Below are 101568 nucleotides of genomic sequence, written 5' to 3' on the forward strand. Positions count from 1 at the left end.
TGCACAAGACCTGTCTGAGAGCACATTCTGTGTCTTCCACTTCTTAGCCTGGACCTTAGAAACCTGATATCTTCACTGTGCTCCCTAGAACCAGGGCATTTGGTTTGGAACTGGTAAGAGAATCGAGGCTCTCTGGAACAAACACTTCCATGGAGAAAGGAGAAGAGTATGTTCCTGTCTTGGCCTCTTGGCAGATGACATTTATAAGGATGAGTAATTTTTTTCAGGACCATCACTTACAGACATTGGTGAGCCATCCCTAAGATTAGCTAATTCTAAATCAAGGGGACAAGCTGGAGTCACGCACAAGTTTTTCTGAAGGAAGAGGAATAGAAAAGGACAAAGACTAAAAATTAAAAAAATTTAAGGCTGGTACCTTAAGTTTTAAATGTGGAGGTGGAAGATCTTACAGAAAAAGAAATGTTTCCACAGGTAGAAATATCAAGAAGCCTGAGGGGTCTTTTCTCCTTGGTTACTCAATGATCATCACCATCATGAATGACACAGTTAACAACTATCTGGACCAATAAGTTCATGACCAGTCATCTACTTCAGAGGGAAAAAAATGCTCACTGATGTACAAAAGACAGAAATTTGGGAAAACTAGGCAAAATGTGCAGGACCACACCAGATTGTTGTGGGATATTTGTACACTGTGTGAAGATGCATTAGTGTGATTGGTTTAATAATAAAGAGCTGAATGGTCAATAGCTGGGCAGGAGAGATAGAAGCGATTTCCAAGGAGAGGACGAGGAGGAGGCATCTAGGCATGTGGATTACACCAGGGAGATGCCAGGGGACTCGGAAGAAGTCGGACATATGAAATTGAGCAGAGGTAACTAAGCCATGTGGCAGAATGTAGATTAATAGAGACAGGTTAATTTAAGTTATAAGATATAGTGGGACAAGCCTAAGCTAACAGCCAAGTTTTCACAATTAATAATGTATCTCTGTGTCATTATTTGTAAGCTGGCAGTCTTATTTGAGAAAATATTGCTACACCAAATGTCATCTTTGTAGTTGGGCATCAGAACCCATTTTGTTAGTGGCAAGACAACTGGCTTCAGGATCATTTATGATTCTTTGGGTTATTCACAGACAATTGAACCCAAACATGAACTTGTAAGAGACATGGACTTCAAGAAAGTAGAGAAAGGAGGCACAAGAACAGAACAATGGAGGTCAGGGGACTAACAAAGTCCAACCATAGTGCTGGCAAAATGTGAGCTGGGGACTGGATAACAGTAAAAGAAGTAACAATTCTGCAATGACCTCATCTGATGCAATGGTGCCAATTTCTAAGGAAAGGGCTAATTAACTGTAAAAAAAAAATATTTCATTAAAAAGAACCCAGGATGAAGTATAATTACCTCCTTAGGAGGAAGCAACTGGCTCATTTAAGCCAACTAGATTATCTCCTCTTGTCAGCTGCCATGTTTGTGTGCTCCAGTTTCTCTGAACCCTGTATTCAGTATCATCACTGTTCTTCATTTTGGACCTTCCAGCAGGAATATTAGCTTATTGTGACTGTAGTTTGTATTTCCTTAATATCAAATGACATCAACCATCTGTTTCAAGTGCTTCTTTGCCATTTGCAGGTCCTGTTTGGCAAATGTTTTTCATATCTTCTATGCTTCCTTTTCTCCACTATTTTCTGCAATTGTCTCTTTACTGTTAATTTTGTTTGTTTTACTTTTATCAAATAGGGTGTTGCTATGTAGCCCAGGCTTGATTGGAACTTACAGTTCCCCTGTCTTAATTACAAATGTTCACAACACTCGGCTACTGCCATGTTCTGAGAACTCTTACTAATTCTAGATAGCTTTTGCTAATGTGTGGTTACAAATCCCATATCCATAGCCCTTCCTTTCATTCTGTCAGCAGAATCTTTTATAAAGTAAGGGTTTCTAATTATCAAATTTATAAGCAGTGTTTTAGGCATCTAGTCTAAATTTTCTATCTAGCTGTATTCACAAGTCTTCCATAATTGTGACAAAATAACTTTTGGCTCCTGTTTCTGGAATTTCCATCCACGATCACTGGTTCTTGTTGCTTTGGTCCTATGACATCATGGCAGGAGGGTTTGGTGGAGAAAGACTATTCACCAAATGGTTGCTGGGAAACAGAGAGAGGAAGGAGACAGTGAGGAAGGGATTGGAATCTCAATTATCTCCTTCAAGGACACACTCCTCAGTGGTTTAGTTTCTTCCCAGTAGACATCACCTTTTAAATGTTGCACCATTTCTCAATAGCAACACAGGCTGGCATAAAAGATTTTAACACACTGGCTTTCCTAATTTCTAAGGTAGCTTCGTAGGTTCTTCTCTTTTCTCAAAGTTTACTGTTTTATGCTTTACAATAAAGTCCATGGTACCTTTGAATCAATTTTTATATAAAGTGCTGATAGGGTCCAGGTTTTCTATTTTGTTTTGTTTTCTTTGCTAATGGAATGTCCTATGGTATCACCATAATCCTGTGAAAAGTCTACCCTTCCATTGAATGGCTTTTGCATTTTTGACAAAAGTCTATTAGTCATGTTTGTATAGGGCAATTTCTGAGTTCTCTAGTCTTTTCCATTCATTTGTGTCTCTCTTTTCTCTGGCACCACACTGTTTTGATTATTGTAGTATTAAGCCTTTGGTACAGAAATACTTTCTTTTTTTATTTATGTATTTATTTATTGTGCATTGTTGTTTTGCCTGTGTGAGAGTGTCGGGTCCCCTGGAACTGTAGTTAGAGACCGTCGTGAGCTGCCATGTGGGTGCAGGGAATTGAACCCAGGTCCTCTGGAAGAACAGTCAGTGCTCTTAACCGCTAGGCCATCTCTCCAGCCCCCAGAAATTCTTTCTGTCTTTAGAGATTGTTTTAGCTATCTAGAAATTGTAACTTTCTGTATAATTTATAATTTGGGGTATGGGAGGGTTTGCTTTTCTGGACTATATACTCACTATGTAGTCCAAGCTGACCTTGAGCTCACAGTAAGCCTCCTGCCTCAGCTTTACAGCTTCTGGGATTATAGATGTTCAACATTATGTCAAGCTCTGTATATATTTTAGAATTAAATTATATATACAAAATGTCACTGACATTTTGTTAAGAATTTCAGTAGGTAGGAGAAGAGGACTGGAAATATTGGCTCAGCAGTTAATAGCACTTGCTACACTTGCAGAGGACCTGGGTCCATTTCCCAGCACCCACATGATAGTTTACAACTGTCAGAACATGATCGAAAGAATGATCCTTGGGGAACTGTGAAAGAGGCTCCAGGAAAAAAGGCAGAGGGCCTTTTACTTCAGGTGCATTTTGCTTCCTGGACTGTTTTTGGATGTGATTTCTTGCTTTCCGTGACAAAAATTTGCATTCAATTTATAGGACATGTTCATTTTTGTTGGATGTGGGAGCATAGCTATAGAACTCAATATGGTGAAGAATATGCGGAGTGCTGTCCTCAGTGTACCTAAATCTGGATATGGCCTTCTGCCTTTCTTTCCTGCATTCCCAGATATAATCTATAGTAGGTGCCAGACAATTGTGGTTAAATTGGTCTGTCCTGAGAAAGTTCTGGGAAAGGACTCTGTTCATATTTAGTATGTGCTTAGTGGCTCTTTCTTTTGGGCCACCAACCAGCTCCCAAATCATGACACAGAGACTTAATATTAGTTTTGAATGCTCAGCCTAGCTTAGGCTCTTTTCTGACTAGGTCTTTTAACTTAAATTAACCTGTTTCTCTTTATCTACCTTTTGCCTCAGGGCTTATTACCTTTCTTCTATATATCTTACTTTCACTGCTTCTCTATGTCTAGTTGGCTGGTGTCTGCCTAGCTTCTTGCCCTGGGCATGTCCCTCATTCTCTCCTCCTTCTTCTCTCATTATTCCCCTTTTCTTTGCTTTTTGAGCCTAGATTTCCCCTCCTATTTATTCTCTCTCTCTACCAGCCCTGCCGATCCTTTCTCTGCCTAACTATTTGCTGTTCTGCTCTTTATTAAACCACTCAGGTGCCTTAGGCAGGTAAGATGAAACAGATGCAACATATCATTACACAATTAAACACACATCCTACATCATTAAACAAATGCAGCATAAACAAAAGTAACACACTTTCACACAATTAAAGTAATATTCTGCAACATAAACAAATGTAACACCTATGCCTAGTTAAAATAATATTCCACAATAATGATGTGATTTATGTTATAATCTCAAAAAATAATTAAAAATAATAACATTTTATTTTCCAAAAAGAAAGAATACCAAGACCAGGCATTGTGGTGCACACCTTTAATCTCAGTACTCAGGAGGCAGAGGCAGGTAGATCTCTGTGAATTCAAGGCCAGCCTAGTCTACAAACTGAGTTCCAGGCCAATCATAGCTAAACAGTGAGACACTGTCTCAAAAAAAAGGAAGGAATGAAGAAATGAAGGGAGGAAAAAAGAAAGAAAGGAAGGAGGGAATAAAGAAAGAAAGAAAGGAAGGAAGGAAGGAAGGAAGGAAGGAAAGAAGAAAGGAAGGAAGGAAGGAAGGAAGAAAGGAATCAGTACTAGTGAAGGAAAGGCAGGAAGATCAGGCCAGCCTGGGTTACATTATGTGACCCTGTCCCTCAACTCCATCATGTCATTGTATTCAACAGCTTAGTAATACTCTGTGGTGTAAATGTACCATATTTTGTTTATTCTTCTCTTGAGGGACATTTAGGTTGTTTCAAGTTTCTGGTTATTATGAATAGAGAAACAATGAACATGTTTGAGCTAGTGTCCGTATGGTAGGATGGAGCATCCTTTGGGTATATGCCCAATAATGTTATAGTAAGATCTTGAGGTAGATGGATTCCCAACGTTCTGAGGAAACACTATATTGATTTCCACAGGGGTTGTACAAGTTTGCACTGACCCCAGCAATGGATGTGTGTTTCCCTTGCTCCACATCCTTCTGAAAATGAGCAGTTTTATTGATATTAGCCATTATGACAGGTGTAAGATGCAGTGTCAAAGTAGTTTTGACTTGCATTTCCCTGATGGCTAAGGATGTTGAACATTTCTTTAAGTGTTTTATATAAAGATCCACCTGCTTCTGCCTCCTGACTGCTGCTGTATAAGGTGTGCACTACCTTTCTATTATTTTTTTATAATTTTTTCTTTATTATTATGTGTTTTAAATTTTATACATCAGCCATGGGTTCCCCTGTCCTCCCCCGTCCCGCCCCCACCCCCACCTTCCCCCCAGCCCCTCCCCTCCATTCCCATGTCCTCCAGGATCAAGGCACCCCTGGGGATTCTTTTAAACCTGGTGGATTCAGTACAGGCAGGTCCTGTCACCTCCTTCAAGACTGAGCAAAGTGTCCCTGTGTAAGCCCAAGGTTTCAAACAGCCAGCTCATGCACTAAGGACAGATCCTGGTCCCACTGCCTGGATGACTCCCAAACAGATCAAGCTATTCAATTGTCTCACTTATACAGAGGGCCTGATCCAGCTGGGGGCTCCACAGCCTTTGGTTCATAATTCATGTGCTTCCATTCGTTTGGCTATTTGTCCCTGTGCTTTTTGCAATCTTGGATTCAACAATTCACGCTCGTGCAGACCCTCCTCTTTCTTGACAGTTGGAGCTCCACCTGGGGCCTGGCTGAGGATCTCTGCATCCACTTCCATCAGTTATTGGATGAGAGTTCCAAGACGACTGTTTGGGTGTTTAGCCATCTGATCACCAGACTAGGTCAGATCAGGCTTTCTCTCAACCACTGCCAGCAGACTACAGAGGATATATCATTGTGGATTTCTGGGGACCTCTCCAGCACTCTGCCTATTCCTGTTCTCATGTGGTCTTCATTTGTCATGGTCTGTTATTCCCTTTCTGTTCTTGATCCAGCTGGGATCTCCTTTTTTTTTTTTTTTTTAAAGATTCCTTCCTTCCATCCTTTCTCTCTCTCTCTCTCTCTCTCTCTCTCTCTCTCTCTCTCTCTCTTTCTGTGTGAGTGTTTCTATGAACTGTGTTTGGGACTGATAGTTGCAGAGCTCAGTGGTGTCACATTCCCTGGAACTGTAATTAGAGGTAGTTGTGAGATGCCTGATGTGGGTGCTGAGAACTGAAGCCAGGACCTCTGGCTAAGTTCTCTTAGCCACTAATCCATCTCTGTATCCCTTCTATTATTTCTTTCATTCTTTCTTTTTTACTTTTCTGAAACAGAGTCTATAAGGCTGGTCTGTAATTTGCTGTGTAGACCAGGTTTGCTGGGATTAAAGGTATGTGCCACCACTACTGGCTTACTATTTTTTTAAGTCATGGTTTTGTTATGTTGCTCAGACTAGTTTCAAACTTCTGGTCCAAGCAACTGCAGCTACACTCTCATCCCTATGTACTCTAGTATATTGCTTCTTTTAATTAAAAAAGTATTTTATGTGTGTGGTTATTTTGTCTACATGTATGTCCATGCACTAGATGTGCAAAGTGCCTGCAAAGGCCAGCAGAGGGCATCAGATCCTCTGGAAGTAGATGAGTGGTGGTAATGAGCCACCATGTGGATGCTGGGAATCAAACCTGGGTCCTCTAGAAGAGCAGCCATTGCTCTTAACTGCTGAGCCTTCTCTCTAGGCCTCTGTATTGCTATTTTAAATGGCATGTTTGTTACCAACCCTTCTTTTGAGACAAAGTCTCATGGAGCACAGGTTGGCCTCAAACTTGTTATGTATAACTAAGAATAACCTTGAATTCCTCATTCTCTTGCTTCCACTTCCCAAGTGATGGAGTTACAGACATGAGTCATTATTCCCAGCTTGTATTACCAATATAAGATAAAGGCAATTTCATCTTTTTCTGTTTTACCAATTTGGAACTTTGGATGCCAAAATAGCATGCATTAAGATGTCATGCTGTTGTGCCTTTTCTCTATTCAAATAATGTCCTGAGATAGGCCTATTCTGGGTAATTACTTGTTCTACAGTCTTTTGGAGGTTACCTCCCTACTTACAGAACAGAATCATTCTAAGAGTTTTGAACATTTTCTTCCACTAAAAGTTGTTACTAAGGATTGAAGACACATAGCTTAGTGATAGAGGGATTTGTCTAGAATTTCTGAGAGCCAAGGTTTCATTCCTCAGTATTCATACATGAAAACACCTTTCTAGTATTTCATCCCTGTGCTCTTTCCCTGAGAAATGCATATAACTTCCAAATGTTCCTAGGTTGCTAGAGTAGTTGAAGCTAGAGCAGTTGTTTGAGAAAAAAACAAAACAAAACAAAAAAACAGGAAAATGTGGTATGTATCTTATTAGTCCTTACACCAAAATAAAATTCCACCAGGATAAAAGCTTTAAATGCAAAACAAAACCCAAAAGCTGAAGAAAAATGTGACTTAGATGTATGAAATTAAATTAAAAACAAGGGCAGAGTTGTGTATTGCTGTGAGATAACCCCTCTGTATGCTGTGAATATGTTTTATTACCATTGGTTAATAAAGAAGCTGCTTTGGCCTATAGCAAGGCATGATAGAGCCAGGTGGGAAATCCAAGCAGAAATACAGGGAGAAGGGTGGAATCAGGGGCAGATGTATTAGAACACAGGTAAATTAGACACGTGGCAAAACAAAGATTAATAGAAACGGGTTTAATTTAAGTTGTAAGAGCTAGATAGTAATAAACCTAAGCAACAACAGTTTGTAGATAATGTTAAGCCTCTGAGTGATTGTTTTAAAAGTGGCTGCAGGATCAGGTAGAACAAAAAAGCCTTTGGTTACAGTGTATGTTGGTGTAAATCTGTTCAATTTATGTATGAAGTGTTTTTCAATGTAGTTCACCAAGCATTTATACATCTGTATCTTTTCCATGTTTTTCTAAGCACTTCTATATCTCTGTACTTTTAAAGTATATTTTTAAAATGAGAATATTAATCTTAGAGGGATAAAAGCAGGGTGATCCTGAGTTTGGGGCTAGCCTAGGCCACATAGTGAGATATCCCTCATTTCAAAAAAAGGAAGGAAAGAAATTTTTCATAATTGACAAATTAGCAGTCATGAAAGAAACAATTGAGTCCCTTAAAATTTATTTGCTGTCTTAGGGTTTCTATTGCTGCAAAAAAGTGCCATAACCAAAAAGCAAGTTAGGGAGAAAGTGTTTACTTGGCTTACATTTCTACATTGCTGTTCATCACTGAAGGAAGTCAGGACAGAAACTCGAACAGGGCAGGATCCTGGAGGCAGGAGCTGATGCAGAGGCCATGAAGGAGTGCTGCTTACTGGCTTGCTTCCCATGGCTTGCTCAGCTTTCTTTCTTATAGAACCCAGGACCACTAGTTCAAAGATGGCACCACCCACCATGGGCTGAGCCCTCCCCCACTTATCACTAAATGAGAAAATGCTCATGGAGGCTTTTCCTCAACTGAGGCTCCTTCCTCTCAGATGACTCTAGCTTGTGTCAAGTTGACACACAAAACCAGCCAGTACATTTGCTGTGCTTCTGAAGTTTTTGTTGTTCTTCTATTAAGATGGTTCTTTTTGTTTTTCAGTGCTGCAGACCAACCTCAGAGTGATACATATGAAGCAATTGTTCTGACAACGGGCTGTAGGTTCAGGCTCTAAGGTAATTTTTTTAAATGAAAATGAGGTTAGTGAGTACTTATTGTTCTGCACGTTATTTTTGTTCACTTGGAAATAACACAATAGCATCTTTCCAAGTTAATGCATCCCTTTTAATAAATGTGTTTAATGAGTGTGTGGAAGTCAATGCAGTGATGTCCTTAATTACTACTCTTTTTAACTAATAACATATGTGGGGAGTGAAAAATCAGCCTTACACCGACACTAATAATTTCTAAATATCTGTATCAAAGGGTTTAGGACTCATAATCCAATTATTTTTATGGCATCATCTGCTCAAAATATTGCTGAAGACAAGTGGTACTGAGAAGATAACTGTCAGAACATGTTGTACACTACTAAGGTAGATTTGAAGTCTGATATTTGAAGCAAAATTACAAGTATTTGGAGTAGGAGACAGCTCAGTGGGTAAAGGTATCTGATGCCAAGCCTGATCATCTGGTGGAAGGGAACAGCTGATTCCTTAGGATTGCCCTCTGACCTCCACATATGTCCCATGGTATGTACATGTACATATACATAAGCACAATAAATAAATGAATACATTTATTAAAAATCAAAATATAAATGTTCATTAATATTCTGAAGATAATAAAGTTAAGTGTGTTAAAAATCACCATTTTACTTTTTGGAATGATGGGTTTTTTAAATCACCATTTTAGTCATTCATTTTAAAAGACAAACTTACATTCAATATACCCCATGTGTTACTAACACAAGAGACTGAGCGACCTTTCTAATTTGATTACTCAAATAAATCTAAGCTGTTTTCAATTGGCCTACAAATTAAGATAAATACTTAGTTCTTTTTCTTTGGCTCTTAGGACATTGTCCTTCACTATGGCTTATTCTTTCCAGAAAATTCCCTAGATGGGATTTTGTGCATAGCCCAGCAGAGGGCCCCATTTCCATTTTCTGAGTGACATCCAGCATACACAAAAGCCACTGCAGACAACAATCAGCAAATCAGTAGGGAGGACTGCTGTCCTCCCACATTCCACCCACAGGGCTGGGGCTAATGGGTTCCAGTTCCAGCTGCTGAGCTTGGGACAGATGGTGTCTGCACTTCCTTTTAGTCATGGAGGCGGAGATGATGTGGTTTCTAAGAATAACTAGCGGCTCAGGAAGAGGAGTCCTATTATGTTAAAAGCATGCAAGTAATTTTTGTTGTAACTTTTATTCCTCTAAGATTCCTATTCTCATTTTTAAATATACTTAAAAGAGAGATATATTAAAATGCTTAGAAAAAATTAAAAAGATACAGTGTATAAATGCTTGATGAACGTACATTGAGAAACACTTCATAAGTAAATTGAACAGATTACAACTGAGTTTACTACAGTTTATTTTTATTTTTGTTTTGTTTTGTCTTGTTTTGAGATAAGGTCTCATTATGTATATCACAGGCTGGCTTAGAACTGATGACCCTCCTGCCTCAGCTTCCCAAGTGCTGGGATAACAAGCATGTACTACCAACCCAGCTTAAGCCTTTTCTCTCCTTAAGTTGATAGGCTCAGAAATGTGGGTACATGTTTTACAGTAATAGAAAGCTGACTAACACATAGATGGAGCAGGAGGGACCCAGCCAGGTCTATCCAGATTCCTCTTGGTCTTTATTTATATATAGTATTCCTTCCTTCCTTCCAGGTGTAGGATATCACTGGAATGAGGGCCAACTCTCACAAAGAAAGACACGAGAAGGTTTTATGCCTTGCACTGAAGGAAAAGAATTACTAGTTTTTATGACTTTCCCTAGGAAAGTAGAGCAAGAGGAAGGCCAGAAAGGTCTTACTTCAACTGAAAGTATAGAATACATCAACTAGGGCTGGAGAGATGGCTCAGAGGTTAAGAGAGTTCAATTCCCAGCGCCGACATGGTGGCTCACAACCATCTGTAATGAGATCTGGGGCCCTCTTCTGTGTACATAATAAATAAATAAATAAATAAATAAATAAATAAATAAATAAATAAATAAATAAGATTAAAGAATATAAAAATTAAATAAAAATCCTCTTATTCACAATGTAAAATTGCAAACCAGTATAAAAACAAGAGACTCAATAGGAAAAGGGTAGCATAAGCAACCCATAACTGAAAACATTTTTTTGAGCTGAGACTCAAACTCAGGGCCTTGCGCTTGCTAGGCAAGCACTCTACCACTGAGCTAAATCCCCAACCCAAGATGTCATTTTTTTAAACAACAGCTGAGTAATACTCCATTGTGTAAATGTACTACGTTTTCTTTATCCATTCTTCTTTTGAGGGACATCTAGGTTGTTTACAGTTTCTGGCTATTATGAATAGAGTAGCAATGAAATATGGTTGAGCTAGTTTTCTGTGTTAGATGAAGCATTGTTTGGATATATGCCCAAAAGTGGTACAGCTAGATCTTGAGGTAGACTGATTTCACAACTTTTTGAAGAACCACCATATTGATTTCCATGGTGGTTGTACAAGTTTGCACTCCCACCCGCAATTGATGAATATTCCCCTTACTCCACATCCTCAAGAAAATGAGCTGTCATTTGTTATATTGATCTTAACAATTCTGACGTATGTAAAATGGAATGTCAAAGTAGTTTTGATTTGTATTTCCCTGATGGCTAAGGATGTTGAACATTTCTTTGAGTGTTTTTCAGCCATTTGAGTTTCCTTTATTGATAATTCTCTATTTAGATCTGTACCCCATTTCTTAGTTGGATTAGGTTTTTGATATCTAGTATCTTGAGTTCTTTATATATTTTGGATATTAATTCTCTATTGGATGATAAGTTGGTAAAATTCTTTTCCCATCCTGTAGTCTGCTTCTTTGTCTGAATGATGCTGTCCTTTAACTTGCAGAAGCTTTTCTGTTTCATGAGGTCCCATTTATTAATGGTTGATATTAGAACCTGTGCTATTGATGTGGAGACTTCAGGAAGTCTTCTGTGAGTTCAAAGCTATTTCCCACTTTCTCTTCTATCAGGTTCAGTGTATTATGTTTTATGTTGAAGTTTTCAATCCATTTGGACTTGAATTTTGTGCAGGGTGATAAGTATGGATTTATTTGCATTCTTCTACATGAAGACATCCAGTTTGACTAGCACCATTTTTGAAGATGCTGGGTTTTTTTTTTCCAGTGTGTATTTCTGGCTTTTTTATTAAGAAAAAAAATCAGGTGTCCATAGGTGTGTGGTTTTATGTCTGAGTCTTCAATTCCAATGATCAACATGTCTATTTTTATGCCAAAACCATGCACTTTTTATTACTATAGCTCTGTAATACAAATTGAAATTGGGAATGGTAATACCTCCAGCAGTTATTTTATTATTCAGAATTGTTTTAGATATCCTGGGTTTTTGTTTTTCCATATGAAGTTGATATTGTTCTTTCATGATCTGTGAAGAATTCTGTTGGAGTTTTGATGGAGATTGTATTGAATCTGTAGATTTCCTTTAGTATGATGGTCACTTTTACTATATTAATCTTACTGACCCATGGGCGTGGGGGATCTTTCCATCTTCTGATATCTTCAGTTTCTTTATTCAAAGACTTTATTCAAACTTTTTAATCATACAAATCTTTTACTTGCTTAATTAGTTACTGTAGTCAGAAGGTTTCTCTGGTCCTGCCTGGGTGCTGTGGTTGGGATGAATCTCTCCCACCCGTGTACTGCAGTCACTTGGTCCCAAATAAACACACAGAGGCTTATATTATTTTCAAACTATTTGGCCTAACGGCTCAGGTTCTTGCTAGCTAGCTCTTATATCTTAAATTAACCAATTTCTATTAATCTAAGTTGCCATGTGGTTGTGCCTTACTGGCATTTTCACATCTTGCTTCTCCTGCTGGCAGCTCACAGCATCTCCTTCCTCTCCTTTCTCCTCCTACTATCTCTCTTGGGTTGTCCCTCCTGGCTCGATCCTACCCTGCCATAGGCCAATGTAGCTTTATTTAAAACCAATCAGAGCAACACATATTCACAGCATACAGAAAGATATCTCACAGCAAGTTACCACAAGATATTTCATATTATTTGAGGCTATTGTGAAAGGTGTTTCCCTGATTTCTTTCTCAGTCTATTTGTAATCTGCATATATAGGATGACTACTGTTTTTTTGTGAGTTATTTTTGTACCCAAGTACTTTGCTGAAAAATTTTATCAGCTATAGGAGCTCCCCAATGGCATTTTTAGGGTCATTTATGTATACTATCATATCATCTGCAAGTAAAGATAATTTGACTACTTCCTTTCCAATCTGTACCTCACCTTGACTGCCTTCAGTTGTCTTATTGCTCTAGCTAAGACTTCAAGTGCTATCTTGAATAGTTATGGAGAGTGGACAACCTTGTCTTGTTCCTGATGTTAGTGGAATTGCTTTTTGAGTTTCTCTTCTTATTTAAGTTGATATTGGCTATAGGCTTGCTGTAAACTGCTTTTATTATGTTGAGGTATGTCCCCTGTATCCCTAATCTCTCCACAATTTTTATTACAAAGGGGAAGTTGGATTTTGTCAAAGGCTTTTTCTTAATCTAGTTAGATGAACATGTAGTTTTTGTTTTTCAGATTGTTTATATGGTGGATTGTTTATCGATATGTTGATATGTAAATCGATAAACAATCCACCATATAAATAATCCCTGCATCTCTGGAATGAAGCCTACTTGATTGTGGTAGATGATCTTTTTTATGTCTTCTTGAGTTCTGTTTGCAAGTATTTTATTGAGAATTTTTGCATTTATTTTTATAAGAGAAATTGGTCTGTAATTCTCTTTCTTTGTTGGGTCTTTATGTAGTTTGGGTGACTGTGGCTCATAAAATGAATTGGGCAATGTCCCTTATGTTTCTATTATGTGGAATAATTTGAGGAGTATTGTCATTAACTCTTCTTTGAAAGTCTGGTAGAATTTTGAGCTAAAACCATCTGGTCCTGGGTGGTTTCTGGTCAAGAGACTTTTAATGACTGCTTCTACTTCACTAGGGGTTACAGGTCTGTTTAAATTGCTTGTCTAGATTTAACTTTGGTAAGTGATACCTATTAAGAAAATTATCCATTTCTTTTAGATTTTCCAATTTGGCAGAGTACGAGTTTTTTTTAAAGATTCATTTATTTTTATGTGCATTGGTGTTTTGCCTGCATGTATATCTGTGTGAGGGTGTCAAGTCCCCTGGAACTGGAATTACAGACAGTTGTGAGCTAGGTGGGTGCTAGGAATTGAACCTGGGTCCTCTGGAAGAGCAGCCAGTGCTCTCAACCCCTGAGCTATCTCTCCAGCTGTGGTGGTATTGTGTTCCCCAAAATATTGTGTGTTCCCCGAAATAAACATATCTGGTGTCAGAGAACAGCCAGCCACTAGATACAGAGCCACAAATGGTGGCTAGAAAATGGGAAGAGTAAGCCATAGCAGAAGTTGGGCAGGTGTGTGTGTGTGTGTGTGTGTGTGTGTGTGTGTGTGTGTGTGGAGTTTAAGGCCACATTAGAAACAGCCAAGCATGGTGACCCACACCTTTAATCCCAGAAACCCAGCCTTTAATCCTAGGGAGTGATGGCAGAAAGGAGAAAGATATATAAGGCCTGAGGACCAGGAACTAAGTAGGTTAAGCATTTGGCTGGTTTAGCGTTCAGGCTTTGGAGCAGCAAAGTTCAGCTGAGAGCCATTGGGATGAGGACTCAGAAGCTTCCAGCCTGAGGAAACAGTATCACCTGAGGAAATAGCAAGGTGAGATAGCCGTGGCTTGTTCTGCTTCTCTGATCTTCCAGCATTCACCCCAATAGCTGGCCTCAGGTTTGATTTTATTAATAAGAACTTTTAAGATTCCTCCTACACCCAGCCCCAGGAGTATATGTTTTAAAAGTATATCCTTGTGGTCTTCTGAATTTCCTTGGTGTCTGTGGTTATGTCCCTCTTTTTGTTTCTGATTTTTATCAATTTGTATATTTCCTCCTTCTATTTTATTAGTTTGCATAAGGCTTTGCCAATATTACTGATTTTCTCAAAGAACCAACTCTTTACTTCATTGATTTTTTTTGTATTGTTCTCTTTGTTTCTATTTTATTGATTTCATCCCTGAGTATGATTATTTCTTGCTGGGTCTCCTTTACTTGGGTATGATTACTTTTTTGTTATTCTTGTTCTAGAGTTTCAGGTGTACTGTTAAGTTGCTAATATGAGATTTCTTCAGCTATTTCATCGAGGCACTTGGTGCTATGGACTTTCCTCTTAGCACTGCTTTCATAGTGTCCCAAAGTTTGTGTGTGTTGTACATTCATTTTCATTGAATTCTAGGAAGTCTTTAATTTCTTTATTTCTGCCTTGACCCACTTTTCATTCAGGAGAGTTGTTTAATTTACTTGAGTTTGTAAGCTTTCTGTTGTTGCTGATATCCAGCTTTAATGCAAGGTGTTATTTCAATTTTCTTGTATCTGTTGAGAAAGTTCCACGAGGTGCAGAGAAGAAGGTATATTCTTTTCTCTTTGTGTGAAATGTTCTGCAAATATCTGTTAGGACCATTTGGTTTATAATTTCTTTTTTTTATGTGCATTAGTGTTTTGCCATGGGAAATTTCAGGTCCCCTGAAATGAGTTATAGACAGTTGTGAGCTGCCATGTGGGTGCTGGGAATTGAACTCAGGACCTCTGAAAGAGCAGTCAGTGCTCTTAACCACTGAGGCATTTCTCCAGCCGGTTTATAATTTCTTTTAGCTCCTTGTTTAGGGTTTGTATGGACAATATGTCTATTGGTGAGAGTGGGACATTGAAGTCTCTAATTATCAGTTTGTGAGAGGGTCAATATATGATTTAAGATGTAGTAGTGTTTCTTTTACAAATGTAAGTGCCCTTGTATTTGAACACAGATGTTAAGGACTTAAATGACTTGGTGGATTTTTCCTTTGATGAGTATGTAGTATCCTACTCTATCTCTTTTGATTAGTTTTGGTTTGAAGTTTATTTTGTTAGATATCAAAATTGCTACACCAGCTTACTTCTTATGTCCATTTGCTTAGTATATCTTTTTCTAATCCTTTACCCTGAGGTAATGTTGAGGTAATGTTTATCCTTGATGTTGATGTGTTTTTCTTGGATGCAGCAGAAGAATGAATCCTGTTTTCACATCCATTCTGTTAGTCTGTGTCTTTTTATTGGGGAATTGGGGCCATTGATATTGAGAGATATCAAATGAGCAATGATTATTGATCTCTATTATTTTGTTGTTGTTGTTGTTGTTGTTGTTGATGGTGGTGGTGGTGGTGTGTGTGTGTGTGTGTGTGTGTGTGTGTGTGTGTGTGTGTGTGAGAGAGAGAGAGAGAGAGAGAGAGAGAGAGAGAGAGAGAGAAGAGAGAGAGAGAGAGAAAAGAGAAAGAAGACAGAGAAGAGAGGAGAGAGTGAGTCTCTTCTTTTGATTTTGGTCTGAGATTATTTATTCCCCATGTTTTTGTGTGTGTAGCTAACCTCCTTAGGTTGGAGTTTTCCTTTTAACATCTTCTGTACAGCTTGATTTGTAGATAGATATTGTTTAAATTTGGCTTTTTCATGCAATTTCTTATTTTCTTCATGTATTGTCATTGAAAGTTTTGCTGGGTATAGTAGACTGGGCTGGTATCTGTGGTCTCTTAGAGTCTGCAGCACATCTGTCCAGGCCCTTCCGGCCTTTAGAGTCTGCAGTGAGACATCAGGTGTAATTCTGATAAGTTTGCCTTTATATGTTACCTGGTCTTTTTTCTTTGAAGCTTTTAATTCTTTCTTCTTGTTCTGTATGTTTAGTGCCTGGTCCCCATGAAGATCAGAAAAGACTGCCTCAGATTCCCTGGAACTGGAATTATAGATGTTTGTGAGCTGCCTGCTTTGTTGATTATGTGCTGAGGGGATTTTTCTCTTCTGGTCTAATCTATTTGGTGTTCTGTTATGCTTCCTATACCTTTATAGGCATCTCCTTCTGTAGGTTAGGAAACTTTTCTTCTGTGATTTTGTTTAAAATATTTTCTGGGCATTTGAACTGAGATTCCTTCCATTTTTCTATTCCTATTCATCTTAGATTTGGTCTTTTCATATCGTCCCAGATTTCCTGGATGTTTTGTGTCAGGATGTTTTTAGATTTAACATTTTCTTTGACAGGTGTATCCATTTCTTCTTTGTATCTTCAACTGAGATACTCTCTTCCATCTTTCTTTCTGTTTTAGATTTTGAGATACAGTGGCCAAGGGTGGCCTTAGTCTAGCTATGTAATCCAAGGGGGCCTCAAACTTGTGATCTTCCTTTCTCTGCTTTCCAAGTGCTGGGATGGCCACATCTCTCTTTGTTTTTTTAAAATAAAGATACACAGTCTGTGATGTTCAGCATTTAGCAGTAGAAAGATTAATATATGTATAAATGAATATATAAAAAAAGCTTTCCAAATATGATAAGAAAATTTCAAACTAAAACCACAATAAAATATTACCACACACTGAACAGACTGTCCAACATTTAAGTCTGATATAACTGGAAACAGGTGCATCATCACTTGAAATAGCTTGGCATTGCACAATAACTTTAAAAGCAGGCAGACTCCATGAGACAAGATGCAAATATGTGTGCACCTAAGCTCAAGGGCAATCCATAAGGGCTAATGAAAGACTTCTCCAAATATTTCAGTTGGTACCCATATTTGAACTCTAGTAATGTGATCAGTGGGAGCCACTTTCTAACACTCATGAGCAAATAACAAATACCAACTTTGTAAATGAGTAAATACTGAAAATAATCATACAGATTAGCAAAGCCTCTAAATGTTTGCTGATCAGAGAAAATGATAGATGAATAATCCAATAGCCTTTCAGAGTGAGGCTGTCTAAATGTAATGGTTCAAAAGAAAATGGCCCCCATAGGCCCACAGGGAGTGGCACTATTAGGGGGTGTGGTCTTTTTGGAGTAGGTGTGGCTTGGAGGAAGTGTGCTACTGGGGGTTGGCTTTGAGGTTTCAGATGCTCAAGCAAGGCCTAGTGTCACTCTCTTCCTGCAGATCCAGATATGGAACTCTCAGCTACACTTCCAGCACCATGTCTGCCTGTGTGCCACACTGCTTCTAGCCATGATGATAATGGAGTAAACCTCTGAGCTGTAAGCCAGCCCAGTTAATTGTCTTCCTTTATAAGAGTGGTCATGGTGTCTATTCATAGCAATAACACCCTAAAACACTAATCAAATGCTATGTCCCTGCTCATAAAGTGGGATCCTAATTAGGATGAGTCATTGTCCTCATGTGTCAATTCAACTAAGATCAACAACCCTCTAACCTGCTGCCAAGGGTCCCAAATTTAAGCTAGGAGTTGTTGCCCCAGGTATTGTGATGTGAACAGACAGAACTCAGGAGGCAGAGGAAAGTGGTGTCGCGACCGCCTCGACCAGCAAGGAAGACGCAACACTGAGCTCTTCTTTCTGCAGTTTATTCAGGAACCTTGAACAATCTTCTGACCTTGGGGGGAGCCCCCCCTCAGCCCTAATAGCCTCTGGCTAGCCAACCCTAACCCGCCATGTGGGCATCACGGACAGGTCCAGGTATACGGAAGCAAGCCGGATCCTAAAGCCAAGCCGAATATGGAATTGTTTACCACTGAGAGCGCTCACCATCGGGAAGGTGGAAGGCAGAAGCCAGCGCCATCTCTAGGGTGCGGCACGCAGCTCTCTACAAAGTGGATCTCTGACTTCCAGGCCAGCCTGGTCTACAGAGAAAGTTCTATCACAGAGAAACCCTGTATCAAACAAATAAACAAAACAAAACAAAACAAAAAACTATGAACAAGGGCTGGAGAAATGGTTCAGTGGCTAAGCAAATGTACTACTCTTGCATGGTCAGGTGGCTCATAATTGCCTTTGGCCTCTAAGGGCACCTGCACTCATGTGCACATTCTCGCTCATGAACACATACATACACACACACACACACACACACACACACACACACACACACATACACACACACCAAAATAAAATAAAATAAAATAAATAGTAATTAAAAATAATAAAAATAAGTTGTAAAAGACTACAAACACCCAGTAGAAACTTGTAACCTTCCTGAGGGCAGCAATAAACAGTTGAATCCTGTTTGTGCACATTACCACTGTGTGTCAGACCCCCTCATTGGGAGGGCAAACAATGGAGACCTTCTAGTGATATACAGTACTGTAGAAATTACATAAGATATTCTACATTTATCAAAAATGTATGAAATTAATTTTTCAACTTATATTTTCAATTTACAATGGGTTTATCTAGACATAATCCCCTCTAAGTGAGGGCTGCAACTGTATGCAATGCTTCTAAGATGTTTTTTTTATTTTTGACAGGGTCTCTCTATGTAGCTCTGGCTGTCCTGGAGTTTACTATGTAGACCAGGCTGGCCTCGAACTCACAGAGATCCTTCTGCCTCTGTCTCCTGAGTGCTGGGATTAAAGGTGTGGGCCACCACCCTTCTTCTTAGAGTTTTAATGTGATGATGATGACAATGAAGATAATGTAGAAACTCAAATTATTTTAAGGGCTCCATGTCATACCTGATACTGTGGAGTTCTTGGTTGAAGTCTTGCTAGTTGGGATGAATTGGAGTGAGTCTAAGAGAGAAAGGATTGACCTTAAGGTAGGTTCCACTCTTCAATCCCACCTCTTCCTTCCCCAACTCCCAGGCCCTAAAGCTGGAATTGCTTGAAGGGATGGTATATTTTTACTCCTGAGGTTAAAGGCTGGAAAAATTTTTTGTTTTGTTTTGTTTTTGATATTTTGAGACAGGTTCTAATGTAGCTCAAGCTAGCCTCAAAGTTGATATGTAGCTAAGGTTGGCCTTGTACTTCTGATCTGCTTGCTTTAACCTCTCAAGTACTGGAATCACAAGTGTGTATCACCATGCTCCCTGACTGTTGTTTTAAAAGCAGGTCTCCCATCATGATCCCGGTTTGCTTTAAACACTCAACCCTCCTGCCTCATCCTCCCTTATCCTTTTGTAAAAGTTGGGGAACAGGGCCAGAAGTTTACCTTCAAATACTGCCCAGAAACAAAAGTTTTGAGTTAAGTATGGTGCCACACACCTATAATCCCCAAATTTAGAGGAATGATGCAGGAGGATTATGACTTCAAGGCCAGACTAAGCTAACATAGGGAGTTCCAGGCCAATCTAAACTACAAAGTAAAACCCCGTCTCCAAAAAAAGGAGGGAGGAAGGGAAGGAGGGAGGGAGGGAAGGAAGGGAGGAAGGAAGGGAAGGAAAGGAGGGAGGGAGGAAGGAAGGAAGGAAGGAAGGAAGGAAGGAAGGAAGGAAGGAAAAAGGTAGGTTCTGAGGCTGCAGAGATGCTCAGAGGTTAAAAGGAAGTACGGTTCTTATAGAGAACTGAAATTCCATTCCCAGCACTTCAGTGACTCCAAGCCCTTCAGCCCTCTGTGGACATTCACATGCACATACACATGATCAGAAATAAAAATAAAATCTTAAAAAAAGTTTTAAAACAAATGAAACCATATCTAAGTGAATCCAAATTTAAAAACATATCCCCTCCTCCCTCTCCCAAAGCATTTAGAGCCTATCACTGAGTTCCAGCAGCAGTTGCTCATGACATCACAGTGCAGTGAGCCTGCACTGGGAGATAAATTCAATTTCAGGAAAGAAAACTCTAAAGAAAGAATTTATTCCATAATAACTCTAAGAAATTAATATGTTTAGGATTATGCCTGGAGCCATTTTTTTGCCATGCATATTTTGGCAGCACTGGGGATTGAGCCTCAAGCCTTGCAATATGACAAATAATGCACTACTACCCTAGCCCTATATCCATTTTTTTACATACATCAAAATGTATATCTATTTTCAGTATAGGGTTTAATAAGTTTTGAAAAAATCCATACAGAACATTCCAATTGTCTCCAAAAAATCCTTTATGCCTGTCTTAGTCTAAAAAGAGGTTAATTTGAGTTTATGGTTCTGAAGGCTAGGAAGGCCAAGAGAATTGTACCCAAATCTGCTTGGCTTCTGATAAGGGCTTCATAGTGGAAGTTAGAAGAAAAGAGGGTGTATAGAAAAGAGAACAGTGGAGGCTGGAGAAACAGCTCACCAGTTCAGAGTTCTTGCTGCTCTTCCAGTTTGGCTCCCAGCACCTATATCAGGTGGCTCACCTGGAATTCCAGTTCCAGGGGAACCAATGCCATCTTATAACCTCTGCAGGCACCTGCATACATGTGGCACATACACAGACAGACAGACAGACACACACACACACTGAGAGAGAGAGAGAGAGAGAGAGAGAGAGAGAGAGAGAGAGAGAGAGAGAGAGAGAGAGAGAGAGGGAGGGGTAAAAGAAATAAAATCTTTTTAGGGGCTGAAAAGATGGCTCAGTGGTTAAGGGCACTGACTGCTCTCCCAAAGGATTTGGGTTTAAATCCTAGCACCCACATGGTAGCTAACAACTGTCTGTAACTCAAAGATCTGACCTGCAGGTAAAAACCCTCTTCTGGCCTCCCTAGGCACCTGTACTTGCATGCACATACATACAGCAACACACACATACAATTATAAGAAAATACTATTACTTAAAAAAAAAGAAATAAAATCAAAATCTTTTTAAAAAGAAGAGAGGACAAAGAGGGTCAGGCACTTTATAGAATTAATTCTGGGGCCTGGGGAAATGACTCAGTAAAATACTTGCTGTATAGTCACGAGGACCTGAGGGTAAAAGCTAGGTGTAGTAGTGCATGTCTGTGATTCCAGTGCTGAGAAGATAGAAATAGGCAGAACCCTGAAGCTCACTGGTCAGGCAGTCTAGCAAAAAAGGTGAGCTCCAGGTTCAGTGAGAGACCCTGTCTAAAAAATAAAGTAAAGATGGGTTGAGAAAGACACCCCAGGCCAATCTCGGGCTTCTACACATACATGCACATGAACATATACCCACACAAACATGTATATAAACATTCAACATTATCCTTTATATGTGTGAGTTCATGTACATATGTGTGCATGTATATGAAAACAAGATGTTAACATCTGGTATCCTTTTTCAGGTGCCATCTACTGTTTATTATTATTTTGTGTATGCCTGATGGGGAGTGGTGCACAAGTGCTATAGTATATATGTAGAAGTCAGAAGAGACCTTTGTGGAGTCAGTTTTTCCTTCCACCTTTTTGTAGATTCTAGATATCAAACTCAGGTTACCTGGTCTGCAACACAAGCACCATTTTTTGTTTGTTTGTTTGTTTGTTTGTTTTGGTTTTGGTTTTTTGAGACAGGGTTTCTGTGGTGGTATTGTGTTCCCCAAAATATTGTGCCCCCTAATAAACTTATCTGGGGTCAGAGACAGAACAGCCACAATATTTAACAAAGAGGTTAGGCGGTGGTAGCACATGCCTTTAATCCTAGTATTCCAGAGGCAGAAATTTGTCTGGATCTCTGTGAGTTCAAGGCCACAAGGATACAGCCAAGCATGGTGACACACACCTTTAATCCCAGGGAGTGATAACAGAAAGAGAAAGATATATAAGGCATGAAGACCAGAAACTAGAAGCATTTGGCTGGTTAAGCTTTCAGGCTTTGAGCAGCACACTTCAGCTGAGACACATTCAGACAAGGACTCAGAAGCATCCAGTCTGAGGAACCAGGATCAGCTGAAGAACTGGCAAGGTGAGTTAGCTGTGGCTTGTTCTGTTTCTCTGATCTTCCAGCATTCACCCCAATAACTGGCCTCAGGTTTGTTTTTATTAATAAGACATTTTAAGATTCATGCTACAGGTTTCTCTGAGTAACAGTCTTGGCTGCCCCAGAACTCTCTTTGTAGACCAAGTTGGCCTCAAATTCACAGAGATCTGCCTGCCTCTACCTCCTGAGTGCTGGAATTAAAGGCTTGCACCAACACAAGCACCTTTAACCACTGAACCATCTTTGCTAGACTTTACCTTGTTTGTTGAGACACAGCCTTTTCATTGGCCTGGAGCTCACTGGTTTTGCTAGACTTGCTGGCAATTAGTCCCAGGGATTTTTCTGTCTCTTCTTCTCACTGGGATTACAAACACAGATCACCATGGTCAATTTATTTTTATTTGGGAAGTACCTTAGTAGTTCATTCATGCTTGTGAAACACTCAACTTTGCCAACTTGAGCCATCTCCCTAGCATCCAATAACTCATTTTCAAGAGCAAGAACTAATCCACTGCTGCAAGAACTAATCCAGTTTTGCAAGAAAGACATCAATCCCCTGAAAGGTCTCACCTATCAGCATCCCTGCATTGGCAACCAAATTCCACCCTGAATTTTGACAAGGACAGACCACACCCACACCTTAGTAACAGCCTCTCTATTCTTCCCCAAGATGACAACTAGCTTGATTTCTTTCACTGTAGACTAGTTTTGCCTGGCTTAGAATTCCACGGAATACTATAATATTTCTCTTTTGTGTCTAGCTTCTTTCCCTTAACCTTAGGTCCAAGAGATTCATCTATGCTGTTCTATATAGTACTTCATGATTGCTGAGTGTCATTATATTATGTGATCATTGTCATAGTTCTTGGTCAATTTTTTTGTTTGATACCTAGGCTGTTTCTAGTTTTTTGTTTTATTTTTTATTTTTGCTAATATGAATAAAGCTAATCTGCACATTTACATACAAGTTTTAGTATGGATATGTAGCATGCTGTGGTTGGGTCACCACAGCCAATTTGGGGCTACTCTTAACTCTGGATCAGTGATGTCATATTGGTAGTTTGAAATAGTCACTGTAGGAATCTTTATACCACAACTGGTAAATGCTACAAATTACAGCTGTTTTCTTCCTGCAAAGCTGGTTGTTAACATTTACCAGCATATAATTTGGGTATATGTTTTCATTTCTCTAGAGAAAATACTTAGAAATGATTTTGCTGGGCTACATGACTGATTTTTAATTTTCAAATTATTTCTTGTCATGTTTTTGCAGGGAATTGAAAGAAAGAAGTATTATCCTTTTATAGAAGCAAGAGACTCAACCCATTACATACAAGTTCTCAAAATAAGCACTAACTTGTTTTGAAGTAAGAAAACGTGACAGCACCATTTGGGACACAGGGTTCCTTCTAAATTCATCTAGTAGTCATGGTGGCCATCTGTTACTTTATCCAAAGGAAAACCAAGACTCATATCTTATGACAAGCAAGAAACAACTTTGAGCTGGACACGCAGAGGAAGTTCCCACCAGTCAGGGAGATGGGATGTTGTTACATTTGAAAGAGGTAGTTTCAAAGCCCTTAAGGAAAATTTTCTGTGGTTGTAAAACTGGCAAGAGACCAACCTAGTCTGTTTTTTTTAAAGGGTGCTGGGGATTTAACTCAGGGCTTTGTGGTTCATTCTACTGTTGAGCTACATCACTAGAACCATACTAGGCTTTTAAAAAAGATTTGCATATATCTCAAACGGACAGAGAAAATATAAGCTTTCTAAAGGAAATGTTCCAAGAAAAAGAACGTGTGTGTGTGTGTGTGTGTGTGTGTGTGTGTGTGTGTGTGTGTATGTGTGTGTCCCTTTTCTGATTTTGATGCCAGGGAAAGGTCAATTTAAAAACTATATTTATCCTAATATCTGTCCACAAATGGCTGCCACAGGGTTGCATTCCAGACCCACACTCCCTTCTTCACCTAGCCACCTGTGGCCTCTTTCAAATTCCTCCTCAACCCTTTTCCTAGAGGAAGTCTCCCTCCCTACAGCCATGCCTCCAGCACGGTTCCGCTACTTATCAAAATTTATGACTACAGTCTCCTAGAGCTGGTAAATACTGAACATCATTTAGTTTGAGTCCACTCCTTTTTAAGGACAGTCAACGAAAGACATACGAAAATCCTTAAAAATGTGCTTACAGCACTGGCTCCAAAATGCATTTAAGGTTTTCTCTCGCTCGTATTACTAAACCCATAAGATCAGCCCAAATGACCAGAAAATACAAAACTAAAATCGAGTCGTTCTCCCGACACTCACACCAAAAAAGGACAAGCTTCTTTATTCTGCAGCACTGTTAGGGTTAAAGTCCTTAACACGCAGTTGTCGTCCTGACTGCGCCTGCGCTCCAATCAGGCCAGGAGAATTTGCCCTAGAGACTACCATTTGGGGCCACCCCTCCTAATCCGGAACACGACCCACATTCCGCTGGTCCTGACTTTGACGGGCGTGATCTTACTCCAATAAGAATGAAGGGCTGAGTCCTGGGGAGCCAATAGCAAAAAGCCGAGGGACGGTGGCGGCGGACTGTGAGAGGAAACAAGAAGGCAGGCCCAAGATGGAGCCGGTGGTGGTGGTGGTGGTAGCGGTGTGACAGGTGAGGGCAGGCCCGGTAGGGTTTGGGTTTCGGAGCTGCCGCCAGACCCGGGCAGAAAGTCTGGACCGAATGCTAAGCTCCAAGATGCTTCCATCTGAATTTCAACACCCCCCTTCCGGAACCAAAGGAGTGGTTTGACCCGGGGCGAGACCATCATCTATGGAGGGAGTGGATTGAGTCCATGGACAGGCTGCTGTGGTTTCGCCCGCTGCCAATGGCAGTGCGCCTGCGCAGAACCTGAATCCCTTCGGGAGGGCAGGACAAGGGCCAAATGGGGGCTGGGGGCTGGGGTGCCAGATTCCAAGATGAACTCAAACCCTTCCAAGTATCTGATGACATTTCCTCACCAAGTCCAGGAGATGCAGCTGTCTCCCATAGTTCCTTATTGTCCTTAATATTCTACCCCTCTTAGGGAAATGGCTGCAGGATAGCCCCATTATCCCTAGTTCACCTCAACCTCCTTCCATGATTTCCCAGCGCGTTAACAACAAGTAGTCTATTTGTGACCCTTTAGTAGTTATCAGGGAGAGTTTTTGGAGACCTTTTCCCCCAACCTTAGCTCCATTTTCCTCATCTGGATACCATTGTGTTTTTTTCCTTTCCTTTAACAGTGTTTTCTGGTGAGCCATCATCATTTGCATTTGGCTTACTGTGTAATTTGGTCTATTATCCATCTGTCTTTAATAGTCCCTAGTAACTCCTATTACATCTCTCTTCAGCATAGTGTTTGGTGACCCTCTGTGAATTTATCACAGAGTCTGGTGACCTCTATTAGCTATCTGACAGTGCCTTTAATTCTACCATCAGCCTTACAGCTCAGTACTCTGAGATACTTACAGTGCCTTTTAGGATCATGGTACAGTCTCCATTTCCTCCAAACTAAAGATCTGATGATCATCCATTTTTCCTTTCCGTCTGTAACTCTTTTCACTATACTATCTGATCACCCCATTCTTCATTGAAAGTCAGGGCAGCCTGTTCATTCCCATTATGTGGCTGAACCTTTGTTCTCCAGTGCAGTACATACTAACTTCTCCATTAGTCACCAGAAGAATTTTATGTACTATACCCTCCAGGACAGTTGTGTACTGCCTCCTCACTGCAGTGAGTCTGAGATCTTGGCACTCAGCTGTGAGATAAGCAATAGCAGATTCTGAGTAGAGAAGGGTAAGCATCAGGTGTTAGCATTATTGGGCTGTTTCGTGAAAATTGGGCTGCAGGGAGCAATGGGAGCTTGGAGATGGAATTTTATTTGTCCTTTGTCACTCTGCTTTCAAGCTATCATTACTAGACCTCTGAATTTTTACTCTGCCTTCTCCTAGGAGTCCTATGGCACCTGCCCAGTCCTACCTCAGCCCATCTTGACAAAAGCAGGTTCCATGGAACCACCACGAGGCCTTCCTGCTAGTGGGGCTGAGCCATCTCGGGCAGTTGGCACTGTCAAAGTGTACCTGCCTAACAAGCAACGCACAGTGGTGAGTCACCGAGACAAAACTGGCATGGGTTCCAGATGATCCCAATTGTAAGTCTGGGATCAGAAAGGTGACAAGGGGTAGGGAATGGCCACTGCAGAGGGATAGAATAATTGGCTAGGGCACTTACTGGGTACCGAAGACCCTAACCTGTGTACACATACACATGTAGGTGACTGTCCGGGATGGCATGAGTGTTTATGACTCTTTGGACAAGGCCCTCAAGGTGCGGGGTCTCAATCAGGATTGCTGCGTGGTCTACAGACTAATCAAAGGGTAAGTATGGAAACCCTATGCCATCCATTGGGTCCCCACACACCTCCCTTCTTCAGTGTCATCTTAATCCTTCTCTGTATTGGAGTCTTCCACTAGTTGAGGTAACATCTTTTGTTTCACTTCATTCATTCATTGACCTGGAAGGTCTGCAACTCATTATCTACTCAGCCCCCAAGTCCTCACTCTGTCTCCTTCTAGAGTTCATCTGTTTTGTTTTTTCACAATTTCCTGAACTCATCAGCCCCTTCTTTTCTCATTTTCCCCATGCACTGTGGAGTTGGTCTTCATAGGACTTCTTTTTATTCCTGTGTTCTTTGGTTCCTTAACTGATGTAGTTCACTCCTTGAGCCTGTTTCCTCATCTATAAAGTGGGAGTGAGAATAGTGCCTTTTCTTCTTTTGAAATTTTACCTTTTTTATGTGTGTGAGTGTTTTGACTGCATGTGTGTATGTGCACTGTGTGTGTTTTTGATGCCTATGAAGACTAGAAGGTTCTAGATCCTCCAGAACTCAAGATTGAGTGCTGGGAACTGAAGCCCCTCTGCAAGAGCAGCAAGTACTCTTAACTTCTGAGCCATCTCTCCAGCCCAACAGTGAATAGCTTAGTAAGAATTAAACATGCCAGAGAGTAGTTTGTGGATGGGGCTGAGAGGAACTTTTGGAACTTTCCTGTCTCCACCTAGTCTACCATCCTATTCATTCTCTCCCATACTTCTTGCAGAAGAAAGACAGTCACTGCCTGGGACACAGCCATTGCACCCCTGGATGGTGAAGAGCTCATTGTGGAGGTCCTAGAAGATGTGCCACTGACCATGCACAATTTTGTAAGTGCAACAGGGGTTATGGGGGAGGCCATGGTGTTGACAGGGAGGGCCCCCAGTCAGGCCTGAACTTTCCCCACTTTGTGGCTGCAGGTACGAAAGACATTCTTTAGCTTGGCCTTCTGTGACTTCTGCCTTAAGTTTCTGTTCCATGGCTTCCGCTGCCAAACCTGTGGCTACAAGTTCCACCAGCATTGTTCCTCCAAGGTCCCCACAGTCTGCGTTGACATGAGTACCAACCGCCAACAGTGAGCCTAGCCTGGGGTGGCTTGAGGGATGGGGAGGACAGAAGCCCAGGTACAAGGGCTTACAGACAGCTGACCTATACTCACAGCCTTCTTGTTTTATGTCCTTAAGGTTCTACCACAGCATCCAGGATTTGTCTGGAAGCTCCAGGCAGCAGGAAGTTCCCTCAAATCTCTCTGTGAATGAGCTGCTAACCCCCCAGGCTCCCAGGTAGGGATGTCTTAGGTGAAAGGCTGGAGGACAGTGAGAGAATGATCAGAGGACCCTGATAGATCATACTTTTATTCATTTGTTTACTTCATAAATGCTTATTGAGCACCTATAAGTCATGGAACTGTGGGACTGTTGGTAAGGCACCCAGTCACAGTGGGTTTCAGTTTTTTCATCTGGGAAGAAGGGATAATAAATAGTTCACCACAGTGGGTTCTGAAGAGGACTGAGAGTTGAGATATGTGCAATGCTTAGAGCAGGGTTTGGTACAGAGTAAATAACAATTCTTATTAATTACAAATACATATACCTAACTAGTTTATCTCTTCCAGTATAACCACACTTAAGTCTGTTCTCTTTGAAATACATATTATTGTATCAGAAAGTACTTTTTTATTTCTCTTATGTTTGATATAATGATACCATACAGTTTTATATAATATATAAAAAGTAAGGTTAATGTATTATTATTATTTGTAGTCATAAGTGTATGTGTGTTGATTACCCATGAATTTAATCTCAGAATTGTGAAAGGAACAGAAAAATGTTTTTGTGTAAGGTATGGTAATTCACGAGATGTAGAGACAGGCTAAGGCCATCCTCCTCTAATTAGCAAGTTCAAGACCAGCCTGAGTTACATGAGACTGTCTCTAAACAGCAAAAAAAAAAATTTTGTAACATGATATATGTAGAATCTTTATATTATATGTATAATATGCATTACATAATATGATAATATGTATATTTAAAACATTGCCATTTTAATATAGGTAATGTATATTATTATAAAATAAATAACATATTTGAAAGATACATGTCATTATGATGATATGTAATAAAAAATTGTATCTTACCCTTTCTCCAACTATCTTTGTCCTTCATTGTCCCTCCTTTAGACCTTTTCCCCAATGTCACCCTTTCTGAGAACCCACTCCTGATTCCCCCAGGGACACTTTCTACCTCTTTATTTTGTTTTTCCTTTTTGTGTCTATCACTAACAGGCATATTATATTATATATTTGGTTTTTCTCTTTTACCTCTGCTAGAATAACCCTACAAAGGCAAGGGCTTCTTATTTATGGTATCCACAGTTTGATCTTCTCAGTTTTAGAGTGGAATCTGGCACATAGGAGGCATTCAGTAAATGTTTCTTGAACAGATGATTACTGGTATGACCTATAGACATGTATGTACTATGTATGAGCTAAATGCACATTCAGGGTGGTGAGGTTGGGCTTTCTTTGATTTCTGCTTCCTTTTGCATCGATTTCACAGCTTTTTCTCTATCAGCCCCTGCACCCAGCCCCGTGACCTGGAGCACTTCTCCTTCCCTGCCCCTGCCAACCCCCCACTGCAGCGCATCCGCTCCACATCTACTCCTAACGTCCACATGGTCAGCACCACAGCTCCCATGGACTCCAGCCTCATGCAGGTGGGTGCCAAGGAGGCAATGGTGGGGAGCAGCAGAGCATTGCTCTGAGCCATTACTGTTGCCACATCCTCACTTTGACTACTGCTCCCACCTCCTTCCAGTTCACTGCTCAGAGCTTCAGCACCGATGGTGAGAGAACTCCCTACCCCCTTGCCTGCACCCTGAGCTCTTTCTGCCCCACCACCCCACTTGCCTTCACTCCTAATATTCTGTACAACCACAGCTGCTGGTAGAAGTGGTGATGGAGCCCCCAGGGGTAGCCCTAGCCCAGCTAGTGTGTCCTCAGGGAGGAAGTCCCCACATTCCAAGTCACCTTCAGAGCAGCGAGATCGGAAGTCCTTGGCAGATGAAAAGAAAAAAGTGGTATGCCATAGGAAATCCTTGGGGGCCACCACAGGCTAAGTGCCATGATTTAGGGTTATGGTTAGGCCCCTCTGATGCTACCCATCTGGCCCACAGAAGAACCTGGGGTACCGGGACTCAGGCTATTACTGGGAGGTGCCACCTAGTGAGGTACAGCTGTTGAAGAGGATCGGGACAGGCTCTTTTGGCACTGTGTTTCGGGGGCGTTGGCATGGCGACGTAGCTGTGAAAGTGCTCAAGGTGGCCCAACCTACTGCTGAACAGGCCCAGGCCTTCAAGAATGAGATGCAAGTGCTCAGGTGAGGCTGGTATGTGTGTATGTGGGATGGGATGGTGGCAGACAGTATTTAGTGTTTCTTTGGGGAAAAGCCATGCTGGGGTACTTTTTGGGTGTCTGCTATGTTTGTGTCATGTTGGAAGCATAATTAGACTTGGTTTCTCTCTAAGAGATGGCCCTTTCCTCTCTGGTGATGATGATGTTTCTTTGGATTAACATTGTTATTTGCTGGCTATGAACTGGGTCTGGCCATAGACCATTCCCATGGTCATTAATACATGAAGATTTAATGTAATCCTAGCTCCAGAAGTGCTCACATCCTTCCTTCTTTTTGCTGAATCATTCCTGTAGTTACTTTATTGTGTTGTGGGCTTGTTAATTATAATAATGCCTTGACAGAAAGGACAATATTGTTAATTATAATCATATTCATAATCCAACTGTTTAGTTATTATAAATGCTGTAATTAAGGTATAACCAACACTGTATTAATTTATTCACACTGAGAAACTAAACCCTTTTAGCCACTATAGTTATTATGTAGCATAGTACTATGTGTCTCAATTTTATATGAACAAGACTGTATAGTTTGTGTGTGTGTGTGTGTGTGTGTGTGTGTGTGACTGACCCAGAGCTTCACTCATACTAAACATATGTTCTACCGCTGAGCTGTACTTCTTGACATCATGAATATGTGATTTCTGGCAATCCTGAGGATGCCTACATGGGCTTTCCCCCTCTATCAAATGGACATAAATGGATGCTATAATAAGAAAACTTTTATTCTCATCTCATCTCTATAAATTTTGGTGATTTGAATATGTAATAATTTGCACTCTATGTTTTATCCATTGGCCTATCATTATTAAGAACCTTTGGGCTGGTGAGGTGACTCAGGACCAAGCTTGACAACCAGAGTTCAGTCCCTGGGACCTATAAGGTAGAAGGATAGAACTGACTCTTGGAAGTTGTCCTCTGGTCTCTATATGCACACTGTGACAAACATGCTCTATGTACACAGATACAGACACAAAAAAAGGAATCTTTGTATTGGGGTGGGGAGATGGCTCAGACAGTAAAGTGCTTGTCGTGTGAGCACTTGAGTTTGGATTCCAAGCACCCACTTAAAAAGTAAAAAGCTGGGTGCAGTGGTGTACACCTGTAATCCTAGTACTGGGAAGGCAGATACTAGAGGCGATCACTAGGGCTTGCCAGCCAGCTAGTCTAACCAATTGCTGAGGTCTAGGTTTAGTGAGAGATCCTGTTTCAGAAAATGAGGTGGAGAGCAATCAAGGGAGATACCCCAAATCAACATCTGTCCTCTACACCCATGCACATGCACAGGTATGCCACATACAAAACAATGTGGAGAGCGATTGAGGAATATACCTGACATTGACCTCTGACCTCTATATGTGTGAACAAATGTACATGTACACGAACACTTTATACACACACACACACACACACACAAATCCCCATGTTGAGCTGGGCATGATAGCACATGCCTGTAATCTCAGCACTTGGGAGGCTGAAGCAGGAGTATCAACAATTTGAGACCTGAGCTGGGGTGGTAACTCAGTACAGTACTTACCATGTAAGCATGAAGACCTGAGTTTGATCTCTAGCACGCACGTAAAAGGTTGGGTATGGCAGCACAGGCTTACAGTCTTAGCAATAGAGAAGCAGAGATAGAGGGATCCCAGGGGGTCATCAGCCAGCCAATCTAGACTAATTGGCAAGCCAGTCCAGTGAAAAATCTCTGCCTCATAAAACAAGGTGATAAAATAAGTAAACTGAGTGAACAGATCCTGAAAATTACACCCTAGGTTGACTCTGGCCTCAACATGTATGTGCATACATGTGCACTAACACATCCATATGTACCTGCATATACACAAATACACAGAATGTTCAAACAGTCTGGAGGTATGTGGTGAAGCCTTGTTTCAAAAAAAGTTTTTGTTTTTGTTTTTACATATGTTTAGTTGTATATTTTTGTGTGGTAGTATATGACCATACTCCTAGCACTTACTAGGTTGAGGAATGAGAATCAGGAATTTGAAGCCAGCCTGAGATACATGAAACCATGTTTCAAAAACTAAAAACAATCCTTGTGTGCAGAACTCAGTGGTAGAGCATGTGCTTAGCATATGAAGGGCTCTAAGTTCCATCTCAGGTATCAAAACAAGAAGGGATGTCCTGGTGCTTTGTTGTTTTCTGTGATCTAAGTATCATCCCTGTTGTCTGCATTTGTGTATTCTAACTATGGTTAATACTTATATAAAATAATATGGTTTTCTCATAAACTATGGCAAAAGGATTTGTGCATGACAGCTTATGTGAGGTAGACCCAGGTACCCAGAAACAGACTGGGAGGTTTTAGAGTGTATACTGTTTGTTTAGCTCAGTTTTAAGGGTTGTTTCCTCACCCTTTGTGACATCCTTATAAAGCAGCTGCTGAAATGATAACAGTTGTATAGTTTGGGAACACAAGGACTAAAGAGATTAGAGGTCCCCTCCAAGGTTGTATAATGAGTAACTGATGAAGGTTGGAACTGAACTTAGGTTATAACATGGTTCCAGACTACAGATTCTTTACCTTGAAGCCTCTCACAGTAATTAATAGAATATCATCCTCCCATGTCACACATGCCTCCATGTCTTGACCCTGTGTTTATCAGTATCGATAAAGAAGGTTGGCTTCCCATTTTGTCATCTGTAAAATAGCCATTGCTGGGTGTGGTGGCTCATGCCTATGATCCCAGTGCTTGTGAGGTTAGGGGATGGGGGATCGCTGAGAGTTTGAGGCATGCCCAGGCTACTTAGTGAGCTCCAGGCTAGCTTGGTGTTCAGCATGAGACCTTGTTTTAAAACCAGAAGAAAAAAGTAAAATAAAATAAAATAGAGTTTTGTTGAGGAAGGTCAGGACTTCCACCTTCTCCCAGTCCCCCATAGAGAATCAGCCCACCAAGTCTCACAGATTAGAATCTGACAACATTCTGGCCTTTAGCACCCTTAAAGACAGTGTGAAATGAATGATAGAGAAGGTAGCTGACATTGCTTTTCCTGTTGCTGAGTAAATACATACTTGTTCTATTTCCTGACCCTTCCCCCAACCTATCCTCCCTGCCTACAGGAAGACACGACATGTCAACATTTTGCTGTTTATGGGTTTCATGACCCGCCCAGGGTTTGCTATCATCACACAATGGTGTGAAGGTTCCAGCCTATACCACCACCTACATGTGGCTGACACGCGCTTTGACATGGTCCAGCTCATTGATGTGGCCCGGCAGACTGCCCAGGGCATGGAGTGAGCCTCACATCTTAAGAGAGTGGGGGAGGAGGGAGGGAGAGATGAAATAGTCTCCAGCCAATTCTCTACCCACTTCCATCTCCACAGCTACCTCCATGCCAAGAACATCATCCACCGAGATCTCAAGTCCAACAGTATCTACCTGTCCTGGTTGGGATTGGGGAGGGTATTAGTCAGGTTGATAGCTTAGAGGGATGGTTATTGGAGTAAGTTTCTGGAGGTTAAAAGGGAAGGGCTTGTATCCCAAGGTTTCTGGTGAAGGGCCTTTAAATGAAGGACCTTTGTTTAGGAGATGCTTGGTTTATATACTGTTGGGTAGTCTGGTCAGGATATGAGATGTAGCAGTTGTAGAGGACATTATAGGGAGCTCATGTTGAGTGTCTCAGGTATGACAACTTTAGGTGTTGTCTAAGGGAATTCTTGGTCTTGAGTCACAATGGGACCCAGTGATGTCCCATTAATTGTGGATAGTTAGTATGAAATGGGATGGCTTCTTGTTGGAGACATGACTCACCAGCCCAAGGATTCTGAGACCCTCCCAGTCAGGGTGAGAGGCATAGCTATTGGGATTCTCTGTAATGGCCCTTGACTTTGCTGGATATCTTCCTACATGAGGGGCTTACAGTCAAGATTGGTGACTTCGGCCTGGCCACGGTGAAGACACGGTGGAGTGGGGCCCAGCCCTTAGAGCAACCCTCAGGGTCTGTGTTATGGATGGTAAGTTGGGCCAGGCTAGCTGGGGAGCAATGAGAGATGTGGGCTTCTCCTAGATTGGGACATGTGGGGCAAAGTGGGGATGCTTGTGCCAGGTGTGGGTATCTGGACTGCTCATGTTTCACCTCATGTGGGTAGCTCTGAGTTGTCCTCAGTGTGACTAGTAGGATCTAGTACTGTGGGCCAGCCATTTTTTCACTCTTATGGTTCCCCTCCTTGTCTGGCCTACCGAAGGCAGCTGAGGTGATCCGTATGCAGGACCCGAACCCCTACAGTTTCCAGTCGGATGTGTATGCCTATGGGGTTGTGCTGTATGAGCTTATGACCGGCTCATTGCCCTATAGCCACATCGGCAGCCGTGACCAGGTGAGCCCAACTTAGCCACAGTTCTTAGGGCTTCACCCTCCAGGTCCCCTTCTTTGTACAGACTGATAATGTTAATAACTTCCCAAGCCTAAGAATATCTGGATGAAGAGCCCTAGTCTGTCTCATATTAACTCCCATCCTTCCCATTACATCCACAGACCCCTGAGCCAGAACCCTTAAAATCCAGATTCCTTTGACTCCCCTTATTCAGAATGCCCCTAGACTCCCAAACATCCAGAAGCCCTCTGAACCCTTCAGTATTTACAGTCTCCTGCTGTGGATGCCCAAAATACCCCAAATGACCAACACTCAATCCTTTTGTGCTTCTCAAATACCCATAGTCACCCAGGTTTGGGGTCCTAGCATTCATAACACTCTAGGTCTTGGATTCTCACAGTTCTCCAAATTCAAGGTCTAGACCCTTCCATGTTCTTAGATACCAGGATTCTCTAGGCTCCAGATACCAAGTATTTGAGCCTTGAGTACTTCACAGTCTATATAGACTTATAGTCCTTTATACCCCAGATTCTTACAGAAATGTAAGTTCCCCCAAGAAGTAATGCTCTGCATTTCCCTGAGTTTCACTATTTTACAGGCTCTTAAGCCTCTATAAACTCTGGACTCCTTGTTCTGGGGCATACACATTTATAATCTTTGATACCCTGAATTTAAATCACTCTGTTCCAGCTGCAGAAAAACCCTCCCAAGTCCTCAGGGACCCAGACTCCTCTGGGCCCCCCCAAAATTAACCTCCCATATCTCTTGAGATTCATAGTTCCCTGGGCCTCCCAGTCCAAACCCCAAATCAACCCATTCCCCCCATATCAGATCATCTTTATGGTGGGCCGTGGCTATCTGTCTCCGGACCTCAGCAAAATCTTCAGTAATTGCCCCAAGGCCATGAGGCGCCTGCTGTCTGACTGCCTCAAGTTCCAGCGGGAGGAGCGTCCCCTATTTCCCCAGGTGGGCTGGGTAGGAGGGCTGGATGCCTCGGGGAGATGCTCTGTGAGATAGAGGATACAGAGGTAGATGTGAATGTGAACCATGTTGAAGGCTGGGGGTTGGGGGAGCGTTGGGGGTGTCTCTGGGACTCTGGACATCCTTCCTCATCTTCACCTGCTCCCAGATCCTGGCCACGATCGAGCTACTGCAGCGGTCACTCCCCAAGATTGAGCGGAGTGCCTCCGAACCCTCCTTGCACCGCACCCAGGCTGATGAGTTGCCTGCCTGCCTTCTCAGCGCAGCCCGCCTTGTGCCTTAGGCGCCACTCCCAGCCACCAGGGAGTCAATTTCAGCCTGCTATGCCAAGGCACCCCTTCTTATCAGCCAGTCATTGTTCTGCCTCTGCCTTGATACTGCCTCAGGATTCCCTATCCCATACCCTGGGAAATTTGGGGAAACCCCCAAAGACTGAGATTCCCCTGCTTCCTCCATAATTTGGTTTCCTCTTGGTTTTGGGGGTATTTCTAATTTGGAGAACTGTTTCATCTTCAATGGCTGGGATTCATGGCAACGATTCTACTCAGAACCTCTTTCTAAAGTTTTTGCTTGACATGTCTTCACTGGATTTTGGGGTTCCCAGCACCCCATATGGATTTGGAAGTTTCCCTTTGTCTCCCCCACTATTCAAGGATTCTCTTTACCAAGAAGCACAGAATTCTGCTGGGCCTTTCCTTGTTTATTTTGCTTCCCGACTCTTCTCTTGGGGTTCAGAGCCGCTGAGGGGTGGGGCAAGTCCAGGCAAGGAGTGGAGGTTGGAGGAAAGTGCAGACCACACAAACAGCGCCACTGTACGCATTACCACAGGCGGCACAAACAAGGACCACATATGCCAAGCATGGCACAAGAGGAGGCCAAGTCAGTCACAGACACAGACATTGGCAAAGGTGGGGGAGTGGGAGACCACTGATTGGCCTTCCTTGTGCAAAGGGTTCTGAGAGGATGGGTGGAGTTTGCATATTTAAAGACAGCATCAGAGGCAGGAAATTGGGGAGGGAGCTTCTGGAGGAGGGAACTGTGGGGTCCTAGAAGTGGAAGGAACTTCCAGTGTGTTGTGTGGAGTTGAGGGGAACTGGTGAAGGGAAGTCCTTGAGGGGCTGACTGGATGGTGGGTGGTAGGTGGCATTTGAAGATGTGGATCTCCAGAGAGTTGATCTATGGAAGGAACTTAAGGGTATGGGCTTCTTGAGGAATTGGATTATGAGCAAGGCATGCCGGAGAGATTCAGGACCAAGAGTAGACTAAGGTTTTCCAGGAATTTCAAGGCTTCAGGAGAGGCCAGAAATGGTGTTCTGGTGTTGAGGGACTTCCAGGGAGGAAATCACCTTTAGGGGTACCAGAAGTATAGGTCTTCAGGAATTTGGAGATTTTAAAACAGATCTGGAAGGGACCAGGAGCAGGATTCTAAATGGACTTGGGGATTCCCAAATGTGAGAACTGCATTTAGGACCAGGTTTCTCAAGGGACACTGACATCTTGAGGAATGAGAAGTGGGATGTTGGAGAACCAGAAGAAGGGTTCTCGAGGGATTTGGAGATTCCAAAAGTGAGAAATGGATTCAGGACCCAGAGAGGGTTGTCTAGGGATTTAGGGGTTCTCAGAGTGGGGTGTCAGTCGGAGAAGAGGCTGGCGAAAGACTTCCTCAGGCTGCGGATGGTCTCAGCTTTCACCTCATCCTGGCTAAGGCTGGGCCTGGGCGGGGCTGGCTCTGGAAGGTTGAAGGCATTGGTCAGAGACTGGGATTTGCTAGAGAGAGACAAGGTGGAGGCATGGGAGGAAGGGGGAAGAGGAAGGAGAGGAAGGGAGAGAAACACAATGTTACCCCAGGCCCAGCCCCAGCCCTGCCCCTCTGATCCTGGGGCTGTGCCTGTGACCTTCCCACCCCCAAGCATGGGCCTGGATCCTGATGGATTCTTAAGGGTGGGAGAACTCTAGGAGCAGGTGAAGCTGGGGCCAGGGAGCTGGGATGAACTGAGGAACAAGGTAAAGTGGTGTGGGTTTAATGGGAAGAGTCCTTGGCCCAATTCTAGGCTAGTTTGATGTGAATGAAGGACAAAGGGAAGTTGCTAGTCAAAAGGTAAGGAGTCTAGGAGGGGCCTGGGCCAAGGACAGGTGGGTAGGGGGCAAGCCAGTCTGAGGTGGAGCAAATGTATGGGGCAGGGAAAATTTTTTAGCTAAGGGATAGGGGGATAGAATGGACCAAAAGAAGCAGAGAGGGTGGTAAGGCTGATGTGGGAGAATTTGAAGTCAGAAGGATTTGGGAATGGACCGGGAAGGAGCTTCTATTAGGAAAAAAAGTTTGAGGAAACGCTGCAAAGAGTGAAATGATGGAGGGCTACAAATCAGCCTGAGGGAATTTAGGGATGGTTGGGAGGAGGATGATACTGGGAAATCAGCTGGGCCAGGAGGTACTGGAAGTGGGTCAGTCAGGCTACTGGAAAGAAAGGCCTGGAATGGGGACTTTCCCAGGGCCTGTGGGGAGAAACCTGAACTGGAAGTGGTGATGTTGAGATTCTTCCCTCAGCTGCTGGGATTGAGACAAATATGTGTGTGCGTGGGCCTGGGGGTGGGGTGGGGGGTGGCCCAGTCTGGCATGAGTTCTCAGGCAGATGAGACCTGGTTTTCCTTGGGATCTGGGGATGACTTACTGGGGCCAGCGCCCTCTGTGAGCAGCCACGGCTGCTATAGAGGTCCCCTTACTTGAGCTGGGGGTGCGGGGGTCCCCCGGTGGCGGCGGTGATGGGTGGCGGCACATCCTGGCTGGGTTTCTGTGCCAGCTGTGGTTTGGTAGGACGTCCAGCAGGACCTGGGCCGCTGGGCCGGGGCTGCTGCGTGGTGGGTGGCCCGGTGCGAGGTCCGGGACCTGCCTGGCTGGCCTGACGAGTGGGACCAGTGGGGCCTGGGGGTTTCTGCGGAGGGCCCTGGCGCTGCTGCCCTCCGGGTGGGGCTCCTGAGCCCTTTGGTGGCGCTGAACCAGAGATAGATGCCTGACGGGTAGCCTGTGGGGCCCCTGCCTGACGCTGTGGAGATGGGGAGGCTGGTGGGCGGGTGGCTGGAGGTGCTCCAGGGCCTCCTGCCACTGGCCTGGACTGGCGGCCTTGACCCTGGGTCATCGATGTGGCCTGAGACGCGGATTGCTGAGGTGCGGCTGTGGGACTTGGTAGGCGCTGGGGCAGAGGGCTGCCAGCTGGGGGTCCAAGGCCAGAAAGATGCTGCTGGCCTTGTGGGGGTGGGCGCTGCTGCAGTGGAGGTCCCTGACGCTGAGGTCCTGGGCCCGGCTGTGGAGGGCCTCCTAGGAACAGAAAAAGAGAACAGCAAAGTAAGAGTGAGTGAGCTAGAGAGGTGAGGATGCTTGCTTGGGATGTTAGGAACCCAACAGGCTTTCCCTCACTTACCCTGGGGTGGGGGTCGTTGCTGAGCAGGAGGTCCTGCAGGCTGCTGGGAGGTCTGGCGGCCCAAGGGCAGGGCTCCTGGGGATGGAGTCTGTGGCCGAGGAGTAGAACAGGAGAGATTAAAAATAGTTACCAGCCAGTGGGAGCAATAGCCAATCAAAGTGACATGGATTCCCTGTGTGCTGGGTGTTGCTCCATTTGTGGCCAGTTGAGGGGATGCGGTGGGGCTGTAAGGCCCCTCACCCCATACTTGGTCAGGAGACTCTTAAGGACAGCAAGGTAGTAGCAATTTATCGAGACCACATGTGCATAAAGGTGACACTACTCCTCTACTGATACTTCTTTAATGGCACCAGCTTGATCAAGGGCTGGACACTAGCTCAATGCCAAGGGCCTGACCTGGCTATGGGAGCCCCTGCCAGGGGAGGCATCCCGCTGCTGCTGCCGAGGCAGAGCCTGAGCCATCTTGTTGACCACGAGTTCCACGATGAGCTGCTTGTCTTCATCCTGGTGATCACCAATGAGCGGCATGGAGGAGCCCACCACCTGTGAGAGGAAAAGGGATCCGGTGTGGGGAGAGTCAGGAAGTGCATGTGAGGCCACAGTGTCAACACACTTTCACTTGGCAAAAAGCATGGTGACTGCAAAGAGAGCTCTGTCTGGTTTCTAAGGGGCACTGATAGTTCACTGTAAGGAAAGTCTGTCTGTTCCAGGGCTCTGGACAGCTTTGGGGGTGGGATGTTAGAGTTGGCTCTGCAAATCAGGGTCCATGGGGCAAATCTGGCCTGGTACATGTTTTTGTATTGCTCATAAGCATATCTTTTTCTTCTTTTTTAAAGAAGGCAGAACTACAACTACACAGGCAAACCTAAAATCCACAAGTTTAGCTCCAAAATCACAGACAGGATCCTGCCTCACACCTCCAAGTTGCTAGGATTACAGGCATGTACCACAAAAGCCAGATCCTTTTATATTTTTTTCTTTTTGAGACTCTTACTGTGTAGTCCAGGCTACTCTCAAACTCTTCATCTCCTGCCTCAGCCTTCCAAGTGCTGGGATTATCGTTTCTCACTGTACCCAGCCTTACGTTTTTCAATGGATGGGGAATTTTTTTTCACATGTGCAAAAGATAAGAAATTTAAATTCAATGTATTTAAAAGTTTTGGATATAAATACATAAGTTGTATCCATAAGCACAACTGCACTAATTTTCTGTCTTGCTTGTGGCTGCTTTTGCAGAACTGAGTCAGAGTAATGATCAGTACTGCTGATCCATTACAGAAGATGTTTGCTGGTTCCAGCTTTATAGTTTACTGGACACTTTTTCTTTAACAGAGTGCTTCACTGTGGTTCCTAGGACACTTTAAAAGTTAACTAAGCACTTTGCCATTTATCAAGATATCTCTATTCACAGAGAACCTTCTATCTTAACAAGTGTTACCATTCACCGAGGGTGTCCAAGTTTTTAACATTGCCATTTGCTAGGGATGTCCCACCCAGCTTACACCGTATGTTACAATTTATACCACCATTCACTAGGACTTTGAGTTGCAAAATGTTTTACGGTTTAGATTGTAGTTTCCATGCACCCACTCTTCCCTCTGTGCCCCACCAATCCCTGGGTGTTCCCACCTCAATAATGTGGTCCCTTCCATCCTTGCCATGCAGCGCTTCCACTGCGCAGATGTCAAGTCCCCCAAAAATCTCTGAGCATGTGTCTACCCACAACTTGTACCTGCCAAGACAAGGGGCAGAGCAGCTTGTCATTGCCAGGCTCAGATGATTCTATTACACCCTCCCTCCTCCCATTCCTCAATTACATCTCTCACCTGTCAGACATGGCAATCTGCTCAAGCATGGCTGAGCCTGTGTTGGTCTTCCAGTTCCCTGACACTGATGTCCTCCTAAGTGGGGAAAGGGGAAGAGGCTTAGTGGGGCCTGAGATGCATGGGGCAGGGCCCCTCTGAAGGCCCCTGTCTTTTCACTCACATGTAGGCTTTGTAGTTCTGCCCAATCTTCTGGACACGTACATCATATTTGGCATCAATGAAGGGCTCAGCAGTGGCATAAGTCTTAGTCAGTGCCACAACACTTGCAATGTCCTGGAAATCATGTTGGTTGTCTACCTTGACCTGTGGGCATAGGTGTGAGGTTAAGGCAGTATGAGGAGTGGATGTATCTGGAAGGATGTGTAGACAAATATAAAGTGGATATGCCAAGGTACTCAAGCATGCATAATTATGGGTATCCTGTTTCATAATGTGCACACAAACATAAAATTGCTTGTGTACAACTCTGAATATGCTTAAAAACCCACTTCTTTTTGCAGTGCTGGGGACCAAACACAGGGCCTTACACATGCTAAGCAAGCACTCTACCACTGTGCTACATCCTCAATCCAAATTATCCACTTTAAGCAGGGGAGTTGAATGAAGTGTGGAATTATATCTCAATAAAGCTGTAAAAAGAACTGTACATAGGTACATAGGCCATACATAGACACAAAAACTCAGTTGTGCACATAATATACAAACACAGAAGCTGGGACACACTCAAACTTACAAATTACAAATCTGCTTGCTACATACACACAGACAAAAAAAAAACTGGACCCCAAGAGCCTGGAACATAAAAGATGATGTATGTTCATCACAGAGCTGTGCTTGGTATACTAGCACGGTAATGGTACATACAAAATTGGTTGATTGCATGAGAGAAATATGGGATAAAAAATATCAGATGAATACAAAAATATAAAATCCAATTAGATGAAGACATCCCAGAAAGCATCACCAAACAGAATTATTGTTGTATGTTGTGTGCACAGATGCATATTTAACTACACACAATGCCAGAGCATGCACTATACAAGCATGCATGTATGCCCTGCTAGGACTCACCTTGCCCATCCCAGAGTGTGCATGGCCCATCTTCACAACCACAGGGTATGTTGTGCTACTGAGCTGGTGAAGATGAAGGCAGAAGAGGCATAGTCAGAGCAGTAGTGCTGACCTCCAAGAGTTGGTGACCCATAGAGTGTGAGCCACACTGGTTGCCATTTTTTCCCCAGAAAACGGTTGGTCAAAGACAAGTGGAACTGCAGTAACTAGTTTCACAGCAACTCTGAGCCCAGAATTGAATGCAGAGCCCTGCCAGCCAGCTACTTATTCCACTTTCTAAGCCCTAGCTTTCCATATCTGCTTTCCCAGGCAGAGGCCTTAGATGAGGGTGAGGGAATTTCCCAGAAAAGAGAAAGTTTGTTTTTATAATGAATAGATATTGAAGTGATTGTGTGTGTGAAGGTGTGGTAGGTAGTATGCAGCAATGTCTTCAGCCAAGCCTTGCATGTTAGCTTCATCTTTATGTACACACACACACACACACACACACACACACACACACACCTTCAGAACACAGATTACCCAGCCAAAGTCAGAGGTGTCCAAGACGTCTATTGAGAAGTCCACATCTATTGAGAAAGACAACCACAGGCTCAAATCACATCTAGTTCTGGGACTTTGCAGAGATCCAGTCAGTCAGCTCATGTGGTCATTCTGCCTGCCAGGTGCTCTTAGTATGGGGCAGCCACCAGCCTCAGCAGCATGTATTCCCACAATCAGCACCTTGAAGCATACACATGAGCTCCCTCCCCTTGCTCACACCTACATAACAGAAAGACATACAACAGAAAGAGCCACTCATTCAGTATAGAAGCATGCACAACCCTAGAAGCACACAATCAGTGGACATTTGCAGCACTCCCCTGCATGTCCACAATAAACAGAAGGATCAATACAACAGACAGAAGGTATGTACTTCTAGGCATTCCCATAACCAAATTCCTGTAACTCAGACCTCATCAGATTCCTGGATCCATGAAAAGTATATCTAGAGGCACAACTAATTTTTCCATATCTACAACACAAACATACAGAAAATCAGACACACAGACACCACTCCTGGGTGTGGACACAAATTTAGGCAAGTATATGTTAGGCAAAGATGTGTTAAGTCTCCCTGTACCCTGGGCTAGGGAGAAGGGATCAGGTTGGAGGGTCCTAGCCCCATCACATCCCATGTGTAAATACAGGGCCCCTGCCTCCTACTGAGAGGGTAGGGATCACATTCTTAGAAGGGCTATTTGGGCAGTGGCAGTTCCCAAAAGACACAGGAAGCCCCATAGTCTAAGAGTGACTGATTGACCTTCAGGTCTCTCCCTCCCTCTACAACCTCCTCCTTCCTCATTTCCCAAATAAGTGTCATCATGAGTGGTTTTGTAAAGGGGGATTGTGGTAAGGGTGTCATCCAGGCAGCAGGCCAAGGAAACAATGCCAAGATATGTGTTGTGTGTGACGAGGGAGAGACCTTCCACTCAGGCATTTACGCATTACACAGAGAAGCATGAGGCAGGCATAGTTATATCTGCAACCTTCAACTCTCAGAAGCAACACACTCAGATATATGCCTGGCTCTCAGGAAGGGACATGGAGCACACTAAGGGACACATGCCATTCACAGAGGCATAGACACACCAGAGAGCTGTGCACACACAAGCATACCTACTTCCACCTGCTGAGCTTTCTGGATCCTTTTTATAAACCAGCTTTGCTTCCTCTGTTCCTGAGCTTGAACACAGTGCTGTGTGTGCATGTAAGTGTGTGTCCATCATATGTGCATACAGGGGGCTTGAGATTTCCTGGAGAGCTGTAGCCTGCTATCTTGGCCATCAAGTTTCCTGATATGTATGGAGGGTATAATCAAGACCAAGAACTTAATACTTTCTGGGGATCATCAGGTATTTGCACATGCCAATGGGTCCCTATGGGAACTTCACACCTATCCAGTTCCCCAGATAGTTACAGGTCAAACACCCCTCTGTGATGTCCACCCAACTCCATTTCAAACCTGCACAACAATCTGAATCCTCACATATAAACAGTTGGCAAAACTGTGCTGATTGAGGTTTCATAGTTAAAGAGCTGGCATCAGAAGCAGGGTCATAGAGGAGGAGAGACCGGACTTCCCCTGTCTCTACTTCTCCTCAGCCCCCTGTCTCATCTACTCTCACTCCTCACTTTCACAATCAGATGGTTGAAAATTGTGGTTTCCTTCCCTTTCCCCCTTTCATTGTGTCCCTACCTCCCCACCACAGTAATTTCTTCATTATCATTCCTGAATAGACCGTTTGACCCCTTTCTGTCTCTGTTTTCTCATTAAATAGTGAAAATACGAATTATAACTCACAGACATGTTGGGAAGAATAAGTCGATCATTTCAGAGAAAAAATCTTAGTACACACATACAGTAAACTTGAATCTTCAAAGTATTGGTTTCTATTATTGTTGTTGTTACTGATTTAACACCTCTTCATTAATTAACATTAAGGAACAAGGAGGACAATAGCAAATGAACAAAAATCCTGGGCTGGCAATATGGTCCAGCAGATAAAGGTGTTTGCTGCCTCCATGCATGACAACCTGAGTTTGAGCCCCAGAACCACAGGGAAGTAGAGGACTGGCTCCTATAAGTTGTCCTCTGAACAATACAAGCATACCATGGCGAGAGTACAGCTACGCGCGCGCATGCGCGCGTGTACACACACACACACACACACACACACACACACACACACACACTGAATAAATGTAAAAAAAAACTTTTAAAAGTACTCTGTTGAGTGCTTGAAGTAGGTTTTTGTATGCTGTGGTTATTGAGCTAATTTAAGTAAGTAAAATTTAATTAGCTAAAGTAAATTTACACGAAGATCTTAGCAATAGTATACAGTAAGTGCTCAATAAATAGCTGCTGTCATCACTATCGTCATTTTTGTGTGTGTGACAAGGTCTCACTATGTATGTTCCAGGCTGTCCCTGGAATTCACTATGTAGACCAGGCTACTCTCAAACTCTCAGGATCTGCTTTCTTGCTGGGATTACAGCCATTGTCATTATTATTGGTCTATCCTTATATTAATTGAGGGTGTTAACTATTCCACAGAACCCTTCCACAAGACCCCAGGGAATATCCTTGCATCATCAGGAAGCTAGTGGGCAGCAGTTGCCTCATCCCACCCCTACCAGGGATGTGGGCTGCTTGGCGGGGAAGGAGCTGGGCAGGATGGGGTGGGGATGGGTTTTCTACTGACTCACTAGCTTCTTTCACCATCATCCACACCCTCACTCCCCCTCCCATGCTCACCACACCATTCCCTGCTTGCCAAGATTGTGCCCTGCCTGAGGTCAAGAAGCCCAGGTTTAAATCCCAGTTTTGTCCTGTGACCCAGCAAAGTTCTTCACTTCAGCTATTTGCCTGTTTGATTTTGTTTCTGTTTAAGACAGGGTCTCTTGTAGCACAAACTATCTTCAAACATCCTAAGTTCTAGGCTCACTGGTGTGTGCAACCACAACATGCTTTTTCTAAGCTCTGTCTGCATGCTACCCAGTACTGACACACTTAACTGCCATTTTGAATAAGTCACAGACACTCTCAGTGTATCCATTTCCCCACTATGTCCTTGTGCCTCTTCTCCCATCTCATGTCCCTCAACTGTTTTTCTAGTTTGTTTTCCCTCTGTCATCCCTTACCTTGTAACAAGCCCTTCTTGTTACACAGATACAGTAAGGCGTGGGAATGAAGTCATTAACTTCAGCCATAGGAAGTTTGGGAGATGGTGGGGAAGTGGAGAGGCATAGGGCTCTAGGGGCTTGGGCTGCCTTTCCTCTGCCCTTCAAGGCCGCCAGGGAGGAATTCGTGTGACGTGGAGCTGGGGGAAGGGGTGCAGTGGGCTGGCTGGCAGTGGAGGGAGTATCTTTAGTCCGGTCCTCTGGCCCGCCCCTAGGCTTTGATTCCTGAGGTGGGTGGATGAGTAATGCGTCCAGGAAGCCTGGAGGCTGTGATTTCCGCACCAACTCCACCCCTTGCATGGACATTTATTCTTCACCGCTCAGTCCCTGCCGCTATCGCCGCGGAGATCGGGCTTCTAGAGAGACACTAGAGGTGAGTGGGAGCCGGGTGTCCTGGCAGGACTGGGGCTTGCCTGGAGCTTTTGTTGGTGCGGCCACCAGGCCTATTCAGTTCCCTGCCAGACTAGCTTGTAGGTATCAGGATCCCTATTTGGCTAAGGGGGAATGTAAGGGGAGGATGTCTGGAATGAGTGTCCCAAGCTGCACTCTCCAGACTCCCTCATGCCCCTGGTATTCATCCCCAAGTGCTCCAAACTAACAGGCTTTTAATACCTTAAAGACTTCCCAACTTGCCAACTGCCCGAATTTGTTCATTGTCCCCCAAACCCCTAGAGCTCCCTTAACTCCCCCTGCCCTCAAACTCTGCCATGCCTAGCTCCTGGAACTTCAAAAGTTCTTCTGCCTTCAAATTCCTCAGCACTCCTGTTACCTTAACCTTCCAAATTCCCCCAGACCGTTAACCCCCAAATTTCCTCCAGCTTTCTAAAACCTCAAACCTCCTCTAAAATCCTCAATATCCCTAAATGCCCCTGCCCATTATATCTTAATAGTCCTCAACTCCCAACCTCCCCTTATACTTCAAATTCCAAATTCCTCACTCCACAAATGTCAGACTTCTCCAACTCTGTTAAATTCTCAAACTTCTCAGCTCCTGATTCATCAACTGCCACACAACTCCATTATCTTGTAATTTACTGCCTCCTAAATCTCTGGAACTCAGTAAAACTTGAAACTTTCCCAACTGTTTAAGCCCCTAAACTTCTCCGGGTTTCTTAACCCTCTTAAGATTTCCAGGCTTCTCTACCCTCAAGAGTTCCCTAATTTCCCTAGGGCCAATGGGTAAACAGATCAGTTGGGCTGGGGATCATCTAACACTTTGTCTCTCCCAGCAGATACCACTATGGCCCCCTTTGCGTCTCTGGCCTCTGGCATCCTTTTGTTGTTATCACTGATAGCCTCCAGTAAGGCCTGTAGTTGTGCCCCACTCCACCCACAGACAGCCTTCTGCAACTCGGACCTGGGTGAGTGTGGTCCCCTTTCTGTCCCTCTTAGTCCAATAGGGTTCATGATGGATTGCAGTTATCTCTGGAATAGTTGTATTTACCCTATCGCAGATCTCTTTGGCCATATTGACATTCTTAGGCCTAAGCCCATCTTTGTGTTGGCTCCTTCCTCCCAGATAGGTGCTTCTCTGTAGTTATCCACATGGGTGGCTACCTCAAAAGTCATCTTACCTGGGCAGTGGTGGTGCACACCTTTGACCTAGCACTCAGGAGGCAGAGGCACGTGAATCTCTGTGAGTTCAAGGCCAGCTTTGTATACAGAGCTAGTTCCAGGACAGCCAAGGCTATACAAAGAAACACTGTCTCAAAACACCAAAAACAAAAGTCATCTTACTGAGATGCCTGTCTACTTTGTTTAAATTTTAATCCCTGGCACATAGTACTTCTGATCCCTTGTTAAATAATACTGTTAATGGCACTTCTTAGGGCACAGAAAGGCAGACTTTATTCAGGACCATGTAATCAGATATTTTGCAGTCAGAGAGAGAGAGAGAGATTGGGCTTATTAATAAGCATAGCACAGGCATATGGAACTCTATGGCCAAGGAACACTTTAGGGGTTGGTGAATAGGAAATCACTGAGAAATATAGGCAAGAAGTAAGAGGATTCGGGCTAAGCCCATTTTTAAAAAATACTTATTTTTATTTATGTATATGTGTGTATGTGCACGCATACCATGTGTGGTGTGTAGATGCCTGTGAAGTCCAGAAGGCATCAGATTCCCTGGAGCTGAACTTACAAGTGGTTGTAAGTCACCCTATGTGGATGCTGGGAACCAAACTCGGGTCCTTTAGAAGAGCAGCAAGTGCTCTTAACCATTAAGACATCTCTCCAGCCCACAAACTCACTTTTTTTGAGACCAGGTGTCACTATGTAACCCAGTTGGCCTTGAACCCTTGATCCTCCTCACTCATCCTTCCAAGTGCTGAGATTATAGGCCTGTGCCACCACACCCAGTTCAGTACTCTTGCTGAAAACTGGCTAGTGTAATTACCTGGTGCCATGGAAGATGAGGAGCCCCATCACATATTGAGGAGAATCAGATGAGGGTGGGTGTTTCTACTAAACTGATTTAGTAGACTTTGCTACACTGGATTTTTCTTTTTCTTTTCTTTTCCTTTCTTTCTTTCATTCTTTCTTTTTCTTTTTTCTTTCTTTCTTTTTTTTTTTGTTGTTGTTGAGAACAAGGCTTCTCTGTGCAACATCCTTGGCTGGCCTTGAACTCACAAAGATCTGCCTGCCTCTGCCTCCTGAGTGCTGGGATTAAAGGTGTATACCACCACCGCCTGGTATCTACAACTGGATTTTTAAAAGAAACTCTACTTATAAGCTTGGAAGAAGGTTAATGAGCCTGAGTAAATTGTGGTCAAGCAAAGAATATTTGTCAACCCCCTCCCTACTCTAATTGTCCATCATACTTAATAGCCTCTAACAATCCATATACCTTTTTTCTCAGTACTGGGGATTGAACCTAGGACCTCTCATATGCTAGGCAAGCACTACATAACTGAGGTACAATCCCAACCCTTTTTGTGAATTCTATTTTAAAACAGGGTCTCAATAAATTGTCTAGACTGGTATTTAACTCACACTGTAGTGATCCTCCTTCATCAGCTTGACAGAGCTGGGGTTACAGATCTGTGCCACCATGCCTGGCTACTTAATTTTAGTCATCTCCTCCTGGCTTGAATGTGAGCTCCACAAGGAAACAGATTCCTGTGTGTCCCTAACACCCTGAACAGTGGCTGGCATACATCAGGCACTAATATTTGTTGAGTAAGCCAACAGATGGATATGAAACGGGCTTAAAACAGTGCCTGGAAGAATAGACAATGTATAGATGAATCAACAGATGTGGAAGCCACTAAGTGTGCTGTCTCTATTAGAATTATGCTGTATATATGCTTTGTTGTTATGGGTTTGTGCTGCCCACCTGACTCCTTATTTTTTCCCCTTCCTTTCTTCCTAGTCATAAGGGCTAAATTCATGGGGTCCTCAGAAATCAACATGACCACTTTATACCAGCGTTATAAGATCAAGATGACTAAGGTATTCCCCCCACCCGCTCCCTCCCTCCATAGCCATACCTAACCTCTTCCTCCCTGTCAAAAATACAAGCATCTAGCCTTAGGTTGGTGTGGACGTTTTCTGTAATCTTGTGACATCAGGTTAAGAGAGAGTGGAGTGGGAGGATTATATCAGTAAAAGACACACTTTTTGTCACTCATGGGCAGATGCTCAAAGGATTCGATGCTGTGGGGAATGCTGCAGATTTCCGGTTCGCTTACACCCCAGCCCTGGAGAGCCTCTGCGGATACGTCCACAAATCCCAGAACCGCAGCCAGGAGTTTCTCATTGCGGGTGAGGCCCCGCCCCTTCACCTTGGGCCACACCTCTTCATCCCCAGAAGCTTCCTGGCAACTGGGAGGAGCTAGGCTCTAAAGGGAAAGGGCCTGGTTGAAATGGGAGTGGGGCGGGGGAAAGGGCGGTTTGTAACCTAATGCTAATCAGGTGACCCCTCCGGCACCACCCAGCCAATCAAAAGCCTGTTGGTTTCTCCGTACCGGTATAGGACACCTAAGGAACGGGAATTTGCACATAAGTGCCTGCAGCTTCTTGGTTCCCTGGCATAGCCTGAAACCTGCTCAGCAAAAGGCCTTCTCGAAGACCTATAGTTCTGGCTGTGGGGTTTGCACAGTAAGTTCCTGGATCCAGTTCTCCCGGAGATAATTCTTGGAATGGTTTCTTTTTCCCTCTGGCTATTCTTTGTGATTATAGCCGCTTCCCAAACCCAAGCACTATCTTTGATTCCTCTTGCCATTGTCTCAAAACTGGAACCGCTCTTTTGGCGATTCTGGTTGTTCTGTTATCTTAGGACTGCATGTTCCCTGAATCTTCTGTCTCTCTAACTTTTCCTTTGTGACTATTCTGGAATACCACTGTCTGCTTCTGACCTCCTGGGATTGGGTTTGGCTTCCCAGGCATGTTCTGCAAGAATTCAAAGTGCTATTCTCCAAATCCTAAGGGACATGTCGACCTGGTTATTTCAAAACTGTTCCTTGATGGCACCAAATATTCTCTGTCCCCAGTCACTGAGAGCCCTGCTGCCTATTCTTATGCTTAATCTCCCCATAAACAAATTGTTCCCCACTACTTTCAATTCTGTGCCCTGTGGGACAGTTCCTCAGGAAGCCTGCCTGAGTGACTTCAAGTGATAGTTCTCTACCCACCATTCCAGAACACTGGCCTTCTGTTCCCCAAATGGGAGAAGCTGTTCTTGGCTCTAAACACAGGTGGGGCAATGCCAAGCCTTCCCAGCAGCTCTGTGTTACCAGAGGGAGAGTGGAACACTCTACATAAGGGAGAGAACAGGAAAAGAAGCCCTTCAGAGATGGACCTTTCTCCTTTCTTCCAGGTGTTTCCCTGTTCAACCATCCCTTGCAAACTGGAGAGTGACACTCAATGCTTGTGGACAGATCAGATCCTCAGGGGCTCTGAGAAGGACTACCAGAGCCGCAACTTTGCCTGCCTGCCACAGAATCCAGGGTTATGTACCTGGCAATCCCTGGGGGCCTAGATGACCCAAAGCCTACCTCCAGTGGAAGCTGAAGCCTGCACACTGTTCACCTTTCCTCCATCTTTCTTTCTCTTAAATGGTGAAATAAAGAACTATCACATAGCAGCACTGTTTCTGTGTAGTGTCTGGGAACAAACTCAAGACAGTGATAACCTAGTGGAAGCATCCAGGGACCAATGAAAAAGAAAAGATTTGAAATGTTGAGTTTGGAGGCTGGAAATGTAGCTTAGTGGTAGAGCAGCTGCTTAGCATGTACAAAGCTCCAGGTCTAGGTTCAATTCAATCTCTAGCAGAAAAGGAAAGACCAGCCTGGTCTACAGATAGAATTCCAGGACAACCAGAACTACACGGAGAAATCCTGTCTCAAAAAAATAAAATAAAATAAAATAAAATAAAATAAAATAAATAAATAAATAAATAAATAAAAAGAAAAGAAAAAGGTGCTGTTTTTTTTGTTTTTGTTGTTTGTTTTTTCGAGACAGTATAGCTCTGGAGCCTTTCCTGAAAATCAATCTGTAGCCCAGCTGGCCTCGAACTCACAAAAATCCACTTGCCTCTGCCTCCCGAATGCTGGGATTAAAGGTGTGTGCCACCACTGGCCGAGGTGTTGGGTTTTTATACTTTCCTAAAAAAAATGATATATTGGTAATAATCTCAACATTGGCATTAGCACTGGGAACCTGCAAAATCAGTAATGATCATTTACTTTGCATTATCAACTCCAATTTATTGAATATTTTTTCTACTCAATACTTTGAGACATCTTAGTACAGTGATTATTATTATTTTTGTTTCCTTTTTATCTTTTTGTATGTGTCAGTGTGTACCAGTAAAGGCTTGTATATTCCTTGACAGCCTTGAGTGTCTGACTTTAGCCTTACTTTATCTGAGACACTGCATACACCAGGCTAGCTTTCCTGGGATTCTTTTTTCTCTGCCTCCCAGTTTACATACAGATGCAAGTTACCACTGCCTAGCTTTATGTAGGTTTTGGGGATTCAATCCCAGGTCCTCACTCATACTTTCATGACAAGTGCTTTATCCACTAAAACATCTCTCCAGCTCCTATTTACTCCTCTTTTTGAGACAGGCTGGCCTCATACTTGGTACAATCCTCTTACCACATCATGCCTACTATAGAAATTTCTAACTCCTACTTGCCCAAGCTTATCTAGTTAATAAATTATGCACAGTTGAAAATTCCTCTATTCACAAATGTCACCCTATTGACAAATTCATTGAAAACTACCATATCGATTGGTAAACGTCTCTCCTTGCCTCAGGCATTATCCTGATGTAGTCTGATGAAGATGTCCTATCCAAGCTGTTATAATTCCTAAATCTGAGTTAAGTGAAAGAAGGGGACCTAGAGACATTGCCACCTAGCCAAGGTGGCAAAATTGGATACACCTGGCCTACCCAGAAGTGCAATGCAGAAAAGGAATGATGCCGAAATCTCTAGCTCTGATCTACAGGAAACACTGTACAGAGGCGTGGAATTAGGGTTTGATGTATTTATTTTCTTTTTTCCTGTGTGGTACTAGGCAAGCAGCAAACACTTTAAAATTAGGCTCTATCCCCTAGGCCCACGTAGGGTTTAAAACTAGGAACACCCAGGTCTCTGGACTGACTCTCGAATTTCTTGATCATCTTTCTCCGTAAAATTTGAATGGGAAACATGACACACATCTCTCTAGGACTTCCAGTTCCCACAGATGGGTCCAGGTCTGTCTAATCCCTTCCAGCTCCAAGGTTCTGGCCCATACTACAAAGATTCTGACTCTGGGACCAGAATTTCAGATTGAGACACTCAAAAGAACACTGAAGTACTGGGTTGACATGAACTTGCTTGAACAACAACAACAACAAAAAACAAACAGACATACAAACAAACAACTCCATTGTACCTTCTTTGGTGAACAAAAGGACCCTCAAATTCCCTCCCATCAGACTACCCCACTGCTCCTATAAACAAGAACAGCTATGCATATGTATATGATGCCCTGCCTACAATCCTAGCACTTGGAAGGCTTAGTCAGGAAGATCATACGTTTAAAGCCAGCCTGGGCTACAAAGGATGATCTTTTCTCAAACACACACACACACACACACACACACACACACACACACACACACACACAGAGCAAAACACTAAACAAAGAAAAAGAATTAATACATGGGTCCTGGCTTACAGTTTTTACAGCACTGGGGGGTTCACCAGGCCTAAGTGTGTGTATGTGTGTGTGTGTGTGTATGTGTGTATCAGGATGGGCAGAATTAAAAAAAATATATTTTTATTTTGTGTGCATTGGTGTTTTGCCTGTGTGAGGGTGTCAGATCTTGGAGTTACAGACAGTTGTTAGCTGCCATGTGAGTGCATGGGAATTGAACCTGGGTCCTCTGGAAGACCAGTCAGTGCTCTTAACCGCTAAGCCATCTCTCCAGCCCCCAGAATTTTTTTTTGAGCTGAGGAGCGAACCCAGGGCCTTGCGCTTGCTAGGCAAGCGCTCTACCACTGAGCTAAATACCCAACCCTCGCCCCTTTTTTTTGAGACAGGGTTTCTCTGTGTAGCTTTGCGCCTTTCCTGAAACTCACCTGTAGACCAGGCTGGCCTCGAACTCACAAAAATCCACCTGGCTCTGTCAACCAAGTGCTGGGATTAAAGGATTATTTATTTATTATGTATACAGTGTTCTGCCTGCATGCCAGAAGAGGTCACCAAATCACATTACAGATAGTTGTGAGCCACCATGGGGTTGCTGGGAATTGAACTCAGGACCTCTGGAAGAGCAGTCAGTACTCTTAACCTTTGAGCCATCTCTCCCAGAATTTTTTAAAAGACAGTTATCTCCTATATTGCTCAGACTAGCCTGGAACTTGTTATGTAGCCTAAGCTGGCTTTAAACTCATGATCCTCATGCCTCTGCCTCCTTAACTCTGGGGATACAAGCTGGTATCACTATATCCAGCCTAGAACAGGCATATTTTGAGCACATGGTTCTTATTCACTTGAGTAGGGAATGCCTGCTGTAGCAACAATGTCTGCATAAAGACTGTGCTGATGGGTATAACTGCAAGGGAGATGTAGAGGTCCTGTTTTGGTCTTGGTAACTTTGTTGACAATTGCTTCAGAAGCCAGAAAGATTTTGGCAGCTTCTGTCCAGTCATCAAACTCTAGTACCAGCTCCCTGAACATCAGTGAGATTCTCTGACTTCAGGACCCGTTCTCTAGAGTTCTCAACATTTTGGCCCTTGGAAGGAAGCAGAAGGTGGCAGGGGAAGGATGAAACTTAGTATCAAGAGCCATTCTTCCACCAACCCATCCACCATGCAGATAGGACCTATACCCAGTGTGTAGGAGAAAATGCAGGCAGCCTATCTGGCACACTGTGCTTCTAAGTAAGAAGCATAGCACACCAGAACAGAATATTCCCAGAAGTCAGAACAGTGAATTCTTAAGTAGCATGATAAGCTGGCCTATGGACATGTATGCACTCTTCATGTCTCCTTTTATGTGCTTCTTCTGCATAGAGACCTGGTGGTATGAGTGCTTACTATTCAATCTAAGGTAATTGTGCTAACCAATCATAGTCAATAACCTTCCACTATACATATGGCTGCTCATCTACAATAAAGCAGACACTGTTCCCTGAAATTGTCTCCCAAGTGGTTCATCTCTGCACCCTTTACTGACCCTTGGGTATTTCAGTCTTGTTGGGGGATGCCTTGGTAACAATTGCAACAGCACCAGTACAGCATGGGCAGGGCTGACAAGTACCTCAGGGTATATAGAGTTCAAAACATCATACAAGGCCATTTTCCCCAAGACCTGGCACAAGCTCTTGGAAGTATTTGTAGTTCTGGGAGTCCCCATTCTCCACTATTTTTTTCTAAAAAACCCCAAAAAACAAAAAACAAAAACAAACAAACAAAATTGGACACCCTCAAAAGTCAGCATGTCCATTTGTGACCCTCTTTGAGAAAGATTCTATCACAGCTGAGATTAAGTGCATGAGATGGTTACAGCCCTGTGAATTACATAGCGTGAAATCCAGCCCAGTTCATGACCTGGGTATTGGTTTGTCCCTCTCCTGAGCCTCAGTCCTTCTCCTCAAAAATGGGCATATCAGGCCTTACCCAGACCCTTTAGAGTAGTAAGGCTTGGAAGATGATTATGAAGTATATTTGCCCTGTGGGAAGAGATTGAGTGAAGTCTGCTGTGGAATAATCCTTTTGTATACTGTAAATATGTATTGTTCTCATTATTAATAAAAAGTGAATAGGCTGATAGCTGGGCTGGAAGAGATTGTACGAGACAGCCTGAGACAGACAGAATGCTGGGTAGAGGAAGGGCAGAGTCAGAAGAGTTGCCAGCCAGACACAGAGGGAGCAGGATAAGGATAAAGGTATTGCCATGTGGCAGAGCATAAATAAGGAATAAGGGTTAATTTAAAATGTAAGACTTAGCTGAGCATTTATAAGTAATCTTAAGTCTCCATGTTGGTTATTTGGGGTTAAGACAGGAAAACTCCACTTAAAGAAGTCCTGAGTGAATGTGTGCTGTTGACATGGGCATTACTTGTCAAGGACTCCAGTGTCAGCCTCATAGGAGAGGCAAAGCCTTCCCTGAGTAATACTCAGAGGGATGGTAAAGCCTTTCTCAGGAGTCCAAATGCAAATGCTGACAGTGTGTGCAGAAAATGTCCACTGTAGTTCCCTCCCCCCATGTTTAAGACCTGAAGGCTGCTCCTATCAAGATTAGTTAAACTTGCCTCCTTGATCCAACTGTATACCGTAAACCCTATCTCCTTGTTTAACTGTATGCAATACCCCACCTCCCTATTCAACTATATATAATAAACATGCTGAGCCAGGGAATGGGGAAAGAGGGCTGTGGTTTCTCCATCAGACAGCCTGGACCATCCAACCACAATTTTTCTGTGTATGCGTCTGTGTTTCTGTGTATCTGTCTTTTCTTTATTCCCTCATAGTCCCAGTCAGGTCAAGTCCCTGAGGCCTGCAAGAGTGCAGCCATTGCCCTTTGGATGCATATTTTTTCTTTTTCAGTTTTAAATTTTATGTGTATGAGTAGTTTTGCTTGCATGTATGTCTGTGCCCAAGAAGTCTAAAAGAGGGCATCTGTTCACCTGGGACTGGAGTTTTGGCTGTTTGTGAACCACCTTGTGGATGCTGGGAGTTGAATTCAGGTCCTCTGTCAGAATAGCCATTGCTAATAGGCACATAGGCCTGAGTTAGAGCACCAGCCTGAGTCCTGCAGAAAACGATATCATGAGACTTTTATAATAATAACTAAATGTGCAATATTAATAACTGTGGCCTAATTTCTATGCAGGCATGAACCTTGAAGTCGGGTCAACTACATTCCAATTTTGTTCCTTCCACGTGTTCTTAGGAAAATCAAATTGCTAGCCTGTGCTTCAGTTCCTGAATCTACAAAATAGGCATAAAAACATGCCTAATTCATAAGGACAATGGATAAATGAAATGAAATAACATGCTCAGTGCTTAAAACAGTGCTAGGAATGTAGTGCTTACAAGTAGTAGTCACAGTAAGTAGGATTTAATGTGCAACTTTAAATTAAAATAAATTAAAAAGTGATAATTATCAGTAGTGACTATTACAATACAAACATTTTGTTTGATATTAGAAATAATAAACAGAATTGGAAAGGTTGTATTAGTAGCAATAATTTATTTCATTCTGGAGATAAAGCTAAATTTAATTCATGATTTTGACAATCTCCCTCCAGAATGTAACAGATATTTAATAGGCTCACTTGTAGTATTCTTATTATTGTGATGCTTATATGGTAGTTTCTAGTGTGCAAATCTCTCCTCTGATAAGCATCAATATTCTCAAAGACTTCTGGGAAAAATCAACCTCCCAAATGAAGTACTGTTACTCATTGTGCAATCCTCATAATGGACAAATACCTACTTGTATAGAACTCTACTCTTGCCAAGGCTACAGAAGCTAAATTTCCAAGCCCTTATAAATTTTTCCTTTGATTAGTCCTTTCTCATGGAGACAATCCTCTCTGTCACAAATACCTCACTAAGAAATAATCTTTTGGGCTGGAGAGATGGCTCAGAGGTTAAGAGCACTGATTACTCTTCCCGAGGTCCTGAGTTCAATTCCCAGAAACCACATGGTGGCTCACAACCATCCATAATGAGATCTGGTGCCTTCTTCTAGTGTGCAGACATACATACAAACAGAACACTGTATACATAGTAAATAAATAAATCTTAAAAAAAGAAATAATCTCTTATTCCTATTTCATAGACATCTCCTCATTGGTCAAAATATGGACAAATATCTCCATTTACAAATACCCAGCAGCAATCTACTGTCTGCTGATAGACCCCAGCCACAAATATCTTTCTTCATAATTACCCATCTGTTGGCACCTCCCTTGTTGATAAATATCTGTATTCATGACTATCTGTCTAAGAGACAATCTTTGTTGGCAAATTTTCCCATTCACCAATTGTGACCTACTAGCATATCTCCCCATTTCAGTTAGGAATGACAAACCTCCCCATTCATATCTTTCCCTAGTCCTCTCAATAAACTTCCAATCTGGTCACTCACAAATACCACCACTGACTGATACTTATGTCATTAGTAATCCTGACAAAAGTCCTTCCATTCATAAAAACCCATCTATCCATACATACTTTCTACTGATTGACCCTTCCCCCCCACACACATTTATGATCTTAGGTATGTTCAGATGGAAAACACCCCTGCTAGAATATCTCCCAATGCATACCCCATATAGTGAACTATCTTTCCCCCACTACCCAGTGACAGATGAGGAAGTCAATTTGTGTGTGTATGCTTTACTGGGGATTTAACCTAGGGCCTGAGACATGCTTGGCAAGTGCTCTACATTGAGTTACATCACAAGCCCAGGGAAGTTGATTTATGTAATGTGGTGATATATTGTGTATCAAATAAAGCGTGCCTGAGGATCAGAGGACAGAAAAAGCCACTAGAATAAACACACACTTTTAATCCTAGCACTCAGGAGGCAGAGATTCCTCTGGATCTCTGTGAGTTCACAGCCACACTGGACTTTATGAGATTGATTCAGTCTAAGAGAGAAACAGCAAGATAGTGATGGCACATACCTTTAATCCCAGTATTTGGGAGTCATATGCCTTTAATCCCAGCACTAAGAAGGAAGTGATATAGCTGGGCAGAGAAAGGTATGTAAGGCATGAGGAGACAGGAACTAAAGCTTTTTGGCTGAAACTCTTTTAGCTGAAGCCTTTTCAGCTAGAGGCCTTTCAGCTAGAGTGCTTTTTCAGCTGAGGACTCAGAGGTGTTCAAACAGAGGATTGTGGAGTTGGCATAGTGAGACGTGGCAGTGGCTTGTTCCATTGTCTGTCTGTTCTCTCAGCATTTACTACAATATCAGGCTCTGGGTTTTTTATTAAAAGACCTTTAGAAATTTGAGCAACAATGTAAGTCACAGTCTTTCCACTTTTTATAATAGTGAAGCTCCACAAAACAAAAGGATTGCAGCACAAATTCTCTCTGGATAGGAGAATGAAAAGAGAGTGTCTATGTAGACAAGACTGACCTCCTATTCGTTTTCTTTTTCTTTTCTTTTCTTCATTTATTTTACATTCTACTACAGTTTCCCCTCCCTCTTCTCCTCTCATTCCCCCCCCCCCGTTCTCCCCCTGCCCCCACCCACAGCATTTACCCCTTTCCCCATCCACTTCTCCATCTCCATTCAGAAAGGGGCATGGCCTCCAATTCTTAATCCTTCTTTTGTCTCCAGAGTGCTGGACTTATAGGTTTGTACCGTCACATCCAATTCAAGTCTGAGACAGTTGTTTGTTTTGTTTTGTCTTATTAAGATAGGGTCTCCAGAGCCCAGGCTTGCCTGGAACTCCTGATCCTCTTGCCTCCACCTCCCAAGTGCTGTCATTAAAGGCACACACCACCATACCAGGTTTTTTGTTTTGTTCAAAGATGATTGGGGGCTCAGGGGGTTAGGGAGATGGGTCAGTGGTTAAGAGCAATTGCTGTACAGTCTAGAATTCAGATCACAGCACCCATGAAACAAGCCAGGCATGATCCTGCACACACCTGTAAGCCCAGCAACAATGGAGCAGAGACCGGAGGACTGCTGGGACTTGCTGACTGTCAGCCTAGCTGAAAATAATGATTTCCAGGTGGAGAATAGAGGAGGGTAGTCAATGTCCTTCTCTGGCCTCCATGTGCACCCTCTAAAGTGTCCATATATCACACATACAAACACACAGGAACACATACTTGCAATAAAAATAAAAACTTTTTAAGAAAAAAAGACTTGTATTCAGTTGAGGTGACACATGCCTGTATTTCTAATAGTTAAGAGATTGAGGCAGGGGGCTGGAAAAACAGTTCCATGGTTAAGGGCATATACGGTTCTTCCAGAGAACCTGGGTTTGACTACCAGCACCCACACCAGTGGCTCACAACTACCTCTAATTCAGTTCCAGGAAGATCTGATTCCTCTGGCCTCTGCAGGCACCTGCACTAATGTACATATATCCACTCACAGACATGAACACACACACAATTAAAAATAACAAAAATGAAATTTAAAAAAGAGACTGAAGCAGGGGCATTTGGAGTGTTTCAGGTGAGCCTGGATTATGTACTAAGACACTATCTCAACAAATAATAGGGATGTAGCCCAATGGTAGATCGCTTGCCTAGCATGAATAAGCCCCTGAATTTGATACCCAGTACCACAAATAGAAAGAAAGAAAAAGAGAAAGAGAGAAAGAAACAAAGAGAGAGAGAGAGAGAGAGAGAGAGAGAGAGAGAGAGAGAGAGAGAGAGAGTGAAAGGAAGGAAGGAAGGAAGGAAGGAAGAGAAGGATAATAGTAAAAAAGCAGTAGGGAAAAAAAGAAAGATTGGCTGATAGTCATTAAGGTGTGGTTAAAGCTCCACCCAGATCTTCTCTACAAACTAGCTCCTGGTTCCAGTGGAAGCAGCAATGCCTAGGCTTGCACCTCCCAGATGTGGAAAATTTATCTTCCATTGAGCTTGTATATTCTGCTGAGTTCTTTGTGGAGCTCTCCAGCAACTTCTGATGGAGGTGGAACTGACATCAGATGCTCTCAAACCTGCTTCCCAAACACTCAGCCCCAGGACTCTGCCATGAATCCTGCCTTCCTTAGGAATTATTTCTCATTGCTGGTCAGTTGATCTGTCCTCACTCTGGAGACTCTCTCTGTACCAGATCAGATAAAAAGTCTCCATTTCAACTCTTCTAATTTTAGCAAATTCTGTCTCTAACCCATAGTGGCTAGAATTTTGGAGACTTGGGTATCATACTTCATTGACCCTTGGGGAATGGCCTTTCCCCACAGGCCCCTGTGGCTGAGAAACAGCATTCCATAAGGTTCAGAGCTGAGTCCATGGAAAAGGTTCAGGAGTAGCATAAAAGGTCTTCTTGAATACTGACAAGAAAGGATAACATTGGTCACTGAGTGGCATGCTTGCAGCCATTCATTTCCCCTGGGTGCTCCAGCTTGTCCATTGTTCTTTCTGCTCCCTGCCGTCCTTTGCTCTTCCTTGTTTCCTCCTCCTTGTCTCTGCTCCGTACCCCTGTTCCCTAGTCTCAGCCATCTCCTTGTTCACAGTCCCAACTCTCATTCCCCTGCTGTGACCCTTTATCTCCCACACTCTGCTACTTACTCCATATGTTCTTTTCCTGGTCTCTGCTCCCTATCCTGGGGTTCCCTACCCCTGACCATCTGCTCCTTGTTCATAGTTCTTACTCTCAGCCCCAGTTCCTGTCCTCCCTATTTGGGATTCCCTTTTATCATCCCTGTGTGTTTTTTGCTGTTCCTTGGTTTGGCCTGAGTCCGTACTCCCTTAAACCACCACCTTTGCAATCTGCTTTTCCAAAAGGCAGCCTTGCAATGTCTATGGAGTATTTTTTTTCAAGACAGGGTTTCTCTGTGTAGCTTTGCACCTTTCCTGGATCTCGCTCCATAGACCAGGCTGGCCTCGAACTCACAAAGATCCGCCTGCCTCTGCCTCCCGAGTGCTGGGGTTAAAGGCGTGCACCACCACCGCGCAGCTGTCTATGGAGTATTATGTGCTTCTCTGAACACTAGAAAGAAAATGAAGACAAGATTTTGGCTGCCTTCCTTGGAGTGTCTACCTCTGAATCTTGAGTAATAGTTTCTTGCACTAGACCTTGAGGTAAAACAGGATCAAAATACACTGTCAAGACTGACAGCAGGTCATGTGGGTAAGGGTACTAAAAGGCCTAAAAACTAGTATTTCTTAATGTGGTTTTATATTTATTAGTTCAAGATTTCTGCATTGATATTCATGGGTAAAATTGTGTATGTTTTAATTTTTGTGCTATCAGTGTTATAAATGCTTTAGAAAAATGTGCAAGTTTCTTTTTGCTTTTTATTATTTGGAATAATTTATAAATTGCATGCAAAAAGATAAAATCAGCATGAATAGCAAAAAAATTAATCATTTTTATAAGATTTTTGAGAGATGTTCTATGTGGCTCAGGCTGATCTTGAACTTGTTATATAACCAATATGTGTTTGAATTCCTGATCCTCCTACCTCCACAAGTGTTAGCATTACAGGTGTTTACCATCACACCTGACTAAAATTACCTTTATTTGCACTCTATTAAGTAACCAAAAATGTATAATAATACAAAAAAGCTGCCATTTCACAAAGTATAGTAAATTAAATGAAAATTGTAAGATACAATGTTTTGGACTGTGATCCTGCACTAGGGTCCAACAGGTGAGAAGGAAAAATCAAAATGGAATCACTCATCCTAAAGTTTCTCATGACAAAACCAAAATGAAGGTACTATCTAATCTTGCAATAAATCAGGAAGAAGTTCCAAGCAGGCCAGTTTCAGTTAGCATGCTAAGAAACGTGCCTGTTTTTATCTTTACAAAAAAGTTAACATGGAGCTGGAGATGTAGCTCAGGTTGTAGATGAATGATAAAAAGGAATAAAAAGGACATAACTGCTCTTGGGTGTGATGGAGGAAAAAGTTTATTACAGATATGTGGGAGAGCATAGGTAGAAACAGACATCTGGGAGAGTCCAGAGTGGACATGACCAGGCTGAGCTAGGCCATGTGGGGAGAAGGGGAAGAGGAGAGGCAGGAAAGAGGAACCAGGTGCAGCTACTAGAAGGCGAAATGTACAAAATGAGAGGGTAACCAAAATGTCTGGATTGTATAGGAGAAGCCTCTGGGGGAAGGGCAGCCGAGCCCCTGGGCTGGAGAATTTAGGGTAGAGGGTGAGGAATGCCAGCCACATTTTGTAACAGGTAAGGATTGAGGAATGCTAGGAGAACCTGGTGGCCAGGTCTGCTTTGATATGTTAAGTAGGCACCTCAGCCATTTGCCCCAGGTTTAAAATGTTTGCATAATATCTGGCCTTGTATCTGATCCCTAGTACTATATAAAATTGGTCATGGTAACACATGCCTGTAATCCCATCACTCAAAAGGTGGGCAACAGGAAGATGAGAGAGTCAGTTTGAGGCCAGCCTGTGCTACATAGCATGGCCCTACCTCAAAAACTAGTTAACATGATGTAACCTTATCTTAACCAGTTATTTTTCTTTGGTTCTATCTCCCTACTCCCAGCTTGAATTTGAAATTTGAAATGACTAATCTGCTTTTTGTCTTTTATTTCTGATTTCTTTGGTCTTTAATATCTATAAAATTAACCTCCTTTGTTCAGCTCATTAGAATATTTATTACACTATATGGAATAAGGTATTTTTATGAATTTGCACGAGTGAGGAACCACCAGCTGTATCCCATGAGTGAGGGAAAACATGCTGGGCAGAATCAGCAGGGTGGGGGTTGGGGAGCTATATGGAAAGTCATTCACACCCAGGCGCTACAGCCACACAGAGAGTTTATTATAATAGAGAGATGAAGAGAAAGATAGTGTGAAGGTCTAGACTTGACTTTACAGGCTCCATCTTAGGGAAAGGGCCACCATCTCAGACTACCTGCCTGTACTCAGTTCCAGGAAGGACCTCAGGAATGTGCTATGACAACTTGAACCGATACAGAGCAGTATGCTCCTGCAGACATCCTGTCTGCAGTTTACGGCCCTTAATGATATCTAGATAATCTTGTTGAGCAGCCCAGATAATCCTGCTCAGCAGGTTGTGGTTCCCTGCCAAAAGTCTAACCCAATGGTTTCATATGTGGTTTTGCACTCAAAGTCTAGACCAATAGTTTCAAAAAAATCACCTTGCCCCATATCCTTTCTACCCAATCCCAAGCATGTTAATTCCCGGCTTGTGGTTTTTCTCTATAAAAACTCTCTACACCTGGGCTAGGGACTGCAGTCACATTTCCTCCATCTGCCGTGTGTGGCCCAGGCTGAACCTGAATAAAAGGACCCTTGTGTGCTTGCATTGGAAACTGGCTCCTTGGTGGTCTCTGGGGGTTTTGAGAAATGGTTACAACAACAGGAAAGAGAGAGAAGGAAGAAGGAGAAGGGAGAGAAAGCGGAGGTGTGTACACCTCCAGGGAATGGAGAGAGCAGAAGAGAGAGAGGGAGGAAGTGGGAGGAGTTTTCCTTAAAATGAGGGTTTTATGTCAGGATGCAGGGTGGCACCAAGGAGAGGGATTTCAAGGGGTGGGTCAGAATATTAACAGAAATTCAATTGATTTTAGAATTGAAGGTAAAGCCAATTATAATCATTAAATTGGGGAGGCCTGCTGTTTTCTGATGGGAAACGGAGGAAGAGTGGATCTGTGTGTGGGGGGGGAAGTGGGGGAGGAACTGAAAGGAGTGAAGGAAGGGGAGACTGCAGTTGGGATGTATTGTATCAGAGAATACAAAAAGAATTATTAAATTGTTGTAATTTTGCCTTTTCACATTAGAGCAACCGCTAGATGAGATAGAACAGAGCTAGAATTCTCCCCCATTCCAAGATAACTGGCTGACCTTGAAGCTCTACACAATCAGTGAAGGTGTAAATAGCCTGCCAGAGCATTAAAGGCATGCCTCAACATGCACACCAAGCTCATCAACAAGGTGTTGATGTTTAAACACTATCTAGCCAGCTGTGGTGTCATGTACCTGTAATCCCAGCACTTCTGAGTCTGAGGCAGGAGAACTGTATGAGTTCCAGATCAATTTGGGGTTACACAGTGAGACTCTGTCTCAAAAGAAAAAAGAAAAGAAAATCTGCTCAACTAAGAGCTAATCACTAATGGAGCAGCTTCTGTGGCTGCACATGACAAATAATAGAACTTTTAAAGAATTAGTTCAGGAAAGTCACTAAAAACACAACAGAAATAAACTCAGGGTAGAGGGAATAAAATATGATTCCTGAATTGCTACCTATGATTAAGATGGACAGTTTCAACAAAAATTTATGAGCTATGTGAAGAAATAAGAAAATATGGCATAAGCACAGGAACAGTGACAGTCATTTAACATTTCTACTTAAGCTGAGATGCTGGACTTACTACACAAAGTCTATAGAGCAGTGATTTTTAAATATATACATGTATGTATTGAAAGGGAAAAATCAGTAGCCATCTTGAGAGACCCCCTTCTCCTCTAAAGGAATTTGCTGACCAGCAGTTTTAGGACTGACCAGAAATTGAACTCATAGGAAGGAAGATAATGCTGAAACAATAAATCTATATATCCTGGACTTGGTAAAACAAGATATGGGGAGTAATGGACTCAACTGACCAGAAATTTAACTTGTGGGAGAGTAGGACTAGAACAATAAATCTGAATGTATATATATCCTCGGTTTAGCAAAAGCAGGACATAGGGAGTAAAAAAATTCATAAATTCTCTGTAGATACCCTGAATCCTGTTAGCCATCAGTAACCTCATGCTTATAGTTCAGCCAGTAACTTCAAAGAACTACCTCACCCCCAGCCCCCTTGTCCAATCCCAAGCTGCATGTAATGTAAACCTTTCCTATATAAACCCCTTAAAGTGAGTGCTTGGGCCCGTTCTCCTCTAGCCACTGTGTCGGATGTTGGACATTGGGGCTTGCTTGTTTTGTTATTAAAGAAACCTCTGTGTGCTTGCATCGGATATTGGCTCTTTGGTGGTCTTGCTTGGGGGTCTTGTGACCTGGGCACAACAGTATGTATTTTTTTCCATTAAAAAAAACCAAAAACCAAAAAACAAAAACGAAACAGTTCTTGGTTGGGCAGTGGTGGCAAACACCTTTAAGACCAGCACTCAGGAGGCAGAGGCAGGCAGATTTCTGTGACTTCAAGGCCAGCCTGGTCTACAGAGCAAGTTCCAGGATAGCCAGGGTTACACAGAAGAGAAACCCTGTCTAGAAAAACCAAAAAACCAAACCAAACCAAAACAAAACAAAAACTTAGAATGAAATGACACTCTAGTAACTTGAATCTTCATTAAAGAAATAAAGAACAACTGTTATGGTAACCACGCAGGTGTTTTACATATGCATATATGCATATAGATGTATGTATGTATTTTTTTTTCCGGAGCTGAGGATCGAACCCTGGGCCTTACGCTTGCTAGGCAAGCGGTCTACCACTGAGCTAAATCCCCAATCCCGTATTTTTTGAGATAGTCTCTAGTAGCCCTTTGAACTCTAGGTGGCTGAGGCTGGCCTTGAACTCCTGACCCTACTACCTCTATCTCCAAATGTTGGGATTCCAGGCATGTTCCACCCAGCCTGCTCTACAGGTAAATACAAATAATGGTATTAATGCTTTGGCTTGATATACTTTTTTCTTCCCTGAATTAAAAGGCAACTATATAAGATATAATTACATTATAGTCTTTGGCACACAATTGATAAAGATTGTTATTTGTATGCCAATAATAGCACAAAGGAACATGAGAATAAAGCTATAAAAATATACAGAGGAAAAAATGTGCTACTGAAATTAATTCCAATTAGAGTTAAACAAATTATAATCCTTGGGGAAAACACGAAAATTTATTTATTTATTTATTTATTTATTTATTTATTTATTTATCTATCTATCTAAGGATTGAACCCAGGGTCTTGTGCATGCTACACATAAAAGCAATTTTTTTTTAACAGGAAAGAAACAGGATAATTAAAGTGCTTTTCAAGACAACATGGAACATAAAAATTATTAACAGATAACTATATGTTTGAAAATGCAAATACTGAAAAAGAATTCAAAATTGCTAACATAAGAATAAAAGAAGAGCTGGGCTGTGGTGGCACACACCTTTAATCCCAGCCCTCAGGAGGCAGAGGCAGGCCAATCTCTGTGAGTTCGAGGCCAGCCTGGTCCACAGAGTGAGTTCCAGGACAGCCAGAATTACACAGAAAAACCCTGTCTCAAAAATGAAACAAAAAAGAATAAAAGAAGGGGACAGGAGAATATCTCAGTGGTAAACACTGACATAGCATGCATAAGGCCACGGGTCCAAATCCTAGTACCACCAAAAGCACCCATATTTATCTTGGTGTGGTAGAATATGCCTTTAATCTTAGGGGGTTAAGGCAGAAGGATTATATTTAAGACCTGTCTGATTTACATTGTGAGGTCAAGGCCATCCTGGACTGTAAAGTGAGACACTGTCTTAAAGAAAAAAAGAAATAAAAGAAGGAAAAAATTGTAAACATAAATTCTAACTTACTAGTAATTACATTAAATGAAAATAAATTAAATACTTCATTTAAAGGCAGAATGGAGATGAAGAGATGGCTCAGCAGATAAGAGCACTTGCTGCTCTCTTGCAGAGGACTTAAGTTCAATTTCTAGCACCCACATGGCAGCCATTACACATGCAGGCAAATACTCATGTGTATAAAATTAAAAAAAAATCTTTCTAAAAAAGGCATCATGGATGGAAAACATGACCTAATTATATGCTATCTACAAGAGACACCTTTTTTTCATCTATTTATTTATTTTTAATTTTTTGTGTATGGACAGCATTCTTGTTGCATTTATTTATTTGTGAATGAATGATAGAGTCTCTCTATGTAGTCCTGACTGTACTAGAGCTATGTTATCTAGGCTAGCCTCAGATTCACAAAGCTACTCCTGCCCCTGCTTCCTGAGTGCTGGGACTAAAGGTATGCACCACCTGGTCCAGCTGGATAGCACTCTTATAAAATAAAACAAAAAAAATCCTTTATTACATTTATTTATTGTGTGCGTGTATCCACATATGCACCCATGTTACAATCCACCATGTGGAGATCAAGTTACAACTCGTGTGAGTTGATTCTCTCCTTCTGCTGTGTGGGTCCTGGGCTGACATTTTTATGTTTACATACAAAAATAGGAAGAACATAGGTTGATGGGAAAAATTACCATGTAAATAATAACAAAAAGAGAGCTGGAATGGCTATACAAATATCAGATAAAACAGACTTTGAAACAAAATTTCACTAGAGATAAGTGTATTTTATAATATGATCAGTTCATCAAGAAGATGTAACAAATAACACACGCTAATAACAGCTATTTGTTTCTTTGATGACTAACATTATGATTAGGGTGGATGGAATGTCAATGTATTTTTAATTTGCATTTTTCTGGTGGCCAGTAATGTTAATTATTTTTCATGTTTATTGGTGTTTTTTTTGTTTTTTTATTTTTTATTTTTTTTTTTTTACTTTATCTTTTGAGAACTGTCTACTTATTTTATTAACCTCTCTACTGATTGAGTTGAGTTTTTGCTATTTAGATTACTGAGTTCCTTGTATATTGTACATATCAATCCTTTGTCAGCTAGTAAGGATTTCCTCCTATTCTGAAGGCTGTCTTGATTAACTGTTTCCTCATGAAGTTCTATTTGTCAATTGTTGGCCTTAACTTCTTGAATGACTAGAGTCCTATTTAGAAAGTGCTTGTCTATGCCAATAACATGAAGCATTTTCTTTCTACTTTTTCTATCAGTTTTAGAGTTTTGGATCTTATGTTAAAGTCTCAGAAAACTGAAACAGACCTATCTACATCATGCCTATATATTTACCCAAATGCATTTTTCATCAATTTTCATCACAGCACTTTTCACAATAGCTAAACTATGGAACCAATACAGGTATCCCTCAACAGGGGCATATAAAGAAAATGTGGTTATACACAAAATGAATCTTTTTCAGCCATAAAGGAAAATGAAGTTATGTCATCTGCAGGAAAATAGATGTAACTGGAGATAATCATATTAAGTGAATTAAGTCAGTTTCTGAAAGACAATTATCATATGCTTTCTCTGTTGGTCCTAGATTTTTTTTATAGACGCATAAAATTGCATCTATACAAATGACATGAAAATAGAATCAAAATTGTCTGGGGGAACTAGTGGAAGGGGGAGAAAAGTGAAAGGGAAGGGTAGCCAGCTATGGGGTGGGTGTTGCTCAAAGTACAATATATACTTACATGAAAATGGCCTTATATACTCCAGTATAATAATATCAAATACAGAAAAAAATGCCTTATACTAAATGCCTTCCTGATGAATTCCACCAAATATATATTTACAGAAGAAACACCAATTTCTCCCCAAAAAAGAAGAGAATAGAATACTGTCAGGTTCTTTCTATGAGAACAATAGTATCCAGATACCCAAACTACATTAGAAAAGAAAATAGTAGGTTAGTATTCCTTGCAAACAGAGACATAATAATCTTTAACAATATACTATCTGAATTCCACAATGGATTTACATTATGACTAAGTGAGCTTTAGCCCAGTAATGCACTTTTTAATGCCCAGACACACCATAAACATATTTATGAAGCTATCAACTTACATGACAATCAATTAATATAATATAGTATATTCATGTAATAAAGGGCAAAAACCTCATGATCATGTCAATAAATCATCAAAAGCATTTGATGAAGTCCAATACCCTTTCATGATAAGAACAATCACCTAGGAATAGAAAAAAGAACTTCTACCAACACAATGAGCAGATAAGATATGCCAGATGCTGATGTTTAACCATTTTACATTTATTAAGCAATTTAATTCTCACACCAACTCTATGATATAAGAAATATTATTACCTGCATTTTACTGATGGATAAACTGGAGTGCATGGAACTTAAATCAAATTTCTTGTGTTAGTAGATAAGTTGTAGTGCTAGGATTTCCATACAGAAATTTCAGCTATGGAGTCCATGCTCATAATGGCCTTTTACTGAACCGGATCTCAAAGAATGTGGAATAAATAATAGTGGTGATAAAAAAAAAATGTATTTCCTTAAAACTAATGGTTTGGCCGGGCATGGTGGAGCATACCTTTAGACCCAGCACTCAGGAGGCAAAGGCAGGTGGATCTCTTGTGAGTTTGAGGTCAGTCTGGTCTATAAAGAGAGTTCTAGGACAGCCAGGGCTGTTACACAGAGAAACCCTGTCTTGAAAAACCAAAGAACAACAAAAATCCAACAACAACAACAAGCACCTAATGGTTTAATCTGTAAATAAACTTAATTCATACACTGTTAATTTATATGAGCAACCATACTACTTGCAATATTAGTAATAAATTCAATAATGCTAGATTACCACTAATATTTAATTATAATTTAAGTCATAAAATTGATAATGTTTATTTATGTAAGTAAATACAACTTGTAGCATTGGGAAATATTAGCAATTAATTCTAAACACTGATGGAATTACTAACAACAATTCAATTTCTATTTGTAATGAAAATTTGACTCATAACCACAGTACTTACAATTTATAGCAACCATAATGTAAATATCAATAACTATAATAGCCAATGAAATATTAACAATTTGATTTCTTCTCAGTATAAATACTAATCACATATATTGATAACCTTAGTTTGTTATAATTGCAGCAAATTATAGTATTAGTTGTTATATCAAATATTAGTAATGATAATTTCTATTTGAATATATTTCAAAACAGACACGTCTAATTTGTAAGCATAGTTGCAGACACTAATAATGCAAGCATAATTTGTGATACAGTTACATATACTCTTTGATGATGCTAGCAATGATTATTTGGTTTCTATGCAGCCAGGCTGGCCTCAAACTCATAATCCTCCTGCCTCTGCCTCCTAAGTGCTGGGACCATAGACCCATACCATCACATCTGGCTGATTATTTGATTTCTAATAAAAATTCTAATTTAATTTATAATATTGGTACCTACAATGTATATCAATTACAATAATTTTTACTATTAATGCTAATTTATATTAATAGTGATTATATTTTATGATAATAAACAATTATTCATTTCTATTGGCAAATAATTTATAATACTGCTATTGAAAATTTTTATTGGCAATTCTAGTTTGAAATATGGGTAAAATTTCTATCAGGAGGAATAGTTCATAATGTTAATAACAATTATTTGATTTCTACATAGAATGCAATCTGATTCATTATGTTAATTCTGCTAATTCACACTAGAAATACATATTTAATACTAATAAGAGTGAACAACATAAAAATAAGATTTAATAAATATTAGGATCAATAATTATTACTTGTAACTTTAGGAAATTTGTGGTCTCGGTTGAACACCCTTCATTAAAAATCTCAAATCTGAAATGTTCCTAATTCTGAAATCTTTTGAGTGCCACCATATATTCCACAAGTGTCATGTTCTACATGTGACCTCATGTGACAAGCAGCAATCAAAACACAAGCTTACTAAAAATACTGTATAAGAGTAACTGAGTTATGTGAATAAGGTGTATGTGAAACATTTTAATTTCATGTTTAGATTTGGGTCTCTAAGACCCAAAGTTAAAGTTAACCTGTAAGCCCCACCTGCCTAAAGAATAGGTAACTTCCCAGGATGATGGGAGCTGTAGTTCATGGAAAATAACAGCCAAAGCACATGGGAAAATACAGTGGCCATATAGGTTTGTCTTTAAATAGCCCCTACAACATATGTCTTGTAGCTACTCAGCTGGAATTCCAGAGGATGGTCCTGACCAAAGTCCATCCTTGGTAGTATTTAATTAAATCTTGCTTCAAATTTGGCTCAGAATTGTGGAATTAGTTTTTCTCTTGCAAATCTCAGGATTAACAGGTCCCAGGCTGGAAAGATGGCTTAAGGATTAAGAACTCTTACAGAGGCCGGGTGCTGTTGGCACACGCCTTTAAACCCAGCACTCGGGAGGCAGAGCCAGGTGGATCTCTGTGAGTTTGAGGCCAGCCTAGTCAACAGAGTGAGATCCAGGACAGACACCAAAACTACACAGAGAAAACCCTGTCTCGGAAAAACTGAAAAAGAAAAAAAATAGGGCTGGAGAGATGGCTCAGAGGTTAAGAGCACTGACTGCTCTTCCAGAGGTCCTGAGTTCAATTCCCAGCAACCAAATGGTGGCTCACAACCATCTGTAAGGAGATCTGGTGCCCTCTTCTGGCCTGTAGTCATACATGCTGTATACATAATAAATAAATAAATCTTAAAAAAACACACACACACAAAATAAAAATAAATAAATCTCAAAATTAATTAAAAAAAGAAAAAATAGAACTCTTACAGAGGACTGATGTTCAGTTTCTACCACCCATATGGCAGCTCATAACTGTTTGTAACTCCAGTTTCAGGGGATTTGACACCCTTCTCCGGGCCTCTGTGGGCACTGCACGAATGTGGTGCACAGACACACATACAGGCAAAGCACACACATATAAAATAAAAATAAACTTTGGACTTGAGTCCAATACTCAAAATACTTTATACAAACACAAATATTTCATAATCCAAAAAATATGAAATATGAAGCATTTATGATTTCTCAGCATTTTGGACAAAGGCTACTCAACTTGTATACTAGACTTTATCACAAAGCAACTTCATTCTTCTACACCAGTGGTTCTCAACCTTCCTAATGCTGTGACCCTTTAATACAGTTCCTCATGTTGTGGTGACCCCCCCACCACAAAATTATTTTGTTGCTATTTCATAACTTTAATTTTGCTACTGTTATGAATTGCAACGTAAATATCTGATATGAAGGATATCTGATAGGTAATTCCAAAAGGGGGTCACACAGGTTGAGAACCACTGCTCTAAAGTTTCTACCTGTAACACTCAGATATCATACTACCAATACAGCCATTGGTAATATTGCAATAGTTCTCTTTCCCACTCTATTCTCCCAGGCTTACCATCTCTTTGTGATTGGGGTAGAAAGTCTGATCAATCAGAGGGAATTCCTCTGTTCCAAGCTTCTTGTGTAGTCGAACCATCTGGGCAAACTATGAGAACCAGGAGACATGGATCAGTAGGTTTCTTACCTCAGGGGAGTATCTAAGCTGGGACCCCAAGTGCTAGTTTAGATCTGGAATGTCCTCAAGGCTCATGTGTTAAAAATTTGTTCCCGGGGTTGGGGATTTACTCAGTGGTAGAGCGCTTGCCTAGCAAGTGAAAGGCCCTGGGTTCGGTCCTCAGCTCCAGAAAAAAAAATTTTGTTCCCTAGAGGGGTACTGTTGTGGGGGTGTGGAAACTTTAAGAGGTGTGACCTAAGATGTTTTAGGTTGTTGTTGTGGGGTACTCTTAAAAAAAAAAAGATTTATTTATTTATTATGTACACAGAAGAGGGTGCCAGATCTCCTTACAGATGGTTGTGAGCCACCATGTGGTTGCTGGGAATTGAACTCAGGACCTCTGGAAGAGCAGTCAGTGCTCTTAACCTCTGAGCCATCTCTCCAGCCCCATTGTGGGGGTACTCTTAAAGGGAATTATAACTCCCCGGTTTCTTCCTCTTTCTCTCTCTTTGTGTTTTATTTCTAGGCCACAAGAGAGGTAGCTTTGTTCCACTGTGCACTTCCACCATGATACCCTGTCTTTCTGCAAGCCCAAAGCAACAGGGCCAACATATCATGGATTGAAACGTTGAAAACTGAGCTAAAATAAACCACTTCTTTTTGTGAGTTGATTATCTCAGGTATTTGTTATAGTGATGTAAAGCTAACTCACATATTAAGCTTTTAAATATATTCACTTCCCCAAAGAGAGTGGCTCCAGATTTCCACATGTACATATGAGCAATTTCATCTCTAGTAGCACTCTTCTTGTAACTTACCACCCAGGGTTTGTCACAGAAGTTGTAGACAGAATGCAAAGAGTTAACACTGGGGATTCCAGCGTACTGCAGTCCAATGACCAAACTGCGGTAGTCTCCATTGCGTGCCATGCTGAAGGCATGCTGGCGGATCAGCACAAAGTCTGGCTTCAGAGACCTGGGTTAGGGGCAGGGATAGGAATGTTGAGTGTGTGTGTATGGGGCTCCCCCACCAGCCTTCAAGTTCCCTACTACTCTATTGAATTTTTAAGTATTCATAGCTTCTGGAAATTGCAAAGTGTTTTCTTCCCTCTGCACATATGCACAAGCTGATCCTTCTGCCTGGAGTATCATTTCCACCCTTTCCCCATCTGGTGATTGATTCCTTTTCAGACTTTCCTATCTGCTGAAGGTCATGTTGCAACTCTACCCATTGAGCTCTGTCATCTCCCTGGTCATAGTCTCTCAGACTCCCAGTTGTCTTCCTAGTATGCTCCTCAGAATAGACTGCAGCCTCAGGGCTGTGAGCTCTTACCTTTGTCCCCAATATTCCACCCAGCAAACCTACAGGGATCTCCCCTTCACCTTCTTCAGGATGTTCTCAACCGTTTCTTATGTTGCCTGGCCACCCTATTCAAACTGCAAACCCCATTATGTTCCAAAAAGCCCTACATCTGCTTTACTGTTCTGGACTTTGCTTTTTGATTTTACATTTTCTTATTATTTGTTTATAGAACAAGTTAAGGGCAAAAGGATTTTATATTTTTTGGGGGGTTGTTTTGTTTTGTTCACCATTAGGTCACTCAGCATGTAGAAGAGCTCTTGGCATACAGTAGGTGCTAAATAAATATCTGTTGGTGTCAAGTGCTGAGGATGGTACCTAGCATGAAGTAGATGTTTAACAAATGTTTGTTGAATGAATAATTGAAAAGTTTCCTTGTGGCCTGCTAGGATCCTTGGCTATTTAGACTTCCCCACCACTATAGGGTGCACCCAAGATTTTGCTCACTGAAGATGCATAGGGAGTTAAATGACTCTCCCTCAGTTATAAGGGAGTCCTTTATACTTTTTACCACAACACCAGTGTTCCTTTTTCATACTTACCTCACAACTTTGACCCCATTCCGAAGAACTTCCATGTCCACAGAGAACCCACCATTGGCATGAGCCACAAGATTGAGATCAGAGAATTCAGCCTGAAAAAGACAAAAAATAAAAAAAAAAAATCAATGATTTGCCCACATCATGTAAGTGAGTCCCAGACGATGGAGTTTCAAGCCCATCGGCTCAACTTACTTGCTCTACTTTAATGTCAATTTCTCCATGGATCTTCTTCCCTTTGAAGTATTTTGCCCTGGAGAGAAATACAGAAGGGCACATCTATCAATGTTTGGATCTCAGACATGAAGACCACATCTAGGTTGGTCCCTTCAACCCTTTCCCCCTTCAGTGCTGGTACAGAAAACACATAATACTTTAAAATTGTAATAGTTTGCAAAAATTAATTGACAATATTTTGTGAAGAATAAAGTCTATTGTAATCTTGTGGAAGTATATAAAAGACATTGTTAGCTGTTTTCTTAAACTATAGAGGGCAGGTATGTCCCAAAATATGATATCTCATGACATTACTATTCTAAATGTTCCAGTAAAAAGCTTTGGAAAATGAATGGTGCTAGGTCACTTCGAATGCATGGAGGTCTGTAAACGGCCAAAAACCTAAGAGAGTATAAGTACATGATGTGCCTGTGGCGTGTTATGTTTCAGTGCCTGTGTGGTTCTTGGTACTTGTGTCATCAGGGGCCCAAAATGTCTCTCTGTTCTCTCCTTTACCATGAAGCAGCACCTTGATCATGGGTGTCATCTGCTGTGGGGGACCTCACAGCTATGGGTGGACATTTGCATCTGAACAGGAGCAGCCAATTGGGGGTGCAGTCTTCGGCTGGTTGTAAAGAAGCTATAGCCAGCAATGACGGGGAAGGGAGGAATGCAGCTGAGGATGAGAGGAAGCCTCAAGAAGATAAGTAGGAGCAGCAGCAGTAGGCACATCACAAATTGCTGTGTCATTGTCTCTAGCCCCACCCCAGCTAAGCTCAGCTTCCAGCAGCCTCCTCTCCCAAGCTCAGGATTTCTACCAGACAGGCTTCTTTTTTTTCTTTTTTCTTTTTGGTTTTGGTTTTTTGAGGCAGGGTTTCTCTGTGCAGCCCTGGCTGTCCTGGAACTCACTCTGTAGACCAGGCTGGCCTTGAACTCCCAGAGATCCGCTGGCATGCTCCACCCCCACCAGATAGGCTTTTTCACAGAAGCTTCAGTCAGGATTTTCATGGAAGGGGGTTGAAAGGAAGAGACACTCCTAGGGACACTTGGTCACTAGCATGTACACAGTCAGCAACTCTGACACATTTACACTACACAAGTGGGTTCTGTTGGCTTCACTAGTATGAAGGACTCAAGAACAGCTGTTTCTTTTTCCTTTTTCTCTGTATATTGTCTCTTTCTTTTGAACTTTCTGTCCCCCTCCATCTGTGTCTCTTTCTCTCTCTGTGTCTGTCTCAGTTTGTTTGTTTGTTTGTTTTTTGACAATAAGTGTAGCTACTGTAGTTTCTGCTCAAGCTCCTGTTTGGAGCCAAAAAGTCTTGGTCCCTTTGACAGATTATGGCTTTGTCTCCATTGAGAATTGTCTTCTGCTACAGGCAACTGCCTTGGCCAAGGTGACACCCAATTTCCTCCCTCCCTCCCTCCCTCTCTTCCTTTTTTTTGAGACAAGATCTCTCTCTCTCTCTCACTGTGTAGCCCTGGATGGCCTGAAACTTGCTTTGTAGACCAGGCTGACCTTGAACTCATAGAGATATGCCTGCCTCTGCCTCCCAAGTGCTTGGATTAAAGGTGGGAGTCACTATGCTCAGCAACACTTAATTTCTTGAGCTTAGACCCTGACCTATTTCTGGGTATGAAGGTGCGCTGGATATTTTATGTCAACTTGACACTAGCTAAAGTCATCAGAGAGGAGGGAGCTTCAAATGAGAAAATATCTCCATAAGATTGGGCTGTAGGCAAACCTGTAGGGCATTTCTTTCTTTCTTTCTTTCTTTCTTTCTTTCTTTCTTTCTTTCTTTCTTTCTTTCTTTCTTTCTTTCCTTTCCTTTCCTTTCCTTCCTTCCTTCCTTCCTTCCTTCCTTCCTTCCTTCCTTCCTTCCTTCCTTCCTTCCTTCCTTTCTACTGGAGCTGAGGATCGAACCCAGGACCTTGCACCTAAATCCCCAACCCTGCATTTTCTTAATTAATGATTGGTATAGGATGGCCCAGCCCAGTGTTGATGGTGCTATCCTGGAGCTAGTTGTCCTGGGTTCTATAAGAAAGCAGGCTAGTTTTTGTGTACTCTTTTGTTCTGCCACGTTTTTTGAGCATGGTCAACAATGCCGAGTGCCTGTCCCTACACCTTGGAAAATTGAGGAAATCAAGAACTTTCTGCTCACAGCCCAGCAGAAGCATGAAAAATCCATCAAGATCAAGAAGAACAAGGAGACCTGGCAGTGGCATACGCCTTTAATTCCAGCACTTGGGAGGTAGAGGCAGGAGGATGTCTGTGAGTTTGAGGCCAACTTCATCTACAAAGTGAGTTCCAGGACATCCAGTGCTGTTACACAGAGATACCCTGTCTCAAAAAATAAATAAATAAAATAAACAAGCAAAAAAGAATGATGATGATGACAATGTGAAGTTCAAGGTTTACTGTCGCAGATACCTTTACACCCTGGTCATCACAGACAATGAGAAGGCAGAGAAGCTTGAACCCCTGGTGTAGCAGTGAAGGAGCTGAAATGAACTAGACCTCTGCATTTGATTATTAAAAAAAACTCTGAAAAGTTAAAAAAAAATAGGAAGAAGGCCAAACAAGCTACAGGGAGCTAGCCAGCTACCCAGCACTCCTTCATGGCCTGCCCCTTTTGAATTCCTGCCCTGACTTCTTTCAGTGATGGACTACAATATGGAAATGTAAGCCAAGTAAACCCCTTCCTTTCCAACTTGCTTTTAGTCATTGTGTTTCATCATAGCAATGATAACTCTAACTACGACAGAAGGCTAGACTCTTTGCCTCATTCTAGGCTGACTCTGAAGGGATGTCTCTACACCTTCTAGGAACAGCTGAGGCCTCTGACCTGATGATGGCCTAGCCTCTTCTCTGCTCAACCTTATATACTCTTTACAGTGTTGGTGCAAAAGACATACCCAGTAGGCCTTCTGCATGAAAATCTCTGCCTCTTGAGTCTGTTCCAGAAAGTTAACCTATAACACTGGGCCATATGTAGGAGTCAAAGTACAGAAGAAGACTCTTAACATGATTCTGTAGCTGGGTCATCCAGCACCCTGTTGGAAGTGAGCACCCTGAGTGGCAGGAGATGTAGTACAGATAGCCTATAATACACTGCAGCCATATAAATTCCTCTGTAGCAGGCCCAGTTTGTATTGCAAGGAGAATGCCATATTATGTGGCAGGTCCAATGACATTGGAGGTCACAATGGCAAAAGATGAAATGTGGTATTTTTTCTTGAGTGATGAAGAGTGACACAATGGGCCACTGGTGTTTGGGAGCAGCAATGACTTTTCCAGATGGTGGATTGCAATAGGATGCCAGGCAGTGGTGGCGCACGCCTTTAATCCCAGCATTCAGGAGGCAGAGGGAGACGGATCTCTGTGAGTTCGAAGCCAGCCTAGTCTACAAAGCGAGTTCCAGGTTCTAAAGCTATACAGAGAAACCTTGTCTTGAAAAAAACAAACAAACAAAAAATAGGAATCTGGTGGAGGAAAGTGAAGCAGCTGGTGAAATATCCTTGACATTTGCCAGATGTGAGGGAAATGGCAACCAGATTGGAGTAACTGTTTGTTAAATGGCACTGGTTAACTGCAGACAGATCTGATATATTGACAGTGAATAACTACCAATTCAAGGCAAACTATGAAAGGCAGAGGATGCCCCTGGCTCTTTTTAAAGAAACCTTAACCTGCAGTCAGAGAGCAAACAGACGGGAGGACCAGGCTCAGGATTTAAGTATAGTGGACAGGACAGGAGTGGTACCCTAAGGTGTGGGACAAGGATACATGGATAGATGCAGTTAAACATCCTGAACTTACAAGATCTGCCTGAACCCACTATACCAGCAGAAGCAGTCTACTCACTATTACTACATAGAAACTTTCCCTCTGATGGGAACAATGCAAAAGGTCTTGAATGAAGCACGTACCTTTGTCAATGCCTATTCTGCTCAGGTCCACTCCAAATTACTACCCTGGAAAACTGACCAATAACTAGACCCAGAGACGCCTTAATGTTCATTTCCATGACTGACCCCAGTGGGATAACAGTTATTGCAGAGGAGAAGTCCAAAGAGAAGCTTCTGATATGGCACCTTCATTCCCCTACCAAAGCAGTAAATCAGGGCTGGGTGTATAGCTCAGTGGCAGAACACTTGCCTAATATGCATGGGGTTCTGGATTTCAACCCCCACACTAGAAAAGAAACCAGAACAAAACAACAGTAAATTGAAAGCAATTTGTATGCATTCTGGAGGAGATGGTAGAAAATGGGGCTAGTCAGAAAGATCTGGAAAGACTGCATGGGCACTTGTCTCATCATATCTCCATTGCATTAACCAGTTGTGTCTCTGAGGAGACTGGACAGATACAGAGAATTCTTGTTGACTGCTGCAAATGTCACTAATTAGTACCTCTGTTTGCAGCTACCATACTGGACATGTTATCATTATTATAGATTAATATTGTATCAGGTATGACAGGCAGCCATCAATTTGGCAAATGTACTTCTTCAATTCTGATTAGAAAAGAGGACCAGAAACAGTTCACATGGCTCTGACAATATTTGTTGATGGTTTTTCCATAGGGCTATTTTCTTTCTCTCAACCTACACTATAATATAGTCTAAAGGAATCTGGACCATCTGGACATCCCACAGAATGGACCATTATATCAGTTACATCATACTGATTATGCAAGATGAATAAGAGATGATTAGCATATTGCTTTGATAAGACACATGTGATCTAATGTAGGGATGGTAGCACAGCACTCAGAGGCCTAAAGCAGAAGGATCATGAATTTGAGGCCAGCCTAGGCTACCTAGTGAGTTCCAGGTTGTTCTAGGTTACATAGTAAGACCATGTCTCTCATGAGCTTGAGAGGGTAGGAGAGAAACTATTCAAAGACCCAGGAACCTATCACATTAGCAATATTTTTAGGGACCCAGTGACCAAAACATACCAAGACAACACTTCCACTGAATAAAGCAAAGCTTTGCATTTCATGCCCTCTACTGTTAAAACAGAAGGCAGACTTCTTTCAAGTTCTGGAAATATCATATTTTACATCTGGACCCATGTTTCAGGTGACATGTGAAGGTGTCAGCTCTGAGTAGCATAAGAGGGCTCTGTGGCAGATTCAGGATATGATACAAACAATCCTGCAACTTAACCCATTTGACCTGGCAAGTCCTCTAATACCAGGGGTGTCAGTAGTGGAGATGGATGCAGTGTGGAGGCTATGACAAGCCTAAGTATGAGACTCTTGGGGTTCTGGAGCTAGGAAATGTCATCTGCAGTAGGGGCTTAGATACCTTTGTGGTTGTTGTATTTGAGTTAGGGTTTTACTATGTAGCCCCATCTGTTTTGAGACTTGCTATGTAGCCCAGGCTGGCATCAAACTATGGATCCTTATACCTTAGCTCCCTGATCTCAGATTGCAGGAAAGTGCTACCCACCATGCCTGACTAAATTATATGCTGGCTGAAAAACAGATTCCATTGCAGAATTTCTCTCTGATAAAGATAGAATGCTTGACCATAGGATACCAAGTGACTATGTATCTAAAACAGCTCATTATGAGCGGAGTGAGGCCACACCCACCACATAATAAATTCAGATATTTATTGACAATGTTGAGTAGCTTGTCTGGTTGTTCAGGGGCTAGGAAAGAAAATGACTGGAAGATCTTGACAAGGAGATATGAGGTACTGCACTGTGCATGAACATATGGGAGTGGGCAAAAAGGGAGGAGTGAAGATCTTTGTACTGTGTGCTAACACCCACTAGGCTTCATCCACCATGGTAGTGGTACTAGGCAACCAAGTAGATAGGATGAGTCAGCCAGATGATGTCAGCCAGCCTTTAATGAACCATCCCAGTGCTAGCAAATGGGCGCACAAATGAAATGGCAATAGCAGCAGAGATAAAAGCTATGTGTGGAGTTTCCAATTTCCAAAAGAGAGATCAACATTGAATCTTTGATATGACACCATACTTCAAGAATAACCAGCCACTTGGGACAAGCTGACTGCATTGGGCTTCTTCTATGTTGGAAGAATGCTGATCCATTTTGAATAGTAATTTTCATGTGTGGTTTGCCTTTTCATTTTCTGACTAAGACTAGCAAGCATAGTTGTACAGAGGTTTAAACAATACTTGATTCTCAGAAGCATGGGATCCCATATAACACTGTAGCAAACCAAAGCACACATGGCAAAGAAGTGCAAAAGTGGTCTATGACCAGTCTATGGAATCAACCAGTGAGGCTTCATAACACACCACCCAGAGGCTGCTGGCCTGAGAGAATGAAGCCATAGGTATGACCTCATTTTGGAGATGACACCATGCAAGAATGGGTATTACCTTCCTAAAGGCAGTGCAAACCCTCAGTTCATGACCATTCTATATGCTGTTCTTCTAATAGGTAGAGCACATGAATCTGGTAAGTCAGAGGTCACAATGGAAATAGCCCAGCTTACCATTAATCCCAGTGATCCACTTTTAGAATCTGTGCTTTCTGTTCCTTCAGGTTTCTGCAAGGTTAGAGGTCCTGGTTCTCCAAGAGGGGGATACTACTATCAGGGGATATAGCAAGAATCCCATTAAACTCTAAGCTATGATCACCATCTGGGCACATCAGGTTTCTTTTGATAAATAAAGAGAAGCCACTAGCAGAAGAATGTAACATTGATTGCTAGGAAGGAGGAGGTAGGGCTGTTGGTACACACTGAGGGCAGTAAGGAGCAGATTTGGCACCTAGGCCATCCACTTTGGCAACTGTTGGAACTCCTTGTTCAGCATTCATGGTAAGTAGACAAGGAAGCAGTCAGAGTCTGAGTCAGGTGTGGGGACACAGGCTCAGGGATCCTTCAAAAATGAATGAATGGATCACCCACCAAGTAAGCCACTGAGACCAACAGAGGTGCTAGCTGAAGGTGAAGGGTCTCCAGGAAAGTCTATCTAAGAAAAGAAGCCACAATAAGAAACACAGTTTACATAACTCACTATATATATATTTACATAATAACTCATGCTACACACACACACACACACACACACACACACACACACACACACCACACACACATTATATAAGACCCATATGTTTTATGACAAACAGGATTCAGATATGCCTTATATAATATAGAGCACATAAAATATATCATACATGTCTCTAGAATGTTTAGTAGAATATGCATAAGTATATATATATAATTGGAATTAAAGTTTCAACTGATCATAGTCCTATATATTAGTAGTCCATCACTTGGGAGATGTAGACAGGAAGATCATGAGTTTAAAGTCAGCCTGGGTTATAGCAAGGCTCTCTCTCAAAAAAAGTTTTGGTAAATAATTACTATATGCAATGCAGTTTTGTATTTCCTGTTCTATTTTATTCCATTTTGTGAAGAAAATCCTATACTTGTAGATGCACTATACAGTATAGAGTCATTATGTGGCACATGCAATATGTAGTCTATATCATATACAATATATAGTATACATAATATATTGTATATATTATTGGAATAACGGACTTATTAGATAATTGCTTACGTAAAACATATTCTGTTCTCTATTTTCATTTGTCTTGCTTTGTGTAGAAAGTGGAATGCTGGTCATGGGCAATAGGTGACTCACAGATTGAAAAACACTGGACCAAATTATCTCTAAAAAGGAGAGATGGGGCAGAGTATAGTGGCATATGCCTATAAATCCTAGCTCTTATGAGGTGGATGCAGCAGAATCACAAGTTCAAGGCCAGCCTGGGCTACATAGGGAGACCATGCCTCAAAACATTAAAAAATTAAATCCTCTCAACTTAGAGGATACAACTTCAAAGCATGGAGGCTCAGAAAGAAAGAAGGGTGGTGAAGACTGAAGAGATGGCACCAGGCTATCCATAGGTATGCATTTATCACAAAATTGTAAAACTCCTTTTATTCCAATCTGAAATCCTCAAAGCTTTCATGGTTCTGCAAGTCTGAAATTTCTCTGTTCCCACATTGAGCCTGGTATACTTAGGCTCTCTCCTTCTATCAACGTCACTACATACCTAGCAGACACTAAATGAATATTTGCCAAATTGACGAACGGAAAAAGATTGAAGGAGCTGTTGGAATGAATGGGGGCTTCTGGGATGCTGAAGGAGAAGGGGATTAGTCTTTTGCTGAGTTCAGTAAGTATTCAATAAAAGTTTGCTGGAGATTAGAAGAAAAATAGAAGACATTAGATTACAATTACAGAAAGGGGAATAGACACCAGCATTCAGTTGAGAAACTGGGGGGGGGAGCAATTAAATAATCTGTCTGTAGGGTTGAAGTAGAGAAGAAACATCTACCAATATGTATACAGGCCACATTAATGTTTGCCGAGTTCAATAAAACAAATGGAGCCAAAATGACAGTGCCCTGGGGGACAGCTCATAGTGAAGGAATCATGAACTGTGCTCAATACACATTTTAAGGGTTGCTGGAGGAAAAGTGGAACAGTTTGCTGCACTGATGAGAATGTGGTTACCTGAACAGAATACAACAAGAGATCAGTGCTTTCTGGATTGATGGGTGAGGGGAAGGACTGCTGAGGAGATGCCTACATTGTGTGTGTGTGTGTGTGTGTGTGTGTGTGTGTGTGTGTGTGTGTGTGTGTGTGTGTATGGGGGCAGGATCTAGTCAGAATAATGGGGGAAATTGGATTTTAAGGTGGGGAAATGTGTTCTTCAAAGTACACAACATGTGCACATTAAATGCTTATGGGGATAAGTAGGAAAAGTTATAGGAAATTCAGCTAGTGGTTGGTATTAGAAGAAAGGGGAGGTGAGGGAGGGTTCTTCCTAGTACAGAGAAGTGCTTACCAAATACATCCCACATTCTGTTACATAGAAAATATACAATAACTATCTGTAGAATGGATTAAAGGGCTTAAATAGAAAAGATGGCATGTTAAGGGCTTTTGAGGGAGGGATGATTAAACTAGTCAACAGATGGTACTCAATACATTTTAACTGAAACAGATCTCTGGAGAGTGAGCTGTTAAGGCAGTGGCAGCAACTTCCAGAGACCTGGAAAGAGGAGACTGGGGATGACTCATATAGTTGGTTCTCAGTAAGTGTTGACTGGCTTAAATAGACTAACAGTCTTTTGGTGTATGGGCTTAATGTTGGGAAGAGAGAATCCTAGGGGGTACTAAAGTGAATGGGAAAGGGGCAATTCTTATATATATATATCAGGTTCTGGGTTAATTGGAGGAAAGCTTGGAGGATAGGCTTTGTGGTTGGGGGCAGGTTCTCCTAGGGATAATGAAGGGAAATGCACTCTCTATATACAGCAGGTACTGCATAGGTGCCGACTGCATCCACTACTGGTAAAGGTAGCTAAGGAGCAGGCATAAACACACGGGAGATCTCAATAAATGTTTCTGAGAGCCACTGGAGGAAAGGATCTTTGGAGGAAGGTCATCAGACTGGAGCTCAGAGAGGACAAGAAATCAGTGTTCACTGACTATTCACAAATGACCTTTGGTGAGGAAAGCTTGGGATGAATGCAGAATTGTTTGAAAAATATGCACTGGATCCTTGGAGGAAAAGTCCCATGGAAAGGGGAATGGGGGTACAGAAATTTGATCTAGGCAAGAACAGTTCTCCTTTCATGCAAGGAAGATTTTTGTGGAGAAGGCGAAGAGCAGGTGCTCCATAAATGCTCTAAGGAGGGATGGAAAGAAAAAGCCTTTGGCAAAAGTGACCCAAATGGTGCCCACAACAACTATTAGATATGTGAATACTGGATTAACTCTTATCATAGACCTTTGTGAAAAGACCTTTGGCTGGGTCATGCAAAAGGTGCTCAGTACATGCTGATGGAAGCCCCCAAAGGAAAAGGCATTGGATAAAGGTTTGGGAGTGGGATATACAGCTGGCACTCAACAGATGCTTGCTGGATATACTAAAGGAAAGAACCTTTAGACAGGGCTCACATTTTGGGGAACTGATCAGTACTGAACGGATCCACCAAAGGCCTTTGAAAAACTGTCTGGAGAACAGGAGATTCAGGAAGCACTCCATAAAAGTCTTCTAGGTTCATTATAGGAAAAGGTCATTGAGGAGAGACTGCCAGTGAATCACACACAGAAAGCTTGAAAATGCTCACAGAATTCACACTTGGAAAATGATTAGTTTGAGGTGGGTTTAGGGATGGTACAAGACAAACATTTAACGCCTCTTAGATCCTTCGGAGAAAGCACCCTTCAGAGCTTAGACCCTTCAGAGAAGGACCCTTCAGAGCATGCACCTGGACTTGGAATACATAGAAGGCATTCAGTCAAGGTTCATAGGATCCTTTAGAGGCAAAGTGTGTGATGAGAAACTGGGGTGAAATATACAGCAGGCACTACTCAATTAATGTTTACAGACAGGTTTGAAAGGTCTTTGAAGAGGTCTTCTGGGGTGGGACACAGCATCAACTGGATACATGTTCACAAGATCCACTAGAGAGAGGCCTTAGGGCAAAAATAACAGGGCGTGAATCATGCTCTCAAAACATGCTCATGGAAGTCATTAAAGGCAAAGACCCCAAGGGAAGAGTTCTTCAGTGAGGTATTCTGCAAATACTGAATAAATGCTTACAAGACTCAGTAGGGAAGAGGCCTTCCCGTCAAGAGTTGGGTAGGGCACATTTGGCCTTTGAAGGCTTTCTGCATATATTGAAGCCAAAGGCTTTTGGGAATGAGGATTGGGGAAGAGGTATAGGCAACAGATAATTGCTCCTTGTACCCATTTTAGTTTGGAGGAGATAAAAGCAGAGCGTAAAGGAAGGGTTGAGCTTAATCATTAAAAGGAAGTAATTGGGTGACGCTCTATAATTGCGCATTCACTGTAGAAACATCTGGGGACCCAGGCCCTCGAGGAGGCGCAACAGCAGCTTACCAGTCCGTGTGCGGCTCGTCGATGACCAGCAGCACCCTGGCGGCGGCGCCCCCGCGGCCTGCACCCCCAGAGCTGCCGCCCACCTGCTCGCTGAAGGTGGCGGCCGCGGCTGCTGTGGTCTGCTTGACCGCGTTGGACAGTGACGAGAAGAAGCCACCGCCCCCCGAGGACCCGGGACTAGGGGCTGCCGGAGAGGCCACTGGCGCGGCTGTGGAGGCCCTCTCGGCAGTGGCGGTCACGGAGCCGGGCGTGACCCCAGGGCTGGCGGCCGAGGGCGGCGGCGGCGGCGGCTGCGGACGCTGCAGGTCTGTCATGTACCCATTTGGCAGATTGGCCATGAAGTTGCTGTCCGACAGGCGGCGCCGCAGGTAGTTCATGGTGGCGGTTTGGGGCAGAGGGTCCAAGGGGCAGTGGGTCTGTGGGTCGCGGGGGCGGAGAGCAAAGGGCCCAGGAGCACAGCGGCGCTCTCGGGCACGACGTGACTCCTCTGCTGCCCGCCGCAGACTGAGGCAGCGCCGAGGCTCCGCCGCCGCAGCGCGTATGGTCGCGCCCGCAACCCCCTATCTCGAGCCTCTCGTGGTGCGGTCCAACTGGACCCTCGGTGGCGCGGACGCGACCAAGGCAGCGGGGAAGGGGAGTTTTGGGAGGGCTGGCGAGTGACGTCAGCCCGCCCTCAGTGTTGGGGGAGGTGGTGGCGCGCGCCGGCAGCGGGGGCGAAGGCTCTGTCCGCGGTGCTGAATCCTACAGTGCGCACGCGCCACGCCGCATCTTCTTCCCCTCCCCCCTTGCATAGGGGATGCGCAATTTGGGGAGTGGGGGTGGGGTTCTTGTCCAGAGGGTTCGGACCCTTAGTAAGGAAGCTTCCTCCCCACGACCTCATCCCATTTAGCTGCTTCTTTCTGATCCTTAGGCTCACTTGCTCTCATACAGTTACCCTCCCCAGATACTTGGTTTCCAGTGTTGATTTTTCACTGAAGGCATTTTGTGGGTGCGAGTGGAGGTAGAGGAACATTCAGAGGGGACAATAAAAGTAGAAATTCTCTTTACTGCAGCGTTCCTGGCGAGACCTGTCTCCTGCATCCACAGTGTCTCGCAAAGAAAAGAGCATGGGGGTGGTGTAAACATCACCAGACAGGCAGAGGTAGACACTTGGGTAGTGTACATATCCTTGCCCTTGGCAGTGGGAACCTAAAGAAACACAGGGAAAATAACACACATAGAAAAAGTAAGGAAAGATACAGGGTATATGTACATCATAGAGCACACAGGCATCTAGGTATACATACAGACACACAAGCCCAGGGTAACACATATGAGCATATTGAGCACGCATTATACACACAGACAACACATTGACACACAAACACCCAGAGAGTTTCAACAACCTAGAGAAACCACATGCTCCCAGATGAGCATGGAAACCCTGGGTATGCAATGCAGAAACATTTCCTGCAGTGCTAGCTAGCCCTGATGTGTATCTAGCCTCCTCCCCAGATGCAAGTTTAGTCTACATGTCCTCATTCTTCTGCTCTGGACCTAGCCCAAACCCAGTGTCATCAGTGTCCATTGCTGACTTCTTCTACATATAAGAACTTTGCAGAGAGGAAGCCAAAGAATATTTTCATATGAAAGAGTAAGGTAATTGTGGTGGTCTGAATAAGAATAAGCCCCCATAGGCTCATATATTTGAATGTTCAGTTATCAGGGAGTGGCACTATTTGAAAGGATTAAAAGGATTAGGAGGTGTGGTTTTGTTGGAGGAAGTGTGTCACTGGGGGTGGGCTCTGAGGGTTCAAAAGCCCATGCCCAGCCCAGTCTCTCCCTCCCTCCCTCCCTCCCTGTAGAACATGCCTGTAGATCAGCATGTAGCTTTCAGCTACTTTTCTAGCATCAAGCCTGTGTGCCTGCCACCATGCTCCCCACCATGATGATAATGGACTCACCTCTGAAACTATAAACAATTAAATGTGTTTTTTTCTTATGATAATTTCCTTGGTCATGTACCTCTTCACAGCAATAGAATATTGACTAAGACAGTAATCCATACAGTGGTAGGACATAGAAACCATTGTGTCAACTTGCAAGATCCTGGCTACAGCAAAATTATAAATCCATAGTTATTTGTTTATATGTACACTGGCTTATCCTACTCTCAAACAATTCTATGGAAAGATAATATAATTTCCACTTTGCAAATGAGGGGAATCCACGAACTTCAAATCATTCCCAAAGAGTCACGTTCACTGTGATCAGTATATGTGGCAGGAAGATATAACAGTCAGTGCCAGTGTGTTCATAACAAAATAGAGTGGGACTGTAGTAAGGGATAGGGCCAGAATGATTGGATATGCTATTGACCCTAGTGAACAATGATAGTGGACCAGATAACCTGGCAGGAGATATGCAAGTAGATTTGGGGTTTTTTGCCTGAAAGACTTCTCAAACCAGGTCTTTGCTATGTAGCACAGGCTGGCCTCAGCCTCTCCAGTAAGGAGATTCCTGGTGTGCACTACCATGCCTGGCCATTTGCTCATTCCTTATTCATTAAATCAATGGTTTGTTAAACATGGCAGTAATAGTGTGGGATCTGGAGTCACACAGCTGGGTTCAAGACCAGCCTCCACCATATGGTTGGAAAAGTGACTTAATCTTCATGAGAGTTGGTCTGTAAAAGGGGTAACCAGAGGAGAGGCATAATCTCTGTGCCCTTGCAAGTGCTGTAGTCCCATCATGAATGCCTTTCCATTTAGTACTCAAAACCTGTCTGTGACCATCTCATCTTCAGAAACCATGTTTCCACCTAACCTTTCCCCAACCCTTTCCTGCTAGGTTCCTACAGTCCCCAAGTTCAATATTCCCAAGCCATCATTTTACCCCCTCTTCCTTCCCAGTCAGTTTTAGTCTGTGCTCCAGGCCTTTGCTTGGCTAATCTTTTCTCATCCTCTTGCAGGATGCTGTGTAGTAATTCAAATGAGGAACTCCCTGCATATTGGGTATTTCTAATGCTTTAAAATATGCAATTCTATTGCTAATTTAAAAAGAGCATGGTTTGTGGTGGCCTCTCTGGTGACTCAGGAGCAGTTGCAGGTCTTCAGGACTGTTTTGGCTCCTCTGGTCCTGAAACCAGGGCTCCACACAGCCACCTCAACTGTGGCTCTTCCTGGAAAACACAGACTCTTAGTACTTGTAGCTTCCTAGTGCCATCCTTTTCCCTAGGTGGCTTTTTTCAGAAATTAACTTTTGTAGATTGTCTTTTAGAGGAATTTGCCTCCCACTCCTCCTGGTGTGTCTTAACTCTTCAAGGCAGAGGCAAATCTCCATACCATCTTCTCCAACAGGAATAGGCATACAGAAGAGTCGAAGAATAATTTCTAGTGCATTAGCAGTAACTTAAGCATGCCAGTATTGTGCCCATAACATATACCTACCCATGCCACCCTAGTGTAAGTACACACATACCCCTCATAGTTTTGATTGAGTTATAACCTCTCAAACCACACACCCAATACAGCCCTAATTCTCGAAAAGCTCTGGAAGTCTACATTACAGAGCTGTGTACCTCACAGTGCATACATACAGAGCTAAGGTTCCACTTTCTTGCAAGCACACATCTCTTACCCTCTATAGTAGCAACTATAAAACCTCACTTAGACTCAGCCTTCCCAAGATGACCAAGTTCTCATGGGCTTGTCTTTACTTTTACCCATCAACTGGATCATGTTACATGTTCTGACAAAACTCTGGGTCTCACCAACCTCCCACACAAAAAGGTCCCCTTCACATACTGCACGAAGCTACAAACTCTGCTCCTAATACTTAACACCTTATTGCATGTGTAGTGCTTCAAAAACATCCAGTTTATTACTTTTCTGTGCTAGTATCTCTGTTGTAAAGTGGGGGATAATACTGACCCTCATGGGTTCATTGTGGATTAAATGAATCCATACTATGGAAAGCCTTAAGACAGTACTTGGCTCCCAGTAATTTGCTTTCTAGGTGTTAGCTATTACCCCTATTATGATTCCTTCATAATTATATCATGAATGGGCTTAGCATTCAGTGAATGGTAAATGAATGAGCAAATTATAAAAACACTAGTGTCTGGGTTTGTTTCCACTACTGTGGAGACATGGGCAGCTGATTCTTCTTTTTCCTTGTGCCTCCAATGCTCAGTACTATTGTCAGTATGCAGTAGGCATTAAGTATTGAATACATGTTTGAACGAAAGGAATGCTGGATGCAGGTGTTTTCTCAGCTGGGTGCCAACTCTGGTCACATTCCACCCAGTTCACCACTTTGGCAGACCTGCCAGCTGAGAGGCTCTGATGAGTGGGTGGGAACCTAGGGAACTTCATAAAGTAAGAGACAGCAACTAAATAGCACATGGGCCAATCAAAAAGTTCCTGCCAAGGTGAGCACCCAATGACAAAACCCACCCTGTCAACAGTCTCCTAGCCCACCCCCTTATAGTTATGGCAAAGACAGGCTGGGTCTGGACACTTGCTTTCCAAGCTGCAAACACAATTGAACAAAATATTTCACAACAGGCCACTATTACTTTGCTCTAGAAAATTCAGTCCAGGAAAGGGGGCAGGTTTCCTCCCTTCTTTAAGGAATCTTAGAATAGTTTACAAAGGCTGCTTTATTGAGGTCTGGAAGATCAGGGGGTCAGAATGGAAGCAAGGGATTTTAGGGTTTTTCTTCCTCTGGGTCTTTGCAGGCAGGCACATGTAAACATGGCCGTTTCTCTTCCACCATCAGCTTCTGCCCCTGTAGCTCCTCACACAGTGGCCGCGGGGTCCCCCAGAAGGTAACATTCTTCTCACCCTGACCTTCGACCATGGAAACTGTAGGCCTGGGGTGTTGGGGAAGCAATAGAAGAGAGAAGCTCAGGGAAGGCAAGAATGCATTGAAAAAACTTTTTTTTTTTTTTTTTTTGAGTTTGATCTCAAACTCAGTGATCCCCTGCCTCTGCCTTCCAGATGTGGGAATTAGAAGGAAGTCTCATAACAAAACCTTTTTTGTGGTATTAGAGATTGAACTTAGGGCCTTGTACTTGCTAGGCAAATGCTCCACCATACCCCATGGCATAGCATTCTTCTTGTTTTAGTTCCTACTGACCTATCTCTTTCTATTTTTTTTTTTATTTAAAGAGACTCACTATGTTACCCAGGCTAGCCTTGAACTCATGCTGTAGCCTAGGAAGGTCTTGAACATGTGGTCCTTTTGGCTCCAGCCTTTCAAGTAGTTAGGATTACAGGTTTGTACCACCACACCTGGATTAACAACTCACTGTGTACCCAACACTATGTCTAACTGAGATATTGGGTTATTTCTGATAAAGAAACAGAAAAGATAACTTCCTGTGCCTGTTTCCCTCATCTAAAAAATGGCAGTAACAGGAATACTCCACACCCTTCTCTCTCCTCATACTCAACTTAAATCCTTATCCCAAACCATTCTTTCTTTTCCTCCTCCCTCTCTTTTCTTTTCTCTACCTTCCCCCACTTTATCCAAATGGAACCTTATATATTCAGGAAGATTTTTGCCAGGATTCTTTCTTCTAGTATTAATTTTCACCCAGATTTTCTCAATTGGTTCTTCTCTACATAGCCCCTAGCTCTACTTGAGGAGCCAATGTGACGCCTACAGCTGGGAGATCCTATCTCAGTGACAGGCCTCTCACTAGCTGCGAAAAAGGCCACTGAATCTTGACCTCTGTGGTGTGAGGAAGGGATGGGTAGCTTTTCTCTTTCTATTTCCGGGGCCACTGTGGTGTCCAATAAACACCTAGGGTGGCTAATCAGCTCTGTCCAGGACCATGCTCACAATTTGGATGTCAGGAATGCTTCTCCCAATCCTCAACTGCCCAAAAAGGTCTGATTAGCTTTCTAGGCCCAGGGAGTAGTGATAGTCTCATTGCTGCTTACCTGTCATTTTTATATGGATTCTATCATAGCTCATCTCACCTGGGTCCCTTCTGTCCATAGATATGGGTTCTTTTATCTGCAACTGTTGCTAAAAGAGGCCTTGGAGTACCTCAGGGCAGTGAAATGTGGAGCGGATGAATGGAGGTACGGGTGACTTAGTAAGTCAAAGTACTCTAAGAGTTCAGTGGGGAAGGCCACATGAAAGACTGTGTGCATGGAAGCACTGCTGAGTGACTGCATTAATAACCAAGGAGCACAGAGGCCATGAAGTCTTCTCTAATTGCCTCTCCTATTCTTTCTCTCCTTTTCTCTAAGCTGGGAGATGGCACTGACAAGGCAGGCACCTTTGATGCAGTGGTGAAGCTCAGTGTAACCAATTCTCTTCTCATTCTTCAGCACCATGACCCCCTCCTAGGAATACAATGTCCCCCAACTCACGGAAAATTGGGAAGCAAAGGTGTGCAGAGGCGCTGGCGGACACGGGTCGGGTTGGGTCCACATGGTGGTGTGCAGAGACCCCAGGTACTCCACTGTGACCATGAACCTTTCACTGCAGTGTGGAGGGTGGGGGCAGAATGTCATAGTCAAAACTGGAGATCTTAATGGGAGAAAGAGACTTCAGGGACATAGGATCCCTAGCATTACTAAGCCATGGCTGCCCACCCTTACAGTACTGTCTGTGGGTTACTCACAGACACAGTTATGGATGTCATAGCAGTGTCGAATATCCTGGTATTTTCCAGAACATCGCTGTCCATTAAACTTGCGGCCTCCACAGTTCCTTGTGCGTGACTGCTGGCCTGGGATTTCCTCACAGCTGATGGACTTCATGTTCACACGGCTGCAGTGACTCCATTTCCCCCAGGCCTCCCACTCCCCATTTACTGTAGAGACAAGGGGTAAAGGGGTTTGGAGCCAGTAAAGAGCCTCAGGGGAAGGAATGAAGGCTATGAGAGGGAGTGAGAGTGAATAGATGTGGGAGGTGAATCAAGGCATGAGGGCAGGAAGAGGAGGATCAGAGGCAGGAACAAGGTTTTGGCAGCAGGAAGTGGGCAGCAGGGATGGGCAGGGGGCTTAGAAATGGGAATGGTGCCTCCTGAGTTGCTAACCAGGGCAAGGCATGGCTGTGTTACAGATGTGGGTCCGAGTGGCATCACCAGCACAGAAGAGGCCCCCATGACGGGGTACAGGGCGATCACATATCCGTCGTTCTAGGGTCTGGCCCAGGCCACAGGTTACCGAACAGGGGCTCACAGGGCCCCATGGCCCCCAACCACCAGCCACTGTTAGAACGGGAAAGAAAGCAAAATGACAGGCCACCTTAATCATGCATACACACCAGCATTCCTCTCTGACACCTCTAAATACAAGGCAAATTGTCTTCAAATGATGGGCTTGTGGTCACATGGTATAAGAATGCTATTTCTTCAAATGCCACAGTATCTGTGCCAGAAATCCAATGCTCCACTAGCTCTAGCTCTGTGCTACTGACCTCATCACTACATACCTGGACAAGGTGGCAGGCCAGTGCAGCTCCGATGCTCATAGGCTGGTCCTGAGCAGGGCTTCCCAGGGGGCTGGTGGGAAGGTGCTGGTGCAGAACACTTGCGGCTTCGTGTCTCCTTAGGTTCTTGAGTTCCGCCAAGGCAGGTTCCTGAGCAGGGGCTCCAGGGGCCCCAGGTTGCCCAGGCCCCATGTGCTGTATGAGTGGAGGAATGAACTGTGGTCAAGAGTGCTCAAGTTTTTTCTCCCTGCCAGTTTTCTGCTCTAACCCAATAGTTCCATTTTGGGTAACCCTTCTATGTCCTGTGGCTGCCCTTACTCACTGGGGCAGACCTTCTGAGTGTCACAGGCCTGTGATTGCTGGGCCTCTCCTAGGCAGTGGCCCCCACACTTAGGAGCAGGGTGGTCACATACTCGTTGACGGGTCCGGGTTCCTTTGGAGCAGGTGACAGAGCAAGGCCCCCAGGGTGCCCACTCAGACCAACCACCCATTTCTGTGGGAGAAAGAGATGGGAGGTGGGGGTGGCACTTAGGATTCCTTCCTTTTATGTGTGTCCCACATAAGCTAACTTTGTCCTCCTATCTCTTGTTCTCTTGTTTCTATTCCTGGCCTACCAGCATTACTCATCTAGACTATGGCAGTTGCCTTCATACTCGTCCCTCTGCTTCAGATATGGCCTGTCTTCTTCCAAAATCAAGTCAAAGTGAATTTCTCCCCTTCCCACAATACAAATTACTCATACTAAAGTCAATGTTATCACTTCCAAGCATTTTCCTCCAGCAATCCCAGCCTCCTCAGTTTTCCTTAAAGCCACACATAGATCTGTCCTCAGGGCCTCTGAACTGATTCTTCTGGCCCTGGAGCTGGGTAATAAGGAGTGCATGCCCACATTGCTGATCTTCCTTACCTGGACAGCATGGCTGGTCTTCACAGGCCTGTAGCTGCCACTCAAGGGTTCTAGGAGCCACCTTCTCAGAGCACTGCCCACCCCTGCCCACACAGCGCCTGTGTCGCAGTTGGGACCCCTCAGAGCATGTAACCGAGCAGGGGGCCCATGAGGACCATGGTGACCATCGTGGGGACCTACAGAGAGGAGCCCATGTTGCATCCTGGTATGAACTGTCAAGATGGCATGTGGGATGCTAAAGAGTACAGGTTGGTACAGGAGGGGTTCTGGGTAAATAGACAGGATGAATCAATGAGCACCTACTTACCACTTAGGGATAGTGGGGGACTGAATAGAAGAGATGAGTATACAGTAAGTGTATGATAAATTTCATTTCCCTTTATGACAAGGGCCCTGGAAATCCCCCAGGGACTAAGCCATACACAATAAGCAAATGTAAGGACCTTTTAAAAGCCTAGAACTCCTGCCAGAACCAAATAGGTTACCACCCTGTAAAGTTGCAAGCAGACAGGAAGTGTTTAGAAAAACAGGAGCTTAGACGCCCCTTCAGAAACATCCTAGAGCTATGTATGCTTAGCCTCCTGCACAGGACTGGGTATGCATGCTAGTGTGAAAGAGACATGACTGGGGGCCCAGAGCTGCTTTTCCAAGATCTTCAAACCCATCATTTTACAGTGTTACCCAGAGTACATAATAAGCAGTCATAAAATAGATCTACAATACATTAAGATTCAACATATGTAAACTGGACGTCATGATTAGGAGACTTGAGGTTATTTCAGAGATCAAACTGCCACAGAGGAATTGCACAATGAATGTGTCATTACAATGAAAGGTTTGGGCATTGCCTAAGGTCCTCCATTCTTACGATGGATCTATATACAATAAGCACTCAAGTATGATCTGTTATAAGTTAGGAGAATGGAGCTACCATCAAAAATATCTAAGTTGCACCCCACCTGCATTATTTACAGGAAGTCCTGACAGTGGTACTTTTCAACGAGGGCTGGTTTTGTCTCCATCAGGGGACATTTAGCAGTTCCTAGAGTCAGTTATGGTTGTCTTTTTTAAACAATTCTCTCATACAATATATTCCGACTACAGTTTCCTCTCTTTCCACTCCACCCCCCAGCCCACGAGACCCACTCCTTCTGTTTCCTTTCAGAAAGGAGCAGGGATATCAACCGAACACAGCATAACAAGATACAACAAGACTAGGTACAAACCTATCAGGGCTTGGCAAGGCAACCCAGTAGGAAGAAAAGGATCCCAAAAGCAGGTAAAAGAGTCAGATACACCCCCACTCCCAATGTTAACCAGTGGAGGGAGTTGTTAAAAACACTTAGGGGAAGGTCAGGTATGTTATAAAATACACAACAATGCTCAGAACTCATACCCCCAACAAAGAGTTCTAAATGGCAATAGTGCCAAGGTTTTGAAACTCTGAGCTATGGTCATGAGGAAGACTTGGGTGTGGGCACTCTCAAAAGCTCCAGGGAGAGAGTACAGTTCTGGATTACAGAGCTCAGCCCAGGTTCCCCCGAACCTGCATGCCTGACAGAGACCACCAGTGTGCTCTTGGAAGGCATAGGCAGCATTGAGACAGCAGTCTTCCACACTGATATCTCCCCCAAGCAGGCCTTTGCATTTGCCAGAGGACTCCTCATACTGGGTAAAGCAGAGCACAGGGTCTGAACCTGTAAGATCAGGGGAGAAGAATGGACAATCAGGGTGTGGTTGGCCTGGGCATCCCTGGGAAGACATCTGGGCCCTCACCCACTTACCTGTGGCTGGCAGGGTAAGCAGTAGCAGCAGGAACGACTGAGAGGCTTGCATTCTAGCAAGCATTTTGAGCATTAAGTTTTTGTACCCTCTTACAGAGAGGAGGCCTGGCTTAATCTGGGCTGATCTGCTCAGGAAAGAGGAACCCAGAGCAGGAGGAACTGGGAGGGTATGACCTCTTTAGCTCTGACCTCTCCCTTGAGCCCTCTGCCTCCTCCTCTTCTCTTTCCTTTCCATTTCCTGTGTCACCCTTGTTCCTGCTTCTGACACCCAATCTTTGCCACCTAATACCCCACTCCACCCAGACACCTCTTAGTTTTCAATTAATTCGTATGAGACAAATTCTCATTGAAGGGCATTGGAGCCTGAAAGTCTGGAGAACCACCTGGGTGTATGACCTTGGATAAGTCACTTTAAATTTTCAGCCTGAGTTTTCCTTATTTTTTTTTAAGAAAAAGTTTTATAATGTGGCCATACCAGGCCTGACATTTGCTTTGTAGACTGGGCTTGCCTTGAACAGGCATATCACACCATGGCTGGCTCATTTCTTACCTGTAAAATGCATAATCTTGACTATAGTGACAGGATCAACTTCAATGGGGTACTGAAGAAGGGTGAAATGAGGGTAGCCCTCCTTAGGTAGTCTGTTAAGGAGAAGGCATCAGGGCAAGTGCTTCATCTTCCTTCTTGAAAACCCACCTCTTTCCTAAAAGCGAGGTTCCTGTGGTCAGCATGTATGTGTGGGAGGTCAATGCAAGGGAAGTGAGAAAGGGAAGTGGCATTGTGTGGGAAGTGATTCAGAAGTGGGCGGGGATGGAGGGTGTTTCAGGCATACCCACTGCTCAAAGGGGCCATCTGAAGAAACCCTTAGGGTCTACAGAGGTAGAGAAGAGAGAACCAGTTGGACCATGTTCTATGAATACCTAGGGCAGATAATATTTGCCTCTAGGCCTGTTTCCTTTTCTGTAAAATGTGCACACAAACAGGGCCCTGGGATGTACAGGCTTGTAATCTTAGCTACTTTGGAGGTTCAAACAAGCAGAATGAAAGTTCAAGGCTTGTCTAGGCTACAGTGTGAGTTCAAGGCTACCTTGGCTAATTTAGTAAGATTCTGTCTCAAAAATAAAATTTAAAGAAGAGCAGGGTGGAGCTGAGATTGCTCAGTGTGTGAAGGTGCTTGCAAAAACCTCATGACCTGAGTTTAATTCCTAGAGCTCACATGAAAGGAGATAATTGACTCCCTTAAGTTGTTCTCTGACCTCCACATGCACACTGTGGCATGTGTAGTAATTGTTTAAAGGCTGGGGTGGCCAGAGATGTAGCTCAGTTGGTAAAGTGCTAGCCTAGCATTGATGAAGCACTCAGTTTGTTACTTAGCATCATATAAATTGAGCACAACAATGGATAACTGTAGTCTTAGCAATTGGGAGGTAGAGGCAAGAGGATCAGAAGAAGTTCAAGGCTACAGAGCAAATATTAAAAATAAACAAGCAAGCTGGACAGTGGTGGAGCATACTTTTAATCCCAGCACTCGGGAGGCAGAGGCAGGTGGATTCCTGAGTTCGAAGCTAGCCTGGTCTACAAAGCGAGTTCCAGGACAGCCAGGACAGTTACACAGAGAAATCCTGTCTCGAAAAATCAAAACCAAAACAAGCAAGCAAGCAAAGGGCTGGCTGGGAGTTTAGCTCAGAGGTATGCCATTTGCCCAGCATGTGAGTAATTTTGGGTTTGATCCCCAGTACTGAAAAAATAAAGCACATTTACAGCACCTGACACAGTCAGATTTGTCACAGACTGAGAATGAAAATGCTTGGAACAGTGCCTGGCTATGTTTATTAAATTGTGAACATTTATTAAGTGTTAGAGTAGTTCTCAGCATTAGAAGGCAGAGAGAACAGGACAGATACAAATCATAGCCTCTGAAGAACTCACATTCTACAAGAGGAGAGCAGCAATAAACATCTTTTCCTGTGATCCTTGTTGGATGGCATCACTCTCTAGCCTTAGGACATACCAGAATCACCAACAGGGCTTCTCTATCCAACTGCAGATGGCTGGGTCCCACCTATTTCTCTCTCAGCAGGTGTGGCATGGGGCTCCACTAACACGTTTCTAACAATCTCCCAAGAGACACTGATGCTGATTTGAAGAACTTGGAGAAACACTATTTTGGTCCTTGATCCCTCTTTAGTTTTCTTGGTGGGTCATATCTAGAGAAAAATTTTTTACAGGTGCCTTGTTTCACTGTTAATGACTGATCCACCTTCAGCCCATTTTCCCCAAGGAAAATCTGAGCTCCATAGACCTTTTCATTTTCTAATTTTTTAAAACAAGCCTTAATGATTGAAATTGTAGATAGAACTTGCTTTTAAAAACAGCATTCTTGTGCCCTGGGGAATACAGCTTAGTAGTAGACTGTCTACTTACCACGAGATAGACCTTGGGTTTGATCTTCAGCATTACAAAAATAAATAAGTAAATAAAAACAATCTTTATAATCCACAAAAAGGAGCTTGAGAAAGGTGACACTCTAGTTCTCCTGCAGTCACAGATAAGTACCACTCTACAAATTGAATCAATATAAAATAAGTTGATCAGGGGTTGAAATAGTCGCTCAAGGATCTGCTCTTGATTTGGGGGTTGTACTGGCTGGTTTTGTGTGCCAACTTGACACAAGCTAGAGTCATCAGAGAGGAAGGAGCCTCAATTGAGGAAAAGCCTTCATGAGACCCAGTTGTAAGGCATTTTCTCAATTAGTGATCAATGGGGGAGGGTCCAGCCGATGGTGGGTGGTGCCACTCCTGGGCTGGTGGTCCTTGGTTCTATAAGAAAGCAGGTTGAGCAAGCCATGGGAAGCAAGTCAGTAAACAACACCCTTCCATGGCCTCTGCATCAGCTCCTGCCTCCAGGTTCCTGCCCTGACTTCCTTCGATGATGAACAATGGTATGGAAACAATGGTATGGAAAGTGTAAGCCAAATAAACCTTTCCTCCTCAGCTTGCTTTTTGGTCATGGTGTTTCATCACAGCAATAGAAACCCTAACTAAGACGGGTGACAAAATTTCTGTTAATATTTGTATCCATCATATAAGTACCCTATTCTCTGAGAATATCTTTGTAACTGTGTGCCTTCAACAAAGGGATCTTGTTAAGATTCCAAGACTTCAGCTGTCAGTGCTGTTATCTTGTAAAAACAAACCCACAATTCTGCCTGGCTTCATTATTCAATCACTCTTTACCCTGGTAATAATGTTATAATCAGCATTTCCTTTGTTCTAACATGGCATACTCATAGGATTCCCTGTGGATGAAGGTTGTCAGCACTTTTTTTTCTCCCACACACTAAGGTATTCAAATGACTTCACAGATTCCTTATTTAACCAAAGAATGAGAATCTGGTTTTATTTATTACTGCCTGATATAATTTACTTATCTGTCTTGTCAGTTTCCCTGAGTTATCAGTCCCATAAAGGAAGTGTTTTATTTTATTTTTTTAGGGGGAGGCAGATGAGACAGTGTCTAGCCTTGAACTCATGGTAACCCTCTTGCACATTGGGATTAAAGGCTTCAGTCACACACATGCTACTGTTGTTTTGAAATAAGGTACTTCTATGTAGCCCAAGTGGACTTTGAACTCATGGCAACCCTGCTGCCTCAGAATCCTGAGTGTTGAGAAGGGCAGAAACTTTCTTGTCTAATTTCTTAGCTGCTAGGTCTTCAGGACACCAGACAGACATGAGCTAACAGCAGATGAACAACAAAGATCTACTCAGACAACCAATAAATGAAATAAAAGTTGACTTTCTAGTAAGTGTTAACAGGACATTAAAGAAAAGTAGGCATCACCTTCCAGCATCTATTTCAAATGCTAGGACCAGGGAAGACTATCTAGAGATGATGCCTGAAAAAGGAGTGCTGGGCAAAGCCCAGGTGAATCTCAGCATTTCAACTTTTGAAGCACTGGAGGCTAAGCCAGGAGACTGAGCAGAAGGAGCCTGTGGAAGAAGAGGACAAACAGAGGAGGCCCTGACCCATCCATTCTGTGATCTCTCAGATATGGCCTCATTTGATCTCAATCACTTTCTCTTATTTTGTCTTATTTTTTTCCCTATATATAGACTTCTGGATTTCTCGTCTCCACTATAGCTTCTTAGGAACAGGCTCACATCCTTGTTCTTAAAAAATACATTTATTTATTTGGTTTTTGTGTGAGTAGGTTAGAAGACAACTTGTAGGAGTTGGTTCTTTCCTCCTACCATTGAGTCCCAGAGATTCAGGTTGTCAGGTCTGATGGTAAGTCCATTTACCCACAAAGCCATCTTGCTGCTCCCTTTTTATTTTACTAGGTCAGAGAACAACTTTTGAGAGTCAGTTTTCTTCTTCCAACAGGTGGGTTCTGGGGATGGAAAACAGGTTACCATGCTTGTGTGGCTAGTTCACTTAACTGCTCAACCATCTCATCTGACCTACACGTGATTTTGTGTTCATTTTTTAAGATAATAGGGTTATGTAGCCCACACTGCCCTTGAATTAAATAGCCAATGATGACCTTGAACACCTGATACTCCTGCTCCACCTCCTGTGTGCTAGGATTATAGGCATGTACATTTGGCTTACATACATATTTATGTGCTTGATTACATAACCTCTCAGACACTGTCATTCACTCAGGGTGTCATTGTCTCTGCCATTGATCCCAAGCCTCATTAGTCTTCTACACACACACACACACACACACACACACACACACACACACACACACACAGAGAGAGAGAGACAGAGAGAGAGACAGAGAGAGACAGACAGACAGAGAGAATATCATGTGTTATAGTCTGTCTCATTTGGTTAATATCACCAGTAATTTCTCTCACTATGTCAGTTTTACCACATATATAAGCACAGTCCTACCATCACAGGAACTATTTCTTTCCTTTGGCCTAACATTTTCTTTTTTTGTTTTTTTTGAGACAGGGTTTCCCTGTGTAGTTTTGGTGCTTGTCCTGGATCTCGCTCTGTAGACCAAGCTGGCCTTGAACTCACAGAGATCCGCCTGGCTCTGCTTCCCGAATGCTGGGGTTAAAGGTGTGCAACACCACTGCCTGGCTCTAACATTTTCTTACATGCACAATTACTTTTGTACAGTCACCACTAAATAAGTTTCATGACGTTTCTTGCACATATAAAATCACCATTTCTCTTCCCCCTTCTCTCTTAAAACCACTTAGGTCACACCTCCAAGAATTCCCTATTTATAGCCTATTATAGAGTTACAACTTCCTCTGAAGAACTGTGAACACACAAAGGCACAGTACCTCAGATACCTCATCTTCCTCATGCAGTAATGAATTTCTTCTCAATCACCATTCACCATGCCAACTCTTATTCACAGAGCTGTGTTTTGTTTTGAGATAGGGTTTCACTTTGTAGCCTAGGCTGGCTTCAAACTCACTATGTAGCTTGGCTAGCCTTGATCTCCGGGTGATCCTCCTACCTCAGTCTCTGAGTGCCAGAACTGGAGGTGTGAACCACCAAGTCCAGCAAAGAGTTTCACATATACACAGCTTCTTAGACACTTGGTCCACTCACCATCATTTCCCCTCAGTCCCTTCTGATATATAAGGTCACTAACTCACAATTGTTACAAGGCTTTCATTAAGTCTCCTGTGATCAGTTTCCCATGCCCTGGTCAAACCCAACATCATTTTCCTCATACGGTCAGCTATCATGGATACATTTGTACATTTAATAGCCTCCAAGTTTCTCACATACACTGACTGTGGTCATACAATTGTTCACTGTCTCAGTCTCATTTTGTTTTCCATACATAAGGTTTGATTCAGTTTTATGAACTGTTTCAGACTTACATACTTTCCAGACACCATTTGGTTGTCAAGTTTCTCCCTCACAACTGCTGACAATGAGTCCTTGCTACTGCTGGCGCCATGTGAACAATCCTTTTCTCCTCCTCACAGATAGGTTTGTGTTTCAGCTCCTCAGCCTCACCAGAACCTGTGGAGAAGCTGCAATTGTTAATTGCAAACCAGTCCACCACTCACTAGACTCAGGGTCACTGTCTGTCTGTCTGTCTGTCTGTCTGTCTGTCTCTCTCTCTCTCTCTCTCACACACACACACACACACACACACACACACACACACACACACACACTAGCCTTTCAGACTTAGCAGCCACAGCCAATCCAGTTCTCAGTCTTTCCCATGGTTTCTATAAAACATTTCATACAAATAGTTTCATACCTTATACCTTGTGTCTTATCAATCACTTCTTGGGCCTCATGGTCATTTTCTTTCACACAATTAACTTCTTACACATATACTTCCATGACTTAATTTCATACACAAACCATTTCTCAAAAGCTGAGGATTGCTTGATAATAAACAGTGAGATTTCTCATCTACAAATGGTGGTCCTTGACAATCTCTACCGGTTTCCTGCCCACACTTTCACCTATGGTTTTGGACACTCAGTCTGCTCATGCTAATGGCCTGTCAAACAGTGTCTAATTTGCAGTCCCTACTCTCTACCTATAAACAGTATGTTGTATAGATCATTGCAGGTTTTTGTTTTGAGGCAGGATCTTGCTATATAGCCTAGATTGTTCTCAAATTTACAAGCCTTTTGTCCCAGCATCTGCTGGGATATAGGTATGTGATACCATACCTGGCTCTTACATAATATCTAATCATTCACTCAGTCTTAGTTGAGTTTCTGAAATACAGCCACAATTTCTCACATAGACACACTGTCAAATGCAGCTGCGACTAGTCAATAAAACACTTGC

The 101568-nt window shown here is 42.8% G+C and overlaps 4 protein-coding genes and 1 long non-coding RNA gene across 10 annotated transcripts; 2 read left to right on the forward strand and 3 right to left on the reverse strand.

Moving 5' to 3' along the window:
* Positions 1–18263: 18263 nt before the first annotated feature.
* LOC118573800 lies at positions 18264–24662 on the reverse strand. The gene is made up of 4 exons (XR_004943675.1): positions 24516–24662; positions 22469–22569; positions 19092–19148; positions 18264–18290 (listed from the first exon to the last, which is right to left on the reverse strand). It is a non-coding gene; the product is annotated as an uncharacterized LOC118573800 (long non-coding RNA).
* A 23-nt stretch (positions 24663–24685) lies between these two features.
* Positions 24686–36013, forward strand: Araf (A-Raf proto-oncogene, serine/threonine kinase). 3 transcript variants are annotated; one of them, XM_036174186.1, is made up of 16 exons: positions 24687–24852; positions 26175–26327; positions 26497–26600; positions 27321–27423; positions 27514–27668; positions 27778–27876; positions 29152–29308; positions 29410–29437; positions 29532–29671; positions 29768–29970; positions 33088–33264; positions 33355–33401; positions 33866–33984; positions 34216–34347; positions 35176–35310; positions 35474–36013. In XM_036174186.1, exons 2-16 carry the CDS (start codon positions 26232–26234, stop codon positions 35606–35608), a joined length of 1830 nt encoding a protein of 609 aa, XP_036030079.1. In that variant the 5' UTR covers positions 24687–24852; positions 26175–26231; the 3' UTR covers positions 35609–36013. The 3 variants fall into 3 exon arrangements, with proteins under 3 accessions (XP_036030081.1, XP_036030079.1, XP_036030080.1); XM_036174187.1 differs by having other exon boundaries at positions 29167–29308; XM_036174188.1 differs by lacking the exon at positions 35176–35310 and having other exon boundaries at positions 24686–24852.
* Positions 36005–85211, reverse strand: Syn1 (synapsin I). 2 transcript variants are annotated; one of them, XM_036174185.1, is made up of 13 exons: positions 84645–85211; positions 73703–73760; positions 73511–73602; positions 72428–72584; positions 71511–71600; positions 41639–41701; positions 40728–40870; positions 40568–40642; positions 40371–40473; positions 39138–39284; positions 38742–38829; positions 38047–38638; positions 36005–37054 (listed from the first exon to the last, which is right to left on the reverse strand). In XM_036174185.1, the coding sequence occupies exons 1-13, from the start codon at positions 85019–85021 to the stop codon at positions 37027–37029; spliced, it is 2013 nt and encodes a 670-aa protein (XP_036030078.1). In that variant the 5' UTR covers positions 85022–85211; the 3' UTR covers positions 36005–37026. The 2 variants fall into 2 exon arrangements, with proteins under 2 accessions (XP_036030078.1, XP_036030077.1); XM_036174184.1 differs by having other exon boundaries at positions 36005–37092; positions 84645–85210.
* Positions 45554–50582, forward strand: Timp1 (TIMP metallopeptidase inhibitor 1). 2 transcript variants are annotated; one of them, XM_036174197.1, is made up of 6 exons: positions 45554–45734; positions 46591–46722; positions 48735–48814; positions 49000–49126; positions 49338–49462; positions 50181–50582. In XM_036174197.1, the coding sequence occupies exons 2-6, from the start codon at positions 46602–46604 to the stop codon at positions 50340–50342; spliced, it is 615 nt and encodes a 204-aa protein (XP_036030090.1). In that variant the 5' UTR covers positions 45554–45734; positions 46591–46601; the 3' UTR covers positions 50343–50582. The 2 variants fall into 2 exon arrangements, with proteins under 2 accessions (XP_036030090.1, XP_036030089.1); XM_036174196.1 differs by having other exon boundaries at positions 46594–46722; positions 50181–50581.
* Positions 85212–89268: 4057 nt separating the features above from the next.
* Positions 89269–96236, reverse strand: LOC118573796 (complement factor properdin). Of its 2 annotated transcripts, XM_036174195.1 has the most exons (9): positions 94770–96236; positions 94532–94682; positions 92986–93161; positions 92401–92571; positions 92082–92273; positions 91684–91857; positions 91267–91458; positions 91013–91124; positions 89269–89499 (listed from the first exon to the last, which is right to left on the reverse strand). In XM_036174195.1, the coding sequence occupies exons 1-9, from the start codon at positions 94840–94842 to the stop codon at positions 89334–89336; spliced, it is 1407 nt and encodes a 468-aa protein (XP_036030088.1). In that variant the 5' UTR covers positions 94843–96236; the 3' UTR covers positions 89269–89333. The 2 variants fall into 2 exon arrangements, with proteins under 2 accessions (XP_036030088.1, XP_036030087.1); XM_036174194.1 differs by having other exon boundaries at positions 94532–96236.
* Between the last annotated feature and the right edge of the window lie 5332 nt (positions 96237–101568).

This window comes from Onychomys torridus, chromosome X (genome assembly GCF_903995425.1).
Source record: "Onychomys torridus chromosome X, mOncTor1.1, whole genome shotgun sequence".
NCBI classification, from domain to species: Eukaryota; Metazoa; Chordata; class Mammalia; order Rodentia; family Cricetidae; genus Onychomys; species Onychomys torridus.

Coding starts and splice junctions, on each gene's coding strand:
- Timp1 (XM_036174197.1), top strand. CDS start 46,602: ATGGCCCCCTTTGCGTCTCTGGCCTCTGGCATCCTTTTGTTGTTATCA. Junction 48,815..48,999: donor ATAAGATCAAGATGACTAAG/GTATTCCCCCCA, acceptor ACTCATGGGCAG/ATGCTCAAAGGATTCGATGC. Junction 49,463..50,180: donor CTGGCTGTGGGGTTTGCACA/GTAAGTTCCTGG, acceptor CCTTTCTTCCAG/GTGTTTCCCTGTTCAACCAT.
- Syn1 (XM_036174184.1), bottom strand. CDS start 85,021: ATGAACTACCTGCGGCGCCGCCTGTCGGACAGCAACTTCATGGCCAAT. Junction 73,603..73,702: donor TTGACATTAAAGTAGAGCAA/GTAAGTTGAGCC, acceptor TGTCTTTTTCAG/GCTGAATTCTCTGATCTCAA. Junction 40,643..40,727: donor CAGAACTACAAAGCCTACAT/GTGAGTGAAAAG, acceptor TTCCCCACTTAG/GAGGACATCAGTGTCAGGGA.
- Araf (XM_036174186.1), top strand. CDS start 26,232: ATGGAACCACCACGAGGCCTTCCTGCTAGTGGGGCTGAGCCATCTCGG. Junction 26,328..26,496: donor CTAACAAGCAACGCACAGTG/GTGAGTCACCGA, acceptor ATACACATGTAG/GTGACTGTCCGGGATGGCAT. Junction 35,311..35,473: donor AGCGTCCCCTATTTCCCCAG/GTGGGCTGGGTA, acceptor ACCTGCTCCCAG/ATCCTGGCCACGATCGAGCT.
- LOC118573796 (XM_036174194.1), bottom strand. CDS start 94,842: ATGCTCAAAATGCTTGCTAGAATGCAAGCCTCTCAGTCGTTCCTGCTG. Junction 92,572..92,985: donor AGACCAGCCATGCTGTCCAG/GTAAGGAAGATC, acceptor TTTCTCCCACAG/AAATGGGTGGTTGGTCTGAG. Junction 92,274..92,400: donor CACTCAGAAGGTCTGCCCCA/GTGAGTAAGGGC, acceptor CCACTCATACAG/CACATGGGGCCTGGGCAACC.